We start from the raw sequence: 144,179 nt of genomic DNA, 5'->3' as shown, positions 1-144,179 counted from the left end.
GACGTGGACGAAGCCCAAAACAAACACGTATATATGTAACACAGGGATATAACCCAAACAAAAGAGTGAAGTGTAAACCCCCCCTAAATACATGGGACGAGACCCATAAACAATACACTGGAATGAGACCTGTAATAACAAGTGATTGAGGACACTGCCCTGTGTAGGGTGCCGTCTTTCGGATGGGACGTTAAACGAGTGTCCTGACTCTCTGAGGTCATTAAAGATCCCATGGCTCTTATCATAAGAGTAGGGGTGTTAACCCTGTTATCCTGGTTAAATTCCCAATCTGGCCCTCATACCATCATGGCCACCTAATCATCCCCAGCTTACAATTGGCTCATTCATCCCCCCTCTTCTCCCATGTAACTATTCCCCAGGTTGTTGCTGTAAATGAGAATGTGTTCTCAGTCAACATACCTGGTAAAATAACGGTTAAAATTAAATAAATAAAAAATGATACACATACTAATCAGGGGGAATAGGAAGCAGGTGTGCGTAATGAGACAAGACAGTCCGGGGTCGGCGGTAATGAATTCTGTTCAGTGACGCCTAGAAGGCCGGTGACGTAAACCTTCGGAGCAGGTGAACGGAATGAGCAGCAGTACCAGGGGGGGAGGAGAGATCCATGTAATCTGTTTGACACATTTAAAAAGGTACTTACCTTAGAGATCACAAAGTCAGCTAATTTCCACTCCATTCATCTGCAAATCCGTTTGATTCATACTGGTTTGTCTGGCTGTCATGTTATTATTCGAACCTTCCCTGATCTACAGTGAAATAATATAATTTCAATAGTCCTCTATTATGATTCATGTTTGTTCTATCTCCCATAGCTCATTAGTACCCCCTTGTGGTTGAATATATATGTACCTATTGTTGGTCCTAAGATACAATAATGAGGAACAAATAAATACCATCAAAACGTTACCTTACAATAATGAACACCTTGTGAAACCCAACAATATTTAAGATTTTAATACATAAACTTTTGTGTTACAGGTGTGTCATTCATTTATATTTTTTGTATACTCACATGGCAATCAGACTGAAATACTGCATTCTGGTGTGTAGAATAGAGAGGAGAGGAGGATGCTGTGTGGGTGGGAGGTTCTGCCTGTGATTTGTTATCAACAGGCAGCCAGTCTCGGGGACTTGAAGAGGGAGACGGCGAAGTCCAGGCACTGCTGCTCTCTTTCTTCTGAGTGTTTGCAGTGCTAGTGTTTTTTAGTTCATCTGTTTATCTCACATATTATGTGCCCAGTATGATAAAGCAAGAAAATGTTCTTATTAACAGATATTGACAACATGACAATAACAATAGATGATGTAATGAAATGGAGGAGGGGGAAGGGATGAGTGGGCAGATTGTTGGGCAATCAGACATCACTAAATGCATACATTTGTCTGGTGGGAGAGAAAGAGTTAAAGAATGAGGAGAGAGGAAAGAGGCAGAATCAAGAGACAGGTGCAGAGAGACAGTTCTTCCTGTTACTTGTCCTCGACAGGCAGCCAGTCCCAGTTTAATTAAGGCATTTAACCCCCTACTCTTATATTTTCAGTGTTTGACCTGATGGGGCTCGGATAGGTGTAATACTATGTTGATGACTCCACCCTGCTGTGTAATGATAAATAATGATAATAATAATGTAATGATAATGTAAAGAGAAAATCAGGACAGAAGAAAAAGGATATCAAAGTGAAACAGTTCTCTAAAGACACGAGACAATAATACAAGTAACAACACTTCTGTATCTTGTCAACTATGTGTCTGTCTATCCCTGTTCTCTCCTCTCTGCACAGGCCATACAAACGCTTGACACCGCGTGGCCGCTGCCACTCTAACCTGGTGGTCCCAGCGCGCACAACCCACGTGGAGTTCCAGGTCTCCGGCAGCCTCTGGAACTGCCGGTCTGCAGCCAACAAGGCTGAGTTCATCTCAGCCTATGCTACCCTCCAGTCCCTAGACTTCCTGGCGCTGACGGAAACATGGATTACCACAGATAACACTGCTACTCCTACTGCTCTTTCTTCGTCTGCCCACGTGTTCTCGCATACCCCTAGAGCATCGAGCCAGCGGGGTGGTGGCACTGGAATCCTCATCTCTCCCAAGTGGACATTCTCTCTTTCTCCCCTGACCCATCTGTCTATCTCCTCATTTGAATTCCATGCTGTCACAGTTACCAGCCCTTTCAAGCTTAACATCCTTATCATTTATCGCCCTCCAGGTTCCCTTGGAGAGTTCATCAATGAGCTTGACGCCTTGATAAGTTCCTTTCCTGAGGATGGCTCACCTCTCACAGTTCTGGGTGACTTTAACCTCCCCACGTCTACCTTTGACTCATTCCTCTCTGCCTCCTTCTTTCCACTCCTCTCCTCTTTTGACCTCACCCTCTCACCTTCCCCCCCTACTCACAAGGCAGGCAATACGCTTGACCTCATCTTTACTAGATGCTGTTCTTCCACTAATCTCATTGCAACTCCCCTCCAAATCTCCGACCACTACCTTGTATCCTTTTCCCTCTTGCTCTCATCCAACACTTCTCACTCTGCCCCTACTCGGATGGTATTGCGCCGTCCCAACCTTCGCTCTCTCTCTCCCGCTACTCTCTCCTCTTCCATCCTATCATCTCTTCCCTCTGCTCAAACCTTCTCCAACCTATCTCCTGATTCTGCCTCCTCAACCCTCCTCCTCCCTTTCTGCATCCTTTGATTTTCTCTGTCCCCTATCCTCCAGGCCGGCTCGGTCCTCCCCTCCTGCTCCGTGGCTCGACGACTCACTACGAGCTCACAGAACAGGGCTCCAGGCAGCCGAGCGGAAATGGAGGAAAACTCGCATCCCTGCGGACCTGGCATCCTTTCACTCCCTCCTCTCTACATTCTCCTCTTCTGTCTCTGCTGCTAAAGCCACTTTCTACCACTCTAAATTCCAAGCATCTGCCTCTAACCCTAGGAAGCTCTTTGCTACCTTCTCCTCCCTCCTGAATCCTCCTCCCCCCCCCCCCCCCCCCCTCTCTGCAGATGACTTCGTCAACCATTTTGAAAAGAAGGTTGACGATATCCGATCCTCGTTTGCTAAGTCAAACGACACCGCTGGTCCTGCTCACACTGCCCTACCCTGTGCTTTGACCTCTTTCTCCCCTCTCTCTCCAGATGAAATCTCGCGTCTTGTGACGGCCGGCCGCCCAACAACCTGCCCACTTGACCCTATCCCCTCCTTTCTTCTCCAGACCATTTCCGGAGACCTTCTCCCCTTCCTCACCTCGCTCATCAACTCATCCTTGACCGCTGGCTACGTCCCTTCCGTCTTCAAGAGAGCGAGAGTTGCACCCCTTCTGAAAAAACCTACACTCGATCCCTCCGATGTCAACAACTACAGACCAGTATCCCTTCTTTATTTTCTCTCCAAAACTCTTGAACGTGCCGTCCTTGGCCAGCTCTCCTGCTATCTCTCTCAGAATGACCTTCTTGATCCTAATCAGTCAGGTTTCAAGACTGGGCATTCAACTGAGACTGCTCTTCTCTGTGTCACGGAGGCTCTCCGCACTGCTAAAGCTAACTCTCTCTCCTCTGCTCTCATCCTTCTAGACCTATCTGCTGCCTTTGATACTGTGAACCATCAGATCCTCCTCTCCACCCTCTCCGAGTTGGGCATCTCCGGCGCGGCCCACGCTTGGATTGCGTCCTACCTGACAGGTCGCTCCTACCAGGTGGCGAGGCGAGAATCTGTCTCCGTACCATGCGCTCTCACCACTGGTGTCCCCCAGGGCTCTGTTCTAGGCCCTCTCCTATTCTCGCTATACACCAAGTCACTTGGCTCTGTCCTATCCTCACATGGTCTCTCCTATCATTGCTATGCAGACGACACACAATTAATCTTCTCCTTTCCCCCTTCTGATAACCAGGCGGCGAATCGCACCTCTGCATGTCTGTCAGACATATCAGTGTGGATGACGGATCACCAGCTCAAGCTGAACCTCGGCAAGACGGAGCTGCTCTTCCTCCCGGGGAAGGACTGCCCGTTCCATGATCTCGCCATCACGGTTGACAACTCCCTTGTGTCCTCCTCCCAGAGTGCTAAGAACCTTGGCGTGATCCTGGACAACACCCTGTCGTTCTCCACTAACATCAAGGCGGTGACCCGATCCTGTAGGTTCATGCTCTACAACATTCGCAGAGTACGACCCTGCCTCACACAGGAAGCGGCGCATGTCCTAATCCAGGCACTTGTCATCTCCCGTCTGGATTACTGCAACTCGCTGTTGGCTGGGCTCCCTGCCTGTGCCATTATACCCCTACAACTCATCCAGAACGCCGCAGCCCGTCTGGTGTTCAACCTTCCCAAGTTCTCTCACGTCACCCCGCTCCTCCGCTCTCTCCACTGGCTTCCAGTTGAAGCTCGCATCCGCTACAAGACCATGGTGATTGCCTACGGAGCTGTGAAGGGAACGGCACCTCCATACCTTCAGGCTCTGATCAGGCCCTACACCCAAACAAGGGCACTGCGTTCATCCACCTCTGGCCTGCTGGCCCCCCTACCTCTGAGGAAGCACAGTTCCCGCTCAGCCCAGTCAAAACTGTTCGCTGCTCTGGCACCCCAATGGTGGAACAAGCTCCCTCACGACGCCAGGACAGCGGAGTCAATCACCACCTTCCGGAGACACCTGAAACCCCACCTCTTTAAGGAATACCTAGGATAGGATAAAGTAATCCTTCTAACCCCCCCCCTTAAAAGATGTAGATGCACTATTGTAAAGTGGTTGTTCCACTGGATATCATAAGGTCAATGCACCAATTTGTAAGTCGCTCTGGATAAGAGCGTCTGCTAAATGACTTAAATGTAATGTAAATGTAATGGACTCTGGGACTAATGCCATATGATATACATAAATCTAGAACCTCCAGATATGCAAACACTAACTAGAAACCAATGTCTAATTCCATACCAACCTCGGCCTAGAATTTGATTTGGAATTGGGCACAAAAGATTCATGGCTACAGAGAAGGGGTTAAAGACCAGTAAGGAACTGAACATTTTACTTGCAATGAATATATTTCATATGCAAATATATACATTTACAGCCAATTTGAGCAAGATTCAAATGGAGAAAAAAAATACACAAATATTTACATGCTTGTAAACATTACATTACAAGACAGATACCAACTTCACAGCCAATGTCTGCAACAAAACACATCTTTATACAAATTAAAAAACAATATTACAACAGGTTAAGGTTATTTACAATAACATACAATTTACAACAAGATGCAACGTAGTAAAATACCTACAGTCTTGAGGTGAGGAGCCGGCCAGGCAGTGAAAACAAGGGTGGGGAAAACAGACAACGGACGATGGAAAGACATATTCACTCTCATTGACGGCATGAGACAAACAAGACACATCAAAATGCTTGCCGAATCTCCTGCACCGGGCCACCTCCTTACCTTCTCTCACGTATTTCCGACAGAAGCAGTGGACACTAACGTCTGTTGTGTAGAGTGTGGACACCTTGGGAGGCCTGGACTCACGACGGGGACTGGAATCGGGACGGGGAAATGGTGCCAGGTGCCAAGCCTGAAAACAAGAGAAAATATGTTTTCTCAAGGACTTCTGATGGTATCGTGCCATGGAGGGTTTCTCATCTCTGCAGAGAGTAAGACTGTTTGCAATAGCGAACAGCCCACAATCTGTGCCTCCTTTCTGCTACTGGACTACCGGCCACTCCACAGTCAGAGGTCCCTGGACTACCGGCCACTCCACAGTCACAGAGGTCCCTGGACTACCGGCCACTCCACAGTCACAGAGGTCCCTGGACTACCGGCCACTCCACAGTCACAGAGGTCCCTGGACTACCGGCCACTCCACAGTCAGAGGTCCCTGGACTGCCGGCCACTCCACAGTCATAGAGGTCCCTGGACTGCCAGCCACTCCACAGTCAGAGATAATAATCATGTAATTGTTTGTGTCAGTGGGGTTGATGAGGGAGGTGAGGAATGGTCCCTGGTGAAGATGAGAGAGGTGAGTTGTGAGAGAAACTCTGGGCTGGTATCATGACCACTAGGAGTCATACACCTTCGTTCTGATATGACATTCATCAAAAAAAATCTGAATAATTTCATAGACAATAGAATATGATTGAAAAATAAAAGGATATTTCACTTGCCCAGCTGTCCACATCCTTAACAATTCTCTGCCAGAAGAAGCGTAGGTTGATTTTGGCAATCATGCGCTTCACTCCGAAATGTCCAGCATGCATCTCTGTCAGCACGGCCTCTTTCTCTTCCTTAGTGAAAATCCCCCTCCTCTGTGGCTGGCCATCCTTCCCCCGTAGGTAGATATGATTAACTTACAAGTTGGAAGACAAGAGTTGTTGAAATACTAATTACATTTACTCTGCTGTCTTTCTCTTTATCCTTCTCTCTCTGTCTTTCACTCTCTTCCCACCTCTCTCTCTCTCCCTCTGTCAATTTCTTTCTCACTTTCTTCCTCCCTCTCTCTGTCTTTCACTCTCTTCCCACCTCTCTCTCTCTCTCTCCGTCTGTCAATTTCTTTCTCTCTTTCTTCCTCTCTCTGTCTTTCACTCTTCCCACCTCTCTCTCTCTCTCCGTCTGTCAATTTCTTTCTCTCTTTCTTCCTCTCTCTCTCTGTCTTTCACTCTTCCCACCTCTCTCTCTCTCTCCGTCTCAATTTCTTTCTCACTTTCGTCCTCTCTCTCTCTGTTTTTCACTCTCTTCCCACCTCTCTCTCTCTCTCTCTGTCTGTCTAGCGAAGACACCTAGTTAAGGGCAGTTGGAATAACCACAATTGCTTACTCCTATTCATTTGATTGATCAAAGTTACTTCTAGCTAGATACTTCAATATGACAGACATATACCTGAAATGTATAGCTAGCAACATGTAGATGACCGACTAATGTTAGCTAGATGGGAAATGGTTGTTAAATGGTTGTTAAATGGTTATACATAAATCCTTACAGTTATCTAACAGTAATAGAAATGAACTGGTAAACTTTACCCTGAATTGTGAATTTCTCTGCCCCCCCCCCCCCCTTTATGAATGTTGCTCCTCTTATCGAGATCAGTGGTGCCTTCATAGTACTTTGCCTGGTTGGAAAGATAAAATAAAATCTCCTTGAGGGATGCCATTAAAGTGCAAGCTACATACAAACAGAAAGCAGCTACAATAACAGTTAGCTAGCTAGATAACGTTAGTGTCACGTCCTGACCCTAGTAAGATGTCATTTTCTATAGTAGAGTAAGTCAGGGCGTGACAGGGGGTGTTTTGTGGTTTTCTATGTTTTCTATTTCTATGTTTATGTTCTAGGTTTCTATTTCTATGTTGGTTTTTTTGGGGTTGATCTCCAATTGGAGGCAGCTGGTCCTCGTTGTCTCTGATTGGAGATCATATTTAATTAGGGGTTTTTCTTCCTGGGTTTTTGTGGGTTATTATATTTTGAGTAGTGTTTGTTTCTCTCTGCGTCACGGTTTGTTGTTTTGTCATTTTCAGTTATTTGTGTTTTGCAAAGTTTCACGGATTTAATAAAATGTGGAACTACAACCACGCTGCACGTTGGTCTGCTCCTTTCGACAGCCGTGACAGTTAGCTAAATAAAACTGTCTGGCTAGCTAGATAGCTGACGAGGCAGACTGAGGTAAATATGTAGCTAAAATCAATCTAAAAAAAACAGCTTAAATTATTTCTTACTATTTAACAATATTTTCTCATATAAAGACAAAAACAGTTGAAGTTGGAAGTTTACATACTTTAGCCAAATACATTTAAACTCCGTTTTTCATAATTCCTGACATTTAATCCTGGTAAAAAAATCTCTGTTTTAGGTCAGTTAGGATCACCACTTTATTTTAAGAATGTGAAATGTCAGAATAATAGTAGAGAGAATGATTTATTTCAGCTTTTATTTCTTTCATCACATTCTCAGTGGGTCAGAAGTTTACATACACGCAATTAGTACTTGGTAGCATTGCCTTTAAATTGTTTAACTTGGGTCAAACGTTTTGGGTAGCCTTCCCCAAGCTTCCCACAATAAGTTGGGTAAATTTTGGTCCATTCCTCCTGACAGAGCTGGTGTAACTGGGGTCAGGTTTGTAGGCCTCCATGCTCGCACACACTTTTTCAGTTCTGCCCACAGATTTTCTATAGGATTGAGGTCAGGGCAGTTGCAAACCGTAGTCTGGCTTTTTTATTGCGGTTTTGGAGCAGTGGCTTCTTCCTTGCTGAGCGGCCTTTCAGGTTATGTCAATATAGGAATAATTTTACTGAAGATATAGATACTTTGTACCTGTTTCCTCCAGCATCTTCACAAGGTCCTTTGCTGTTGTTCTGGGATTGATTTGACGCTATTCGGAACATATCCCAGTCCACGTGATCGAAGGAATCTTGAAGTGTGGAAGATTGCTTCGATCATGTGGACTGGGATATGTTCCGGATAGCCTCAGACAACAACGTTGATGTATATGCTGACTTGGTGAGCGAGTTTATAAGCAAGTGCATCGGAAATGTCGTACCCGCTGTGACTATTAAAACCTTCCCTAACCAGAAACTGTGGATTAATGGCAGCATTCGTGCAAAACTGAAAGCGTGAACCACCACTTTTAAACATGGTAAGGCGACTGAAAGCATGACCAAATACAAACAGTGCAGCTATTCCCTCCGCAAGGCAATCAAACAAGCAAAACTTCAGTATAGAGACAAAGTAGAGTCACAATTCAACGGCTCAAATACGAGATGCATGTGGCAGGGTCTACAGTCCATCACAGATTACAAAAAGAAAACCAGCCCCGTCGCGGACATCGACGTCTTGCTCCCAGACAAATTAAACAACTTCTTTGCTCGCTTTGAGGACAATACAGTGCCACTGACACGGCCCGCTACCAAAGCCTGTGGGCTCTCCTTCACCGTGGCCAAACCCTCGCAAGGCTGGGGGCTGCCCAGGCGTCATCCCTAGCCGCGTCCTCAGAGCATGCATAGACCAGCTGACTGGTGTGTTTACGGACAAATTCAATCAATCCCTATCCCAGTCTGCTGTGCCCACATGCTTCAAGAGGGCCACCATTGTTCCTGTTACCAAGAAAGCAAAGGTAACTGAGCTAAACGACTATCGCCCCGTAGCACTCACTTCTATCATCATGGAGTGCTTTGAGAGACTAGTCAAGGACCACATCACCTCCACCCTACCTGACACCCTAGACCCACTCCAATTTGCTTACCGCCCCAATAGATCTACAGATGGTGCAATCGCAATCACACTGCCCTATCCCATCTGGCAAGAGGAATACCTATGTAAGAATGCTGTTCATCGACTACAGCTCAGCATTTAACACCATAGTACCCTCCAAACTCGTCATTAAGCTCGAGACCCTGGGTCTCAACCCCGCCCTGTGCAACTGGGTCCTGGACTTTCTGACGGGCCGCCCCCAGGTGGTGAAGGTAGGAAACAACACTTCCACTACGCTGATCCTCAACACAGGGGTCCGACAAGGGTGTGTTCTCAGCCCTCTCCTGTACTCCCTGTTCAACCATGACTTCGTGGCCATGCACACCTCCAACTCAATCATCAAGTTTGCAGACGACACTACAGTGGTAGGCTTGATTGCCAACAACGACGAGACAGCCTACAGGGAGGAGGTGAGGGCCCTCAGAGTGTGGTGTCAGGAAAAGTACCTCACACTCAACGTCAACAAAACAAAGGAGATGATCGAGGACTTCAGGAAACAGCAGAGGGAGCAGCCCCCTATCTACATTGATGGGACAGTAGTGGAGAAGGTAGAAAGTTTTAAGTTCCTCGGCGTACACATCACGAACAAACTGAAATGGTCCACCCACACAGACAGCCTCAGGAGTTTCAACCTCAGGAGGCTGAAGAAATGTGGCTTGTCACCAAAAACACTCAAACTTTTACAGATGCACAATCGAGAGCATCCTGTCGGGCTGTATCACCGCCTGGTACGGCAGCTGCTCCGCCCACAACCGGAAGGCTCTCCAGAGGGTAGTGAGGTCTGCACAACACATCACTGGGGGCAAACTACCTGCCCTCCAGGACACCTACACCACCCGATGTCACAGGAAGGCCAAAAAGATCATCAAGGACAACAACCACCCGAGCCACTGCCTGTTCACCCCGCTATCATCCAGAAGGCGAGGTCAGTACAGGTGCATCAAAGCTGGGACCGAGAGACTGAAAAACAGCTTCTATCTCAAGGCCATCAGACTGTTAAACAGCCATCACTAACATTGAGTGGCTGCTGCCAACATACTGACTCAACTCCAGCCACTTTAATAATTAATAATTGGATGTAATAAATGTATCACTAGTCACTATAAAAAATGCCACTTTATATAATGTTTACATACCCTACATTACTCATCTCATATGTATATACTGTACTCTATACCATCTACTGCATCTTGCCTATGCCGTTCGGCCATCACTCATTTATATATTTATATGTACATATTCTTACTCATCCCTTTACAGTTGTAGTTGGTAGTTGTGAAATTGTTAGATTACTTGTTAGATATTACTGCACGGTCGGAACTAGAAGCACAAGCATTTCGCTACACTCGCATTAACATCTGCTAACCATGTGTACGTGACCAATAAAATTTGATATGTCACCTTGATACATACAGTCTACTACTCAATGAAGAGGGCATGAAAGGCAACAACACAGTGGCCTTCGCTCCCGCATGACAACATTTTACATTTTAGTCATTTAGCAGACACTCTTATCCAGAGCGACTTACAGTAGTGAATGCATACATTTCATACATTTTTCTTCGCCGTACTGGTCCCCCGTGGGAATCGAACCCACAACCCTGGCGTTGCAAACACCATGCTCTACCAACCGAGCCACACTGCCAATAGTGACAAGCACTACTGTCCGGCAACGTAACTAGCTTCCCAAGTAGCCAATATCAGGATGACAGTCACATTAAACACACGCATACAACGCATGTGGAAACAGTACACCCATCGTCAATACGTCAGTTTTATAACTGAAAATGTACAATTGTTTGTTTAAAACGAACAGTGAAATACAACTCAGACTCATCGTCCGGCTTAAAAACATACAATTCTAACTCTCTCGGTATGGTAGCTCAATGTACGGTAGTTGCCTGGTAATACACGGAGAGAAAAAAACAACAAAGCTCAATCAAAACCGTCTCATCTATAGCAGAGAACTTTCTACACACCCACTCACTCATACCCTGGTCGCCATATTGGGATTCAGCTACCCACTTATCCCATGTCATCTAACTGATGACAGAGACTTTTCTGCCGAAAAGGTCCACTGAGCAACGCAAAGAAACCATTCAAATGTGTGCAGACTCGTTACAACTTTAGCTTTAAGCACAAAGTGAGTTCATCTGTCTGTGACCAAATGAAAGTGGTCTTGTTTCAATTATACAAAATTATTTTATATATTTTTCCTGTTGACACCTATAAATCTATTTGAGAACATCACAGCAGGTGAAATCAAAGATATTTATAACTAACCCAAGATAGTTAATCTGTGTCGTTTACAGCACGGGCAAATGAAGCATACTCAGGGTTGTAGAGGCAGGTTGATTTGTTACTAAAAGTTGCTAAATGATTGCGTGATAACGTGAAACTTGCGTCATTACGTTGAATACACAATAACGTCACTCAAATTGACTGGCCATCCTCGGCGAACAAAATATGATTTGACATTTGTTCAGATACAGAGTCCCACTTTTTTCTTTACAATTTTGATTGAGACGTGTTGATTGACGTTGTAAAGTTCTGTTCAGGATCAAACATTCGTGACCAACAATATTCATTGGGTTTGGCTCGTCGAACCCGTACTACTACTACTGCAGTCAGACAACAAACATTTGCAATTTGCTGAAATTGCTGCTGGCCTGCTGCTGACATCACTCACAATGCACTTTTGCAGCCAGGCACGTGTGTTGTGACTGAGAGTGTGACAGAGAACATCGTTGTTGTGTCATTTAGAGGGGAAATTGCGTGCATTTTAGCGTTTGAATCACTTTTCAAAAGTTGCTAAAAGTTCAAAATACATTTTTAAAAGTAGCTAAATTTGTTGCTAGGTGCTGTTTGACAAAAAAGTTGCTAGTGTAGTCTGAAAAGTTGCTAAATCTAGCGACAAAATTGCTAAATTGGCATCACTGTGCCAGGTCAAGCTCAACTCTGTAGCCCAATGACCACTCAAAACCCGCCCTAAAGGCCTGAAAACTAGCCCAAATTGTAGTTTTTTTCCCCAACAAGAGTTGCCATATCTATACAATAAACCATTTTTCCATAACCTTATCGAGCCAATTAAGAAGGAATATCATAGTAACTTGTAATGACGTTAGAAGGAAAATGTGGGTTTCCTCAAAATAATAATTATTGCAAGCTATGACATGACGTAATAAAGGAATTTGAATATGTGACAAAAGAAAATATAATATATACAGGGGGTATCGGTACAGAGTCAATGTGGAGGCTATATACAGGGGGTACCGGTACCGAGTCAATGTGGAGGCTATTTACAGGGGGTACCGGTACAGAGTCAATGTGAAGGCTATATACAGGGGGTACCGGTACAGAGTCAATGTGGAGGCTATATACAGGGTGTTACGGTACAGAGTCAATGTGGAGGCCATATACAGGGGGTACCGGTACAGAGTCAATGTGGAGGCTATATACAGGGTGTACCGGTACCGAGTCAATGTGGAGGCTATATACAGGGGGTACCGGTACAGAGTCAATGTGAAGGCTATGTACAGGGTGTTACGGTACAGAGTCAATGTGGAGGCTATATACAGGGGGTACCGGTACAGAGTCAATGTGGAGGCTATATACAGGGGGTACCGGTACAGAGTCAATGTGGAGACTATATACAGGGGGTACCGGTACAGAGTCAATGTGGAGGCTATATACAGGGTGTTACGGTACAGAGTCAATGTGCGGGGTAATGGTTAAAAAAGGTAATTTAAAAAAGTAACTATGCATAGATAATAAACAGTGAGTAGCAGCAGTATAAAAACAAATGTAAATATTCCAGGTGGCCATTTGATTAGTTTGGTTGTCGAGCTAATGGCTTGGGGGGGGGGGGGGGGGGGGGGGGGGGTACAAGCTTTATGTAACAGATGTTAAGGATAACAAAAATGGACCATTTGCGAGATTGACTTGTCATTTCAATAGACATAGACTACAGTCTAAAATCAGGGTTTATGATTCTTAATTTTTTTTTAAATTGTCATAGTTTGCTTAGATAAAGGCAGGTAGCCTTTCGCCCCTGATAGGCCTACGTCTCATTTCAGATAGTCTAGACAAGATGTAGACAAGATGTAAACTGAACCAAATTAAGACTAATTTATTCAACATTAAGACTAATTTATTCAACATGAATAGCGAGGCGATTTCGCAATGAGAAGTGCTTGTTTCTCTGTAGCCTGCTGGAATATCTGACAACTGTTACCGTCAACCTAATGCGTTCATAATAACACAAGGCTACAACAACAATAAACTGACGTTATAGGCTATTTATTACATTGGTTCGCCAGCTCCAGGAAGGCTACACAAGTGGCACGAATTAATCTGCAATGACTCCAGTGAGTTCAACCTTATTATTGTATCAAATGGTAGCCGACAGTCGTATATACATTAATAGGCTACTTGATCTTGGGTCTCGGATACCGTCGCTTGATACCGTTTTCTTTAAGCAAAGTCAACATTATAATGCAGTTTAAACCACCACCGAGCGGATGTATGTAATGCGCACTAGTGCGCCCAAAGTCGTTTTCCAATGCTTTATCTCCATTATTTATTGGTGGGCATTAGTTCTATAGTATTAATATGTTTGATGGGAAAAGGTTTGGACATAGAAGTCTCCATAATGACAAACTAAATAGATTACCTACAAGTGCTGAAAAGTGTCCGCTCACGTGACTCAGCTAATTATTTATTTTTTAATTATTATTATTATTTTTAAAAAATAATTGAAGAATGACTTTTTTTTATTTCTACAATTTCCAAAAAAATAACCAAACAAAAACATATTTACTTTTTACGATACGTGTTTGTGTGACTCAGCTAATAACTGTAGTGCTTTCTCAGCGCACATCCGGTCCTCCGGTCCTCCCCATCAGTCACTCAGCAACATCAAGTCTCACTGCCTGACAGTCTGGACCAGGTCCCAGTGAAATATATATATTTTTAAGAGAAATACCTTGGCGGCCGCAGTGCAATTTAAAAATAGCCCAAACCCCAACCCGCGCAATAAATTATCCGCCATGACATCGTTTTCTAAGTGGCCCAATGTCAGTGGAAAACCTAAAACACGGTAACTCTGAGCATATTGTGCAGAACAAGCGACCAGGTGGGCAACGTCAATCACGAACTAGCGAGATCCTATTGGCGCGTTGTAGCCTTATTTGTATATTTCTGTTAGGGAACGCCTCCCTTGTGTATGTGCGCAAACTCCATTAGACCTTTCACTGCTTTAAAACAACACCTTTTATTTTTTAACTTTGATAAGTGGTCAAGTCTATAAAACGTAGTGCACTGTATTGGTAACATATTGTACTTTTTGGAACCGAACAATAGATTAAAATCAGATATTTAACCGATGAGAAAATGTGCAGAATGTCGGCCCAGTTTCACCTAATTCCATCATCTCCTACTACCTGACTGGACTTCCTCTCACTACCATATTCAGCGTTATAACCCCTGTGACGTGTCTGGATTTCCCCGTGTGCATGTGATGAAACCGTTATTGTTGCATCCGCCCGACCCCGGTTCAGTGAGTTAAAATGAGAACGCCCCCGTTTCAATATGCGCTTATTGCAAGCGCAGCTTTGGGGGTTTTACAGGCACAGGAAATCGTTCCCTTTTCCTGGATAGGCCGGAAAAAGTGAGTGTTGCTCCTGATGCAAATATATTTCCTGTGTCTATGAACCTCACAGCTGCGCTAATAATAGCGCATATTATATAAATATACATATAAATATATATAAATATATCAATATTATATATATAAATAAAATAAAATATATATAATATATATAATTACAAATATATATACATATATATATAATTTTATTGTATTTTTATTGCAACAATAATAACAATATTACACATCAATACAGGGACATTCCTGTGAATACAATGAAAAACATGTAATAATAAATCACCAGGCAACCCCCCCCCTCCAAAAAAAAAGAATAATTCAGAACATAATTTATATGTGACAAGGCATTGAGACAATAACAGATGTTCAGAGACGTGACTTCTGTAATAGCGCACATAAATCAGGAAAACTAGCACTTGTAGGGAGTGTCAAGCAATTGATGTTTGCGCCTTTCACAGAGAGCGCTGTACACAGAAATATCGGTTGTAACCGGTCCAGCACTGCTCAAAGTCCCTTCATATGTTATTTCAAGAGGTAGACTGGCTCTGCCAGCCAAAACCTTCATCTAAATGTGAATTGATTCTCAAGCGGAATATGGTTCTAGAAACATGTTTTTATTTTTACCTTTATTTAACTCGGCAAGTCAGTTAAGAACAAATCCTAATTTACAATGACGGCCTAGGAACAGTGGGTTAACTGCCTTCTTCAGGGACAGAATGACAGATTTTTACCTTGTCAGCTCAGGGATTTGATCTTACAACCTTTCGGTTACTAGTCCAACACTCTAACCACTAAGCTACCTGCCCCCCCACCCAAAAAAAGCATAAATCCCTTTACTTTCATATCACATTAAAATAATTTCACAAATGCAAAATATACACTGTTTTAACGTGCATGTGTTGCAGCCGACAGTATTTTTCAGTTACATTACGTTTTAGTCATTTAGCAGACACTCTTATCCAGAGCGACTTACAGTACTGAATGCATACATTTCATTTCATGCATTTAAAAAAAAAAAAATTACTGGCCGCCGTGGGAATCAAACCCACAACCCTGGCGTTGCACACACCATGCTTGCGTTGCAAACACCATGTTCTACCAACTGAGCCACAGGGAAGCCTACAACATGTTACAACATGTTTCTGTCCGCCTTCTTCCATTACGCACTAGATAGCTAATTAGCACAGGTGTTCAGAGCATGCTAGATAGCTAATTAGCACAGGTGTTCAGAGCATGCTAGATAGCTAATTAGCACAGGTGGTCAGAGCATGCTAGATAGCTAATTAGCACAGGTGGTCAGAGCATGCTAGATAGCGAATTAGCACAGGTGGTCACCTCTGTCTTCCCTAAACACCAGCTGTAACATGGATATGTCAGTGTGGGAACAATAACCTTAACCCTATAAAGGTGTGTAGTAATACAACTTTTTTTTTTTTTTTTTTACAAATTCTCACTGATATGAAAGATACGTTCCATATGTTTCCAAAACCGTACCGCGCGGGAGCGATGCGTGTTCACGTTCAGACAGTGTCGGGGCTCTTAATAAAAGTTCCCTGGGAAGAAGATACATTAATCAATAGGCGGCAAAGGCATTTAGGGTCTATGAATGGGGTAGGGCTGTTCAGGCTTACAACCAGAGCAGAGGTACAACTTCTATTGAGAACTATTATACCAGATGTATTACAATGACCTTAGTGGTAAGACAAATGCACATTTGTTTTGAAGACAGATTGTCAAGGAAAGCAATAGTAGGGACTTTCTGGTGACAGTTCCACCTCCACCACTCATCAAATTATAAACTCTAAGCCTGGATGTGTTTTGATGGTGTGTGTGTCATGTGTATTTGCTGCAGATGGAGATAGTGACCTCATCTCAAGAGTTCACAACCGTTTACAGAGTAAGACAACTGCTCTCGCGAGATCCAAGGGCTCATGCAATGGGTCTTATGAAACAGTTTCACGGATCTCGCGTGAATACGCCACTGACGGCAGTGAAATTGAGGCAGGGGTGAGAGGTACCCATGAGATGTTTTGAGAATTTTTTTTATACAATTATTTATTTAAATAAAAATGGCCGCCGTAAAGAGCGGAGACGAGAGACTGTAAGTGTGAATTACATGTATTCACCATTTCAATGTCGAGTTAGATGAATGTTCAAGTCGTTTAAAATGTATTGCTGTATTTAGCTAAAGTAATGCGTTGTATTTTTGTTATGAACTGGTCAGCGGGCAAGCTTACTGAAAGAGGCGTTCTGAATACGTCACCAAATTATACATAAATAAGTATTCCCCTACTTTAGCAGATCATAGATGAGCAAGGAAATTGTCTCAGTTAGATTGCTATCGTGTGTGTGTGTGTGTGTGTGTGTGTGTGTGTCATTTTCTGACCTTTTGAAAACACACCCTGTAGATTTGTAAATATATTTACTGTCAACAAAAATATATACCCAGTTGTGTTCTTGTGTTTGCACTCTGTTTGTCCATATCCTCCACCCTCAAAACCAATTTGGCTTGCTGGCTAAATAGCTGGATAGGATGGAGCGTCATCCGGTTACATATGTGGCCATTTGACGTGGTAATTTTGCGACAGAATAGCCACATGTCATTACACATTTGTTGTTATGACGTAAAACCATTTATTTATTTTCTTTACAGAGAAAATGGGTTGCTTGGTTATGACGACTGTTATCATCTAGCTAAATACTAGAGGTAGCTGACATGAGTTGGCCCATTTTCTAGAATAACAAATCATGTTATGAAGCAATTAAGGTATTGCTTTAATTGCATGAAGGACAGAGTATGATATGGCAGTGGTAGAAAAGTATATTGATGTACCGTGAAAATAATGCCCCGTATTTTCGCTACACTGGCATCTGGTATGGAGATATTCTACATAGGACAATTTATACAATTTATTTTATTTTTATTGTAAATATTCTTTATATGCATTACAATTAGTCAGTTAGGTTGAAGTGAATAGCATATTGTGATGTAGCTGCTGCTGTAGGCTACATCTAACTTTACTGTTGTGTATATCAGAATAAGATGCTTGTGTGTACGTGGATCGACCATGTGCAGTACAAAATATTCGAACCATTGACATCTCTTGCCTAGTGGCTTCTCTGGCTGGCTGCGTCATTCAATATGCCTGCTATACGGACGGTGCTTATCTCCACAGTGAGTAGAATGTGGTTCAGTCCAGTTCAGGCAGACTGAAGGTTTTGTCCTTAATGCCATATATATATATATTTCATATTTTGTGAAGAAACAGCACAACACAATATTTTTTCCCAAAATGTGTTTTTTTACGACCTTTGTAAACAGGTAGTGAGTAGGTTGGGAGCAAGCTGAGGCTTGTAACTTATCTGTGACTTTTTGTTTAAAACATGTTGTACTCTTATCGGCATTGAAGATAAGTTTGCAAAATTCTTGGAACTTTCAATAAATTCCCTGTTCCCCCCCCCCCCCCCCCCCCCCCAAAAAAAACACCTTGGTCGGAGGATACCGGATTCCCTGCTTATTCCCTCCAGATTCCGGGAATCCTCAAACTGGGATTTCAGGAAAACCAAGGAATTTATAGAAATTTACAGAAACATTTTTTTTTTTTTGGCAAACCTAGCTAAGGATAGCCATTCTTCATATTCTCTGGTCTGATGAGCTGAGACCATGCCTCTGCTTTGCCTCTCGCCCTCATGACTAATGTTGTCTTCCACAGCAGTGAAGATGCCAACCAGAATCAGAGCTCCAACGACAAGGACCCTAAGACACACAGCAAGCCAAAGAAGGTGAGGCGGGAGCGGACGGATATGGAAAAAGAGAGGCTGGAGTCTTCATCCACCACCACTACTATGTCCTCCCCTCCTCATCCTCCAGTCCAACAGCCCAGTGCAGACCAAGACCAGCCGCAGCCGGCTGAGGCGGGGCCCTCGGAGCCCATGGTTACTGCAGTTGGTGAGGCCTCGGGTCTCTTTGAGTCCCCTGCGTCGCCCAAACAGAGGAGGTCCATAATCAGAGACCGTGGTCCTTTGTACGACGACCCCTCTCTACCCCAGGGCTGGACACGTAAACTCAAACAACGCAAGTCTGGGCGGTCCGCCGGAAAGTTTGACGTCTACTTGATGAAGTGAGTAGGCTATGAGAGAGAGCCATATCAAGAATTGTCTCTCAAAAGCATATCCGAAATAACGTCATGATATAATCATATTAAATATAATACAGAGAGATATGATACAGAGATGTGATATTAAATATTTTGCTGGAAGTAGCGAAAAAAAAATCTTGTCTGTTTCATCCCTCATTGATATTGTATTGTGACTGAATCATATAGAGAGTGTTTTACAAGACTGGTTTAATGTGACTGAATCATATAGAGAGTGTTTTACAAGACTGGTTTAATGTGACTGAATCGTATAGAGAGTGTTTTACAAGACTGGTTTAATGTGACTGAATCGTATAGAGAGTGTTTTACAAGACTGGTTTAATGTGACTGAATCGTATAGAGAGTGTTTTACAAGACTGGTTTAATGTGACTGAATCGTATAGAGTGTTTTTCAGGACTGTTTTGAGGTTGATGGAAATACAAAGATGGATTACACTTCACAAAGTATTCAGACCCCTTGACTTTTTCCACATTTTTTTACGTTACAGCCTTATTCTAAAAATTGATTAAATAAAAACAATTCCTTGGTAATCTACACACAGTAACCCATAATGGCAGTGTGAAAACGGGTTTTTAGACATTTTTGCAAATCTATTAAAAATAAAAAATACCTTATTAACATAAGTATTCAGACCCTTTGCTATGAGACTCATAATTGAGTTCAGGTGCATCCTGTTTCCATTGATCATCCTTGTGATGTTTCTACAACTTGATTGGAGTCCACCTGTGGTAAATTAAATTGATTGGACATGATTTGGAAAGGCACACGCCTGTCTATATAAAGGTCCCACAGTTGTCAGTGCATTTAAGAGCAAAAACCCAAGCCATGAGGTTGAAGGAATTGTCCGTAGAGCTCCGAGACAGGATTGTGTCAGGGCACAGATCTGGGGAAAGGTACCAAAACATTTCTGCAGCATTGAAGGTCCCCAAGAACACAGTGGCTTTCATCATTCTATAATGGAAGAAGTCTGGAACCACTAAGACTCTTCCTAGAGCTGGCCGTCCGTCCGGACAAACTGAGCAATCAGGGGGAGAAGGGCCTTGGTCACGGAGGTAACCAAGAACCCGATGGTCACTCTGACAGAGCTCCAGAGCTTCATCTATGGAGATGGGAGAACCTTCCAGAAGGACAACCATCTCTGCAGCTCTTCACCAATCAGGCCTTTATGTTAGAGTGACCAGACGGAAGCCACTCCTCAGTAAAAAGCACATGACAGACCACTTGGAGTTTGCCAAAAGGCACCTAAAGACTATCAGACCATGAAAAACAAGATTCTCCGGTCTGATGAAACCAAGATTGAACTCTGGCCTGAATGCCAAGCATCACATCTGGAGGAAACCTAGCACCATCCCTACGGTGAAGCGTGGTGGTGGCAGCATCATGCTGTGGTGATGTTTTTCAGAGACTGGGAGACTAGTCAGGATTGAGGCAAAGATGAACAGAGCAAAGTACAGAGAGATCATTGATGAAAACCTGCTCCAGAGCGCTCAGGACCTCAGACTGGAGAGAAGGTTCACTTTCCAACAGAACAACAACCCTAAGCACACTGCCAAGACAAAGCAGGAGTGGCTTTGGGACAAGTGTCTGAACGTCCTTGAGTGGCCCAGCCATGGCCTGGACTTAAACCCGATCGAACATCTCTGGAGAGACCTGAAAATATTTGTTTAGCAACGCTCCCCATCCAACCTGACAGAGCTTGAGAGGATCTGCAGAGAAGAATGGGAGAAACTCCCCAAATACTGATGTGCCAAGCTTGTAGCGTCATACCCAAGAATAATCAAGGCTGTAATCGCTGCCAAAGGTGATTCAACAAAGTACTGAGTAAAGGGTCTGAATACTTAAGTAAATGTGATTTCAGTTTTTTGTTTAAATTTTAATAAATCAACAAAAATGTGTAAAAAAGTTTTTGCTTCGTCATTATGGGTTATTGTGTGTCGATTGATTAGTTAAAAAGGTAAAAAAAAAATGTAATCCATTTTAGAATAAGGCTGTAACCTAAGAAAATGTGGAAAAAGTTCAAGGGGTCTGAATACTTTTCCGAAGATATTTGCTCAGTTCGTACTGGTACTCGCCCACCTTGTATTTCACCACACTTACAGTTGAAGTCAGAAGTTTACATACACCTTAGCCAAATACATTTAAACTCAGTTTTTCACAATTCCTGACATTCAATCCGAGTAAAAATTCCCTGTCTTAAGGTCAGTTAGGATCACCACTTTATTTTAAGAATGTGAAATGTCAGAATAACAGTAGAGAGAATTATTCATTTCAGCTTTTATTTCTTTCATCACATTCCCAGTGGGTCAGAAGTTTACACACACTCAATTAGTATTTGGTACTAGAACACGTCTCCTTCCTGAGCGGTATGACAGCTGCGTGGTCCCATGGTGTTTATACTTGCGTACTATTGTTTGTACAGATGAACGTGGTACCTTCAGGCGTTTGGAAATTGCTCCCAAGGATGAACCAAACTCGTGGAGGTTTACAATGTTTTTTCTGAGGTCTTGGCTGATTTCTTTTGATTTTCCCATGATGTCAAGCAAAGAGGCACTGAGTTTGAAGGTAGGCCTTGAAATACATCCACAGGTACACCTTCAATTGACTCAAATTATGTCAATTAGCCTATCAGAAGCTTCTAAAGCCATGACATCATTTTCTGGAATTTTCCAAGCTGTTTAAAGGCACAGTCAATTTAGTGTATGTAAACTTCTGACCCACTGGAATTGTGATACAGTGAATTATAAGTGAAATAATCTGTCTGTAAACAATTGTTGGAAAAATGACTTGTGTCATGCACAGTAGAAGTAGATGTCCTAACTGACTTACTATAGTTTGTTAACAAGAAATTTGTGGAGTGGTTGAAAAACTAGTTTTAATGACTCCAACCTAAGTGTATGTAAACTTCCGACTTCAACTGTATCTTTACAGAAAGGACGTTTACAGATCCGTTTACAGAAATGACGATTACAGAGATCTTTACTGCTAGGACGTTTACAGAAATTACATTTACAGATCGGTTTACCGTTAGGATGTTTACAGTTAGGAAGTTTACCGTTAGGATGTTTACAGTTAGGAAGTTTACAGTGCAGTTTACATTTAGGACATTTACAGTTAGGATGTTTAGCGATACATTTACAGTTAGGACGTTTACAGTCGGGACGTTCGTTGTGATCTGTATTTCAGCCCAGAGGGGAAAGCCTTCCGTTCCAAGGTGGAGCTGATCGCCTTCTTCCAGAAGGTCGGAGACACCGCCACCGACCCCAACGACTTCGACTTCACCGTGACAGGGCGTGGCAGTCCCTCCCGCCGCGAGAAGAGACCCCCAAAGAAACCCAAGGTGATGAAACCGTCAGGGAGGGGCCGGGGTCGGCCGAAGGGGAGTGGGAAGTTACGCCCGGCCATGGAGGGCGTGGCAATGAAGCGCGTGGTGGAGAAGAGTCCTGGGAGGCTCTTGGTCAAAATGCCTTTCAGCGCATCCAAGGCATCTGAAGCGGCGGGGCAGCCGTCATCGCATGTCGTAGTCGCCAAGATGCGCCCGGGACGGAAAAGGAAGGCGGAGACAGAACCGCAGACTGCTCCGAAAAAGCGGGGACGTAAGCCAGGGTTGGTGTCAGCGGTAGTTGGGGCGGCGGGTTCAAGTACTTCCTCCTACGCAGCGGCTGCTATCCTCGCCGCAGAAGCCAAAAGGAAAGCTCAGAAGGAGTCTTCCACTAAGCCGGTGCAGCAGACCGCTCTACCTATCAAGAAACGCAAGACCAGAGAAACTATTGAGGAGTTGAAAGACATTCCAGCTATAGCCGAGGCAGGGATAGGGACAGGGAGTGCTGTGGTGGTGGCAGCAGCAGAGAGGACAGACCAGGGACAGAAGGATCAGGGACAGAAGCTGCCAAATAGTCCGTGGAAGAAGCACAAGGACAGTCCCGTGACTGCCGGGCTGACCGCAGAGGACAGTGGTGGGGCCAGCGTTGGGTCTAATAGTGGGGCCAGTGGAGGCGGCAGCAGCAGCAGCGTCACTACCCCAAAGAGTCACAGCCACAAGAGAAAAGAACGTACGCCGCACAAACACCTTCACCATCGCCATCACCACCGTCGCCACAGTCACTCCTCTGTAGTGGAGGATCCTCTTCCCCTACCCTCCCAGCGGCCCCCTCACCACCACTTCCCCGGCTTGACTATGGGCCTGGTCTCCCATACAGCGAGGGCCTCGGTTGGGCCAGGGGCCCTACTGCAGAATGAGCCCCACGACCTGAGCACCTCTAGGGGGCCATGCCGGGCCAGCACCACCACGGCCAGAGGAGAGAGAGAGGAGGTCAGGGAGGTCAGACAGGACAGGTGTCTAAAGCCTCCGGTAGCTGCAGTGGTGGGAATGGGTGACACCAGGGCCAACAAGCATCATGTGGACGTGGCAGCAGGGACGGTGGAAGGGAGGGATTTGAGAGACATTGTATCCTGCTTAGTCGTACCCAGACCTAGCCGGGAGGAAACGGTCTCAGCCGTACCCAGACCTAGCCGGGAGGAAACGGTCTCAGCCGTACCCAGACCTAGCCGGGAGGAAACGGTCTCAGCCGTACCCAGACCTAGCCGGGAGGAAACGGTCTCAGCCGTACCCAGACCTAGCCGGGAGGAAACGGTCTCAGCCGTACCCAGACCTAGCCGGGAGGAAACGGTCTCAGCCGTACCCACACCTAGCCGGGAGGAAACGGTCTCAGCCGTACCCACACCTAGCCGGGAGGAAACGGTCTCAGCCGTACCCAGACCTAGCCGGGAGGAAACGGTCTCAGCCGTACCCAGACCTAACCGGGAGGAAACGGTCTCAGCCGTACCCAGAGCTAGCCGGGAGGAAACGGTCGAGTCTCGGACGCCGGTCACTGAAAGGGTTAGTTGACTGCATTGCAGGACCCATGTCTGTAAGGAGAGAGGAGACGTTTAGTGCAGCAGTGGATTTTATAAAAAAAAACAACAAACAGAAAATGTGTACATAAAAACAAAAGGCAGCTGTTGGTTGATGTTCTTTCTGTGGGTTGGGCTGTTTATCTGTTTATTGACAAACAAATAACGCAGTTTAATGGACAACCCACAACAGATTGCTTCCTGATACATTTGTACTTTTTTTTTTTTTCATTGTTTTGTTCTTTCTTTCTGCTTTAAACCTGTTAGTCATCCACTGCGACCCATGATCCTTTGCTCAAAGCTTACAGGACGTGGAGGACCTACACTTCCTGTATACGTCATCAGCCGGAAACTATGGAATCCATGGTTTAAGATACCATTATGAAAATGGGACTGAAACACGGTTGGATTTGCGTAAAGCCAAGGCACATGTCCTGTCTGGCCCTTTATAAGTGGACTTGCCAATGTTGTTGTTCTGTGCTCCATGGATAGAGGCCTCACAATATACATATGCCATGCAAGCTGCCACTGCTTCTGTCGTAGCATCCTCTTATTACGCACAGGGTGAGTCCAAAATAGCACTCTGTTCCTCATTTTAATGCACTGCTTATAGGGTCCTGGTCAAACAGTGTGCACTGTATAGGGAATAGGGAGCCATTTTGGATGAAGTCTCAGTTTCCAGTCCACGCTCTACAGTCTAAGGCCTATTCATTTAGGTGACATGTGTTTTCCTGAACCTATATTGTGTCCACACGTCCCAAATGGTACCCTATTCCCTATGTAGTGCACTACTTCAGACCAGAACCCTAAAATTAGTGCACTACATAGAGAAGAGGGTATCATTTGGGACTCACTCCTGAAGCTTTGAAACTAAAACACTCTTGATGCTGACAGATAACTTCCTATCTGATGGTTGAGGAGACGAAACCACAGGGTTTTAGAGGCTTAGATACACCAATGACGTGTCGTTTGATGAATGTTTTGGCTACTGAAAACAGGTTTCATTTTATTTAAACGTATTAGAATTCCAATTCTAATGATGCCTTTTCTCGTCGTTTACTTATGTAATGGAGACTGTAGTCCCACAAATACACAGAAGCAAATAATAGAATACCAATCATTAAAACTGTATTTAAAAAAAAGAATTACTAGTAATGCAAATTAGATAGTACATGGAAATTTTACCCAGTTTCTCCTAAATTGAGTGTTTCCCCACAGTCAGATAGGAAGCTAAAAGCACAACTGGACCCAGGCATTATTATAGCCAATGCTCCGTAGATTCGTCAATACCTAAAGTATCAAAAGTTTTCTAATACTCAAATTACATCCCAAAGACATTATAAATAACCAAATTCACTGGAGGAAGATATTTTGTTGTCTGTTGTGTGTGTGTGTGGGGGGGGGGGGGGGGAATGTGTCAATAATTAAATGGTAGACAGCATAGTGGGTCAATTTCCACAACAACTAAGAGCGTTGAAGAGCGAGGCTCAACTTCTCCACTGTTTTGGTCCCGTGAAATCGAACCGGTACACATGCGCAGATACTGTGTGAGAGCAATACTTGCTCATCTCAATATCTCCGCTACTGTTCGTGGCAACATCATTTAGTCAAGTCTACCTTTTTTTTTTTTTATGTATTCAGTTGCGTTCTAAAAATGTATTTCAAATAGAAGATGGATTTTTTGGGGGGACCAGGAATATTTAAACCAGTTTTGACACAGCCACTATGGATGTGAACACAGTACTTCTTTCTGCATGCTACTGGATTATCTTCTATACTCGTGGCTTCATGAAACTTCCTGTGTTAGACTAGTTGCTTTTCTTTTAGTTTAAACTCGCAGGTAGGAAGATGTGACACAAAACAAAACATAACGCATGCTCGTGGTTTTAGGCGGTTTTAGGAAGCTAGAACCTACTCCATGGTCACTATAGAGGGTTTTAGGAAGCTAGAACCTACTCCATGGTCACTATAGAGGGTTTTAGGAAGCTAGAACCTACTCCATGGTCACTATAGAGGGTTTTAGGAAGCTAGAACCTACTCCATGGTCACTATAGAGGGTTTTAGGAAGCCAGAACCTACTCCGTGTCCATGGTCACTATAGAGGGTTTTAGGAAGCTAGAACCTACTCCATGGTCACTATAGAGGGTTTTAGGAAGCTAGAACCTTCTCCATGGTCACTATAGAGGGTTTTAGGAAGCTAGAACCTACTCCATGGTCACTATAGAGTTTTTTTTTAGGAATGCTAGAACCTACTCCATGGTCACTATAGAGGGTTTTAGGAAGCTAGAACCTACTCCATGGTCACTATAGAGGGTTTTAGGAATGCTAGAACCTACTCTGTGTCCATGGTCACTATAGAGGGTTTTAGGAATGCTAGAACCTACTCTGTGGTCACTATAGAGGGTTTTAGGAAGCTAGAACCTACTCCATGGTCACTATAGAGGGTTTTAGGAAGCTAGAACCTACTCCATGGTCACTATAGAAGGTTTTAGGAAGCTAGAACCTACTCCATGGTCACTATAGAGGGTTTTAGGAAGCTAGAACCTACTCCATGGTCACTATAGAGGGTTTTAGGAAGCTAGAACCTACTCCATGGTCACTATAGAGGGTTTTAGGAAGCTAGAACCTACTCCATGGTCACTATAGAGGGTTTTAGGAAGCTAGAACCTACTCCATGGTCACTATAGAGGGTTTTAGGAAGCTGGAACCTACCAGTGTTTTTAGATAAGAAATCATGTGAACAGTGACATCATAGTCGGTCATATATAAAACGTATGGTTGGAATTCAATCAAATCTGCATTGAGCAAAAATCGGCATTCCTGCGCAGACAATAGTCTACAATTTGTGTGTTGATCACAAGCAAAATTTAAATCTGTTTTGTTTCACCCCATTAACAATGTCTCGCTAATTATATTAGTTAATTAAATTCGTTAATTACATTCGTTAAAACATGCCTTTTTTTTATTTTGGCTCAATAACAAATGTTTTAATGAGTTTTACCCTACACTCAATCCCTCATTCACACAGAAGCAATTCCATAAATTTACCGTAATGGCCCTGACCAGAAAAACATTGTTTCTAATCTGTTCTAATCTACTCAGTCTTGAATCTGAAAAACTTATTCTTGCATGTCAAAACTCCAGAGATCAATTTGTTATTGACTTCTTACATTGTAACATATTATGATAGTATAGATTATTATTACTTTAAAGTACCAATATGTTAAATCTGGAATTCTCTGTAATGGACATCGTGACGACAGTATGGATGTTGTGTAGAGTTGACCTGTTACAGTAGTTTTCTTAAACAGTAGTACTCAGTTTTGGCACAGCACCAGACGTCACAAAACATATATATATATATTTTTTAAATCTGCACGAGAATGTTTTTTGCCTTCTGTAGATCAGATGTAAGAACTGTGAAAGTTTAGACCCCCATCCTGTCTCCACCTGGGGAGAATATTTCCTATATCTACTAGAGATACAGACCCCCATCCTGTCTCCACCTGGGGAGAATATTTCCTATATCTACTAGAGATACAGACCCCCATCCTGTCTCCACCTGGGGAGAATATTTCCTATATCTACTAGAGATACAGACCCCCATCCTGTCTCCACCTGGGGAGAATATTTCCTATATCTACTAGAGATACAGACCCCCATCCTGTCTCCACCTGGGGAGAATATTTCCTATATCTACTAGAGATACAGACCCCCATTCTGTCTCCACCTGGGGAGAATATTTCCTATATCTACTAGAGATACAGACCCCCATTCTGTCTCCACCTGGGGAGAATATTTCCTATATCTACTAGAGATACAGACCCCCATCCTGTCTCCACCTGGGGAGAATATTTCCTATATCTACTAGAGATACAGACCCCCATACTGTCTCCACCTGGGGAGAATATTTCCTATATCTACTAGAGATACAGACCCCCATCCTGTCTCCACCTGGGGAGAATATTTCCTATATCTGCCAGAGGAGGCGTTGTCCTCCTCAATAAAATACAAAGTGTAGACAAACAATAGTTTGGATGTGGCCCATATCTCTCCTCTTGCTTCGCCTCTTCCCTTGCCCTAGTGACTAGGGAGGGGCACAATGGATAATACGAGCTCTCTTGCTCACAAAGGGCTATGTAATATCTTCAAATTCACAACAGTGCGGGGAGAAATAACTGTTCAAGTCTAGTGTATCAAAAACCTGACATGATCACACCATCTGCATTGTTGCAGTTTGGATGTTTTGGTACAAGTTGACTGTTTTACTGAGTGAACCCCCAGTGACTCCAAGCACCACTGGCTCTTTCTCTCCCCCCCTCTCTCGTTCTCCCCCCCCGCCCCTCTCGCTTCCCCCTCCAGCTCTTTCTCTCTCCCTCTCTGCAGATCATCACAAGGATCTCTCACACTACACAAATGCCCTTTCCACCCTACTGAGCCAAGCTGAGCTGAGCTGTACTGTGCTGTCTCCGATATTATTTCCAGCACAGTTCCAGCAACTATGGTGGATGCGGAACTAGGTCAGTGCAGTGCAATTCAGCTTGTCTCAGCGCAGCTCTGTAGTGTGAAAGGATTTAACGATACCAGGGGTCTGACTCAGTCTTCAGTAATACGTCTCCCCTGGTTCAGAAACCTGGAGGTGGAGGCTAGAGGAGGATATGCACTTTTCATGCTCCATTTAATATTTAATGAAGCAGAAATGGGATATAGTAAATATCAAAAAGTAGGATGAAAAAACGAATTGGTTACTTTCAGTGCATTCGGAAAGTATTCAGACCCCTTGACTTTTTCCAGATTTTGTTACGTTACAGCCTTATTCTAAAATTGATTAAATAGGTTTTCCCCTCATCAATCTGCACACAATACCCCATAATGACATCACAATACCCCATAATGACATCACAATGCCCCATAATGACATCACAATGCCCCATAATGACATCACAATACCCCATACTGACAAAGTAAAATCTGTTTTTTTGTACATTTCTGGAAGAAACCCCCCCCCCCTTCCCGGAAATATTACATTTACATAAGTATTCAGACCCTTTACTCAGTACATTGTTGAAGCACCTTTGGCAGCGATTACAGCATCGAGTCTTCTTGGGTATGACGGTATAATCTTGGCACACCTATATTTGCTCCGTTCATCTTTCCCTCGATCCTTACTAGTCTCCCAGTCCCCGCCCCTGAAAAACATCCCCACAGCATGATGTTGCCACCACCATGCTTCACCGTAGGGATGGTGCCAGGTTTCCTCCAGATGTGATGCTTGGCATTCAGGCCAAAGAGTTTGGTTTCTTGGTTTCATCAGACCAGAGAATCTTGTTTCTCATGGTCTGAGAGTCCTTTAGATGCCTTTTGGCAAACTCCATGTGGGCTGTCATGTTCCTTTTCCAGAGGAGTGGCTTCCGTCTGGCCACTCTACCATAAAGGCCTGATTGGTGGAGTGCTGCAGAGATGGTTATCCTTCTGGACGATTCTCCCATCGCCACAGAGGAACTCCGGAGCGCTGTCAGAGTGACCATTGGGTTCTTGGTCACCTCCCTGACCAAGGCCCTTCTCCCCTGATTGCTCAGTTTGGCCGGGCGGCCAGCTCTAGGAAGAATCTTGGTGGTTCCAAACTTCTTCCATTTAAGAATGATGGAGGCCACTGCGTTCTTAGGGACCTTCAATGCTGCAGAAATATTTTGGCACCCTTCCACAGATCTGTGCCTAGACACAATTCTGTCTCGGAGCTCTACGGACAATTCCTTGAACCTCATGACTTGGTTTTTGCTCTGACGTGCACTGTCAATTGTAGGACCTTATATAGACAGGTGTATGCCTTTCCAAATCATGTCCAATCAATTTAATTTATCACAGGTGGAGTCCAATCAAGTTGTGTAAACATCTCAAGGATGATCAATGGAAACAGGATGTACCTGAGCTCAATTTCAAGTCTCATAACAAAGGGTCTGAATACTTATGTAAATAAGGTATTTAAATATAAATATATATATACATTTGCTAAAATAAAAACTAAAACAGATTTTGCTTTGTCATTATGGGGTAATGTGTTTAAAAATATAATACATTTTAGAATAAGGTTGTAACATAACAAAATGTGGAAAAAGTCAAGGAGTCTGAATACTTTCCGAATGCACTTTATGTCCTGAAATTCTGCCATTGTGATCAGTGTGGACTTGAGGACTGGATCGAAGCTCTATGTCTCCATTACCTGGTTCACTCTGTAGGGCTGAACTGACCCCGGACAGCATCGAAGCTCTATGTCTCCATTACCTGGTTCACTCTGTAGGGCTGAACTGACCCCGGACAGCATCGAAGCTCTATGTCTCCAAAACCTGGTTCACTCTGTAGGGCTGAACTGACCCCGGACAGCATCGAAGCTCTATGTCTCCATTACCTGGTTCACTCTGTAGGGCTGAACTGACCCCGGACTCTGCTGGTTCTGTAGCCTTTCCAGCAAGGAACCAAGGCAACCCAGTACAGCTAGGCATGGTTTGACTCTGCAGTAGAATCAGGTTCAAGTGAACAGCATAACCATTCTGGCTAGCTGAGCTGCAATCTAAGGGCTAGTGCCTTGCTTTGCGGATTTACATTATACACTGTATTGATTTACATTATACACTGTATTGTGTGACAGATGTGGCCTTTGATTAAAATAATTGTATTTTATTCCAGTAAAATTAAACTATGGTCTAAGGAAAAGGTGAAATTGTAGCCTGGACAATTCATTAGCTTAGTCCCAGGTCTGTTTGTGTTGTCTTGGCAACGTAACGACCCTAGGAATGGGTAAGACGGCACAAACGGATCTGCGACCAGGCTACAATTTCACAGTGAGGATCTTGCATTCCTTAAGTGAGAGTTAAGGTTAATAACAGGTTATATATATATATATATATATATATATAACAGGTTATAACGTGAATAACACATTAATAACAGATGGTTATCACACTTCAATCAGATTGTGTCTGTTTGGACTCAACCCTCACTCAGTATGTAACCAACCTGTAGTTGATTGTGATGTTTGCCTGTTAAGTAATAAGTCCCACATTTTTCTATTGGGATATGATTAAAGAAATATCTAGTGGTGTAGAATGTAATTTCATGGACACAGCTAGACAGATTTTTGATGTGATAGCATGTAGTGAAGAAGAAATAAAGAACTATTCGTTTATTTATATTTATGGAAATAAATTAACGTGCCAGCTGAACCAGGACTTGTGTTTTTCTTTTGGTGAAGGAGAGTTGTCAGTATATTTTTCTAGAGATATGTAGTTCTTTCATGTCCCCAGCTTCAGGATGTTAGATTGAACTATTTCAGACATGGTAGCTTTGACAATGCTGTTTAAACTGTCTCTCACACCAAATCACTGCTTTTTTTTCTTTTTTTTAAAAGCAATAGTATATCAAGCAAACAAGTGAATTTACGTTTTACGTCATTATTCAATTTGCTTTTTTAATTTTCTCCCTACACTTCTATCCCCTATTCGTCAATTGTGTAATAGGTGACATTGATGTATAGGATTAAGTTAACCTAACCAGATTTATTTATTGAATGCCGATTCAGGTTGAAATAAACATAACGGTAAACTTTGATACAAATTTCAAAAAACAATCCACTGTTGGAGAAGAAGTTAACTGTCTATTTAACATAGTCTTGTGCCTTGAAGTACTAGAATTTATACTGTGGTCGATGTGTTTTTATTTGATTTATTCTGAGTCCTGTATTTGCCTCTTGTTGCTATTCTGCACTTTGAGTGTATTATAGAGTAATAGATAAAAAGTATTTTCTCAGTTTGATGATCATTTGCCTGCTTTCATTTAAACAAAACGTATTTAGAGGAACTGAGGACTATAAGTGGCAATAACGAATATGTCATAAGACCTTTTGACAATTTAAGAGATTTTGTTGTTTTTCGTATCTTGTTTTAGCACTTTGGGAAATTGTTGTTGTTGTTTAGCATTATTATTATTATTATTATTATTATTAATATCAAATAATTGGTCATCATTAGCCTGCCTTATGCCTTCCGACCACGGCTTTATATGAGATAATATTTAAATCATGGCCAGTGTATGAAATACAAAAATTAAAGATCTGCACTTTATATAGTCCGTTACCTGACAGGACACACATCACCCTTTTCTATGTATTTTTACCTTTTGAATTAGTCATTTTATTTTGATATTTTTTTTCATTTAGTTTCAACTAGTAATGCAAAGTGGATGGGTAGTCCTAAATGTTAGCAACAACTATTTTAATGAAACAAACACACGTTCATGGTGTCAAGGGTTATATTGTATTATTGTTATGCCATTTCCAAGCCATGTCTTTGCTTTCCTGAAACTGAAAAGCATAATTTGTGTGAACTTTTATAGTAATGTATCTGTTTGTTTGATTCTATGTAACAAACATACTAGTAAACAACATATATCTATCTACCTTGTCTTGTGTGTAAACATTATTTTTTTCATTCATTCATTCATTCGGTTGACATTCATTTGGGCAACCACAAGTCACTTTACATCGCCACGTGTGTAATTCATATCCGAACCCTGACTAGAGCCATGCCACATATATTCTAGCCCATACCTCCACCAATCCACTTCCTCTAGCTAGCCCATACCTCCACCAATCCACTCTCTCCAGCTAGCCCATACCTCCACCAATCCACTCCCTCCAGCTAGCCCATACCTCCACCAATCCACTCCCTCCAGCTAGCCCATACCTCCACCAATCCACTCCCTCTAGCTAGCCCATACCTCCACCAATCCACTCCCTCCAGCTAGCCCATACCTTCACCAATCCACTTCCTCTAGCTAGCCCATACCTCCACCAATCCACTCCCTCCAGCTAGCCCATACCTCCACCAATCCACTCCCTCCAGCTAGCCCATACCTCCACCAATCCACTCCCTCTAGCTAGCCCATACCTCCACCAATCCACTCCATCCAGCTAGCCCATACCTCCACCAATCCACTCCCTCCAGCTAGCCCATACCTCCACCAATCCACTTCTTCTAGCTAGCCCATACCTCCACCAATCCACTCCCTCCAGCTAGCCCATACCTCCACCAATCCACTCTCTCCAGCTAGCCCATACCTCCACCAATCCACTCCCTCTAGCTAGCCCATACCTCCACCAATCCTACTCCCTCCAGCTAGCCCATACCTCCACCAATCCACTCCCTCTAGCTAGCCCATACCTCCACCAATCCACTCCCTCTAGCTAGCCCATACCTCCACCAATCCACTCCCTCTAGCTAGCCCATACCTCCACCAATCCACTCCCTCCAGCTAGCCCATAACTCCACCAATCCACTCCCTCTAGCTAGCCCATACCTCCACCAATCCACTCTCTCCAGCTAGCCCATACCTCCACCAATCCACTCCCTCTAGCTAGCCCATACCTCCACCAATCCAATGCTTTTAGATTTCAGGGACGTTGTGAACGAGTGTACATTTCAGGAGATAAGAGTTATTATTGGGGTGTCCCCAATGTGTAATTAGTAACCTGACTAGAGGCAGGCTACTTTTCTGTCACAGTAACTGGGTTTTCTTTCTGAGCTGAACCAGTCTCGCTCTCTCTGAACTGAAGGTTGTTGTTGTTAAGAGCCGCGACGCTCGGTCTGAACATTAACACGTATTACTTGCGGTATGGTTTTGGAAGCATAAGGACCTTATCTTTCATATTGGTAATAAATAAATAATTTTCAAAAAACAAAAAATTACATTGATACACACCTTATAAGGGTTCCCACATGGCCATATTTCTATGTTATAGCTCTTGTTTATGGAAAACACACAGAAAACACATAGTGGACTGACTACCTGTGCTAATTAGCTATCTGCGTCTCGGGAACGGCTGTGTGTAAATGAAAGACAAGATGCCACAAACATATTGTCACTGAAAAAAATACTGTCTGCTGCAACTGTTTTAAACCTGGTTAAAAGTGTAAAGTGAGTGTGTATTTTGCATTTGTGAAATTATTTTGATGTGATATGAAAGTAGAGGGATTTATGTTTATAGAACCGTACCCCAATTGAGAATCGATTCGCGTTTAGATGGAGTATTTGGTTGCTTTGGCTTCCAGATGAAATTCGCCCATTAAACAGAATATGTAAGGTCGGCCCCTGTGTAGGATCTGTGTACATTTAGTTCATTTGAGACTAAATGGAGAGTGTCATGGTCGTGTGTGTAGGCGGCAGGGAAGTCAGGCGCAGGAGAAACCAACTTGGTGTAACTGGAGTAGTTTAATAAAGATAAAACAAACTCCAAAAAACCAATGTACATAAAAATGAACATGGGTAAACATACCCGTCGCACACCTATACAAAATACACGAAAACACATAACCACAAACAATCTCCGACAAGGACATGAGGGGAAACAGAGGGTTAAATACACAGCATGTAATGAATGGGATTGGAACCAGGTGTGTAGGAAGACAAGACAAAACCAATGAAAAATGAAAAATGGATCAATGATGGCTAGAAGACCGGTGACGTCGACCGACGAGCACCACCCAAACAAGGAGGGGCATCGACTTCGACAGAAGTCATGACAGAGAGTGGAAAACTTCTCGTTTTTCGTTACTGAATTTGCAAAACCAAAATCCGAAATCATTTTATTTTCTCATTTATTGTAAAAAAAAATATTTTTACATGGAATAACAAATGAAAATTGACAATCTATTACATTTTTGGATTTTAGTTTTGTTCATACTGGGAAGTTTTCTGACCTTATTCATTCTGAAACGATGAATGAGGTCGAGCAAACCCATCCTGTTCCAAGTGGAATAACATCTACTTTATTAAGTCTCGATAGAAATAACACCATTCTCTATCATATTGTAATGTACAACTTGATAAGAGCTACAGATAAGAGCTAGCTAACAGAGGAAGTCATTTTAATAAAGGGATTCTAAATATAAAAAAAACACGTTTTAGATCTGGACAGGAGTAAAACAGTCACGTGGCAAAACTATGAAATAACACACATGGAATCATGTAGTAACCAAAAAAGTGTCAGACCAAAGGACAGATTTCCACCGGTCTAATGTCCATTGCTTGTGTTTCTTGGCCCAAGCAAGTCAATTCTTCTTATTGGTGTTCTTTAGTAGTGGTTTCTTTGCAGCAAATCACACAGTCTCCTCTGGACAGTTGATGTTGAGATGTGTCTGATACTTGAAGTCTGGTAACTCTAATGAACTTATCCTCTGCAGCAGAGGTAACTCTGGGTCTTCCTTTCCTGTGGTGGTCCTCATGAGAGCCAGTTTCATCATAGCGCTTCATGGTTTTTGCGAATGAACTTGAAGAAACTTTCCTACTCTGCTTGGTATAGTGGACTATCAAAAAAGCTGAAAAAGAGAATGCAGGTCATGCAAAATAATGTTATCAGGTATATGCTGAATGTACCCACCTAAGACCCACATAGGGGTACAGGAGTTCCAGGAAGTGGGCTTGTTGCCTTTGGAGTCCAGAGTAGACCAACTTAAACTTAATCATATGTTTGACATCTTAAACGATCGTGCCCCAGGTTATATGAAAAAAACACATTGACATGGTCTATAACCAACACAGTTACAATACCAGAGCTAGTGTTATGTCTTGTAAAATCCCAAGAGTAAACACTACTGTGAGGAGCACGTTTTTTTTTTCTAAACAGGCATTTGTCTATGGAATAACCTCCCCTTGGAGATCAAGCAAAGATAAAGTAAAAATAGATGTTAAAAAGCAGGCAAAAGGTTTTCATTTGGACAAGGTTGTCTAAGTAAGAGAAACCACTCCACTGCCCCTTGCGCCCCCCTACTGCTGGTCAGGTGTATTATCTGAAAGATATGTATGATGTGCAATTAATAGATTGTTTTAATGTGAAATTAATATGGTTGATTTTTAAGGTTAGGGAGAAGTGATTAGTGGCAATTTTAGGATGTCAATATGAATGAATGTATTTATGGTGGTTTCTAATTTTGTCTTGCCTTTTAATCATTATATGTGTCGTTGTTTTTACCATCGAGGACCACTTTGGAAACAAGTGTTTTAATTAATACTTTCAAGTGATATCCTCTGGGTTCACATTGTACATTTTGTTGTATATGTATGTTACCCAAAATAAACTCAATTAAATTCAAAGTTCTTGAACTTTTCCAGATTGGCTGACCATGGCTTAAAGTAATGGTAGAATATTGTTTCTCTTTGCTTATTTCAGCTGCTCTTGGCGTACTATGGATTTGGTCTTTTACCAAATAGGGCTATCTTCTGTATACCACCCCTACCTTGTCACAACACAACTGATTGGCTCAAACATATTAAGAAGGAAAGAAATTGCAAAAATTAACTTTTAACAAGGCACACCTGTTAACTGAAATGCATTCCAGGTGACTACCTCATGAAGCTGGTTGAGAGAATTCAAAGAGTGTGCAAAGCTGTCATCATGGCAAAGGGTGGCTACTTTGAAGAATCTCATATATAAAATATATTTTCATTTGTTGAACAATTTTTTTGGTTGCTACATGATTCCATATGTGTTATTTCATAGTTTTGATGTCTTCACTATAATTCTACGATGTAGAAAATAGTAAAAATAAAGAAAAACCCTGGAATGAGTAGGTCGTGTCCAAACTTTTGACTGGTACTGTATATGCAATAATTTGGGATACGTAGCCTATTTTAATCAGTATGGAACGCAGACCATACGTCCACGACTACTGGACCCGGACCGTTGTCATCACAGTTCCATCATTAGTGAGGGTAGATATTAAGGTAGATTTATAGGACTACTGGTTAAACCCCTATTGTACGCTTTTCTCACCTTCCAATATTACATGGATTGATCAGTTGAATATGGCAACCATCAGGATGAATCAAACCACTGTATTTTTGATTCACCAATATATTTTGTGCATAATGGCTCTCCAAACCTGTCTTTTTATTATTGATAAATTCTTACTTAACTCTAAATAGTATACAAAATCAGAGTTTTTTTTTTTTATCTACCAATTGGTGCTGAAAAGGAGATAAATATCTCCTTATTTAAGCCTACATCAAATCAAATCAAATGTATTTATATAGCCCTTCGTACATCAGCTGATATCTCAAAGTGCTGTACAGAAACCCAGCCTAAAACCCCAAACAGCAAGCAATGCATGTGAAAGAAGCACGGTGGCTAGGAAAAACTCCCTAGGAAAAACTCCCTAGAAAGGCCAAAAACCTAGGAAGAAACCTAGAAAGGAACCAGGCTATGAGGGGTGGCCAGTCCTCTTCTGGCTGTGCCGGGTGGATATTATAACAGAACATGGTCAAGATGTTGAAATGTTCATAAATGACCAGCATGGTCAAATAATAATAATCATAGTAGTTGTCGAGGGTGCAACAAGCACGTCTGGTGAACAGGTCAGGGTTCCATAGCCGCAGGCAGAACAGTTGAAACTGGAGCAGCAGCACGGCCAGGTGGACTGTGGACAGCAAGGAGTCATCATGCCAGGTAGTCCTGAGGCATGGTCCTAGGGCTCAGGTCCTCCGAGAGAAAGAAAGAAAGAGAGAAAGAGAGAATTAGAGAGAGCATATTTAAATTCACACAGGACACCGGATAAGACAAGAGAAATACTCTAGATGTAACAGACTGACCCTAGCCCCCCGACACATAAACTACTGCAGCATAAATACTGGAGGCTGAGACAGGAGGGATCAGAAGACACTGTGGCCCCATCCGATGATACCCACGGACAGGGCCAAACAGGCAGGATATAACCCCACCCACTTTGCCAAAGCACAGCCCCCACACCACTAAAGGGATGTCTCCAACCACCAACTTACCGTCCTAAGACAAGGCCGAGTATAGCCCACAAAGACCTCCGCCACGGCACAACCCAAGGGGGGGGGGGGGGGGCGCCAACCCAGACAGGAAGACCACGTCAGTGACTCAACCCACTCAAGTGACGCACCCCTCCCATGGCTTACATGGCTTCCTTTCTACATGGCTTCCTTTCATTGATCCCTAATATCCTGAACCTGGTTTAAAGTAGTTCACTACTACCCTATAGAACCTGGTGTAAAGTAGTGCACTACACAGGGAATAGGGTGCCATTTGGGATGTACTAAATAAAGGTACAGCATATTTAATGGGATGACTTTAGATAAATGTACTGAAAACCCTATTGGATGAAAACTCTACGAGAAAACTGGTTGGCCAGCATGTGGGTGGGTTTTCAGCGGTTTAATTACATTTATTCATACCTGAGTATTTAACATATGTCTATGGCAGTAATTCAGAAAAGCATCTTTATTTTGTTTTATTTGACCTTTATTTAACTAGACAAGTCAGTTAAGAACAAATTCTTAATGACAGCCTAGGAGCAGTGGGTTAACTGCCTTGTTCAGGGGGCAGAAGGACAGATTTTGTACCTTGTCAGCTCGGGGATTCAAACTTGCAACCTTTCGGTTACTAGTCCAACGCTCTAACCACTAGGCTACGCTGCCAGAGAGAACAAATGTGAATATTTGTGCTATCAAAACTGAATAATCACAAGGTACAGACCATACCTTCAATTGTATATGTTTAAGATATTGAATGTAGTGAGTGACAGATAGGAGTTGGGGGTGGCTTTGTATTACCTACTTTGTATGACACTTTAACTTTGTGTGTCACATAATCACAATCAGTCATATCTAGTATCCATCAAAGCAACATTCCCAATACAAATTCAGGGAATTTCATTCATTGGATATTTGCTCAGATTAATAAAAAATAAAAACTGACATTAGAAGTCTTTAAAGGTGGTGGCACATTACTGCCATCTAGTGGATATATTTTTGTTGTACAACATTTCTTTTTACATTTTTAGTCATTTAGCACTGTTATCGAGAGCGACTTACAGTAGTGAATGCATACATTTCATACATGGCCCCCCGTGGGAATCGAACCCACAACCCTGGCATTGCAAATACCATGCGTTGCAAACACCATGCTCTACCAACTGAGCTACTTGGGTTATTCTATAAATACACTACAATTCAGCCATATTTGAGACTTGACGTAGGATTAAATAAACTAATTTCAACCCATGTCAGATTTAAGAATATTGGATATCTTATTGTGCATACAATACCAACACATATAGTGCCTTCGGAAAGTATTCAGACCCCTTGACTTTTCCCACATTTTGTTACGTTACAGCCTTATTCTAAAATAGATTAAATAGTTTTTTCCCCTCATCAATCTATGCACAATACCCCATAATGACATCACAATACCCCATAATGACATCACAGTACCCCATAATGACATCACAATACCCCATAATGACATCACAATACCCCATAATGACAAAGCAAAAACAAGTATGGTGGTAGCAGCATCATGTTGTGGGGATGTTTTTCAGCTGCAGGGACTGGAAGAATAGTCAGGGTCAAGGGAAAGATTTTGATATTTTACTTTTATTTAACTAAGCAAGTCAGTTAAGAACAAATTCTTATTTTCAATGACGGCCTAGGAACAGTGGGTTATCCAATGCTCTAACCACTAGGCTACTTGCCGCCCCGCTGCCAAGATGAACGGAGCAAAGTACAGAGAGATCCTTGATGAAAACCTGCTCCAGAGCGCTCAGGACCTCAGATTGGGGCAAAGGTTCACCTTCCAACAGGACAACGGCCATAAGCACACAGCCAAGACGACGCAGGTAAGGTTTTGGGACAAGTCTCTGAATGTCCTTGAGTGGCCCAGCCAGAGCCTGGACTTGAACCCGATCAAACATCTCTTTAGAGACCTGAAAATAGCTGTGCAGTAACGCTCCCCATCCAACCTGACAGAGCTTGAGAGAATATGCAATGGGAGAAACTCCCCAAAAACAAGTGTGCCAAGCCTGTAGCGTCATACCCAAGAAGACTCGAGGCTGTAATCGCTGCCAAAGGTGCTTCAACATAGTACTGATGTAAGGGTCTGAATATTTATGTAAATGTGATAGTTTAAAAATGTATTAGCAAAAAAAACTATTTAATCCATTTTAGAATAAGGCTGTAACGTAGGAGGTGGTAGTGCAGGACCTTGAGAGCATCATGTCGACTGGATATGGCTGGTTGAGTGACTGAACTGTGTGAATGGTCCTGTTGGTGTGGGTGAGAGTGCCAGACAGAGAGTGGACAGAGACAGAGACAGAAAGACACAGAGAAAGACAGAGAGAGACAGAGAGAGTGACAGAGACAGATACACATAGAGACAGAGAGAGAGAGAGAGAGAGAGAGGATAGGAAAGGGAGAGATAAGAAATAATGTGTGTGAGTGTGTGTGTGTGTGTAGGGGGGGGTGTGGGGGGGGGGATCAGTAACCAAGTAATATTAGGCTGGTTCCACATCATTGATCATCAACCCCCCAAAGGGGTATGTACAGATGTAGGATCTTAATTTGATCATTCAGCAGGAAAATAATCCTGCAGCAACAGAAAATGTGAATTATTGTGTGGATTATAAATCATTTACATTTTTGTAAGAGTTTCTATATTTTTTGTTATGGTAAATCAAGTCTGGCATTCTAAAGTGGAAATTCCAAATTTGAGATGCCTTTTAAAACCTTGAATACACTAAGTTTCCTTTTCCTGCAACAACAGGGTGATCAAATTAAGATCTTACACCTGCATTCAGAGAAGTAGGCCATTTGTCACAGCAATAGTCCTGTTCACAACTGAAGAGTATAGCCTATATCTGCCTTTCAGTGAGCAGGAAAGGGTGTTGTTGAAGTATACCCATACCAAAAAAAAAGTATTATATTAACTTACTGTATGATGGATCTACATGAAGTTCATGATGATCAGCTCAGATGCCATACTGTGCTTTTCTCCTGCGGTAACATTCAGAACTCACACACAGAGAGACATATATATATATATATATACACACACACACACACCAGAACTGTCTATCGCTTAATTGGATATTATCGTATGAATAAGTAAAAGCTAAGTTAGCTATGCAAAGTGCCAGATAGGTAACCATTTACAGTAACTGCTGTTCATTATTTCTCAGCCAATAAACACTATCAGCCGACAGAAGATCTAGCTAAGTTAGCAACAGAGAGTAATAGAGAAATATGAACTTTCTGCAGCATCTTGTAAAAGGTTGAGGGACTAACTTAATTCCACTACCTACTACTAGCTAGCATGACTATAGCCAGTAACCAGGTAGGGCTAGCTAGTCAATAGCCAGCCCGCTAGCTAGCCAATAGCCAGCCCGCTAGCAAGTACAAGCCAACTTTTTTAAGTTGTTGTTGAGTTTGTTCTATTTACATGCTAACTTCATAACAAGTTCTGTATCTTAGCTAACATGAGTATTTGTATCTTCCTGTCCTACAGTCTAATACTTTCTTTGCACTGCCAACCTAGGCTGTAAACACCCCACCCTAAGCTTTGTGAATATTCTATGAGGGGGTGGGTACTTCCAGGTATGAACAAAATGAAAAACGGAAATAAAAAATGTAATAAACTGTGCTGTTATTTGTTTTTTCCCTTATTCCATGTCCAATTCTGACACTATAAATGAGAAAAGATGTCGATTTCGGATTTACTTTTTTGAAATTTAGAAACGAAAAACAACAAATTATCCGCCGTTTTCCGTTTTTACATTCTCCGTTTTCACACGGAAAACAAAATAACGAAACGTACATGGACCTACCAGAACCCCTCATTGGACGAGTAACATTAGGCTCCTTTAGTGCAATATTGGGCTAGACGAGACATTGTCTTGACAAGATTTATAAATTAATTGAGACAAGGTAAGTTCACTGCTATGCACTGCACATAATATTCCTTTGAAATGCAAAGACATTTCTCAAGAAGGAATAATTCTATGTGAAAAGCCAAAAAACGTTGTTCACTTTTATTTAGTTATGTTTTCATTTTTTAATGAACAAATAACACAATATACAAACATATCTTACAAAACACTTAATAACACAGCGAAAACTTTGATACTTAAATTATTATAATTTTTTTAAAGATTTAATACAAAATTAACAACTTTACATGGCTACATCAAACATGTCTAAAAAAAAAAAAAAAAAAAATAACAATAATAAAAAAAAACACCGGTATATAGAATTAAATACTAAATGCATACAAAACTAATAATAAAAATAATTTAAATATAAATAAATATAAATAAATCAAATTCCGGTCAGTGTTACTTTTCCATGAAGGCAGAGGATGATGTGACGTAGCCCATCGTGGGGGTGACGAGTAAGTTCTGCTTGCTGTCGATTCCGAAGTTTCTAGACATATTTGAAAGCAGGGAAAATAACTTATTGAATAAGCGATTTTGTTATATATACTTTTTAAACATTATTTTTTTTTTAAATCAAGGACAACCACGTTAACATCGCCGTTTCGATTGAGTAAGGTTTACTTTCTAGCGTGATGGTTCTTACCGTAGTGAATTTAAAACGTTAACAAAATGTTACCGTTAGCTTGCTAGCTACGTAAACGCGTTAGCTAGCAAAGGTTTTTAAACAACAAAACAACAATAAAAATATGTCGTCCTGGGATATCAGAAAAGTTCACTTGTACAAGTTACCACCAGTTGTACTGTGTGAATTCTCCCTCGTTATGGACAGTATCTCCGATGTGGACTGGGACAGATTCGGTAAGAAATGGCACTGACCGACATGCTAATAGTTAAATATAGTTTCAAAAACGATGCTAGTTAACTAGTTATGAGCTATGGCGTCCATGTTGATGGGCGTATTTCGACCGAACAGACGTAAAACAACAAAAACCTTGCTGAAGTAAAACAAACAAAAAAACAACGTCGCAAAATGTTTTTCGGTTGTGAAGCATGGGGACTCCCCCCTCGTCAGAGATTGGGTAACAGTAGGGATTCTTTATATATATATATATATATATATATATATATCTCTATATATATATATATCTCTATATATATATATCTCTATATATATATCTCTCTATCTCTCTCTCTCTATATATATATATCTCTCTATCTCTCTCTATATATATATATATCTCTATATCTATATATATCTCTATACCACCTGGGTACACAGTGAGCGGTTAACCACCTGGGTACACAGTGAGCGGTTAACTAGCTGGGTACATAGTGAGCGGTTAACTAGCTGGGTACATAGTGAGCGGTACCCAAAGTTTTTCCTGGCCACATCACCTAATAAGGAATAAACTCTGGGACCTCCAGTATGACCCTGTAAGCAGCGTTCAGAGTTTTTCCTGATCAGGAAGAACATAGCTGACGACATTAGTGCTGCTGACTGTAACTGAATTGTATTATTGGTGTGATTTGATCTGTAAACAATTATTGATTTCTATACCATTTGTTATTGGTCCTCCATGGCAGCGTCCCATGTGTTGACTGACCAGACTGACAGGCGTCTGGCCGAGAGGCGAGAGAGACGGACAGACTGGGTGATGAATCACTGGGCTCAGAGGAATGGAACAGTTGGAGAACTACTGAACGTGCTGGAGAAGCTGCAGCTGTTAAGAGCTAGAGATATCATCTTAAACTGTGAGTTAAACACTGACCTGGGCACAGACCTGGGCACAGACCTGGGAGTGAGTTAGACACAGACCTGGGCACAGACCTGGGAGTGAGTTAGACACAGACCTGGGCACAGACCTGGGAGTGAGTTAGGCACAGACCTGGGCACAGACCTGGACACAGACCTGGGAGTGAGTTAGGCACAGACCTGGGCACAGACCTGGGCACAGACCTGGGCACAGACCTGGGCACAGACCTGGGCACAGACCTGGGAGTGAGTTAGACACAGACCTGGGCACAGACCTGGGCACAGACCTGGGAGTGAGTTAGGCACAGACCTGGGCACAGACCTGGACACAGACCTGGGCACAGACCTGGGAGTGAGTTAGGCACAGACCTGGGCACAGACCTGGGCACAGACCTGGACACAGACCTGGGCACAGACCTGGGAGTGAGTTAGACACAGACCTGGGCACAGACCTGGGCACAGACCTGGGAGTGAGTTAGGCACAGACCTGGGCACAGACCTGGACACAGACCTGGACACAGAACTGGGAGTGAGTTAGGCACAGACCTGGGCACAGACCTGGGCACAGACCTGGGAGTGAGTTAGGCACAGACCTGGGCACAGACCTGGGCACAGTCCTGGGCACAGACCTGGGAGTGAGTTAGGCACAGACCTGGGCACAGACCTGGGAGTGAGTTAGGCACAGACCTGGGCACAGACCTGGGCACAGACCTGGACACAGTCCTGGGCACAGACCTGGGAGTGAGTTAGACACAGACCTGGGCACAGACCTGGGCACAGACCTGGGAGTGAGTTAGGCACAGACCTGGGCACAGACCTGGACACAGACCTGGGCACAGACCTGGGAGTGAGTTAGGCACAGACCTGGGCACAGACCTGGACACAGACCTGGGCACAGACCTGGGCACAGACCTGGGCACAGACCTGGGAGTGAGTTAGGCACAGACCTGGGCACAGACCTGGGCACAGACCTGGGCACAGTCCTGGGCACAGACCTGGGAGTGAGTTAGGCACAGACCTGGGCACAGACCTGGACACAGACCTGGGCACAGACCTGGGAGTGAGTTAGGCACAGACCTGGGCACAGACCTGGGCACAGACCTGGGCACAGACCTGGGCACAGACCTGGGAGTGAGTTAGGCACAGACCTGGGCACAGACCTGGACACAGACCTGGGCACAGACCTGGACACAGACCTGGACACAGACCTGGGAGTGAGTTAGGCACAGACCTGGGCACAGACCTGGGCACAGACCTGGACACAGTCCTGGGCACAGACCTGGGAGTGAGTTAGGCACAGACCTGGGCACAGACCTGGACACAGACCTGGGCACAGACCTGGGAGTGAGTTAGGCACAGACCTGGGCACAGACCTGGACACAGACCTGGGCACAGACCTGGGCACAGACCTGGGCACAGACCTGGGAGTGAGTTAGGCACAGACCTGGGCACAGACCTGGGCACAGACCTGGGCACAGTCCTGGGCACAGACCTGGGAGTGAGTTAGGCACAGACCTGGGCACAGACCTGGACACAGACCTGGGCACAGACCTGGGAGTGAGTTAGGCACAGACCTGGGCACAGACCTGGGCACAGACCTGGGAGTGAGTTAGGCACAGACCTGGGCACAGACCTGGACACAGACCTGGGCACAGACCTGGGAGTGAGTTAGGCACAGACCTGGACACAGACCTGGGCACAGACCTGGGAGTGAGTTAGACACAGACCTGGACACAGACCTGGGAGTGAGTTAGGCACAGACCTGGGCACAGACCTGGGCACAGACCTGGGCACAGAACTGGGAGTGAGTTAGACACAGACCTGGGCACAGACCTGGACACAGACCTGGGAGTGAGTTAGGCACAGACCTGGGCACAGACCTGGGAGTGAGTTAGGCACAGACCTGGGCACAGACCTGGGCACAGACCTGGGCACAGACCTGGGAGTGAGTTAGACACAGACCTGGACACAGACCTGGACACAGACCTGGACACAGACCTGGGCACAGACCTGGACACAGACCTGGGCACAGACCTGGGAGTGAGTTAGGCACAGACCTGGGCACAGACCTGGACACAGACCTGGACACAGAACTGGGAGTGAGTTAGGCACAGACCTGGGCACAGACCTGGGCACAGACCTGGGAGTGAGTTAGGCACAGACCTGGGCACAGACCTGGGCACAGTCCTGGGCACAGACCTGGGAGTGAGTTAGGCACAGACCTGGGCACAGACCTGGGCACAGACCTGGGAGTGAGTTAGACACAGACCTGGGCACAGACCTGGGCACAGACCTGGGCACAGACCTGGACACAGACCTGGGCACAGACCTGGGAGTGAGTTAGGCACAGACCTGGGCACAGACCTGGACACAGACCTGGGCACAGACCTGGGCACAGACCTGGGCACAGACCTGGGAGTGAGTTAGGCACAGACCTGGGCACAGACCTGGGCACAGACCTGGGCACAGTCCTGGGCACAGACCTGGGAGTGAGTTAGGCACAGACCTGGGCACAGACCTGGACACAGACCTGGGCACAGACCTGGGAGTGAGTTAGGCACAGACCTGGGCACAGACCTGGGCACAGACCTGGGCACAGACCTGGGCACAGACCTGGGAGTGAGTTAGGCACAGACCTGGGCACAGACCTGGACACAGACCTGGGCACAGACCTGGACACAGACCTGGACACAGACCTGGGAGTGAGTTAGGCACAGACCTGGGCACAGACCTGGGCACAGACCTGGACACAGTCCTGGGCACAGACCTGGGAGTGAGTTAGGCACAGACCTGGGCACAGACCTGGACACAGACCTGGGCACAGACCTGGGAGTGAGTTAGGCACAGACCTGGGCACAGACCTGGACACAGACCTGGGCACAGACCTGGGCACAGACCTGGGCACAGACCTGGGAGTGAGTTAGGCACAGACCTGGGCACAGACCTGGGCACAGACCTGGGCACAGTCCTGGGCACAGACCTGGGAGTGAGTTAGGCACAGACCTGGGCACAGACCTGGACACAGACCTGGGCACAGACCTGGGAGTGAGTTAGGCACAGACCTGGGCACAGACCTGGGCACAGACCTGGGCACAGACCTGGGAGTGAGTTAGGCACAGACCTGGGCACAGACCTGGACACAGACCTGGGCACAGACCTGGGAGTGAGTTAGACACAGACCTGGACACAGACCTGGGAGTGAGTTGGGCACAGACCTGGGCACAGACCTGGGCACAGAACTGGGAGTGAGTTAGACACAGACCTGGGCACAGACCTGGACACAGACCTGGGAGTGAGTTAGGCACAGACCTGGGCACAGACCTGGGAGTGAGTTAGGCACAGACCTGGGCACAGACCTGGGCACAGAACTGGGAGTGAGTTAGACACAGACCTGGGCACAGACCTGGACACAGACCTGGGCACAGACCTGGGAGTGAGTTAGACACAGACCTGGGAGTGAGTTAGGCACAGACCTGGACACAGACCTGGGCACAGACCTGGGAGTGAGTTAGACACAGACCTGGACACAGACCTGGACACAGACCTGGACACAGACCTGGGCACAGACCTGGACACAGACCTGGGCACAGACCTGGGAGTGAGTTAGACACAGACCTGGACACAGACCTGGGCACAGACCTGGACACAGACCTGGGCACAGACCTGGGAGTGAGTTAGACACAGACCTGGACACAGACCTGGACACAGACCTGGGCACAGACCTGGACACAGACCTGGGAGTGAGTTAGACACAGACCTGGACACAGACCTGGGCACAGACCTGGGAGTGAGTTAGACACAGACACGTGTGCATGCATAGACGGATGGAGGGACGCGTGCGTGCACGGAGGGCGGAAGGAGGGACGTGTGCGGTCACGGATGGGCGGAAGGAGGGACGTGTGCATGGGGGACGGGGGGGGGGGGGACGGAGGGATGCATGCAGGGATGGAGGAACGCGTACCGAGACGGACGGGCGGAGAAACACGGACGGAGGGACGGAAGGAAGGACGTGTGTGAGGACGGACGGAGGGATGCATGCGGGCACGGACGGATGCGTGTGGGGACGGAGGGACGCGTGCCGGGACGGACGGAGGTACGCATGCGGGGAGGGAGGGACGCGTGCAGGGATGGAGGGATGGACGCGTGCTGGGACAGACGGCCCGGGAGGGACGCGTACGGGGGGGACGGAGGGAGGGACGCATGCGGGGGGGATGGAGGGATGGACGCGTGCGGGGACGGACACCTACCTTAACTGTACACTCCAATCAGAAAAGCATGAGAAAGAGAAGCCCAGGTCCAAGGTTTTAGTGAATCATATTGTTCTTTATAATGAATGCTTCTGGAAGATAAGCTGTGTAATGGCTGCCGTTGTCTTAAATGTAGGGAAACCCAGTGGACATCGTCCCTCTTCCACTCCTCTAGCTGCTCCGCCGCAGGTTAAACTGGAGCCTCTTGTTCCTCCATCTCATCTCTTCAACCCTCCTCCTAAAGTCCATCCTACCAACACTCTGACTACTAAGGCTTACTCTCCGCCAGGTAACATCTCATTTACAACACTGATTATTAGAACACTTTTTACAAGATTTCACACTGCTTATCATATTTTACACCATAAAATTACATATAGGATCTCTGTGTTTTATAGGATCTCTGTGTTTATAGGATCTTTGTGTTTCTCTTGTTTATAGGATCTCTGTTTTATATACTGTTTCTAATATGTTCATAACACTGCTTGTGTAAGGTCTTTTATCATATTTTTCAGTGTGATCATTGATCCATGTAACCCAGTTTAAATTGCTGTGCTATCAGATCAGGTGGCAGTCTGTTCTCCACCTTCACTCGGACTGTTTCTCTCCCTCCAGGACTGATGTCTCTGCCCAAACCTGGCCCTCCACCCTCAGGGCTGAAATCACAGGACCACAGAGGGTCGTTTGTAGACCAACAGGTGACAGAAGCCATTAAGTAGCATTCAATCAATCAAATGTACACTGACTATACCAAACATTAGGAACACCTTCCTAATATTGAGTTGCACCTCCTTTTGCCTCAACAACAGCCTTAATCCGTCAGGGGACATGGACTCTACAAGGTGCCGAAAGCGTTTCCACGGGGACGCTGGCCCATGTTGACTCCAATGCTTCCCACAGTTGTGTCAAGTTGGCTGGATGTCCTTTTGGGTGGTGGACTATACTTGATACACACGGGGAAACTGTTGAGTGTGGAAAAACCCAGCAGCGTTGCAGTTCTTGACACAAACCGTTGCGCCTGCCACCTACTACCACACCCCCTGTTCAAAGGCACTTTTGTCTTGCCCATTCACCCTCTGAAAGGCACACATACACAAGCCATGTCACAAGGCTTAAAAATCCTTCTTTAACCATGTCTCCTCCCCTTCATCTACACCACGATTTTGAAGTGACATCAATAAGGGATCATAGCTTGGATTCACCTGGTCAGTCTGTCATGGAAAGAGCAGGTGTTCTTAATGTTTTGTATACTCAATGTATTTTATAAAAACCCTTTTTTCACAGTGTTGACAGATCAGATTGAATCTTTTTGGCCAATAATTGGGCTGCTTGTGTAAACACAGCCTTTGAAAGAGGAGCCGGTATGAGAGAGGAACTATAGTCACTATTGTTAGACTCGGTTTTTAGATTCAGATGTAAAAAGCAGAATGAAATAGTTCACTCCCGGAAATGGTTCTAGAGCAGATCGAAATAATAAAACAGAACTAACACACATATATATTTAGAACAGTTCTATTTCTCTGGTAGCCCTACTCGTTCACGGTTACTAACACCGGTAGTAGTAGTACTAGTTCACGGTTACTAACACCGGTAGTAGTAGTAGTAGTAGTAGTAGTAGTTCACGGTTACTAACACCGGTATTAGTAGTAGTAGTAGTAGTTCACGGTTACTAACACCGGTATTAGTAGTAGTTCACGGTTACTAACACCGGTAGTAGTAGTAGTTCACGGTTACTAACACCGGTAGTAGTAGTAGTTCACGGTTACTAACACCGGTAGTAGTAGTAGTTCACGGTTACTAACACCGGTAGTAGTAGTAGTTCACGGTTACTAACACCGGTAGTAGTAGTAGTTCACGGTTACTAACACCGGTAGTAGTAGTAGTTCACGGTTACTAACACCGGTAGTAGTAGTAGTTCACGGTTACTAACACCGGTAGTAGTTCACGGTTACTAACACCGGTAGTAGTTCACGGTTACTAACACCGGTAGTAGTTCACGGTTACTAACACCGGTAGTAGTTCACGGTTACTAACACCGGTAGTAGTTCACGGTTACTAACACCGGTAGTAGTTCACGGTTACTAACACCGGTAGTAGTTCACGGTTACTAACACCGGTAGTAGTTCACGGTTACTAACACCGGTAGTAGTTCACGGTTACTAACACCGGTAGTGTAGTAGTTCACGGTTACTAACACCGGTAGTAGTAGTAGTTCACGGTTACTAACACCGGTAGTGGTAGTAGTTCACGGTTACTAACACCGGTAGTGGTAGTAGTTCACGGTTACTAACACCGGTGGTAGTAGTAGTAGTAGTAGTTAGTCTGTATTTTTCTCATTAGTCTGTTGGTGTCTATATCTTTCAATAAGGGGTTGAGATCAAAGCAAAAAAATGGACGAATAAAGTATTGTTGTTCTTCATCAGTGGTCCATCTCCAGAGGTCCCCTGCTGTCCAGTGCTATGTGTTGGCCGTTTGAAGAAGTCCAGAGAGGAACAGAGGACTTCTCCCATGCCAAGCAGATAGGAGAGGGGGGGTTTGGACATGTGTACCGGGCTACCATGAGGAGCACTGACTTCGCTGTCAAGAAACTGAAGGAGGTATGCGACTTTGGTCTGCTCAGTCCTCTTCGGTGGTAATCATAGAGGGAAGAGATGGTTGATATACATAGATAGATCTTTATGACTGCCAACCCTGGCAATATATCTTGGAGTGTAAATGTTTCATATCAAATCAAAGTATTTGTTAACAGGATACAACGTGGGTAAAACTCTCCCAAGGAAATGCTTACTTACAAGGTCTTTCTCAACAATGCAGTGTTCAATATCAACTGGTAAGAAAGTAGAATATCCAGTAAGGATCATAAACCCTTTATACTCGTTGGGAATTGACCAATATGGATAAGGCTACATTTGAGATGTTTCTTATAGAAATATGAAAATGCATAACCATATATCAATTGAAAGGGAACAGTTTGTACATTATGTGAAACATTTATTAGACCAAGGGTGAGGACACAACCGTTTTCGATGACACAAGACTGAATCCAAACATTACACTGTTGATTTTTATGTGCATTTTACACTCATTTTACACATAAACCGGACAGTTTATTAGGTATAGCCATGTGGTACTGGGTCGGACAGCCTGAATTCTTCTGGGCATTCTAGAAGTTGCTGCAGATTGGATGGCGGTACATTCATGTTGCGAACAGCCGGTTCTGTCTCATCCCAAGGAGGCTCTACTGGGTTGAGGTCTGAGGACTGTGCAGCCCACTCAAGTAAACTTAACTCACGGTCATGGTTCCAGGTGATGTGTTTTTAATCTGATAGGAGTGGAACCCGGTGGAGTCTATAGCTGCAATAGCCCATCTGTGACAAGGACAGACGAGTTGTGCGTTCTGAGATGCCGATCTACACACCACTGTTGTACTGCTCCGTTTTTTACCTGTTTGCGGCCCGCCTGTTATCTTGCACGATTCTTGCCATTCTCCTTTCGACTTCTCTCATCAACAAGTTGTTTTCACCCACAGGACTGCAGCTGATTGGATGTTAGTTTGTTTGTCGCACCGTTCTGGGTAAACCCTAGACACTGTTGTGTGTGAAAAGCCCTGGAGGCCGGCCGTACACCACGCTCAAGTCTCTTAGGTCACTTGTGTTGCCCATCCTAACAGGAACTGAATGCCTGTTTGCCTGCTTTATATTTCAAGCCACGGCTACGTGACTCACAGTCTGAGCAGGGTGGTGTACCTAACAAACTGGCCTGGAGAGTGTACATTTACTTAACTTTTTGCCGTATTTGTTGATCAAATGTGAAAATACTCTGGAAACATTCAGTAACATGATAAGAATATTCCTGGAAAATGTGGGGTAGGTGCAACATAAGATAAATGGCCACACTCCTCTTCAGTGTCTCTCATTGGCCACACTCCTCTCCAAACTGTTCACAGTTCCTAAATAAATAATTTCAATGCACTTATATGGCTCAGAAAGAGTCCACTATACTGAACAAAAATAAACGCAACATGCAATCATTTCAAAGATTTGACTGAGTTAGTTCATTAATGGAAATCAGTCAATTTAAATATTAATTAGGCCCTAATCTATGGAAGTCACATGACTAGGAATACAGATTTATTTTTTATTTTTTAAATAGGGGCGTGGATCAAAAACACAGTCAGTATCTGGTGTGACCACCATTTGTCCCTCATACTGCGCGACACATCTCCTTCGCATAGAGTTGATCAGGCTGTTGATTGTGGCCTGTGGAATGTTGTCGTACATGTCGATCCAGAGCATCCCAAACATGCTCAATGGGTGACATGTCTGGTGAGTACGCAGGCCATGGAATAACTGGGACATTTTCAGCTTCCAGGAATTGTTTACAGATCCTTGCGACATGGGGTTATGCATTATCATGCTGGAACATTAAGTAATGGCGGCGGATGAATGGCACGACAATGGGCCTTTAGGATCTCGTCACGGTATCTCTGTGCATTCAAATTGACATCAATAAAATGCAATTGTGTTAGTTGTCCGTAGCTTATGCCTGCCCAAACCATAGCCCCACTCGCCCACACGGCACCATACATCTGGTCTGCGGTTGTGAGGCTGGTTGGACTTCCTACCAAACTCTAAAACAACGTTGGAGGCAGCTTATGGTAGAGAAATTAACATTCAATTCTCTGGCAACAGCTCTGGTGGACATTCCTGAGGTCAGCATGTCAATTTTACGCTCCCTCAACTCGAGACATCTGTGGCATTGTTGTGACAACTGCACATTTTATTGTCCTTGTTCTCCCCAGCACAATTTGCACCTGTGTAATGATCATACTTTAATCAGCTTCTTGATATACCACATCTGTCAGGTGGATGGATTATCTTGGCAAAGGAAAAATGCTCACTAACAGGGATGTAAACTCATTTGTGCTCAAAATTAGAGAGAAGCTTTTTGTGCATATGGAACATTTCTGGAAACTTTTTTTTCCCACTTTACTTTTTGTTCAGTATATAAAAGGAGCTTTTGGAACTCCTAGCTGTGCCGTTGAGGAACTTGTTTTTGTTTGGAACACAACCCTGCATCCCCACCATCACACAATTACTGTTCACGCAATCGAGGGCATACAATTTAACACCCACCACCTGACAAATGCGGGTATGTTTTGTCATTGGCTGTTAAGATGTCTATTTCATTAGCCACGTAGGCGGGTAGTCAGGTCTCCACAGTGTGAGCATTTAACTCGCATTTGTGAATATAAAAAAATGGTCAAGTATGATCACATTTATAGTAAAATAAATGCCACCGGTAGTTGTTTTCAAAGTATTTCTGCCATTTTGTTTCGTAGTTGGTCAAATTGATTGCACACAGTCAAAGAACTATCAATCCTATACAGTGCCTTTGGAAAGTGTTCAGAAACCCCTTGATTTTTTTTCCCACACATTTTGTTACAGCCTTGTTCTAAAATTGATTAAATCGTTTTCCCCCCTCAATCTACACACAATACCCCATAATGACATCACAATACCCCATAATGACATCACAATACCCCATAATGACATCACAATACCCCATCATGACAAGCAAAAACAGGTTGACATTTTTGCATATTGATTCAAAATAACTCATATTTACATAAGTATTCAGACCCTTTACTCAGTACTTTGTTGAAGCACCTTTGGCAGCGATTACAGTCTCGAGTCTTAGGTATGATGCTACAAGCTTGGCACACCTGTATTTGGGGAGTTTCTCCCATTCTTCTCTGCAGATCCTCTCAAGCTCTGTCAGGTTGGATGGGGAGCATCACTGCACAGCTATTTTCAGGTCTCTCCAGAGATGTTCGATCGGATTCAAGTGTGGGCTCTGGCTGGGCCACTCAAGGATGTTCAGACACTTGTCCCAAAGCCACTCCTGCATTGTCTTGGCTGTGTGCTTAAGGTCGTTGTCTTGTTGGAAGGTGAACCTTCATCCCATTTTGGGGTCCTGAGCGCTCTGGAGCAGGTTTTCATCAAGGAACTCTGTACTTGCTCTGTTCATCTTATCCTCGATCCTGACTAGTCTCCCAGTCCCTGCTGCTGAAAAACATCTCCACAGCATGATCCTGCCACCACCATGTTTCACAGTAGGGATGGTGCCAAGTTTCCTCCAGATGTGATCCTTGGCATTCAGGCCAAAGAGTTCAATCTGCCTTTTACTCTGGAGTGGCTTCCGTCTGGCCACTCTACCATAAAGGCCTGATTGGTGGTGTGCTGCAGAGATGGATGTCCTTCTGGAAGGTTCCCCAGATCTGTGCCTCGACACAATCCTGTCCCGGAGCTCTACGGACAATTCCTTAGATATCATGGCTTGGTTTTTGCTCTGACATGCACTGTTAACTGTGGGACCTTTATATAGACAGGCGTGTGCCTTTCCAAATCATGTCCAATCAATTGAATGTACCACAGGTGGACTCCAATCAAGTTGTAGAAACATCTCAAGGATGATCAATGGAAACAGGATGCACCTGAGCTCAATTTCGAGTCTCAAAGCAAAAGGCCTGAATAATTGTGTAAATAAGGTAGTTTTTTTTATTTGTAATAAATTTGCAAAAATGTCTTAACCTGTTTTCGCTTTGTCAGTATGGGGTATTGTGTGTAGATTGAGGAAACCATATATATTTTTAATCCATTTTAAAATAAGGCTTTAATGTAACAAAATGTGGAAAAAGGGAAGGGGTCTGAACTTTCCCAATGCACTGTATATTGTATGTACATGTAGGCAGGGGTAAAAGTGACTGGTCAGTAGGATAAATAATAATAAATATGAACATCACTGAGTGTGCGAGAGTAACATTGTGCTTGTGACTGTGAATAGAGACCTGAGATACCTGTGTAATCGTCAGTGCAGGTAGTCCGTGGATGAGGGTGAGCAGCCATCGGTTAGCTGTTCACCAGTCTTATTGCTCGGAGAGAGAACCTGTCTTGGAGCCTGTTGTTTCCGATAACTGATGCTCCGATACCGCTTGCAAGACCGTAATAGAGAGAATAGTACATGGCTGGTGTGGCTTGAGTCTTGTTGAATATTCCGGGCCTTTCTCAGACAATGTCAACTGATGATGACTTTCTTATTATTTCTGTTTAAACTGGTCATTAAATGTCATTTGAATGTATATATATATATATATATATATATATATAAAGCCAGTAAAATGGTTTTTGTTATATTGGATCTTGTTCTTGTATCCCTTTGTAGAACTCTCCACTAGACTGGAGCGTAGTGAAGGAGAGCTTCAAGACCGAGGTGGAGAAACTATCACAGTAAGCTGACAAATCTCCGACTTTTATCTCTGGCATCTCACTTTAACCTCGTTCAATTCCTCTTGGTTGTCTTTCTTTTCTAAGAAGTTATCTGTGTAGGAAATAGAGCTGTCCCCCCCCCCCCTCCCAAAAAAAAAAATCTTTGGCAATCAGAGTCGTGTTCTTTCGAAATTTTTAAATGTATATTTTTCCATATATAGACAGTGTTTTAATAAAATCAACTATATGTAGGCTACTGAGCTTGTTTGATGCTTTAAGCATACTGTGATGAAATAATTAAGACTCAAGAGGGAGCTAGAGATCAAGAACCTGTTCCCGAACCACCACATCCCATTGCTGCTGGCCTTTGTAGATTCTGCCATTACTTTCACGAAGTTGCCGGTAATAGGATACGCCAGGGGTCGGCCACCATTTTTCCATTTGGAGTGCCAATTTATCTTACCAATTCTACCGATCAGTTATAATTTTCATATGCACATATTCGTGGAACAATTTAATTTATTTTAGAATAAAGTCTTATCTCAATCATTGTCTTGTGGTTAATAAAAATTCTATCTAAATGAAAATTATACAAATCTAAAATTGCCGTTGCCAACTACAGTACCAGTCAAAAGTTTTGACACCTACTCATTCCAACGTTTTTTTCTTTATTTTTACTATTTTTTTATGCCAAGAGTGTGCAAAGCTGTCAAGGCAAAGTGTGGTTACACTTACACTGATTACTACATTATTTCATAGTTTTGATGTCTTCACTATTCTACAATGTAGAAATAAGTAAAAAATTATGTGTGATATATATTAAAAATAAAGAAAACCCCTTGAATGAGTAGGTGTGTCAACTTTTGACTGGTACTGTATATAAAAATAGCCTACATAAAACCAACCAATAAATATTGCAGCCTACAGGTAAAAAATAAATCACATTGGCTACGCATGGCCTGTCTGCAAGGAACTTGAAACCTTCTATCAACTTGGTCCAGCCCAAGCGCTAACAAACTTGAACACTCTATACAATATTCTGGACCTTCAGTTTTCTGCGCCATTAAGCTCCGGACAGACACAGCTGTATTTGCGCAAGGGATAAGAAGTAATCAGGTATGCCTATTTTATGACGTTTCCACCGGACCAGAGCATGACGGACCTTCTCCCCTTTCACGCTAAGTGATTATCGAAAGGGAGGTAGCTGGAAAGATTTTGCAAATAGGCTAAATTGAGGAACTGTCATTTTCAATCGATGTAAAAACAGACTTTAGCTGTGTTCGAATACTTATACTAACAGCTATTTGTTACGTGAATCGAGTATATAGTATGCTTATTAGTCATAGTATGGATATAGTTACTATGCCAAAAGTTCCCGGATGTCGTACTAAATTCGTCAAAATACGAAGTATACATGCAGTGGACACTATATTTTCGTACTTTTAGGGCCCATAATGCAATTCAGAAAATGGCCGTGGTTTCACAATGTTTTCAGAGTTGAATAAAATGGCGGAAAATATGCAGCCGAAGTCCGAGAGCGGATACAAATTCATTGCTTAACCTCTCTAGGGGTTGTGGGACGCTGCCGTCCCACCTGGCCAACATCCAGTGAAATTGCAGAGCGCCAAATTCAAAAACAGAAATACTCATAATAAAAATTCATCAAATATACAAGTGTTATACATCGGCTTAAAGATGAACTTCTTGTTAATCCAACCACGGTGTCAGATTTCAAAAAGGCTTTACGGCGAAAGCAAACCATGCGATTATCTGAGGACAGCGCCCAGCACACAGAACATTACATACAGTTACCAGCCAAGTAGATTAGTCACAAAAGTCAGAAATAGCAATAAAATGAATCACTTATCTTTGATCTTCGTATGGTTGCTCTCACAAGACCCCGTTACACAATGAATGTTTGTTTTGTTCGATAAAGTCCCTCTTTATATCCAAAAACCTCAGTTTTGTTGGCGCGTTTTGTTCAGTAATCCAATCATCAAAGGCAGTCACAACAGGCAGACAAATTCCAAATAGTACCGGTAAAGTTCGTAGAAACATGTCAAATGATGTTTATAATCAATCCTCAGGTTGTTTTTAGCCTAAATAATCGATAATATTTCAACCGGACAATAGCGTCGTCATTATAAAAGAAAAACAAGAAAGGTGCGCTCTCTGTCTCGCTCAGAAAAGAGTTCTGGGGACATCCCACTATCCACTCACTCAAAGTGGTCATTCTCCCTCATTTTTCAGAATAAAAGCCTGAAACAATGTCTAAAGACTGTTCACAACTAGTGGAAGCGATAGGGAACAGAATCTGGTGGTGGATAGGCTTTCATTGGAAAAACAGCCATTTCAAAATAATGGTACTTCCTGGATGGATTTTCCTCAGGTTTTTGCCTGCCATATCAGTTCTGTTATACTCACAGACATTATTTTAACAGTTTTGAAAACTTTTGTGTTTTCTATCCAAATCTACCAATTATATGCATATCCTAGCTTCTGGGCCTGAGTAGTAGGCAGTTTACTTTGGGCACGCTTTTCATCCGGAGGTGAAAATAGTGCCCCCTACACTAGTGAGGTTAAACTAATTGACAAATGTTAAGAAATGTAATAAAGTAAGGACTTTTCAAATAAGTTACATGTTATGTTGGCTGACAATTTGTTAGCTACGCCGTCCTTAGCATTACAGCAGCATGTACCGGTATGCTAGCTAGTTGCTAACATACCGGTACATAACAGTTAGTTGGCTACTAATACATTGAACTTGCCAGGCAGTATATTAACTATCTGCTATCTAACTAACTATCCAATGTTTATTGACTTGATTATTTACATCATACTTAGCTAAGTGGTATAGTTGTTGTGCGTTTCAATAGCGGTAATGGCACTCTGGTCTGAGTGTCCCAGAGCGCCGAATAACTGATGAATTTAACGAACGCTCAACACCCGTTGAATATGGCCGGTGTCAGTAAACGTTGGCAAAAAAAAATGCGTAATTAAATTGTTGCTAGCAGCACAGTTACAGTCACAACGCTCTGGATAACATGAAAACAGCCTAACCAGCTATGCTAGGGTGAGAAAAAGATCAGAGTGAGGTGTTCTCTCATTTGTGTCTGGACTTAACTTAGCTAGACAGCCGTTGAACGCTTGGATCAACCCTACTCGTCGGGCAGAGCGTCCAGTGTGCGCTCTGAACGCTCCACAAAACGCTCTGAATTTACGAACGGATAATCTGACAACGCTCTGGGTTTACGAACACCCAGAGCGCACTCTGACAATCCGGATTGAATTTAATAACACACCAGAAATCGTAAAATGTCTAGCTAGTCATTTGTTATGCTAATTACAAGCTAGCAAGAGGTTGCATAGCAACAGCATCAACTTCCGGTAGACCTGCTAGTACACACAACTGAAAAGATACCGTTCATTTACAGTGTACTAAAATGAACTAATAGTATATAATATGTAGTATATACTCATTAAGAATGTAGTATACAGTATGTTAGTATGGGTATTTCGAACACAGCTTTTGTTTACTTGCTGTTTGAGGTGAAGAAAAATTACTTTGAGAAGCTCCACTGCTCATTAATGGTGGTGCTTTAAGACAAGTCAGAAATACTATCAGATCCCCAAATGGACACATTTATATGCCTACATTTGAGCGCAGGCCAGGTAGCCTATAGGCAGATTTCTATGTGGAATCAGGTGCGCATCCTTACTCCACATTGACAGTAGCGGTCCAAACAAAACACAATGAATAAATTGACAACTCCGTAAATGGAATGAAATAAACCAAAACGTATTTCTCACAAGTGTAGCCTAGGTTGTGCGCTCTGCAAACAGCGTGTCCACTCTGACAATGAGAACTGTAAAAGACTGTAATAATTAGTGATGCACCTTTTTGGCTGACACCGATATCCGATATTTTTCTTGCCAAAAAAAATTATACCGATAACCGATATTTTAAACATTCTAGTACAGTTAAATAGTTAACACACACACAAATGGAAGCAGTGGTCTAAGGCACTGCATCTCAGTGCAAGAGGCGTCACTACAGTCCCTGGATGGAATCCAGGCTGTATCACATCCGGCTGTGATTGGGAGTCCCATAAGGCGGTGCACAATTGGCCTAGTTAAATAAAGGTTGCACACACACGCCACACTGACCAAAAATGTATTTTGTTGGCATTTACGTATGGCCCCATTACCAGTAAAACATAATCAAAACCTATTTCTTTCACTTACTTGCTGTTTCGTTGTTCATTTGTTCAGTCGTTTCATTCTCAACCAGGATTTCTATGGAACGCCGTTTGGGTCTTTGTGTGTCAAAAAAGATACACATCAAATAACAATAATTGACGTATGAAATGACACTATTTGACATGTGAAATAAGCTTGTTGACCAATCAGGACCTGAATATGACTGCACGTCATATAATAATTTAACGCGTTCATAATTTTTTTGCCTTGTTATTACACATTGATTACACACTCATTCGTATTTCATATGTCACAACGATTCATCGACACGTATGCTATGATGCTGGTAAAGTTGTCTCGCGCACCTACAGTGCTGGTCATATAAATTAGGGTTATTTTAGATGATGACACCTAGCTATATAGTTAGTTAGCTAGCTAAATATAGCAACTGAAACAGATGTCGTTTTGCATCCATGAGCTAGCTAGCTTTTTTTTTAAAGATAATTCTTATTTGATTAATGGTGGTCAAACCCATCTATGTGAAGCTAGCCACAATAAGCTTTAGCCACAATAGTGGACTTTGCGGTCTGCCTTCAAGATAAAAGTATGGCATAATTCTACTATCTGTATTCATTTGCATCACTGTCAATGACACTTTTATTTTGAAGGCAAACCGCAAATTCCACTATTGTGCCTAATCCTTATTGTGGCTAGCTTCACAACACATAACCCGGTCCAGTTGAGCCTCACTAGCCAGATGAAGCTAGCTGGCTGCTTATAATGTTAGCTTTGGGCAACAGGGTTAATTAGCTGGCTAGCTATTTATTTTCATGAAATGAAGTTCAGTTTCAAAAGGCAACCTAGCTAATACTTACTCACAAGGATTCCTAAATCATTGCTAAGAATATTGAAAATTACTGCATTTTCTACTGGTCATTGTTTTCAGGCTGGTTGTATTGGTGCTAGCTAGGTACCAAGCTAAAGCTAGCTACCCCAAAAGTTGCGGTTGAACAAATGATGCTTTATTACCAACGCGGTATTGTAAACACATTGTTCGTGGCCGGTGTTAGCTTGTTTGCAGACTTTTTTGTACAGCTTTGACAATGCTACTGTATCTTTTTTGACACGCAAAGACCCAAATCGTGTTCCATAGTATGTATGTCATGAAGCTAATAGCAGTGACGCTATTACTGTGCAACTCCAGTAGGGCAACATCTGAAAAATAGCGCACTTGGTAGTGTGTACCGATGCTCGACCAGTCAGCGAAAGCCAACATCACCCACGACAGAGAGCAGTTGATTGTCAAGGGAAATGAATTCCATTATCTTGGCTTTAATGGATTTTGCCTTTGTTGTCTCGCTGAAATGACTTTCAAATGACTGCTTGACTTGTTGACTGCTTGACTTGTTGACTGCTCGACTTGTTGACTGCTCGATCCACACAGTAGACATTGTGGGCGTCATTACGTCATGTACCTACTTTATAGAGGTATGCACGGTAGATTTGACATTGGTTTTTAACATTGGTGTTAAACTAAACATCGGGACGATACCAATGTTAGCATTTTTAGCTAATATCAGCCGATTCCGATATGTTCACCAATATATTGTGCATCCCTAATAATAATTATATATTAAATGCATTAACAGAAATTACGGTAACCAAATACACATTGTAGATTAGAAATGATGGTAATTAACGGTAAATGTGATACTGGTGTGTCATCCCCGTGGCCTCCACAATGGATTAGTCCACTCAGACAGGCCTCTACAATGGATTAGTCCACTCTGACAGGCCTCTACAATGGATTAGTCCACTGAGACAGGCCTCTACAATGGATTAGTCCACTGAGACAGGCCTCTACAATGGATTAGTCCACTGAGACAGGCCTCTACAATGGATTAGTCCACTCTGACAGGCGTGAATCAATACATTTTGTTGTTGTTGCAACTGCTCGACTAAAACGTTCTTGCTCGACCAAACAATCGACCAGTGGACTAAATGGGGTCAGCCCCAGCCCTAGTCTCCCCTATTCCTCGTACATAAATCAGACTGTATACCGTGTCATCATACAGAAGCCTGACCAAGAAAAGCCCAGGTGGAGCAGGAACAAACAGGCCTAGAGAATCAGAAGTTCCCTTTATACTGTCCTCTTCAGGCTTCTGCTGGTCTACTGTGGTTAGTCTCTCTTCTGCCAAGCAGGTCATCTTTACATTTACATTACATTTACATTTAAGTCATTTAGCAGACGCTCTTATCCAGAGCGACTTACAAAATGGTGCATTCACCTTATGATATCCAGTGGAACAACCACTTTACAATAGTGCATCTAAATCTTTTAAGGGGGGGGGGGGGGGGGGGGTTAGAAGGATTACTTTATCCTATCCTAGGTATTCCTTAAAGAGGTGGGGTTTCAGGTGTCTCCGGAAGGTGGTGATTGACTCCGCTGTCCTGGCGTCGTGAGGGAGCTTGTTCCACCATTGGGGTGCCAGAGCAGCGAACAGTTTTGACTGGGCTGAGCGGGAACTGTGCTTCCTCAGAGGTATGGGGGCCAGCAGGCCAGAGGTGGATGAACGCAGTGCCCTTGTTTGGGTGTAGGGCCTGATCAGAGCCTGAAGGTATGGAGGTGCCGTTCCCTTCACAGCTCCGTAGGCATTCACCATGGTCTTGTAGCGGATGCGAGCTTCAACTGGAAGCCAATGGAGAGAGCGGAGGAGCGGGGTGACGTGAGAGAACTTGGGAAGGTTGAACACCAGACGGGCTGCGGCGTTCTGGATGAGTTGTAGGGGTTTAATGGCACAGGCAGGGAGCCCAGCCAACAGCGAGTTGCAGTAATCCAGACGGGAGATGACAAGTGCCTGGATTAGGACCTGCGCCGCTTCCTGTGTGAGGCAGGGTCGTACTCTGCGAATGTTGTAGAGCATGAACCTACAGGATCGGGTCACTGCCTTGATGTTAGTGGAGAACGACAGGGTGTTGTCCAGGATCACGCCAAGGTTCTTAGCACTCTGGGAGGAGGACACAAGGGAGTTGTCAACCGTGATGGCGAGATCATGGAACGGGCAGTCCTTCCCCGGGAGGAAGAGCAGCTCCGTCTTGCCGAGGTTCAGCTTGAGCTGGTGATCCGTCATCCACACTGATATGTCTGACAGACATGCAGAGATGCGATTCGCCGCCTGGTTATCAGAAGGGGGAAAGGAGAAGATTAATTGTGTGTCGTCTGCATAGCAATGATAGGAGAGACCATGTGAGGATATGACAGAACCAAGTGACTTGGTGTATAGCGAGAATAGGAGAGGGCCTAGAACAGAGCCCTGGGGGACACCAGTGGTGAGAGCGCATGGTGCGGAGACAGATTCTCGCCACGCCACCTGGTAGGAGCGACCTGTCAGGTAGGACGCAATCCAAGCGTGGGCCGCGCCGGAGATGCCCAACTCGGAGAGGGTGGAGAGGAGGATCTGATGGTTCACAGTATCAAAGGCAGCAGATAGGTCTAGAAGGATGAGAGCAGAGGAGAGAGAGTTAGATTTAGCAGTGCGGAGAGCCTCCGTGACACAGAGAAGAGCAGTCTCAGTTGAATGCCCAGTCTTGAAACCTGACTGATTAGGATCAAGAAGGTCATTCTGAGAGAGATAGCAGGAGAGCTGGCCAAGGACGGCACGTTCAAGAGTTTTGGAGAGAAAAGAAAGAAGGGATACTGGTCTGTAGTTGTTGACATCGGAGGGATCGAGTGTAGGTTTTTTCAGAAGGGGTGCAACTCTCGCTCTCTTGAAGACGGAAGGGACGTAGCCAGCGGTCAAGGATGAGTTGATGAGCGAGGTGAGGAAGGGGAGAAGGTCTCCGGAAATGGTCTGGAGAAGAGAGGAGGGGATAGGGTCAAGTGGGCAGGTTGTCGGGCGGCCGGCCGTCACAAGACGCGAGATTTCATCTGGAGAGAGAGGGGAGAAAGAGGTCAAAGCACAGGGTAGGGCAGTGTGAGCAGGACCAGCGGTGTCGTTTGACTTAGCAAACGAGGATCGGATATCGTCAACCTTCTTTTCAAAATGGTTGACGAAGTCATCCGCAGAGAGGGGGGGGAGGGGGAGGAGGATTCAGGAGGGAGGAGAAGGTAGCAAAGAGCTTCCTAGGGTTAGAGGCAGATGCTTGGAATTTAGAGTGGTAGAAAGTGGCTTTAGCAGCAGAGACAGAAGAGGAGAATGTAGAGAGGAGTGAGTGAAAGGATGCCAGGTCCGCAGGGAGGCGAGTTTTCCTCCATTTCCGCTCGGCTGCCCGGAGCCTTGTCGTGTGAGCTCGTAGTGAGTCGTCGAGCCACGGAGCAGGAGGGGAGGACCGAGCCGGCCTGGAGGATAGGGGACAGAGAAAATCAAAGGATGCAGAAAGGGAGGAGAGGAGGGTTGAGGAGGCAGAATCAGGAGATAGGTTGGAGAAGGTTTGAGCAGAGGGAAGAGATGATAGGATGGAAGAGGAGAGAGTAGCGGGAGAGAGAGAGCGAAGGTTGGGACGGCGCAATACCATCCGAGTAGGGGCAGAGTGAGAAGTGTTGGATGAGAGCAAGAGGGAAAAGGATACAAGGTAGTGGTCGGAGATTTGGAGGGGAGTTGCAATGAGATTAGTGGAAGAACAGCATCTAGTAAAGATGAGGTCAAGCGTATTGCCTGCCTTGTGAGTAGGGGGGGAAGGTGAGAGGGTGAGGTCAAAAGAGGAGAGGAGTGGAAAGAAGGAGGCAGAGAGGAATGAGTCAAAGGTAGACGTGGGGAGGTTAAAGTCACCCAGAACTGTGAGAGGTGAGCCATCCTCAGGAAAGGAACTTATCAAGGCGTCAAGCTCATTGATGAACTCTCCAAGGGAACCTGGAGGGCGATAAATGATAAGGATGTTAAGCTTGAAAGGGCTGGTAACTGTGACAGCATGGAATTCAAATGAGGAGATAGACAGATGGGTCAGGGGAGAAAGAGAGAATGTCCACTTGGGAGAGATGAGGATTCCAGTGCCACCACCCCATCTTTACTCTACCTATACGCTGTTTCTTCCTCCTGTTGTTGAATGAAGTGTGACTTCTCCCCTGAAAAAAAGACATCTGAAAAGTATTTTGTAAGATGCAGACAATAGACTCCTATTGTAGGTTTAGCAACAGACAACAAAAACTCTGCCTTTCCCCTCCCAGATACAGACATCCCAATATAGTGGACTTTGTGGGCTACAGTGTTGGACAAGGAACCTACTGTCTGCTCTATGTCTTCATGCCCAACGGTTCTCTGGAAGACCAGCTGCACAACCAGGTCAGTCTTTTAATCTTCATATCTTTAAAACTAAAGAACATTAACTGGGGACTGCTATCGAGACGTACAGGGACTGCTATGGAGACGGACGGGGACTGCTATGGAGACGGACGGGGACCGCTATGGAGACGGTCGGGGACTGCTATCGAGGCGGTCGGGGACTGCTATCGAGGCGGTCGCGGACTACTATGGAGACGTACGGGGACTGCTATGGAGACGGTTCGGGGACTGCTATGGAGACGGTTCGGGGACTGCTATGGAGACGGTTCGGGGACTGCTATGGAGACGGTTCGGGGACTGCTATGGAGACGGTTCGGGGACTGCTATGGAGACGGTTCGGGGACTGCTATGGAGACGGTTCGAGGACTGCTATGGAGACGGTTCGGGGACTGCTATGGAGACGGTTCGGGGACTGCTATGGAGACGGTTCGGGGACTGCTATGGAGACGGTTCGGGGACTGCTATGGAGACGGTTCGGGGACTGCTATGGAGACGGTTCGGGGACTGCTATGGAGACGGTTCGGGGACTGCTATGGAGACGGTTCGGGGACTGCTATGGAGACGGTTCGGGGACTGCTATGGAGACGGTTCGGGGACTGCTATGGAGACGGTTCGGGGACTGTTCGGGGACGGCTATCGAGACGGCCGGGGACTGCTATATCGAGACGGCCGGGGACTGCTATGGAGACGGTTCGGGGACTGCTATGGAGACGGTTCGGGGACGGCTATCGAGACGGTTCGGGGACGGCTATCGAGACGGTTCGGGGACGGCTATCGAGACGGTTCGGGGACTGCTATGGAGACGGTTCGGGGACTGCTATGGAGACGGTACGGGGACTGCTATGGAGACGGTTCGGGGACTGCTATGGAGACGGTTCGGGGACTGCTATGGAGACGGTTCGGGGACTGCTATGGAGACGGTTCGGGGACTGCTATGGAGACGGTTCGGGGACTGCTATGGAGACGGTTCGGGGACTGCTATGGAGACGGTTCGGGGACGGCTATCGAGACGGCCGGGGACTGCTATATCGAGACGGCCGGGGACTGCTATGGAGACGGTTCGGGGACTGCTATGGAGACGGTTCGGGGACTGCTATCGAGACGGTTCGGGGACGGCTATCGAGACGGTTCGGGGACTGCTATGGAGACGGTTCGGGGACTGCTATGGAGACGGTACGGGGACTGCTATGGAGACGGTACGGGGACTGCTATGGAGACGGTTCGGGGACTGCTATGGAGACGGTTCGGGGACTGCTATGGAGACGGTTCGGGGACTGCTATGGAGACGGTTCGGGGACTGCTATGGAGACGGTTCGGGGACGGTTCGGGGACGGCTATCGAGACGGCCGGGGACTGCTATATCGAGACGGCCGGGGACTGCTATCGAGACGGACGGGGACTGACGGCTTATCAAGACGGCTTATCAAGACGGCTTATTAAACAATGAGAAAGGAGGACATGACACGAGGAAAGAAACCTGGAATATATGTGTTGGTGTATGTTAACTGTGTGTGTGTGTGTGTGCCTCTCCCTCAGGCCAGTGCTGCCCTCTTCTGGCCACAGCGTGTCAGTGTGTTGCTGGGCACAGCCAGAGCCATTCAGTTCCTCCACTCTTCCTCTCCGCAGCTCATACATGGAGACATCAAGAGGTAGGCTTTTCCTGGCTACCCATCCACATCGCTCCGCAAACTGACCTTTTTCTTTTCCATCGTTCTTCTGGATTTGCCTTCCTCCCCGATGATTTTTAAAATGTGAACACATTCTGACCGTTCTTATTGGTCCCAGACACAGATGGGTTGGGCCAGAGACGGCCTACACGGTGTTATCAACTTTGATATTCTGATTGGTTAGATTTGTAAGAGATGATCCAATCGCTGATGAATTTTGGTACAACGCCCCTCCATTTTGAAGTCACACAAACGACTTCTAGGAGGGAGAGGCTATACAGAAACGCCTGGTGCCCAAATTTATGACATATGTCGAGCAGCTGAGAGTTGAGTGAAGGCGAATGGATTGGGTTCAGTCGTCCTGATGAGCCCTTCCCGGCTAGCCAGTTCAGTCAGCCGTCCTGACGAGCCCTTCCCGGCTAGCTAGTTCAGTCAGCCGTCCTGACGAGCCCTTCCCGGCTAGCTAGTTCAGTCAGCCGTCCTGACGAGCCCTTCCCGGCTAGCTAGTTCAGTCAGCCGTCCTGACGAGCCCTTCCCGGCTAGCTAGTTCAGTCAGCCGTCCTGACGAGCCCTTCCCGGCTAGCTAGTTCAGTCAGCCGTCCTGACGAGCCCTTCCCGGCTAGCTAGTTCAGTCAGCCGTCCTGACGAGCCCTTCCCGGCTAGCTAGTTCAGTCAGCCGTCCTGACGAGCCCTTCCCGGCTAGCTAGTTCAGTCAGCCGTCCTGACGAGCCCTTCCCGGCTAGCTAGTTCAGTCAGCCGTCCTGACGAGCCCTTCCCGGCTAGCTAGTTCAGTCAGCCGTCCTGACGAGCCCTTCCCGGCTAGCTAGTTCAGTCAGCCGTCCTGACGAGCCCTTCCCGGCTAGCTAGTTCAGTCAGCCGTCCTGACGAGCCCTTCCCGGCTAGCTAGTTCAGTCAGCCGTCCTGACGAGCCCTTCCCGGCTAGCTAGTTCAGTCAGCCGTCCTGACGAGCCCTTCCCGGCTAGCTAGTTCAGTCAGCCGTCCTGACGAGCCCTTCCCGGCTAGCTAGTTCAGTCAGCCGTCCTGACGAGCCCTTCCCGGCTAGCTAGTTCAGTCAGCCGTCCTGACGAGCCCTTCCCGGCTAGCTAGTTCAGTCAGCCGCCCTTCCCAGCTAGCTAGTTCAGTCAGCCATCCTGACGAGCCCTTCCCAACTAGCTAGTTCAGTCAGCCGTCCTGACGAGCCCTTCCCAGCTAGCTAGTTCAGTCAGCCGCCCTTCCCAGCTAGCTAGTTCAGTCAGCCGCCCTGACGAGCCCTTCCCAGCTAGCTAGTTTATGCTGGCTAGCTGGCAACAGCAGCATGGTCTAGTTAAAACTTGTAAAATAAAGTGATGTTTATTTTGATGGGTGAGTGAGAAATAACTTGTAGTATTGGTCACCGTATTGATGTCACCGTGACATGTCAATCAGCGAGCGTAATGACAAGCCGGTGTGAATGACCAATGGTGTTGTATCGAGGGTGCTTGCTAGCCTCTCCGCTCCGGGCGACAGGTCTTCCGGAGCGAAGCAGTACGGTCTGGTGAAGAGGCTAGTGCTTACCGACGGGAGTTGCTTCCCACCAGGCAGCTGTATCACGTCGTTGGCGTTAGCTAACGTGGCCAGTTTTATTTTATTTTGAGTAGGATAACTTCCTACACGAGAAATAACTTGTAATATTGGTATTTAGACCTAGTAACTATCTGGATTTTACCGTGATGGTCTACTGCTCAATAGGGAGAGTTTGCACTGCTAGCTGGCCACACAACAACATGGGGCAAAGTGTCCTTCGCTCCCGCTTGCCATAGCAAGGAGAGGGAAGTAGCTAGATAGTGTAGTTAATATCAGGCCAGTGTCGTGTCTTTGGGGTACCATTAAACGGAAGACATGTTTATCAATTAACTCCCTGTAATTATTATCACGCGATTAAACTGATTAATCGTTTAATTGTAATTAACTAGGAGATCGGGGCACCAAGGAGAATATTCAGATTACAAAGTTATAATTTTCCTAACATAACTTTCCTATATTATTATATAGGCCGATTATCTTCTGGTTTAAATGGTGTATTTTACTTCTAGTCCAGTCTCATTCCAAACGTCGTAAATTGTTGTATCTGCACGAACCCAGTCTTTACTAAAATCATCCATACATCAATTGTCTTAAAATCATTTATTTACTACACTAAGTAATTAACAGAAAAACATACAAACAGTAATTATCGTCACAAAGGATTGGTAGAGGAATGTGCCCTTGTGGGCTAAACAGGCAGGTCGGCCTGTTGAACAATGGGTCATAAACGGTCAGCTGAGAAGTTGCACAGAGTTCATTAATATTAACAATTGACAATTGAAGGCTCACTCATTCGGGAACAATTGCAATCAATATATATTTACGCTCAGTGTGTCGTCGTGATCCTTGTTCGAGAGTTCTGTTCTGTTGGGGAGTTTTGTCCGCGTTCTCTCTCTCTCTCTCAGTTAGAATGGATCTTTCAGAGCGACATTCATTAATGTCGTCATAGAATGGTTGTTTCGTTGGTCTTCGCGTTCAATGATATAATTTACTTAGCTGCAGACTAATAATTAATATCAAAGACTTGTTCTTATTCTGTCGGTCTCGATAGTCTAAAAGTTAACCACGTGGTATAGTTCACTTTCAGTAGAGTACTTGGATGGTCAAACCTCTGGCCATAGAGTGTAGGCCTGGTCTGAAGAAATGTAAATCAGGGGGTGTTTTATAGTGCCCATAGAACAGGCTTGTCAAATGACGCCTGGTCCTGTATGGGTCCCTGGGGGCGTGCCTATGACTGAGTTAGAATTGTATTTCTGTAACCAAATCTATCACATTACATCAGTACATAGCATCTCAATGTCTTACAAAAGCTTTATCCTTATTAATACATTCTATACAACCATTATGATGCTATTATATAAACAGTTTTATGGTAATATGGCTATATTGTCTCTTCTGAGTATCACAAAATTGTATCAAGCGGATCAGTTCGTAGCTGGATTCTTCACCAATCTTCCATACCTTCTCCAGAACACAAAATGTTGCTTGGCTCTCCAATTCTATGAGTTGGAAGAATTTCCTGTGTCTCTCTATGGGCCATGTGGCCAGAGACTCTCCTGGAATTTTAGAGTTTTTACGACCCTTTACACACAGGGTGGATTGGGGGGGGGTGCAACAGGGAGGGGGTCAACTGTCCTCCCTGTACCAAAAGAGGCCAACGTCATGACACCAGTAAGGAGAGGGAAGTAGCTAGATAGTGTTGCCAATATCAGGCCAGTAAGGAGAGGGAAGTACTGTAGCTAGATAGTGTAGCCAGTATCAGGTCAGTAAGGAGAGGGAAGTACTGTGGCTAGATAGTGTAGTTAATATCAGGCCAGTAAGGAGAGGGAAGTAGCTAGATAGTGTAGCCAGTATCAGGCCAGTAGGAGAGGGAAGTAGCTAGATAGTGTTGCCAATATCAGGCCAGTAAGGAGAGGGAAGTAGCTAGATAGTGTAGCCAATATCAGGCCAGTAAGGAGAGGGAAGTACTGTAGCTAGATAGTGTAGCCAGTATCGGGCCAGTAAGGAGAGGGAAGTAGCTAGATAGTGTAGCCAGTATCAGGTCAGTAAGGAGAGGGAAGTACTATGGCTAGATAGTGTAGTTAATATCAGGCCAGTAAGGAGAGGGAAGTAGCTAGATAGTGTTGCCAATATCAGGCCAGTAAGGAGAGGGGAGTAGCTAGATAGTGTAGCCAGTATCAGGTCAGTAAGGAGAGGGAAGTACTATGGCTAGATAGTGTAGTTAATATCAGGCCAGTAAGGAGAGGGAAGTAGCTAGATAGTGTAGCCAGTATCAGGCCAGTAAGGAGAGGGAAGTAGCTAGATAGTGTAGCCAATATCAGGCCAGTAAGGAGAGGGAAGTACTGTAGCTAGATAGTGTAGTTAATATCAGGCCAGTAAGGAGAGGGAAGTACTGTAGCTAGATAGTGTAGCCAGTATCGGGCCAGTAAGGAGAGGGAAGTAGCTAGATAGTGTAGCCAATATCAGGTCAGTAAGGAGAGGGAAGTACTGTAGCTAGATAGTGTAGCCAGTATCGGGTCAGCAAGGAGAGGGAAGTAGCTAGATAGTGTAGTTAATATCAGGCCAGTAAGGAGAGGGAAGTAGCTAGATAGTGTAGTTAATATCAGACCAGGGTGATGGCTAAAGCACATTATAGTGATTTTCACAGAAAATGTACAACTACAGCATTAACGTCCTACATTTTAGTAAAATAAAACTTAAAAAAAATAGCAATAACTCAGATCGAAACAAAATGATTCTGAACATGATCCCAAGTCCCAACTTCGGCAGACAAGTTTCTAATTGTCACTGAAGTTTGTAGCCACATCTATAAACTAGCTAGCTGGCTAAGGCTCATCAGGTAGACTGACTGAACGAACCCATTCGTCTCCACTCGACTATCACTCCGCAACAGGCAAGAGGTAGGCTGCTCTGTTAAATTCAGGCTGAGTCACCAGGCAAGAGGTAGACTGAGTCACCGGGCAAGAGGTAGGCTGCTTTGTTATATTCAGGCTGAGTCACCAGGCAAGAGGTAGGCTGCTCTGTTAAATTCAGGCTGAGTCACCGGGCACGAGGTAGACTGCTCTGTTATATTCAGGGTGAGTCACCAGGCAAGAGGTCTGCTGCTCTGTTGACTGAATCATTCCTTTGTCCCCATCATTTCTTACTACCATATTAAGCCTCCATCTCATCTTTGAAATGAGAAATTAGCCTCTAGAAGAATAACCACATGGTAACAGATCTACAGCTGATGCTCTGACCTTTTTGTAGGAAAACTTGGCACAATAAATAACAGGAAGTTTGCATTGATCCTAAATGCTGTTTTTCTTTTTTGATCTATCCCGCTCCGACCATCTGTCTTCTTCTTCTTCCAGCTCTAACATCCTACTAGACGAGCACCTGGAGCCTAAGCTGGGGGACTTTGGCCTGGCCCGGTTCTGCTGTTGCTCCAGCAGTAGGTCAGCTGGTAGAACCACCACGGTAGCCTATACCAAGACTGTGAGGGGAACACAGGCGTACTTACCTGACGAATACCTCAAAACAGGAGCTTTGGGAGTAGCCATTGACATCTTCAGCTTTGGAGTGGTAGGAGGAAAACACACACTGTACTACGGTACTATACTACTGTACTACTCCTGTACTACTGTACTGTACTATACTGTTTTATACTATACTACTGTAGTATACTGTTTTATACTATACTACTGTACTATACTGTTTTATACTGTACTACAGTACTATACTACTGTACTATACTGTTTTATACTATACTACTGTACTATACTGTTTTATACTGTACTACTGTACTATACTACTATACTGTACTACTCCTGTACTACTGTACTGTACTATACTGTTTTATACTATATATACTACTGTACTATACTGTTTTATACTGTACTACACTACTGTACTATACTACTGTACTATACTGTACTACGGTACTATACTACTGTACTATACTGTTTTATACTGTACTACAGTGCTATACTAATGTACTATACTGTTTTATACTGTACTACGGTACTATACTGTACTATACTGTACAGTAGCCTAGTGCAGTAGCATAGTAGAGTAGTGTAGTAGTATATAATAGTATACTACTGTACTATACTACTGTACTACTGTACTATTATATACTACTGTACTAGGCTAAATTACTCTATTATACTACTGTACTATACTACTGTATTGTACTATGCTACTGTACTCTATTCATTTATTTTACCTTTATTTAACTAGGCAAGTCAGTTAAGAACAAATTCTTTTTTTCAATGAAGGCCTACCAGGGAACAGTGGGTTAACTGCCTTGTTCAGGGACAGAACGACAGATTTTTACCTTGTCAGCTCGGGGATTCGAGTCCAACACTCTAACCACAAGGCTACCTGCCGCCCCTTGTACTACTAATGTACTACTGTACTATACTACTCTACTATATTACTGTACTATACTACTCTACTATGCTAATGTACTATACTAAAGTACTACTGTACTATACTACTCTACTATATTACTGTGCTATACTACTATACCAATGTACTACTGTACTATACTACTCTACTATATTACTGTACTATACTACTCTACAATACTAATGTACCACTGTACTATACTACTCTACTATATTACTGTACTATACTGCTCTACTATACCAATGTACTATACTACTCTACTATATTACTGTACTGTACTGCTCTACTATACCAATGTACTATACTACTCTACTATACTACTGTACTGTCATAAGGTGAATGCACCAATTTGTAAGTCGCTCTGGATAAGACGTAAATGTACTACTGTACTATACTACTCTACTATATTACTGTACTATACTAAACTATACTAATGTACTACTGTACTATACTACTCTACTAGATTACTGAACTATAATACTCTACTATACTAATGTACTACTCTACTATATTACTGTACTATACTATACTAATGTGCTACTGTACTATACTACTCTACTATACTAATGTACTACTCTACTATATTACTGTACTATACTAGTCTACTATATTAATGCACTATACTACTCGTGTATACTACTCTACTATACTAATGTACTACTGTACTATACTACTCTACTATACTAATGTACTACTGTACTATATTACTGTACTATACTACTCTACTATACTAATGTACTACTGTACTATACTACTGTACTATACTCATGTACTACTGCACTATACTACTCTACTATACTAATGTACTACTGTACTATACTCATGTACTACTGTACTATACTACTGTACTATACTACTGTACTATACTATACTCAGACCTACAGATACACACAACATAGATGACCACCAAAACTACTGTTTCAATGACCTGGTAGATGTGATGTCACACAATCACCTTGTCTTCTCTTCCTCAGGTGCTGCTGGAGGCGCTGACTGGCCGTAGAGCTTTAGAAGTGGACCACAGCCAATCCAAAGCCGTCTACCTGGTGAGGGCGACTCAGTCGATACTCTCATCTCTGTCCTTGCCAGAGAAATAAAGGCCCATGAACCACTAGTCACATTGACACGCTGATCAGATGTGTATAATGCTGTATAATGATGTAATGTCAGGCAGTTTAAAGCTGTATAATGCTGTAATGTCAGGCAGTTTAAAGCTGTATAATGCTGTAATGTCAGGCAGTTTAAAGCTGTATAATGCTGTAATGTCAGGCAGTTTAAAGCTGTATAATGCTGTAATGTCAGGCAGTTTAAAGCTGTATAATGCTGTAATGTCAGGCAGTTTAAAGCTGTATAATGATGTAATGTCAGGCAGTTTAAAGCTGTATAATGCTGTAATGTCAGGCAGTTTAAAGCTGTATAATGATGTAATGTCAGGCAGTTAAAACAAAACAAAAAACCCTAAGGTCTTGTATAATTCTCCTCTTCAGAAAGACCTGGTGAAGGGGGCCGAAGATGACGGAGGTCATCAGGCCAGAGGGAGGTCAAAGAGGAGTTCAGAGAGAGTAACCCAGGAACAGTCTAGTATTCCTCCAGCCGCAACACATATCTGGCAGAAGCACCTGGACCCTAGACTGATGGTGACAGGGATGGGAGGCTCTCTTTCTAGCCTATCCAGGGTGTGTACGGCAGGGCCAGGCTCCCCTTCTCCGGCCCCACACGGCTCCCTGGATCTGACTACTCTGGCATGTCGCTGTCTGGAGGCCCGGGGGAAGAAAAGGCCCCCCATGACCGAGGTAGTACTTGTCACCGTGTGAATTTAAACAAGTGTGGAACGTATTGTGACCAGGCTCAATTTAAATTTAAATTCCAGTCAATTCAGAAAGTAAAACCCGAATTCCAATTTCCCCTCATTGAAAAGCATTGAAGAGAATTGTAATTTCAGTGTACTTCCTGAGTTGAAATGGACTTGACTCCAACCCTAATTGTGACATGACTCCTAGGTATTCCAGGTGCTTCAAGACATCCATACCAGTTTGAAGGCCTCAGACGTATCCTCATCTTCTCCTTCTCACCAGTCCTTCCCTAAACCTCCTCAATCATCCATAGACTCGTGTATAGACTGCCTAACAGACGTTCTGTCAAAAGTGGGTCCACTGGAAGACACGTACCAATGCCTTCCTCACCCCTCCTCGGTCCTCCCTCCCTCCTCTTCCTCGGTCCTCCCTCCCTCCTCCTCCTCCTTCCTTGGTCCATGTGAATCAGATGAGAGCCAAGGTTATTCCCAGTACTGTGCTCCTCCCTCTCAGCTCCCACATAGTGACACCAGATCAGACCCCAAGACCTCCATGCCGTATGGTTGGTCTTCACCAGCCAGACGGTTACGCTCCGGTTCACCGTGCTCATCGTCAGGTAAGAGGATTAGTTGTCTCAGGAGTCCAGGGGCAGAGCGGTAAAGCTCAACTCTGTGAGGGCTGCGGTCATTGGGGATTTTAGTTTTACTCCGTCAGTGCCTGTTGAAACACACCTTCTGGGTCATGTTCATCAGCAGGGATAGAAAGAGTACTCAAATAGCCTTCTCTAGTAGCAGTGCTGTTATTTCAGTGATAGTTTACTTCAGTAACAGTGCTGTTATTTCAGTGATAGTTTACTTCAGTAACAGTGCTGTTATTTCAGTGATAGTTTACTTCAGTAACAGTACTGTTATTTCAGTGATAGTTTACTTCAGTAACAGTACTGTTATTTCAGTGATAGTTTACTTCAGTAACAGTACTGTTATTTCAGTGATAGTTTACTCCAGTAGCAAAACTGTTACATTAATGACATTTTACTCAAGTAAAATTACTCACTTAGAAAAATACTCAAAGTAGAAGTACTCAGAAAGCTACTCGGTAACAGTAAGGACAGTGTAAATGCATTTCTAATTGGTTATTAGGCACAAAAGGGAAGAAAGTGGAATGAAACAGGGAGAGACTACCTAGACTTATCCATTCATATCTTCTTTTCTTTTGCAAAACTGATGTGCCCTTCTGAAGTAACACATCCCTGGTTTCCCAGGTCTAAATTAGTCACTGATTTTAAATGGCAGCAACTAAAAACAACACTGACTGCATCCCTCGCGGCCTGGAGTTGTGGACCTCTGCCCTTACCCAACACTGTCCATCTTATCTGTTAGGAAACATAGTCTCTCTCTCTGCCAGGCTTGCCCTGCCATGGACTAGTTGTTAATGCATGCAAAGAGCGTTTCCTCCACAAGATGGCGCTCTATGACGAAGGCAGAATACAGACCGAGGAGCTTTTTTCCTCAGATATTTGTAAGCTGCTCTTTCTTTCCATGATCTGAGCTTTCCCTACATTCAACTCCCTAACTGTGTTTGTAATAGTGCAAATAGCTTATTTTTGACTACAAGTCAAAGTATGTATTATTGTCAGTATGCTCAATAGCTGTTGTTTTTCTATCTGGTGTATGTGACAACATCACTTTATAAAAAAATATTTTTTTTAATAAATTAATATATATTTTTTTTTATAAATAATATATATATATTGATCTTCCAGATGCTGAGATGAACCCACAATGCCGAGGACCAGAAGAGAGTGATGAGCCTGAATACCTTTCCGGGGAGGCCAGTGAGAGTCAAGCCAACACACCCAGACAGACCAACGCTCACAACTAACAACCCAGCCTACCATTACACACTGCAGTACCTAGACAAACAAAGCCATGTGGATACAATCTGTGTATCATACATTGGCCCAACAGTCAATATTGGCTGTTATGCAAGTCAGTTTGGGAAGAGCAAAGCAAATGTTGAGTTACTCCAATCCTGCTTTTTTTGGTTTGTATGTTCCACTTTTATTTCAAAAACTGAAGCATGCGGTTTGGTATCGTGAAATGTAAACAACCCCAAATCCAGTCATTTCTTTCACACATCACTAGTTCTGTTTACAATTTGTACAATGTATCTTTCTGATAATTCAGACAACTGTTATGATTTTTATTTGTACAATGAATGTCAAGGTTTTCATTAAATTAACTTGAACTGGACTGACCACCTGCTCTGATTCTTCGCACCTTAGTACACATGCACTCACCCATACACACATATATACACTAATGCTACGTTCACATCACAACTGTTGCTACCAAACTCTTATTATACTACTCCGTTTATTCACTACCCTCGTCCCGACCTTCCCCAAAACATGTAAATATTGGACTAAATTATGCCTTCCTGTGTTATACTTCTGCTCAAATGTATTATTCTACTGACATTTCCTTTAGGTTCCTATTATTATTATTGTGTTATTGTTGCATTGTCGAGAAGGAACCCGCAACTAAGCGTTTCATTGGACGATATATACCATGCCTATCCCGTACATACAACTAATATGTACTTGAAATATGCCAGTTACAAATAAGATACATTTTTACACAATAGGCCTATCAATCATGATTTAGAAGTCTGCTGAACATGTATTGTCTACTCTCGTAAAGAAAGTAGAATTATTTGGATATTAATGTTTCAAGTTTTGGTAGTCATATGTACGAGATACACATAGTATACATCATCCAATGAAAGACTTACGTGCAGGTTCCTTCTTGACAATGCAACAACAATGTGAATTATTTAATTGTCTGGTATGTTGAGTTTGTTATCAAGAGATGTAATTGTGACATTGTATTTGAATCCAATGTATACAACATGTCCCACAATGTACTTGGGTCATTCCACCAATTCGGTGCCTTTTTGAAAAGTGTAACTTGGTCCAATTTTGTATTTTATTTCACCTCATTTTAACATTATGTCATAAAGAATACATGTTGAACTTCATAAAAACACGTTTTCACATTTCAAGAGGTTAAATAATAAAAATGACGATAGTAAATAACTATTAAACGAAAACACCACGCAAAAAACTATATTTTTGGTATTTGTTTCATTAGTCCATTGTTGACATAGTCCCAAAATGTTTTGCTTGTTAGCACTCATAGTTTCAAGATATGCAACTTTCAAAATACATAAATCAACCCTGTATGATGCAAAACGCAGCATCATATGATGAAAAATGCATCATATGGGATTAATCTGTGAAGAGCACACTTCTCCAGTGGGCCAGTGGCCATTGAAGGTGAACATTTGCCCACTGAAGTCGGTTACGACACTGAACTGCAGTCAAATCAAGACCCTGGTGAGGATGACGAGCACGTAGATGTGCTTCCCAGAGACTGCTTCTGACAGTTTGTACAGACCCACAGTTTCATCAGCTGTCCGGGTGGCTGGTTTCAGACGATCCCGCAGGTGAAGAAGCAGGATGTGGAGGTCCTGGGCTGGTTACACGTGGTCTGTGGTTGTGAGGCCAGTTGGCCATACTACCAAATTCTCTAAAACGACAGAGGTGGCTTATGGTAGAGAAATGAACATTAAATTCTCTGGCAACAGCTCTGGTGGACATTCCTGCAGTCAGCATGCCAATTGCACACTCCCTCAAAACTTGAGACATCTGTGGCATTGTGTTGTGATGAAACTGCACATTTTAGAGTGGCCTTTTATTGTTCCTAGCACAATGCATCTGTGTAATGATCATTCTGTTTAATCAGCTTCTTGATATGCCACACCTGTCAGATGGATGGATTATCTTGGCAAAGGAGAAATGCTCACTAACAGGGATGTAAACATACTTGTGCACAACATTTGAGAGAAATAAGCTTTTTATGCCATTATATGTACCATTTCTGGGATCTTTTATTTCAGCTCATGAAACATGGGACCAACAGTTTACATTTTTGTTCGGTGTAGATGTTCCTTTAGATGTTTGTTTTTAAAGGAATAGTGTCACCATATTAAAATTACAGTTCAGTTCACGTAACAGGATTGACCTTAAAATGAGGGACAGATGTAAATGAATCACTAATCACACATGAAATAAAAAATTATCTTCAGAAATTACTTTGTCAAAGCAACAAAATAACTAGGACTTTACAATGATGGTGAAACTTGGAGAAATGTTAAAACTGCGTTCATATGGATGATTTCGCCATAGTCTAGGACCCGATAGGAATGTTGACTAAATAATCTGCTTTGTACTACACTGAACAACAAAAAATACATTGAGTTCTATCAGTGAAGTTATTTTTTGAACCATTTACATGCAGCCTGGTCTAGGCCAGTTGATGCCATGTAGTGTCCTGCCAACCTTTGCCCCTGTTGTTAAGAGTGGTGAGACAGCTATACTGATGTCAGCAAGCCACTGTGCCTGCCATCTCCACTATGGGCTTCTGGATAGTGGTGTTTGTTAGAGGCAGATGAGAAAATGGCGGCTTCCTGGGCGGCATGAGAAGTAGCCAAAAGACAGTACTAGCATCTTCTCATTTTAACTAATATAATTATCTGGGTGCAATTTTTTTTAATTGAGTCCCGCTCTCGAGACTTTTGATTAGTTACAATTAACGTGTAAGTATAATGTGGTAATGATAATTCAACTTTTTTGTTGTTGTTGTTGCTTTTGTTGTGACGGTATCTCCGCCATTTTTCTTGAGGGAAGTTGGCTAACTTGCTAGCAAGGCTAATAAGGAAAGTAATTTATAACTTGTTAATGCTTCAATGAAAGATACGTTAATAAAGAAGTTCAACTTAATTTCCCCAAATTATTCTACCATGTTAGGTTTTACTAAGTTTGCTCGTCATAACTAGCTGTACTTGGTCAAGAAGGATATTAACTTTAGCTTCTAAGCTGGAAACTAACGAGAGAGCTAGCTAAGAAGCTAGCTCTCTTGTTAGCTAAATAGCTATATGCTATCTGGGTTGTTCTATTGTAATGCCATGTATAATCTGGCAGTAATGTTTATTTTGAATCTTGATTTGCAGCATTAGCTAGCTAGCGGACTATCAAAGATGCTTCACTAGTGTTAACTAGCTAGCTGTTAGCTAAACCAGCGCCTTTTTGACATCTAGTTTAGCTAGCTTTTTGTGTAGAAATGCCGACACCCAGAAAAAAAAAAAAGCATGACTTTTTTGTTGTTGTTGTCAGGTACCATCACAGTGCAACAAAACAACACCAATGAACATTGCCTGCCTGCAACTTTAGCAACAATTACTAGAGATGACAATTGGGAGTGATACTGAAGGAAACAAGTTCACTATTAAAATCTACATATCTACTGAATAACATTAAATATGCATTTCTGCTCACGATAAAGCATGAAAAATAAACAGCTGTGTGGCTATCTTCCCGGGGACAATAATGTCCAAAACATTTAAAAAAAAAAATTGTAGATCGCAAGTTATATATACGTGACACAAATTACGCAAAAAAAAAATATATATATATCTGTAACGAGCTAGCTAGTAAAACATTCAGTCGTAAGTAGCAAGTTGGGTTCAGCGCCTGATTTGTTCTCGGCCATTTTTTTCCTAGTCAGGCTGGTTGGTTTGTTTAGTTTGTTAGCGCCAAGATGGCGGCACCCATTGAATCGTACCGTCTTGCTTATGTGAAACTATAACTGCAACTCAGGAAAATTATTGAGTCAATTTTGAAGAGATGTACAAAGTTGTCTACGAGTTACACCATTTTGATGGCGGTTTATTTATAGTGTTACGGATCTATGTTGTTTTGACCTGCCGGCTTTTTCAAATTTTCTGCAAAGCGTCTAGCTAGGTAAAATGGCGGCTCCCATAGATTTTTATTTTAGCTTCTTCTTGGCTAAATACGCTTGCTTGCTACTGTTAGTTAGTAAGGTAGAACCACAACCGCCTGGACATAATTCTCAATACAGCTATCTCTACAATTGGACTTGAACTGGGATCAAAACAAACACATCTTGATTTTATATTTTATTTTTATGTGCAGTATTTTAGCAGGTTATTAATCCTGTTAGCTTAGCGTTAGCCAGCTAGCTGGCTATTCCTGACAGGAGCTAACTAGCAAGCTAGTTAACTTAGCATTGTTATACGTTTAGCTATTTAGCTCAATTTTCAAGTAATATTGAAAAGCGTTTCAATTTTGATTTTTTTGTTTTTTCTTCTTCTCCCCCTCAAAGAGGAACTTCATCTCCCGGCACAATGGCATCTGGCTCAGTTCTGCAGCCACGGTGGAAGCGGGTTTTGGGTTGGTCCGGTCCTGTCCCTCGGCCCCGACATGGGCACCGTGCGGTTGCAATCAAAGAATTGATGGTCGTTTTCGGGGGGGGCAATGAAGGAATTGTGGATGAGTTGCACGTTTATAACACAGGTAAGGTTTAACGTCCAGTGGTTCATGCATACATTTAGTACATATTGTTAAATCTTAGCTAGCTAACGTTAACATTTTTTAGCAATTGGATTCTAGTTACCGCTTCCGCTAAATTAAATCAGTTATTGGACCGTAGTAGCGCTAACGCATTAGTCAACTAGAAATGTTGGACACTTAGAATTATAATGTATGATTGGCTAACTACCTATACATATTATTTTTTTAACCAAGTACTTAATCCGCTTATGCATTGTCGTTCAAACATAGTGAATTAGTAATGCACCTCTGTGTTTGACAGTGGATAGATGGTTAAAATGTAACTTCTGTATTAGCTCCTATTTTGCAAGGTAAGCAAGCGCCAGTGTTTTGACGTGCCGTGAAATGTAATGGGATCAGTAGTTAGCTGGCTGGCTATGTGGGTAATGGCCTCGCCTTGGGTGCTGATTGGAGAGAAAATCCAGAGAAAAATGGCGGGTTAATAGAAAACAGCAACATCATAATATCAACAAAGATCAATTATTATTAAACGCCCTCGAGTCTGTCTTTAAAAAAAAAAGAAATTGAAGACTAATCCATGATGAATCTATTATGTTGTGCTATTTTATAAGCATACCTGAGCACTATCAAAATGGCATATCAAATAGTGGGCCGCCAACAAAAATGCAAAACCCCCCCCCCAAAAAAACTATGCGATGATAAACACAACACATCCCATTTACATGCAATAGCGCTGTATTTCCATGGTCTGTCAGTGGTGCAGCATCAGGAATGACTTTCCATATTGGCATATCTGGTACGCTATATTATTAATTGAAATCACTGGAATTCTCAGACTGTGGCTTTTGACATTTTGTAGTTAAGCAGGTTATTACTACAGTAACGTTGGTAGATAGATAGCATGGGGGGTTGTCATTCATCTAAGAGTTAATTGTGTTTCAGCGACCAACCAGTGGTTCATTCCTGCTGTCCGTGGTGATATCCCACCTGGCTGTGCTGCGTATGGGTTTGTGTGTGACGGCACCAGGCTGCTGGTGTTCGGAGGGATGGTGGAGTATGGCAAATACAGTAACGACCTGTACGAACTGCAGGTACGCGCTCAGCCCACAGAATACAGCTCTGATAGGTATTTAGTGAGATATTGGGTCGTAAACACTAAACTGTTTTGAACAAACATCTGTATATTATATTCTTGTCAATTTAAAACAAATGTTCTATGTTTTGCATCAGATGTCTTCCTAGGCTAGTTAAGAGATCGTAGGGCCACACCCAAGCTTGTTAGTGAGTTATTATCTGCATGATGTTATTTTCTCCGGCTGTCCCCAGGCCAGCCGCTGGGAGTGGAAGCGTCTGAAGGCCAAGTCTCCTAAGAACGGCCCCCCTCCATGTCCCCGTTTGGGCCACAGCTTCTCCCTGGTAGGGAACAAATGTTACCTGTTCGGAGGACTGGCTAACGACAGCGAGGACCCCAAGAACAACATCCCCAGGTACACTACATCCAATATATACTGAACAAAATAAATTACGGTTCATATAAGGAAATCAGTCAATTTAAATGTTCATTAGGCCCTAGTCTATGGATTTCACATGACTGGGAATACAGATATGCATCTGTTGGTCACAGATACCTTTAATAAAAATAAAAAAATTGGGTCGTGGATCACAAAACCAGTCAGTATCTGGTGTAACCACCATTTGCCTCATGCAGTGCGACACATCTTCTTCACATAGAGTTGATCAGGCTGTTGATTGTGGCCTGTAGAATGTTATCCCACTCCTGTTCAATGGCTCTGCGATGTTGCTGTATATTGGTGGGGACTGGAACACCCTGTCGAACACATCGATCCAGAGCATCCCAAACATGAACAATGGGTGACATGTCTGGTGACTATGCATATCATGTTGAAACATGAGGTGATGGCGGCGGATGAATGGAAGAGCACACTTCTCCAGCGTGCCAGTGGCCGTCGAAGGTGAGCATTTTCCCACTGAAGTTGGTTACAACGCCGAACTGCAGTCAGGTCAAGACCCTGGTGAGGACGACGAGCACGCAGATGAGCTTCCCTGAGACGGTTTCTGACAGTTTGTGCAGAAAATCTTCAGTTGGGCAAACCCACAGTTTCATCAGCTGTCTGTGTCTGGTCTCAGGCTATCCCGCATTTGACGAAGCCAGATGTGGAGGTCCTGGGCTGGCGTGGTTGCTCGTGGTCTACGGTTGTGAGGCCAGTTGGACGTACTGCCAAATTCTTTAAAACCATATTTGTAACTGTTTTGCAACACAAGGGGTGGGGGGAGCATGTTCCCAGTGACGTACTGGGCTGTCTTCACCACCCGCTGGGAGGGGCCTTGCGATTCTTCATGCAATTGCGGGAAAACAATTGAAAGCAGTTTGGGCCTTTTGTTAAAAAAAAAAAAAGAGAGAGAAAAAAAGAAGAGGAATCTCAGTTTTCCATTGCTACCACATTTATTTCTCTACTCCTTAAATTGTGTGAGTGGCATTGTTTTACACATGCAGTTACAACTGGAGTATCAAGCATGTAGGTGCAGCAATAGAACTCTTAAAGGGCCAGTGGTGTCTTAAAATGTTAATGACATAAGTCTACTTTGTAATAGAAACCACAAAATATTTTGAGTGAATAATTATTTTATTTACAGTGCATTTGGAAAGTATTCAGACCCCTTGACTTTTTACACATTTTGTTACGTTACAGCCTTATTCTGAAATGTATTAAATACATTTATTTCCTCATCAACCTACACACAATACCCCATAATGACGTCATGAAAGTGAACAGGCTTTTATTTACATAAGTATTCACACCCTTTGCTTTGAGCTCAGGTGTATCCTGTTTCCATTTAAATTCAATTGATTGGACATGATTTGGAAAGGCACACACCTGCCTATATAAAGGTCTCACAGTTGACAGTGCATGTCAGAGCAAAAACCAAGCCATGAGGTTGAAGGAATTTTCCGTAGAGCTCTGAGACAGGATTGTGACGAGATTTCTTAAGTCATGCCATAGCCCAGGGGGATTTCTTAAGTCATGTAGCAGCACAGGGGGATTTCTTAAGTCATGTCATAGCACAGGGGAGTTTCTTAAGTCATGACGTAGCCCAGGGGGATTTCTTAAGTCATGACGTAGCACAGGGGAGTTTCTTAAGTCGTGTCGTAGCACAGGGGGATTTCTTAAGTCAGCTTTCTTCTTTTGTTCTCTAATGCTCCTCTGTTCCTCAAGAAGGGGGAGGCCGTTGACATCACGACTTCCCATCAAACCAACTCCTTGAATGCCCTTCTTGAAGTTTGCAGTTGTGTGTACAAAAAAAAAACTATTTTGCTCAAAACATATATTTTTGTACCCTTTAGTGTGTACTTTACTGTGTTTTATACCTGGGATATCGCTTTTCAACAGGAAATCGTTAAACTCACTGGAGAACGTTGTCTACGTTTCAGTTAGTGGATTGGTTGATACTTTAACCCCTGTCCAATAGATTACTGACTCAAAAGTACACAGTGATCCCTGTTGGGATTGAACCCATAACCTTGCCAAACACTATAGATATAACCAGATGGAGGGAGGCTGTAATCGTCATGAGACAGAGGAACATCAGGACCTGCAGCTAACTCTGAGGATCGGCCATCCAGTGTGGTGTTTGGATGGTGTTAATGTAGGCCTTGTCAAAACATAGCAACATATAACACAATCTTGTCTTTTTTTTTTCTTTTTACAGCAGAACGATAGAACAGAATAATAATGTAGCTGTGTTTCCTTCCCTTCACCCAGATACCTTAATGATCTGTATACGTTGGAGCTGCGTGCTGGCTCCAGTGTGGTGGGCTGGGACATCCCCATCACCTACGGGGTGTTGCCACCGCCCAGAGAGAGCCACACTGCCGTCGTCTACACAGAGAAGTCCCGTCTGGTCATCTATGGAGGCATGAGTGGTTGTCGTCTGGGAGATCTGTGGATCTTAGACATAGGTGAGTGACGGCTCGAGTTTTTTGCCCGACCTAGGAAATCCAATCAAGTTTATTTGTTCTAGACAGGATACACATGGTGTTTACAGTACAGTGACACGCTGACTGGCAAGTTGCGTTGCATCAACCAATGGCTGCGTGCTACGTCATCGACTGTGCAGTTGGGCATCCGGTTGTTATATCATGTTATGTGGTTAGATGATATGTTAAACACCTATCCAGGCGTTGTACACTCTGACATGAGTATTCAGTCTAGGTCGCGGACCATTAGGCTGTGTTTACACAGGTTATCCAATTATGGTCAAAAGAGCTCATCTGATTTGGTCAACAGACCAAATAGTGTAAAAATAATCCAAATAGAGCTGTCTGTGTAAACTTAGCCTATGTTGCATGATCTAGGTTTATTCTTCTTATTATTATTATATTAGTAGTATTATTATTATTTAGTAGTATTATTATATTAGTAGTATTATTATTATATTAGTAATAGTATTACTGTTATTATAATTAGTATTATGATTAGTATAATTAGTATTATTATGATTAGTATAATTAGTATTATTATAAATATTATTATTTGTAATATTATTATAATAATTTGTATTATAATAATAATTATTATAAATAGTATTATTATTATAATTTTTAAGACACCCAAAGTCACTTTACACAGCAGGATCAAAAGCACTAAAATCCCACGTTAAAACAAGTACCGTTACGCTGAACCACAGGACAGGAGGAAAGCTACGACTGCACACAATCCGGGCAGTACACTATGAAGTGGTATAGTGTATTGTGATCTTTCTAGCAGGTTTTCTGGACCCAGATTAACCCTACGTCCTGGGCTGAAATAATTTAAAATGGAGACGTTTTTTTTTTTTAGTACAGGAGCTGGATGAGTTATTTGCTTTCCTCTACAGACACCCTCACATGGAGTAAACCGTCTATCAACGGAACAGCTCCTCTTCCTCGCAGTCTCCACTCTGCCACAACCATCACCAACAAGTGAGTTAAATGTCATGTTTTAAAATGTGCATATGTGATCCCTGTGGGAGTTGAACCCACCGAGTTGGCATTGCTGGCTTTATTGCTCACAAACACACCTGTCCCACCTCTCTCTCTCTCTCTCCCTACTTGTCCCACCTCACTCTCTCTGTCCTGCCTCTCCTGCCTCTCTCTCTCCCATCCTGTCCCACCTCTCTCTCTCTCCTCTCTCTCTCCACCTGTCTCACCTCACATCTCTCTCTCTCTCTCTCTCTCTCTCCTGGCTCTTGCCTCTCCTGCCTCTCTCTCTCCACCTGTCCCACCTTACATCTCTCTCTCTCTCTCTCCTGGCTCTTGCCTCTCCTGCCTCTCTCTCTCCACCTGTCCCACCTTACATCTCTCTCTCTCTCTCTCTCCTGCCTCTCACCTCTCCTGCCTCTCTCTCCCCACCTGTCCCACCTCTCTCTCTCTCTCTCCCTCACCTGTCCTTACCTCCTCCTCCTCTCTCTCTCTCTCCACCTGTCTCACCTCACATCTCTCCTCTCTCTCTCTCTCTCTCGCCTCTCCTGCCTCTCTCTAACCTGTCCCACCTCTCCTCTCTCTCGCTCTCCTGCCTCACCTGTCTCTCTCTCTCTCCACCTGTCTCATCTCACATCTCTCTCCTCTCTCTCTCTCACCTGTCTGTCCTCTAACAGGATGTACGTGTTCGGAGGCTGGGTTCCCCTGGTGATGGATGACGTCAAAGTAGCGACACACGAGAAGGAGTGGAAGTGCACCAACACACTGGCCTGTCTCAACCTAGGTATGTCAGGCTGATCAACACACTGGCCTGTCTCAACCTAGGTATGTCAGGCTGACCCAACACACTGGCCTGTCTCAACCTAGGTATGTCAGGCTGACCCAACACACTGGCCTGTCTCAACCTAGGTATGTCAGGCTGATCAACACACTGGCCTGTCTCAACCTAGGTATGTCAGGCTGATCAACACACTGGCCTGTCTCAACCTAGGTATGTCAGGCTGATCAACACACTGGCCTGTCTCAACCTAGGTATGTCAGGCTGATCAACACACTGGCCTGTCTCAACCTAGGTATGTCAGGCTGACCCAACACACTGGCCTGTCTCAACCTAGGTATGTCAGGCTGATTAACACACTGGCCTGTCTCAACCTAGGTATGTCAGGCTGATCAACACACTGGCCTGTCTCAACCTAGGTATGTCAGGCTGACCCAACACACTGGCCTGTCTCAACCTAGGTATGTCAGGCTGACCCAACACACTGGCCTGTCTCATCCTAGGTATGTCAGGCTGACCCAACACACTGGCCTGTCTCAACCTAGGTATGTCAGGCTGATCAACACACTGGCCCGTCTCAACCTAGGTATGTCAGGCTGACCCAACACACTGGCCTGTCTCATCCTAGGTATGTCAGGCTGACCCAACACACTGGCCTGTCTCATCCTAGGTATGTCAGGCTGATCAACACACTGGCCTGTCTCATCCTAGGTATGTCAGGCTGACCCAACACACCACTCTCTTAGATAAAATGGCCTACAAATTATCACATTTGACGCCCAGTTTTTATAAAACTTTGAGCACAAACACAGTCAGCAATGAAGCACAAAAATGCAACAACAACAAAAAATAATCCCCTAAAAAAAAAAAAAACATTCCGACTGACAGACGTACCTCGGTAACAATGTACCACTCAACTGATCCATGTAAAATGCTATCCCTTCTGTCCCTACTGTTTCCATTCACATTTACATCATATTTTACCAGACTCGATGGTGTGGGAGTCAGTTCTGCTGGACTCTCTAGAGGATAATATCCCTAGGGCCCGGGCCGGTCACTGCTCCGTGGCCATCAACACACGTCTCTACGTGTGGAGCGGACGGGACGGCTACCGCAAAGCCTGGAACAACCAGGTGTGCTGTAAGGACCTCTGGTACCTGGAGACAGGTGAGTCTGCTTCCACCTGTAACTTCATCAGTCGGTATGATGCTGGTTATTCACCCGTCACGTCATCAGTCTGTATGATGCTGGTTTTTCACCCGTCACGTCATCAGTCAGTATGATGCTGGTTTTTCACCCGTCACGTCATCAGTCAGTATGATGCTGGTTTTTCACCCGTCACGTCATCAGTCAGTATGATGCTGGTTTTTTCACCTGTAACTTTATCAGTCAGTATGATGCTGGTTTTTTCACCGCCGTCAGGGCTGGTCACCCGTCACTCACCCGTATGATGCTGGTTTTTTCACCTGTAACTTCATCAGTCAGTATGATGCTGGTTTTTCACCCGTCACTTCATCAGTCACTATGATGCTGTTTTTTTCACAAAAATGCTTGTGTGCGTTAATTGAAAATGTGTTTTTTTATTTGATTTTAAACATAAAATGTGAATTATTTAGTCAGGTTGTTATTTAAATCCTAACTGCTTCTCTGTTTTTATTCGTCTCCCCACAGAGAAGCCCCGCCCCCCGTCACGGGTGCAGCTGGTGAGAGCCAATACCAGTAGTCTGGAGGTGAGCTGGGGGGCGGTACCGACTGCGGACACCTACCTGCTGCAGCTGCAGAAGTACGATATCCCCCCTGCCGCGGCTGCCACTTCCCCCGGCGTTAGCCCCGCGACGTCACTGCCGGTCAATTCTTCCCCCAAGAGCCCCGTCACAACCTCGGCAGTGTCCGTCCAGGGCCACCCTCTCCAGGGCATCACCCTGGTCCCTTCAATGCCTGGGAGTCCAGTTCCTGCTCGCGGACCAGGTAACCACTATTTACTGACAGTTTAGGCTATTACTGTAATTATTTTAAATGCTATAGTTTCATTTCTCGGTAACTTTTCAAAACTAAGTTGATTTTAAAGGCTATGGTGAAGGACAAGACGTGCAGTCTAAACTATCTGTTTTTTTTTAATGTTTTATAATAATCTTTTTTTACATCAAAATCAAATGGTTTCTTTCCAGATCAGCAACCTTCTAAACATGTTTTTTGTTGTTTCTCCTCTCCAGCTATTCTTAAGGTGTCTGCTCCCCATTCCACTACAGGCACCTCCATCGTCACGGTGAGACAGGCCAACCAGGGCGGGAAATCCCCTGTCATGGTTACATCACTTCCTGCTGGGGTCCGCATGGTGGTGCCGGCCCAGGTCGCACAGGGAACCGTATGAATAAATAATGAATTTATGGTCTGCATATGAGTTCTGGTCAAATGTAGTGCACTGTGTAGGGTTCCGTCTGGACTTAGACATTTAACCCGTCAAATAATGGATTAAGACTGAAGAATTGGCACAAAATAGCCTCGTTTTTGTAAAAAAAAAATTATATATATATATTGGTTATTTGGGTGTCCTCACTGTATGTTGTCTCTGTCGGTCTATTCCTATCTGCTTCCTCCTTCTCAGCCAATGGGCAGCAGCCCTCAGATGAGTGGCATGGCTGCGTTGGCTGCAGCAGCTGCGGCTACCCAGAAGATCCCGCCCTCCACGGCCACCATGCAGCTTCCAGCCGGTGCCACTATAGTCAAGACCGTGGCCATGAGCCCCGGAGCACAGACTGCTAAAGTAGCTTCGCCTGTTATGGTAAGAGATCCCTGTACGAATAGTAACACACACACTCTCTCTTTCCATGTAAACTTCTGTCTGCTGTCAATTATAAAGTCCGCTGGCTGTCTCGCTAGAGCGATTTGTAGTGTGTGATTGTTTTGTAGTAGGGATGTGTATATTTGACCAATAGCCATACTACCTACCGTACCACTTGGAATGAAGCAATGTATCAACCATGCTATAGGAATGTATTCTGAAGGAAAATATAAAACGCAACATGTAAAGTGTTGGTCACATGTTTCATGAGTTGAAATAAAAGATCCCAGAAATGTTCCATTATGAAACAAAAAGCTTATTTCTCTCAAATTTTGAGCACAAATGTGTATACATCCCTGTTAGTGAGCATTTCTCATTTGCCAAGATAATCCACCCACCTGACAGGTGTGGCATATCAAGAAGCTGATTAAACAGAATGATCATTACACAGGTGCACCTTGTGCTTGGGACAATAAAAGGCCACTCTAAAATGTGCAGTTTTGTCACACAACACAGTGCCACAGATGTCTCAAGTTTTGAGGGAGCGTGTAATTGACATGCTGACTGCAGGAATGTCCACCAGAGCTGTTGCCAGAGAATTTAATGTTAATTTCTCTACCATAAGCCGCCTCCAATGTCAGTTTAGTGAATTTGGAAGTACGTCCAACCGGCCTCACAACCGCAGACCACATGTAACCAGCCCAGGACCTCAACATTCGGCTTCTTCACCTGTGGGATCGTCTGAAACCAGCCACACAAGCAGCTGATGAAACATGGGACCAACACTTTACATGTTGCATTTGAATTTCTTTGTGTTTACAGTGCATTCGGAAAGTATTCAGACCCCTTCACTTTTTCCACATTTTGTTACGTTACAGCCTTATTCTAAAATTGATAAAAAATTGTTTTTTAAATCCTCACAATACCCAACAATGACAAAGCAAAAAAACATTTATTTTTTTAGCCAATTTATAAAAAATGTTTTTAAACATAACATTTACACAAATATTCAGACCCTTTACTCAGTACTTTGTTGAAGCACCTTTGGCAGCGATTACAGCCTCGAGTCTTCTTAGGTATGACGCTACAAGCTTGTCACACCTGTATTTGGGGAGTTTTTCCCATTCTTCTCTGCAGATCCTCTCAAGCTCTGTCAGGTTGGATGGGGAGCGTCGCTGCACAGCTATTTTCAGGTCACTCCAGAGATGTTCAAGTCCGGGCTTTGGCTGGGCCACTCAAGAACATTCAGAGAATTGTCCCGAAGCCACTCCTGCGTTGTCTTGGCTGTGTGCTTAAGGTCGTTGTCCTGTTGGAAGGTGAACCTTTGCCCCAGTCTGAGGTTCTGAGCGCTCTGGAGCAGGTTTTCATCAAGGATCTCTGTTCCAGAGAATCTTGTTTCTCATGGTCTGAGAGTCCTTTAGGTGCCTTTTGGCAAACTCCAAGTGGGCTGTCATGTGCCTCTTCCTGAAGAGTGGCTTCCGTCTGGTCACTCTACCATAAAGGCCTGATTGGTGGAGTGCTGCAGAGATGGTTGTCCTTCTGGAAGGTTCTCCCATCTCCACAGAGGAACTCTAGAGCTCTGTCACAGTGACCATTGGGTTCTTGGTTACCTCCGTGACCAAGGCCCTTCTCCCCTGATTGTTCAGTTTGGCTGGGCGGCCCGCTTTAGGAAGAGTCTTGGTGGTTCCAGACGTCTTCCATTTAAGAATGATGGAGGCCACTGTGTTCTTGGGGACCTTCAATGCTGCAGAAATGTTTTGGTACCCTTCCCCAGATCTGTGCCTCAACACAATCCTGTCTCTTAGCTCTACGGACAAGTCCTTTTTGCTCTGACATGCACTGTCGACTGTGGGACCTTAGATAGACAGGTGTGTGCCTTTCCAAATCATGTCCAATCAATTTAATTTACCCCAGGTGGACTCCAATCAAGTTGTAGAAACATCTCAAGGATGATCAATGGAAACAGGATGCACCTGAGCTCAATTTAGAGTCTCATAGCAAAGGGTCTGAATACATATGTAAATAAGGTATTCCAGTTTATTTATAATACATTTGCAAAATAAAACTGTTTTTGCTTTGTCATTATGGGGTATTGTGTGTAGATTGATGAGGGGAAAAAAATATTATATAGTTTAGAATAAGGCTGTAACTTAATAAAATGTGGATGAAGTTTAGGGGTCTGAATACTTTCCGAATACACTGCATATACGAACTGTGTTGTGAGCATAATATTAGAGTACTTTGGGAAAAAATATATTCAGTATTTGAAACAAGTGTCCAGCCCATATGGGCTTTAAAGGCACTACTTATATTAAAAACAAAAAAGAATAGTAGATATTTGAAACCTGACCCCCAATCCATGTCTCGTTCCTTCTCTCAGATCAGTAACCCAGCTACTCGCATGCTGAAGACTGCTGCGGCTCAGGTGGGCACGTCAGGTGTCGCCACGCCCGGAACGCCCAATCGGCCAATCATCACCGTGCACAAGTCTGGCACGGTGACGGTTGCCCAGCAACACCAGGTGGTTACCACGGTAGTGGGAGGAGTCACCAAGACAATCACTCTGGTTAAGAGTCCCCTCACTCTGGGAGGAGGTGGCACGCTGGTAAGATCACACCTGACAGAGGCCTTAACAGGATCTCTAAGTTAGCCAGTGAACTCTGATTTAAATATTTATAACATAATAATAACTTTTTATAATTCAGTAGTAATTTAAGATTTTCTGGTTCCGTTTCTGTAATTGTTCGTTCGACTTTATTGAAATAATCAATGCCCATTTTCAAAAAAAAAAAGTATTTTAAAACAAACAAGGTTTTAAGCAAGTCAGCTGACCAGCTTATTGACCCCTGGTTTAGCAGGATCGCTAAGTTAGCCAGTGAACTCTGATTTAAATATTATTATTTATTGACCCCTGGTTTAGCAGTGACTCACTGCATCTGTTTTGTCCCCCCGTTCTAAGCTGACTGCGGCCAACCAGGGTCAAAACAAAGTGATGTCTGGCAAGGACGTGCAGCATTGGGTTAGTTTAGGATACCTTCTGTTGTCTTTTACATGAACAGTAGAACAGTCCATTCACATATTAAACATGTACAGTAGAACAGTCCATTCCTCCCCATGGGGGGGTCACATACTAAACATGTACAGTAGAACAGTCCATTCCGCCCCATGGGGAGGTCACATATTAAACATGTACAGTAGAACAGTCCATTCCTCCCCATGGGGGGTCACATATTAAACATGTACAGTAGAACAGTCCATTCCTCCCCATGGGGGGGTCACATACTAAACATGTACAGTAGAACAGTCCATTCTCCCCAATGGGGGGTCACATATTAAACATGTACAGTAGAACAGTCCATTCCTCCCAATGGGGGGTCACATATTAAACATGTACAGTAGAACAGTCCATTCCTCCCCATGGGGGGGTCACATATTAAACATGTACAGTAGAACAGTCCATTCCTCCCCATGGGGGGGGTCACATATTAAACATGTACAGTAGAACAGTCCATTCCCCCCCATGGGGGGGTCACATATTAAACATGTACAGTAGAACAGTCCATTCCCTCCCATGGGGGGGTCACATATTGAACATGTACTGTGGAACAGTCCATTCCCCCCAATGGGGGGGTCACATTAAACATGCATTGTACTGTATACACTCAGTGTATTGTAAGCAACTGCTAACTGGCATGAATGAATAAATGAATGAATTAACTTTTATTATGTGACCAATTTCAAATGATATAGTTTCCTCAGCCATGTAAGTACAACAATACACAAAGATATATGGTGTTAAATAAACCTGTTTTTAATAAGTCGCGTGGAAACGTCATAGTGTCATATGCTCTAATACATTAAATAGATATAGACCTGTGTTGATAGTTTAAAGTCCTGTTGCGTTAGATCAGTCTTTCCTCTGTGATCTGACGATCTCTAACCCTACTTCCTGTTCTCTAGCTGTCTAACCTGTCCAACCTGGGGAAGGTGATGTCAGTGGTCCAGACGAAGCCCGGTCAGACCGGAGCGGTGACGGGACAGGCTGGCTCCAGCCTACAGCACATCCTACAGGTCAGGAATACATTTAGTTATTCAATACAGGTCAGTAATACATTTAGTTATACAATACAGGTCAGTAATACATTTAGTTATTCAATACAGGCCAGTAATACATTTAGTTATACAATACAGGTCAGGAATACATTTAGTTATTCAATACAGGTCAGGAATACATTTAGTTATACAATACAGGTCAGGAATACATTTAGTTCATACAGGACAGGAATACATTTAGTTATACTATACAGGTCAGGAATACATTTAGTTATTCAATACAGGACAGTAATACATTTAGTTATACAGGTCAGTAATACATTTAGTTATTCAATACAGGACAGTAATACATTTAGTTATACAATACAGGTCAGTAATACATTTAGTTATACAATACAGGTCAGTAATACATTTAGTTATTCAATACAGGTCAGTAATACATTTAGTTATTCAATACAGGTCAGTAATACATTTAGTTATTCAATACAGGTCAGTAATACATTTAGTTATACAATACAGGACAGTAATACATTTAGTTATACAATACAGGTCAGTAATACATTTAGTTATACAATACAGGTCAGTAATACATTTAGTTATTCAATACAGGACAGTAATACATTTAGTTATACAATACAGGTCAGTAATACATTTAGTTATACAATACAGGTCAGTAATACATTTAGTTATACAATACAGGTCAGTAATACATCTAGTTATTGAAATCAGGTCAGTAATACATTTAGTTATTCAATACAGGACAGTAATACATTTAGTTATACAATACAGGTCAGTAATACATTTAGTTATACAATACAGGTCAGTAATACATTTAGTTATACAATACAGGTCAGTAATACATTTAGTTATACAATACAGGTCAGGAATACATTTAGTTATTCAATACAGGTCAGTAATACATTTAGTTATTCAATACAGGCCAGGAATACATTTAGTTATTCAATACAGGTCAGGAATACATTTAGTTATACAATACAGGTCAGGAATACATTTAGTTATACAGGACAGGAATACATTTAGTTATACTATACAGGTCAGGAATACATTTAGTTATACAGGTCAGTAATACATTTAGTTATTCAATACAGGACAGTAATACATTTAGTTATACAATACAGGTCAGTAATACATTTAGTTATACAATACAGGTCAGTAATACATTTAGTTATACAATACAGGTCAGTAATACATTTAGTTATTCAATACAGGTCAGGAATACATTTAGTTATTCACTACAGGCCAGGAATACATTTAGTTATTCAATACAGGTCAGGAATACATTTAGTTATTCACATTTAGTTGTGTAATTACAGGGCGGTGTTACCTGTAGTTGTGTAATTACAGGACGGTACACAACGATCAACTTATTGGTGAATTCACATCGACAGCTGAATCTTATCCATAGTCCCTGTGAGATCCTGTGGAAACAGATCTCGAATGTGTTCTGACGTATAGAGAATGAGTCTCCCAACTGTCTACCAAGCTGAAATGTATTTATTTCACGTTTATTTAACCGGGTAGGCCAGTTGAGAACAAGTTCTCATTTACAACTGCGACTTCAAATTTATTTATATAGCCTTTCTTACATCAGCTGATATCTCAAAGTGCTGTACAGAAACCCAGCCTAAAACCACAAACAGCAAGTAATGCAGGTGTAGAAGCACGGTGGCTAGGAAAAACTCCCTAGAAAGGCCAGAACCTAGGAAGAAACCTAGAGAGGAACCAGGCTATGAGAGGTGGCCAGTCCTCTTCTGGCTGTGCCGGGTGGAGATTATAACAGAACATGGCCAAGATGTTCAAATGTTCATAGATGACCACAGGGTCAAATAATAACAATCACAGTAGTTGTCAAGGGCCAGACTACACTCAATCATAGGACCTACTGAAGAGATGTGTCTTCAATAAAGACTTAAAGGTTGAGACCGAGTCTGCGTCTCTCACATGGGTAGGCAGACCATTCCATATAGGAGAAAGCCCTGCCTCCAGCTGTTTGCTTAGAAATTCTAGGGACAGTAGGGAGGCCTGCGTCTTGTGACCGTAGCGTACGTGTAGGTATGTACGGCAGGACCAAATCGGAAAGATATGTAGGAGCAAGCCCATGTAATGCTTTGTAGGTTAGCTGTAAAACCTTGAAATCAGCCCTTGCCTTAACAGGAAGCCAGTGTAGGGAGGCTAGCACTGGAGTAATATGATCACATTTTTTGGTTCTAGTCAGGATTCTATCAGCCGTATTTAGCACTAACTGAAGTTTATTTAGTGCTTTATCCGGGTAGCCGGAAAGTAGAGCATTGGCCAAGATAAAGCAAAGCAGTGCGACAAAAAACAACAACACAAGAGTTACACATGGGATAAACAAAAGTACAGTCGATAACACAATAGAAACATCTATATACAGTGTGTGCAAATGGACTAAGGTGGTAAGGCAATACATAGGCCAAAAGTAGCGGAGTAATTACAATTGAGCAAATTAACACTGGAGTGATAGATGTGCAGATGAGGATGATGTGCGAGTAGAGATACTGGTGTGCTAAAGAATGGTCAGTGCTTGTTAGTTTTTATGCATAGAACAACAGGCGGTAAAATCCATCTCGACGGATATTACACCAACTACAAGGCGGGGCTCTATTTCACAATGTGTAGCTAGCATGATGTACGACAGCCTCCACCTCTCGTCTTCACCTCTGACCCCTGTCTCTTCTTCCTGTCCCCACCAGACGAAGGGTCCTCTCCCGGCGGGTACTATCCTGAAGCTGGTGACATCAGCCGACGGCACGCCCACCACCATCATCACCACTTCCAAGGCCGGGGGCACCGCGGGGGGCAAGCCCACCATCTTGTCCTACAGCAGCATGCCCACCTCCACCTCTAAACCGGGCACCCACATTATCAAGACCATACCCATGTCGACCATCGGACAAACGGGTCCGTCTACTTCCTATCGATCATTCCAATCAATTAATCTGTCAAATCTAATGTATTTGTCCGCTGCAGGTCTGGAACCTTTTTTTTTCTTCTTTTTTTTTCACGCACTGGTGAAAATTTCGGGGCGGTCTCTGGGGGAAAAAGTCTCTTGTCATGCACCAGTACATGGATTTGACAGTCGAACTATCACTTAAATAGCAGCCAGCCGTTATCACTGCTGATATTCTATGGTCACGTCGTGATTCGTTTAAGTTAACTAACAGGAAAAAGTGGTCTGTTCCCATTTCCTGTGACGGCAGTCTCCCGAACATCAACATAACGACATTCCAAAATATAGATATTTGTCTTGACTTGAATCAAAATTAAACATGTGTAGCTCATGTTGATTTTATAAGATATTTATTTTTATCCAGATATCTTCTACCTGCAAGCTACAATGTTTTTATTTGTTGGCTTTATGTATGTATTTTTTTTTTTTTTTTACATAGTTTGCAATATAACTTACTTTTTAGGTTTTTATAATTTATTTCGAATTTTGATTAACTACAAGATAATAATTTTGAGATATGAAGACGTTTTTTTTTATTTTTTTTATTACATTTAAACTGTTCCATGAAAAGGTGCATATAGAAACCATAACTGGCACACAGATTGGTAGAAATTTAAGATGCATTCGCCTGTACATTTCTGTAGGCTTTGGTGCACGCCACTCGCATGTGGAAGGGGATTAAAATTGAATGAGTGACAAGTAACGGAGGGGGAAAAAGGATCACTTTTTTTGTTGTTGTTGTGAGCTGCTTTAATACACATAACAAATGGAAGGAACACTGGAGTCTATGTGAATTAAAGTTTGTCTTTGGGACAATTTCACCTGCCACAAAACAGACTCCAGATGCCTTAACCAACTGTATGACTGTAGTAGAACTTTATTGGGCCCCCTAGTAATCATAGGATTTTACTTGGAATTTTGTGAAAAATGTCTTAATGTTTAAACTGCTTTTTTTGAAAGGGGGTGTTTAAAACTATAAGAAGGGGGGAAAAAATGCAATTTGTCACATCCCTATTGGGAACAGAAAACTATTGAGGTCGGGATTTTCTTCCGTGAGCAGAACGTTGGCCCAGTTTCATCTCTTCCCGGTGCCGGCCACTGGGCTTCTTGTCATCACCATATTTGGTAGTGAGTGGAAATTCCAACTGGATTCTTCAGGTTTATACATCTGGTGAAACGTCTGGCTCCTTGTTCTAGCTATGGCATAATTTTATTTAGTTGATATACCAGAAATGGGTTTCCCTTGCTTTCTACATATAACTGTACTAATATATTTCATCTGTTTTCTGGTCAGGAGTGACAGGAAGTGGTATGAAGTCCCCCATTACCATCATTACCACTAAGATGATGACACCAGGCACTGGGACACCAGGCAAGATCATCAGCGCAATGCCCAGAGCTGGGGCTGGCCAGCAGGGACTCACACAGGTACACCTATCCCCTCTCTAACCTTTAACCCTGGTACAGTAAGATCATCAGCGCAATGCCCAGAGCTGGGACTGGCCAGCAGGGACTCACACAGGTATACCAACCCCCTCTCTAACCTTTAACCCTGGTACAGTAACACCAGACAAGACCATCAGCACTATGCCCACACCTGGGGCTGGCCAGCAGGGACTCACACAGGTACCCTCCTCTATCCCCTCTCTAACCTTTAACCCTGGTACAGTAACACCAGACAAGACCATCAGCACTATGCCCACACCTGGGGCTGGCCAGCAGCGACTCACGCAAGCCCCATGTCAAACACCCCGAGCACCCTGCTACTCCCTGCTGCAGCAGCAAGCCCCATGTCAAACACCCCGAGCCCCCTGCTACTCCCTGCTGCAGCAGCAAGCCCCATGTCAAACACCCCGAGCTCCCTGCTGCAGCAGCAAGCCCCATGTCAAACACCCCGAGCCCCCTGCTACTCCCTGCTGCAGCAGCAAGCCCCATGTCAAACACCCCGAGCCCCATGCTACTCCCTGCTGCAGCAGCAAGCCCCATGTCAAACACCCCGAGCCCCCTGCTACTCCCTGCCGCAGCAGCAAGCCCCATGTCAAACACCCCGAGCCCCCTGCTACTCCCTGCCGCAGCAGCAAGCCCCATGTCAAACACCCCGAGCCCCCTGCTACTCCCTGCCGCAGCAGCAAGCCCCATGTCAAACACCCCGAGCCCCATGCTACTCCCTGCCGCAGCAGCAAGCCCCATGTCAAACACCCCGAGCGCCCTGCTACTTCCTGCCGCAGCAGTAAGCAGAGCTGCACCGTCTCCTCTCTCTCTCTCTCTCTCTCTCTCGTTACTCTCGTTACTCAGGCTGTAAAGCAAAGTGCCCAAGTTAGTCAAAAATCCTATAAAAACATTTTTTTATTATGATTTCAAATGCCCATCCCTAAAAAATACTTCCCTGAGAGACGTTAAGACCAGGCACCACACCCTCATAGCTACATGTTTCCCCTGAGAGACGTTAAGACCAGGCACCACACCCTCATAGCTACATGTTTCCCCTGAGAGACGTTAAGACCAGGCACCACACCCTCATAGCTACATGTTTCCCCTGAGAGACGTTAAGGCCAGGCACCACACCCTCATAGCTACATGTTTCCCCTGAGAGACGTTAAGACCAGGCACCACACGCTCATAGCTACATGTTTCCCCTGAGAGACGTTAAGACCAGGCACCACACCCTCATAGCTACATGTTTCCCCTGAGAGACGTTAAGGCCAGGCACCACACCCTCATAGCTACATGTTTCCCCTGAGAGACGTTAAGGCCAGGCACCACACCCTCATAGCTACATGTTTCCCCTGAGAGACGTTAAGGCCAGGCACCATACCCTCATAGCTACATGTTTCCCCTGAGAGACGTTAAGGCCAGGCACCACACCCTCATAGCTACATGTTTCCCCTGAGAGACGTTAAGGCCAGGCACCACACCCTCATAGCTACATGTTTCCCCTGAGAGACGTTAAGGCCAGGCACCACACCCTCATAGCTACATGTTTCCCCTGAGAGACGTTAAGGCCAGGCACCACACCCTCATAGCTACATGTTTCCCCTGAGAGACGTTAAGGCCAGGCACCACACCCTCATAGCTACATGTTTCCCCTGAGAGACGTTAAGACCAGGCACCACACGCTCATAGCTACATGTTTCCCCTGAGAGACGTTAAGACCAGGCACCACACCCTCATAGCTACATGTTTCCCCTGAGAGACGTTAAGGCCAGGCACCACACCCTCATAGCTACATGTTTCCCCTGAGAGACGTTAAGGCCAGGCACCACACCCTCATAGCTACATGTTTCCCCTGAGAGACGTTAAGGCCAGGCACCACACCCTCATAGCTACATGTTTCCCCTGAGAGACGTTAAGGCCAGGCACCACACCCTCATAGCTACATGTTTCCCCTGAGAGACGTTAAGGCCAGGCACCACACCCTCATAGCTACATGTTTCCCCTGAGAGACGTTAAGGCCAGGCACCACACCCTCATAGCTACATGTTTCCCCTGAGAGACGTTAAGGCCAGGCACCACACCCTCATAGCTACATGTTTCCCCTGAGAGACGTTAAGACCAGGCACCACACCCTCATAGCTACATGTTTCCCCTGAGAGACGTTAAGACCAGGCACCACACCCTCATAGCTACATGTTCCCTTTAATCATATCACAATCAACTTTTACCAGTTGAATGTAAACCAGTTCTTCGTGTAAACAAATAAATCTGCAAATGAGGTTATACCTCTAGGCCTTCAGAAAGTGTTTATGCCTCTTGACTTATTCCACATTGTGTTGTTAAGAATTCAACACGGATTAAATAGAGCTGCACACAACAGCCCATAATGACCAAGTGAAAACAGGGTTTTTATACATTTTGGCAAATTTGATTGAAAAATGAAATACAGAAATATCTCATTTACATAAGTATTCACACCCTTGAGTCAATACATGTTAGAATCACCTTTGGCAGCGATTACAGCTGTGAGCTTTCCGCTCCTAGATTGTGCAACATTTGCTTATTATTATTATAAAAAAAATTATTCAATCTCTGTAAAATTGGTTGTTGGCCATTTGCTCTTTTAAAGTCTCTGAGGGGTTTACTTCCTCCTCTGGCAACTTGGTGTATTACAAAAACCATCCGTAGTGTAATTAATAACTTCACCATGCTTCAAGGGATATTCAATGTCTGCTTTAAAAATGTTTTTTTTTTAATTACCCACCGCCCTTTGCCAGGCATTGGAAAACCTCCCTGGTCTTTGTTGTGGAATCTGTGTTTTGAAATTCACTGCTCGACTGAGGGACCTTTACAATTATCTGTATGTGTGTTGGGTACAGAGATGAGGTAGTCATTTAAAAAATCATGTTAAACACTTTTTACACAGAGTGAGTCCATGCCACTTGTGACTTGTTAAGCAAATTGTTTGGGCTTGCCGTAACAAAGTTGTTGAATATTTATTGATTCAAGACATTTCAGCTTTTCATTTGTAATTAATTAGTTACAAATTTCTAAAAACATTATTCCACTTTTACATTATGGGGTTGTGGGGTGTGTGTGTGTGTGTGTGTGTGTGTGTGTGTGTGTGTGTGGGGGGGGGGGGGGGGGGGGGGGGGGGGGGGGGGGGGGGGGGGGGGGGGGGGGGGAGACCAGTGACGACAAATCTCAATGTAATCCATTTTAAATTCAAGCTGCAGCACAACAAAATGTTGGGAAAGTCAAAGGGTTTAAATAGCCTACTTTCTGAAGGCACTGTAATCTCATTAAATATACACATATTTGCATATCAATGCATTTTTCCGGACACTGGATGAAGTCAGCCTAAATATTTTGGTTTCATTTTGTTTATACACTCCGGGACCGGACTTGTCCAGAGCAAATTGTGGAGAAACTGTCTTTTTATTATTTTTTTTATTATTATTTTCTATCTGTAAAATACTCGAGATGATAAAATGTACAACATATCAACAATTCCCGCTGAGTAAGTCTGTAATTATATATCAAAGGATAACCACAGACTCTTCTAAAGCTGAGAAAAATGACTTGGCGTGTGGGAAGAGTCTAAAATGTCAGTTAACCCTTTCCCTCCTAATTAACATTTAATAAAACAATCCCCATTAAAAATCCGTCTTGTTTTTAAGCTAGAGATATCTTTATTTTGTTGTTGCATGGGCTGAGTCTCAATTCAGCGATTTTTTTATTTTTTTTTTTTTTTGTGTTTTTATTTTTTTATTTTATTTTTAAATATTTTTAATTTTAATTTTTTCAATTTTTTATTTGTTATTATATTTTTTTTTTATCGTACATCTGCAGTGAATGGAGTCAGCTAGAGCGGGGTTTATCTTCTCACACCAAAACGTCTGAACGGTTTCACCCTACAAAAACTATTATGACCCCTCTGTGGAAAAATGAGACTCTCACGAACATGCTGGTTTTGCTCTAACTTTGTGTATATTTCCTATTTTGCGCATTTATACATTCTCTGTTTCTACCAGGTGGTGCTGAAGGGTGCCCCCGGACAGCCTGGAACTATTTTACGGACCGTCCCCATGGGAGGTGTACGTCTCGTCTCCCCGGTAACGGTTTCCGGTGTCAAACCTAACGTCACCACCCTGGTCGTCAAGGGAACCACAGGTAAGGAGCTCCGGTGATAATCACATCTTTGCTAGTCATGTCTAGTTATGCTACTAAATATGATTTAGTTAGTGACACATTGAATCATCAACAGTCACTGTCATGCTTTAGCTTGTGCCGTTTTGTAGCGTCAGTCCCATTTACACTAGCCTGGGTACCGGTCTGTTAGCGTTACCAATGGCCGTCAATCAATTCACAAATCAATGTTCTCCCTCTGAACAGGTGTGACTACGTTGGGTACGGTGACTGGCACAGTGTCAACCAGCCTGGCAGGAGGAAGTGTTGCCACTGCTGCTCCTATCACTACCTTGGGCACCATGACGACCCTGCCTGGACAGGTCACCGTCTCCACAGCACAGGTACAGTTTTTGTAGGATGACGTAGGATGCGTTTACACAGGTAGCCCAATTCTGATCTTTTGCCCAATTATTGGCAAAAGAGCTGATCTAATTGGTCAAGAGTCCAATTAGTGAATAAAAAGATCAGAATTGCAGCCTTAGTGTCTTATCTACCACAGTTGCTATGTCAGTCCAGTTTGGTACAGGTGAATACTGTCGTCATTAATACTTAGAATGGATTGACTCCCATTTAAATTTGCTGCTAAGCTTTTCCTGGTGGCATACACCTGGGAGACACCAAGCTGACGTCGATACGTCTCGAGAGGCACCGAGCTGACGTCGATACATCCGGAGAGACGCCGAGCTGACGTCGATACGTCTTGAGAGACGCCGAGCTGACGTCCATACGTCTTGAGAGACGCCGAGCTGACGTCCATACGTCTTGAGAGACGCCGAGCTGACGTCCATACGTCTTGAGAGACGCCGAGCTGACGTCCATACGTCTTGAGAGACGCCGAGCTGACGTCGATACGTCTTGAGAGACGCCGAGCTGACGTCGATACGTCTTGAGAGACGCCGAGCTGACGTCGATACGTCTTGAGAGACGCCGAGCTGACGTCGATACGTCTTGAGAGACGCCGAGCTGACGTCGGTACGTCTTGAGAGACGCCGAGCTGACGTCGGTACGTCTTGAGAGACGCCGAGCTGACGTCGGTACGTCTTGAGAGACGCCGAGCTGACGTCGGTACGTCTTGAGAGACGCCGAGCTGACGTCGGTACGTCCCGAGAGACGCCGAGCTGACGTCGGTACGTCCCGAGAGACGCCGAGCTGACGTCGGTACGTCCCGAGAGACGCCGAGCTGACGTCGGTACGTCCCGAGAGACGCCGAGCTGACGTCGGTACGTCCCGAGAGACGCCGAGCTGACGTCGATACGTCCCGAGAGACGCCGAGCTGACGTCGGTACGTCTTGAGAGACGCCGAGCTGACGTCGGTACGTCTTGAGAGACGCCGAGCTGACGTCGGTACGTCTTGAGAGACGCCGAGCTGACGTCGGTACGTCCCGAGAGACGCCGAGCTGACGTCGGTACGTCCCGAGAGACGCCGAGCTGACGTCGGTACGTCCCGAGAGACGCCGAGCTGACGTCGGTACGTCCCGAGAGACGCCGAGCTGACGTCGGTACGTCCCGAGAGACGCCGAGCTGACGTCGGTACGTCCCGAGAGACGCCGAGCTGACGTCGGTACGTCCCGAGAGACGCCGAGCTGACGTCGGTACGTCCCGAGAGACGCCGAGCTGACGTCGGTACGTCCCGAGAGACGCCGAGCTGACGTCGGTACGTCCCGAGAGACGCCGAGCTGACGTCGGTACGTCCCGGGAGACGCCGAGCTGACGTCGGTACGTCCCGGGAGACGCCGAGCTGACGTCGGTACGTCCCGGGAGACGCCGAGCTGACGTCGGTACGTCCCGGGAGACGCCGAGCTGACGTCGGTACGTCCCGGGAGACGCCGAGCTGACGTCGATACGTCCCGGGAGACGCCGAGCTGACGTCCCGGGAGACATTGCAGTGCTTCTGTAGCAATTTTCTTTCTGTTCCGACTTGCCACCATGAAAACATAACACTCGGAATGATTGAATTCCATTTTATATAATTTTTTTTCTTAATTTTATTGGCTAGATTGAATTGTATTAAGTTGTTTTATTGACCTCTTGTGTCTCTGTCCTCCAGGCAGGAGGCCAGGCCACCCAAGTGACCTTAATCACTACCCCTAGCGGTGTAGAGGCTCAGCCTGTCCATGACCTTCCTGTCTCCATCCTGTCCTCCCCCACCTCCGCCGACCCCTCCTCCACTCAGCCCGAGGCAGGCGACCCAGGAACCGTGACCCTGGTCTGCTCAAACCCACCCTGCGAGACCCACGAGACCGGCACTACCAATACCGCTACCACGGCCTCCGCTAACATGACTGGTAATGGTGGGGTAGAGAGGGTGTGTACAAACCCGCCGTGTGAAACTCACGAGACCGGCACCACCAATACTCAAACGACGGCGTCCTCCAACATGGGCCAGGTACAGCAGGTGTGCACCAACCCGCCGTCAGAGACCCACGATACAGGTACCACCAACACCCAGACTACCGCCAGCTGTAACATGGGATCCAACCAGCAACAACAAGGCTCTTGCGTAAGCGACAACACCAGCGGGTCTGATCCCCCGTCCTCTCCGTGCCCCTCCTCCGGAGCCGTCTCCCCCTCGTCTGTCTCTGGTACCAGCTCTGTGCCCGGGGTGCTACGACCGGAGACTCTGAGAACGGGGACCACCTACACCTCGACCACCGCACGCTCTAACATGGGTTCTGACAAGATGGGCATGACGCTTAGCTCCTCGTCCTCAGATAACCAGAGCAAGTCATCCAGCGGTGGAGGAGGAGGAGGATGCCCCCTCACCTCTCCTGTCTGCTCCAGTCCACCTTGTGAAACACACCAGACTGGCACTACCACTACGTCGACGCAGGACAACTCCAGTACGGGCAGCGGGCAGACTACAGGGACAGTGCAAAAGGTGTGTTCCAATCCGCCGTGTGAAACACATGAAACAGGGACGACCAACACCCCATCTCAGACTACGTCCAACCTGGCGGGGACGGGGACAGGGACAGGCACGGTCCAGAGAGTGTGTTCCAATCCGCCGTGTGAAACACACGAGACCGGGACGACCAACACCCCATCTCAGACTACGTCCAACCTGGCAGGGACGGGGACGGTCCAGAGAGTGTGTTCCAATCCGCCGTGTGAAACACATGAAACAGGGACGACCAACACGGCTACCACAGGTAGGTCCTACTGTTATCTATCCACTGAGCATATGACTGTGTCTGTAAACCCGTCGCTTTCTTCAAGTTGACAGATTCCGGTTCGTACGGTCAGGGTTTTTACAGGTATGAAAAATCCTGGAAAAGTCATTGTATTTATATTTTTTTCTCCCAGGCTTGTAAAAGTTTTGGAAAATTATCAAATCGGAAAAGTCATGGAAATTAATTTAATGTAATTCTTGTTAATGTCATTTATTTAGGCACAGTTTTTAAATATTTTATTAATCAAATAAAAATCAACATACTATTGGTCATGTAGTGTATGTGGACAGATGCTTGTCCAACTTCTCATTCCAAAATCATGGGCATTAATATGGAGGTGGTTCCCCCCTTTGCTGCTATAACAGCCTCCATCCACTCTTCTGGGAAGGCTTTCCACTAGATGTTGGAACATTGCTGATGGGACTTGCTTCTATTCAGCCAACTGACTCACAGTCGGCGTTCCAATTCATCCCAAAAGGTGTTCGATGGGGTTGAAGTCAGGGCTCTGTGCAGGCCAGTCAAGTTCTTCCACACTGATCTCGACAAACCATTTCTGTATGGACCTCGCTTTGTGCACAGGGGCATTGTCATGCTGAAACAGTAAAGGGCCTTTGTTGCCACAAAGTTGGAAGCACAGAATCGTTTAGAACGTCATTGTATGCTGTAGCATTAAGATTTCCCTTCACAGGAACTAAGAGGCCTGAACAATGAAAAACAGCCCCAGACCATTATTCCTCCTCCACCAAACTTTACAGTTGGCACTATGCATTGGGGCAGGTAGCGTTCTCCTGACATACGCCAAACCCAGATTCGTCCATCGGACTGCCAGATGGTGAAGCGTGATTCATCACTCTAGAGAACGCGTTTCCACTGCTCCAGATTCCGATGGCCGCGAGCTTTACACCACTCCAGCCGACGCTTGGCATTGCCCATGGTGATCTTAGGCTTGTGTGCGGCTGCTCGCCCATGGAAACCCATTTCATGAAGCTACCAACAAGCAGTTCTTGTGCTGATGTTGGTTCCAGGGGCAATTTGGGACTCAGTATGGAGTGTTGTAACCGAGGACTACCACTTGTGTGGACTACCACTTCGCAACTGAGCCGTTGTTGCTTCTAGATGTTTCCACTTCACAATAACAACGCTGTAGGGCTGACCCCAATTAGTCGATTGTTTGGTCGTTAGGCTGTTGATCGACTGAGATTGTTTTAGTGGAGCAGTAACACAAACATACAGTACCAGTCCAGTTTGGGGACACCTACTCATTCAAGCATTTTTTTCTTTATTTTTACTATTTTGGGGGACCGTTTTGGTCCTACTGTTGGGGGGACCGTTTTGGTCCTACTGTTGGGGGGACCGCTTTGGTCCTACTGTTGGGGGGACCGCTTTGGTCCTACTGTTTCGGGGGACCGCTTTGGTCCTACTGTTTCGGGGGACCGCTTTGGTCCTACTGTTGGGGGGACCGCTTTGGTCCTGCTGTTGGGGGGGACCGCTTTGGTCCTGCTGTTGGCAGGGGGGACCGCTTTGGTCCTGCTGTTGGCAGGGGGGACCGCTTTGGTCCTGCTGTTGGCAGGGGGGACCGCTTTGGTCCTGCTGTTGGCAGGGGGGACCGCTTTGGTCCTGCTGTTGGCAGGGGGGACCGCTTTGGTCCTGCTGTTGGCAGGGGGGACCGCTTTGGTCCTGCTGTTGGCAGGGGGGACCGCTTTGGTCCTGCTGTTGGCAGGGGGGACCGCTTTGGTCCTGCTGTTGGCAGGGGGGACCGCTTTGGTCCTGCTGTTGGCAGGGGGGACCGTTTTTATTCATAATGTTGGGACGTTTCTCCTCCCTCCAGCTCAGCCTGGTGACTCGACACAAGGAGACAATGGAACTACAGAGGCTCCCTCGTCGTCCTCGGCAACCACCGAGACCAGCGCATCAACGACATCTGGCAGAGCCGTCACCACGGTTACTCAGTCCACGCCCACACCTGGGCCCTGCGTACCTGTAAGGACATTATTACACCAATGCTTTCATATGGTCAACTCTTTTCTTTTTTTTAGGGGCTTGTGGTTACTGTACTTGTCCTTTGGGTGTTAGGGCATCCCTGGTTTGAGCCCCACCGCCGTTCTCTGCACTATAGACTGTTAAAGACATTTATTTTGGACATTATGGTGGGTAGCAGCCACATGGGTTAACTATTAAACTGGTTAAATCAAGGTTTTATCTATTAATCAAACTTTAAACCAAGCTTTTAATTAATCCTAGTATTAATTTAACCTTAATCTAAAAATAATTGAAACAATGTTGGTGCAAACCACCCAGTAAGTTTTGAGAATTTGACAATTCAGCCCTTTTCTTTTATTTTTACTTCATCGCTGACTCCTCTCGCTCTCCTTCTCTCGCTCGCTGTCCTTCTCTCTCTCGCTCTCCTTCTTGCTCTCCTTGCTCGCTCTCCTCTCTTGCTCTCCTCTCTTGCTCACCTTCTCTCGCTCGCTCTCTCTCGCTCTCCTTCTTGCTCTCCTTGCTTGCTCTCCTTCTCTATTTCTCTCCTCTCTTGCTCTCGCTCGCTCTCTTGCTTTCCTCTCTTGCTCTCCTTCTCTATTTCTCTCCTCTCTTGCTCTCGCTCGCTCTCTTGCTTTCCTCTCTTGCTCTCCTTCTCTCGCTCGCTCTCTCGCTCTCCTTCTTGCTCTCCTTGCTTGCTCTCCTTCTCTATTTCTCTCCTCTCTTGCTCTCGCTCGCTCTCTTGCTTTCCTCTCTTGCTCTCCTTCTCTATTTCTCTCCTCTCTTGCTCTCGCTCGCTCTCTTGCTTTCCTCTCTTGCTCTCCTTCTCTCGCTCGCTCTCTCGCTCTCCTTCTTGCTCTCCTTGCTTGCTCTCCTTCTCTCTTTCGCTCCTCTCGCTCTCTCTCTCTTGCTCTCCTCTCTTGCTCTCCTTCGCTCGCTCTCCTTCGCTCGCTCTCCTTCTTGCTCTCCTTCTTGCTCTCCTTCTTGCTCTCCTCTCTTTCTCTCCTCTCTTGCTCTCCTCTCGCTCGCTCTCTCTTGCTCTCCTTCTCTCTTGCTCTCCTCTTGCTCTCCTTCTCTCGCTCGCTCTCCTTGCTCTCCTTGCTTGCTCTCCTTGCTCGCTCTCCTTGCTCGCTCTCCTTGCTCGCTCTCCTTCTCTCTTGCTCTCCTCTTGCTCTCCTCTTGCTCTCACTCGCTCTCTCTCGCTCTCCTCTCTTTCTCTCCTCTCTTGCTCTCCTCTCGCTCGCTGTCTCTTGCTCTCCTTCTTGCTCTCCTTGCTCGCTCTCCTTCTCTCTTGCTCTCCTCTCTTGCTCTCCTCTCGCTCGCTCTCCTTGCTCTCCTTGCTTGCTCTCCTTGCTTGCTCTCCTCTCTCGCTCCTCTCTTGCTCTCCTCTCGCTTGCTCTCCTTGCTCGCTCTCCTCTTGCTCTCCTTCTCTCGCTCGCGCTCTCTCTTCTCTCCTTGACTCTTTCTCTTCTATATCCTCCAGGAGATCTCATCAATGTCTGGGTCGTCTGAGGCGGTGGCATCGGGGGCTGAAGAGGAAGAGGAGGCCATGCAGACCGACTCTCTCCCAGAGGGCACGGTGAGGGTCGTGACCCTGGAGGAGGCTGCTGCAGCTGGGATACATGTCCATGTGGAGGGCATGGAAGAACAGAACCAGGGGGAGCAGGAGGTACAATTAATTTCTGAGCAAACTAGTTGTTTCGTTGTCAAGATGTATGAATATATTGAATTGTCCTCAACAAATTCCCCACTCCCCCCTTCTCTGCATCCTGTTGTCTAGGGCCTGCCTGCAGAGCTGATGTCTGAAGGTGGCTCGGGGGGCCAGCAGACCCTGATGGTGACGGGTTTAACCCCCGAGGAGCTGGCTGTTACTGCTGCTGCCGAGGAGGCGGCACAACACGCTGCTACTGAGGAGGCTAACGCCCAGGCCAAGGCCATACAGGCTGTCCTGCAGGCCGCACAGCACGCTGTCATGAGTGAGTAGACATACGGGTGGGCAGATGGGCGGGCGGAAGGGCGGGCAGAGAGCCGGACAGCCAGCCAGACAGAGAGTGAGCCAGACAGACCCTGGCCATACAGACCCTGGCCATACAGGCTGTCATGAGGAAGTAGAGAAAGACAGACTGGGGACTAGGGCCTACTGCTCCACTAGGGCCTACTGCTCCACTAGGGCCCTACTGCTCCAGCACCAGGGCCCTACTGCTCCAGCACCAGGGCCCTACTGCTCCAGCACCAGGGCCCTACCGCTCCAGCACCAGGGCCCCTACCGCTCCAGCACCAGGGCCCCTACCGCTCCAGCACCAGGGCCCCTACCGCTCCAGCACCAGGGCCCCTACCGCTCCAGCACCAGGGCCCCTACCGCTCCAGCACCAGGGCCCCTACCGCTCCAGCACCAGGGCCCCTACCGCTCCAGCACCAGGGCCCCTACCGCTCCAGCACCAGGGCCCCTACCGCTCCAGCACCAGGGCCCCTACCGCTCCAGCACCAGGGCCCCTACCGCTCCAGCACCAGGGCCCCTACCGCTCCACTAGGCCCCTACTGCTCCGCTACTCTGAGACGCTATGAATACGGGCCCCTGATGTAGAACCAGCAGGGGGTCGTTACTGATTTGTTAAATTCCAACGCTAGCAAGTCCCTGGAAGGCTAACAGATTGGCTGTTTTAACCAGATGTGTGGTTAGGACTGGAGAGAGAATCGTTAGCGTTTAGCATTTAGCATTCTCATCTCTCCTGTCCCCCCCCCTTCCAGATGAAGGAGACGGTGGCCATCACACCACCACCATCCCCATTGTGTTGACTCAGGCTGAGCTGGCAGCCCTGGTACAACAACAACAGCAGCTGCAGGAGGCCCAGGCTCAGGCCCAGGCTCTTGCTCAGGCCCAGGCTCTTGCTCAGGCTCAGGCTCAGGCCCAGGCCCAGGCAGCAGCAGCACAACAAAACCAGGTCAGTCAGCCCAACCACTGTTTTACTGCCTGTCGTTAACTGTTTGTCTGCCTGCCTGTCTGTCGCTGACTCCCTGCCTGCCTGTCGCTGCCTGTCTGTCGCTAACTTTCTGCCTGCCTGCCTGTCGCTGCCTGCCTGTCGCTAACTTTCTACCTGCTTGCCTGTCTGTCGCTAACTTTCTGCCTGCCTGTCTGTCGCTAACTTTCTGCCTGCTTGCCTGTCTGTCGCTAACTTTCTGCCTGCCTGTCTGTCCTTAACTTTCTGCCTGCCTGTCTGTCCTTAACTTTCTGCCTGCCTGTCTGTCACTAACTTTCTGCCTGCTTGCCTGTCTGTAGCTAACTTTCTGCCTGCTTGCCTGTCTGTCGTTAACTTTCTGCCTGTCTGTCGCTAACTTTCTGCCTGCCTGTCTGTCGCTAACTGTCTGCCTGCCTGCCTGTCGCCGTCTCTCTGTCTGCCTGTCTTCCTCTAACTGCCTGTCTCCAACTGTCTCCTACTGCCCAGGCAGCAGCAGCACAACACAACCAGGTCAGTCAGCCCAGCCACTGTTTTACTCTAACGGTCTGCCTGCCTCTGTCTCTGCCTGCCTCTGTCTCTGCCTGCCTCTGTCTCTGCCTGCCTCTGTCTCTGCCTGCCTCTGTCTCTGCCTGTCTCTGCCTGTCTCTGCCTGTCTCTGCCTGCCCCTGTCTCTAACGGTCTGCCTGCCCCTGTCTCTAACGGTCTGCCTGCCCCTGTCTCTAACGGTCTGCCTGCCCCTGTCTCTAACGGTCTGCCTGCCCCTGTCTCTAACGGTCTGCCTGCCCCTGTCTCTAACGGTCTGCCTGCCCCTGTCTCTAACGGTCTGCCTGCCCCTGTCTCTAACGGTCTGCCTGCCCCTGTCTCTGCCTGCGGTCTAAGTGTCTCTGTCTGTCTGTATCTTTCGTTCTGTCTAGTCTCATTATATTTTACTGGTCATATAGATCACAATACTTGAACTGTTGGAATCCATTTAAACAGTGTGATTGATGTTATGGAAGAAAGCGACAACATTCTTGTTTGGAACCATTTGTTGACCTAACAGAATGACTTTATAGTGTATCTGACGGCGACGAGGATGACCTGGACTGCTCTAACAGAATGACTTTATAGTGAATCTGACGGCGACGAGGATGACCTGGACTGCTCTAACAGAATGACTTTATAGTGTATCTGACGGCGACGAGGATGACCTGGACTGCTCTAACAGAATGACTTTATAGTGAATCTGACGGCGACGAGGATGATGACCTGGGCTGCTTTAACAGAATGACTTTATAGTGAATCTGACGGCGACGAGGATGATGACCTGGGCTGCTTTAACAGAATGACTTTATAGTGAATCTGACGGCGACGAGGATGATGACCTGGGCTGCTTTAACAGAATGACTTTATAGTGAATCTGACGGCGACGAGGATGACCTGGACTGCTCTAACAGAATGACTTTATAGTGAATCTGACGGCGACGAGGATGACCTGGACTGCTCTAACAGAATGACTTTATAGTGAATCTGACGGCGACGAGGATGACCTGGACTGCTCTAACAGAATGACTTTATAGTGAATCTGACGGCGACGAGGATGACCTGGACTGCTCTAACAGAATGACTTTATAGTGAATCTGACGGCGACGAGGATGATGACCTGGGCTGCTTGATTGACAGGGTGCGGGGCTTGGTGTGTGTGGGGGGGGGGGGAGTAGTCACGAGTTGAGGAGGGAGACGACAGAATTAACTAGAATTAAAAACGTACGTTGGGCTTTAGTGGCGTTTTCAAAATATTGCGTGTGATATGCATCTCTTTTGCCATATTGTGCAGCCCTACTGTCTTGTCTTGTCTGTCTGTCTTTTTTTGGGGCGATCTGAATGTGTTGTTTGTATTTGTTAAATAAGCACTTTGAACTGCATTTTTAATTATTTACGAAATTCTGTATAAATAAACTTTTATGATTTGATCCAGCCCACCGAGGGCCTGGCCCCAGCAGACAGCCTGAACGACCCAGCGTCAGAGAGTAACGCTGATGAGCTGGCTGCTGCAGTGACCCAGGCTGTGGCCCGGTTAGCCCCGTCCTGCACCTTAACACCAACTCAGACAATGATGGCGACCAGTCCGGCTAAGATACAGGCAGCTACGCCCATGGCAGAGGGGGTCAATGGAATAGAGTCTGCCGCAGGGGTGAGTGGATTGGATGACCTCTGACCTCTGTTTACCTGATTTTAAAAATAAAAAACATAATCATTGAAGTAACTCAAAATGGCTGTTACTTAGTCAGTTCACTATGAGATGGTTTTATAATACTTTATAAAAGGGGGTCATACATGCTCATGACAAGTCTTATAATGCATTATAGCTTCAGGTAAAGTGTTACCAAACGGGGTTTATTTCTGGATAAAAATGGGGTTTAGGTGGTGGGCTTGGCGAATTTCCTGCTAAGAACATTTCCTGCAATTCTACACATCTTGCCGTGACTTACAGTTGAAGTCGGAAGTTTACATACACCTTAGCCAAATACATTTAAATTCAGTTTTTCACAATTCCTGACATTTAATCCTAGTAAAAATTCCTTGTTTTAGGTCAGTTAGGATCACCACTTTATTTTAAGAATGTGAAACGTCAGAATAATAGTAGAGAGAATGATTTATTTCAGCTTTAATTTCTTTCATTACATTCCCAGTGGGTCAGAAGTTTACATACACTCAATTAGTATTTGGTAGCATTGCCTTTTAAATTGTTTAACTTGGGTCAAATGTTTCGGGTAGCCTTGCACAAGCTTCCCACAATAAGTTGGGTGAATTTTGGCCCATTCCTCCTGACAGAGCTGGTGTAACTGAGTCAGGATTGAAGGCCTCCTTGCTCGCACACACTTTTTCAGTTCTGCCCACAAATGTTCTATAGAGTTGAGGTCAGGGCTTTGTGATGGCCACTCCAATACCTTGACTTTGTTGTCCTTAAGCCATTGTGCCACAACTTTGGAGGTATGCTTTGGGTCATTGTCCATTTGGAAGACCCATTTGTGACCAAGCTTTAACTTCCTGACTGATGTCTTGAGATGTTGCTTCAATATATCCACATAATTTTCCTCCCTCATGATGCAATCTATTTTGTGAAGTGCACCAGTCCCTCCTGTAGCAAGGCACCCCCACAACATGATGCTGCCACCCCGTGCTTCACGGTTGGGATGGTGTTCTTCGGCTTGCAAGCCTCCCCCTTTTTCCTCCAAACATAACGATGGTCATTATGGCCAAACAGTTATATATTTGTTTCATCAGACCAGAGGACATTTTTCCAAAAAGTACGATCTTTGTCCCTATGTGCAGTTGCAAACCTTAGTCTGGCTTTTTTATGGCGGTTTTGGAGCAGTGGCTTCTTCCTTGCTGAGCGGCCTTTCAGGTTATGTCGATATAGGACTCGTTTTACTGTGCATATAGATAATTTTGTACCTGTTTCCTTGTTCTGGGATTGATTTGCACTTTTCGCACCAAAGTACGTTCATCTCTAGGAGACAGAACGCGTCTCCTTCCTGAGCGGCATGATGGCTGCGTGGTCCCATGGTGTTTATACTTGCATACTATTGTTTGTACAGATGAACGTGGTACCATCAGGCGTTTGGAAATTGCTCCCAAGGATGAACCAGACTTGTGGAGGTCTAGAATTTTTTTTTTTTTCTGAGGTCTTGGCTGATTTCTTTTGATGTTCCCATGATGTCAAGCAAAGAGACACTGAGTTTGAAGGTAGGCCTTGAAATACATCCACAAGTACACCTCCAATTGACTCAAATTATGTAAATTAGCCTTTCAGAAGCTTCTAAAGCCATGACATCATTTTCTGGAATTTTCCAAGCTGTTTAAAGGCCCAGTCAACATAGTGTATGCAAACTTCTGACCCACTGGAATTGTGATACAGTGAATTATAAATGAAATAATCTGTCTGTAAACAATTGTTGGAAAAATAACTTGTCATGCACAAAGTAGATGTCCTAACCAACTTGCCAAAACTATAGTTCGTTAACAAGAAATTTGTGGAGTGGTTGAAAAACGAGTTTTAATGACTCCAACCTAAGTGTATGTAAACTTCCGACTTCAACTGTATGCTATCTGAGTGACTCAAACATAACATTAATGGAGGCCCCATGCAATGACAAAAATCCTCCGTAATGCGTAGTTTTTGGAATTTAAGATTCTCCGTCTAAATTTTTATTTTGGTGATTGTTGGGTCTCAAAGATGATCTTATTTTAAATGTATATATATTAGCTCTATTATCTTTTCTACATATTTTGTATCTGGTTTTAATCATTTTAAGTTTACAATGAAGATATTTTTCCGTTCTGAAAATTATTCTTAAAAAAATCTGTTTGAACATAGGCGGCCCCGAAAAAAAAATACCCAATACTTTTTTTTATGCTGAAAAACACCCTGCCAAAGAATGATGCGTACAAGTACGTTTTCAAACCATCATGTGTTGCCCAGAGGCTGATTTCTGTTCACCTCTTTGACAAACCACCTCATTATATATATATATATATATATATATATATATATATATATAATTTTTTTGTATACATGTATGTCATTTAAAAAAAAAATATATATTTTTTTTTTAATTAATAAATAAAACATTTTAAACATTTATATTTTTAGAAATAATTTTTATATATATATTTTTTTTAAATGGTTTTAAAAAATATATATATATTTTTTATTTTAAATTAAAAAAAAATATATATATATTTTTTTTTTAATGACTTATCTGGCTGAATAAAGGTTCCTAAAGAAATGATAAATAACAACACATTAATGTAGATCCATTGTAATTATTACGTTATTTTTCTGTCTTATCTATTCCTCTAATGAATAAATGTGAGAACTGTTATTCATATTGTGTACGTTCTAACCGCCATGTCTTCTCCAGAGGCCAGGACCGTCTACTGCGGTGGCCAAAGCCCCGCTGAAGAAAGACAACCAGTGGTTTGATGTTGGCATCGTCAAGGTTACCAACACCGTGGTCACGCACTACTACCTACCCGACGAAGACGCGGCTGCTGTCGATGTAAGACACTAAGGCGACGATCAACGTGGCTACTGTTGTTCTGAAGTCACTAATGCTATCGACGATAATGGGTTTATATAGAGATTTTTTTTAGTGGTTTCACACATTCTGATTTGATTTTTGTTTTCTTCAATTTCTCACACGCTCGCTCATAGTCTCATTCTCAAAATGTATTGGAGGAGAACCTCCCCAAGGTCCATCCCTCTGAACTTCTCCTCCAGTGTTTTTTGAGGAGGAAGGCGCGGAGACGATGCGACGAATCAAGGAGAGACTTGAGATCTACGGCTTCCTCCTACTAGGGCTGTTTGGGTGACCGTATTACCGCCACACCTGGCAGTCATGAGTCATGGCCTCAGTAAAATTCTACATGACCATTGAGTCACGGTGATCTCCTTTTATGCATTCTAAACATGCTTTGGTTGTACCTCACATGTACCTCACATGTACCCAACTTGCTAACGACCATCAGGTCCTAATGGACTGGTACTCAGGGCTCTGTTGTCCCTCCATCAGGTCCTAATGGCCTGGTACTCAGGGCTCTGTTGTCCCTCCATCGGGTCCTAATGGCCTGGTACTCAGGGCTCTGTTGTCCCTCCATCAGGTCCTAATGGCCTGGTACTCAGGGCTCTATTGTCCCTCTAGTAGGTCCTAATGGCCTGGTACTCAGGGCTCTGTTGTCCCTCCATCGGGTCCTAATGGCCTGGTACTCAGGGCTCTGTTGTCCCTCCATCGGGTCCTAATGGCCTGGTACTCAGGGCTCTGTTGTCCCTCCATCAGGTCCTAATGGCCTGGTACTCAGGGCTCTGTTGTCCCTCCATCGGGTCCTAATGGCCTGGTACTCAGGGCTCTGTTGTCCCTCCATCGGGTCCTAATGGCCTGGTACTCAGGGCTCTGTTGTCCCTCCATCGGGTCCTAATGGCCTGGTACTCAGGGCTCTGTTGTCCCTCCATCGGGTCCTAATGGCCTGGTACTCAGGGCTCTGTTGTCCCTCCATCGGGTCCTAATGGCCTGGTACTCAGGGCTCTGTTGTCCCTCCATCGGGTCCTAATGGCCTGGTACTCAGGGCTCTATTGTCCCTCTAGTAGGTCCTAATGGCCTGGTACTCAGGGCTCTGTTGTCCCTCCATCAGGTCCTAATGGCCTGGTACTCAGGGCTCTATTGTCCCTCTAGTAGGTCCTAATGGCCTGGTACTCAGGGCTCTGTTGTCCCTCCATCAGGTCCTAATGGCCTGGTACTCAGGGCTCTGTTGTCCCTCCATCAGGTCCTAATGGCCTGGTACTCAGGGCTCTGTTGTCCCTCCATCGGGTCCTAATGGCCTGGTACTCAGGGCTCTGTTGTCCCTCCATCAGGTCCTAATGGCCTGGTACTCAGGGCTCTGTTGTCCCTCCATCAGGTCCTAATGGCCTGGTACTCAGGGCTCTGTTGTCCCTCCATCGGGTCCTAATGGCCTGGTACTCAGGGCTCTGTTGTCCCTCCATCAGGTCCTAATGGCCTGGTACTCAGGGCTCTGTTGTCCCTCCATCAGGTCCTAATGGCCTGGTACTCAGGGCTCTATTGTCCCTCCATCAGGTCCTAATGGCCTCGTACTCAGGGCTCTATTGTCCCTCCATCAGGTCCTAATGGCCTGGTTCTCAGGGCTCTATTGTCCCTCCATCAGGTCCTAATGGCCGGGTACTCAGGGCTCTATTGTCCCTCCATCAGGTCCTAATGGCCTGGTACTCAGGGCTCTAATGTCCCTGTAACCACTCTGACATCAATGCAATCTAAAATCACATCCAACACTGATCATCAAAACAATACGCAGCTTTTAAAACTCCCCTCACTGTGATGATCAGTATTGAAGAAACAAGTTCAACAGCAGGTTGAAATAGTGGAAAACATGGTTGTTTTTGATGTTGTTATAAAGCCTAACACAACAAAATGGACAGCGCTTTCTGAGGTGATTATTATTTCAAAACACCCATAATTATATTACAGCCTTTGAGCCCAAGCTTGAAAAAAAAAAAAAACTGAATTAAAATAATGATTGTGCCCTTATAAGATACATAGGTCACCGCATATGGCAGAAAAAAAAACAAAAAAAAACATGGCAGAAAAAACCCCATAAAACAGCCTTTTCTACATAATTGGTCTAGCCTTTTTGAGTGTGAACTGTTATTTATGCATACTGAATGGACTGGTTACCTAATGCTACGCTCTAATGTTTATTCATGAGTCTGGGAGAGAACCTATGACCCCTTGGCGATGCTGTTGGTTCAATGATTGCGCCCGGCGGCTTCAATTATAGTGAATTTTATATTTTGATTTTGAATAGCCTAGTAAACGGGATTTTTTTTAATATCAAATCAATCAAATCAAATGTATTTATATAGCCCTTACATCAGCTGATATCTCAAAAGTGCTGTACAGAAACCCAGCCTAAAACCCCAAACAGCAAGTAATGCAGGTGTAGAAGCACGGTGGCTAGGAAAAACTCCCTAGAAAGGCCCAGAACCTAGGAAGAAACCTAGAGAGGAACCAGGCTATGAGGGGTGGCCAGTCCTCTTCTGGCTGTGCCGGGTGGAGATTATAACAGAACATGGCCAAGATGTTCAAATGTTCATAGATGACCAGCAGGGTCAAATAATAATAATAATAATCATAGTAGTTGTCGAGGGTGCAATAAGTCAGCACCTCAGGAGTAAATGTCAGTTGGCTTTTCATAGCCGATCATTGAGAGTATCTCTACCGCTCCTGCTGTCTCTAGAGAGTTGAAGACAGCAGGTCTGGGACAGGTAGCACGTCCAGTGAACAGGTCAGTGTTCCAGCAGGTCTAGGACAGCAGGTCTGGGACAGGTAGCACGTCCGGGTTCCATAGCCGCAGGCAGAACAGTTGAAACTGGAGCAGCAGCCACGACCAGGTGGACTGGGGACAGCAAGGAGTCATCATGCCAGGTAGTCCTGAGGCATGGTCCTAGGGCTCAGGTCCTCCGAAAGAAAGAGAGAAAGAGAGAATTAGAGAGAGCATACTTAAATTCACACAGGACACCGGATAAGACAGGAAAAATACTCCAGATATAACAGACTGACCCTAGCCCCCGACACATAAACTACTGCAGCATAAATACTGGAGGCTGAGACAGCAGGGGTCAGGAGACACTGTGGCCCCATCCGACGATACCCCCGGACAGGGCCAAACAGGAATATATATATATATATATTTTCATAATTAATTGGGTGACACGTTAACCTTTTAGCTATACAGAATATCTCCCCACCAGTGTCCTGTCTCACTTTTTATTCCTTACTAGAGCGCGCAGAAAGGCTGTCAACAGTTTAGTGGCACTATCTTTCGTTGCGAAAACATGGTACAATCGATGTTAAATGAAGCACTGGGTAGCTGCAGGAACAAGGTTGGAGAGTCCCATGACGTTACAGCCTTATTCTAAAATGTATTAAATCGTTTTTTTCCCTCTCATCAATTTACACACAATACCCCATAATGACAAAGCAAAAACATGTTTAAAAAAATGTAATTAAATAGTACATTTACATAAGTATTCAGACCTTTTACTCAGTACTTTGTTGAAGTGCCTTTGGCAGCGATTACAGCCTTGAGTCTTCTTGGGTATGAAGCTACAAGCTTGGCACACCTGTATTTGGGGAGTTTCTCCCATTCTTCTCTGCAGATCCTCTCAAGCTCTGTCAGGTTGGATGGGGAGTGTCGCTGCAAAGCTATTTCCAGATCTCTCCAGAGATGTTCGATCGGGTTCAAGTCCGGGCTCTGGCTGGGCCACTCAAGGACATTGAGACTTGTCCCGAAGCCACTCCTGCGTTGTTTTGGCTGTGTGCTTAGGGTCGTTGTCCTGTTGGAAGGTGAACCTTCGCCCTAGTCTGAGGCCCTGAGCGCTCTGGAGCAGGTTTTCATCAAGGATCTCTACTTTTTTCCCGTTCATCTTTCCCTCAATCCTGATTTAGTCTCCAAGTCCCTGCCTCTGAAAAATATCCCCACAGCATGATGCTGCCACCACCATGCTTCACCGTAGGGATGGTGCCAGGTTTCCTCCAGATGTGACGCTTGGCATTCAGGCCAAAGAGTTCAATCTTGGTTTCATCAGAGATGGTTGTCCTTCTGGAAGGTTCTCCCATCTCTACAGAGGAATTCTGGAGCTCTGTCAGAGTGACCATCGGGTTCTTGGTGACCTCCCTGACCAAGGTCCTTCTCACCCGATTGCTCAGTTTGGTCGGGCGGCCAGCTTTAAGAAGAGTCTTGGTGGTTCCAAACTTCTTCTATTTAAGAATGATGGAGGCCACTCTGTTGTTGGGGACCTTCAATGCTGCAGAAATGTTTTGGTACCCTTCCCCAGATCTGTGCCAAGGACACTTCCTTTGACCTCATGGCTTGGTTTTTGCTCTGACATACACTGTCAACTGTGGGACCTTATAAAGACAGGTGTGTGCCTTTCCAAATCATGTCCAATCCAATTGAATTTACCACAGGTGGACTCCAAGTTGTAGAAACATCTCAAAGATGATCAATGGAAACAGGATGCACCTGAGCTCAATTTCGAGTCTCATAGCAAAGGGTCTGAATACTTATGTAAATAAGGTATTTCAGTTTTTTATTTGTAATAAATTTGCAAAAATGACAAACCTGTTTTACCTTTGTCATTGAGGTATTGTGTGTAGATTTATGAGGAAAAACAGTTGTTTAAATACATTTTACAATAAGGCTGTAACGTAACAAAAAAGTGAAAGGCTCTGAATACTTTCCAAATGCACTGAATGTTTTGATTTCTAATACATTGTAAGGTTTGTATCATTCACAACTAAAGTTACCAAATAACGCTAAATGTAGCATATAGGACCTGTTTCACGTAATCGCTATTACCTCAATATAGCCACATCATATACACACTTACTCCGTAATGGGGAAAAATATCCTTAAGAAATATTTTCAGCTAAGTTCAATTATATTGTTCTTACTATTAAAATCGTATAATGTAAAATAATGGCATGGGACTTATAAACATATTTTGTCAGCTAAATGAACAAGCCTACAGCCTATGTCATGGAGCATAGCCAGATAAGATATCAAGGAAAACATGTTGTTTTTCTGCGTGTTGTAGGATGACTCTGGGACGATCCCGGACTACAGTCAGATGAGGAAGATCGATCTCCAGCCAGGGACGGCCTATAAATTCAGAGTGGCCGGGATCAACACTTGTGGCCGGGGGAACTTCTCAGAGGTCTCAGCCTTCAAGACCTGTCTACCAGGCTTCCCTGGAGCTCCCTGTGCTATCAAGATCAGCAAGGTTAACATTTTATTTTATTAAATTACATTTTTAGTATTTAACCAGTTAAGTCAGTAAAGAACACATTCTTAAACATATTTTACCCAGGAAGTGTTATTTTATCAAACATATTTTACCCAGGGAGTGTTATTTTATCAAACATATTTTACCCAGGGAGTTATTTTATCAAACATATTTTACCCAGGAAGTGTTATTTTATTTCACCTTGTTTATATGATTCTGTGTTTTATAGCTCATATCACGCTTTCTTCCCCTCTCTTCCTCCTCCCCACTCAGAGCCCAGACGGTGCCCACCTGACCTGGGAGCCTCCGTCGGTTACATCTGGTAAGATCATCGAGTACTCGGTGTACCTGGCCATCCAGAGTGCCCAGAGCGGGGAGCAGGCCAAGCCCACTACCACCACCACCCCAGCCCAGCTGGCTTTCATGCGGGTGTTCTGTGGGCCCAACCCTTCCTGCCTGGTGCAGTCGTCCAGCCTCTCCAACGCACACATAGACTACACCACGAAGCCTGCCATCATCTTTCGTATCGCAGCCCGCAACGAGAAAGGTTACGGCCCTGCCACGCAGGTCAGGTGGCTCCAAGGTACGGAACGTTACGTTAAACTCGATTCACTTGTCAGTTGTCAATGTTACATTGAACAAAAATATAAAAGCAACATGTAAAGTGTTGATCGCATGTTTCATGAGCTGAAATAAAATATCCCAGAAATGTTCCATTATGAAACAAAAAGCTAATTTCTCTTCTTTTTTACATCCCTGTTAGTGAGCATTTCTCCTTTTCCAAGATATATATATCCACCTGACAGGTGTGGAATATCAATAAGCTGGTTAAACAGCATGATCATTACACAGGTGCACCTTGTGCTGGGGACAATAAAAGGCCACTCTAAAATGTGCAGTTTTGTCACACAACACAGTGCCACAGATGTCTCAAGTTTTTAGGGAGCGTGTAATTGACATGCTGACTGCAGGAATGTCCACCAGAGCTGTTGCCAGAGAATTTGAATGTTCATTTCTCTACCATAAGCCGCCTCTAACGTCATTTTAGAGAATTTGGCAGTACGTTCAACTGGCCTCACAACCGCAGACCACGTGTAACCACGCCAACCGAGGACCTCCACATCCGGCTTCTTCGCCAGCGGGATCGTCTGAGACCAGCCACGCGGACAGCTGATGAAACTGTGGGTTTTGCACAACCGAAGAATTTCTGCACAAACTGTCAGAAACCGTCTCAAGGAAGTTGACCTGCGTGCTCTTCGTCCTCACCAGGGTCTTGACCTGACTGCAGTTCGGCATCGTAACCGACTTCAGTGGGCAACATGCTCACCTTTGATGGCCACTGGGGAAGTGTGTTCTTCACGGATGAATCCTGGTTTCAACTGTACCAGGCAGATGGCAGAAAGCGTGTATGGCGTCCCGTGTGGCTCAGTTGGTAGAGCATGGTGTTTGCAACGCCAGGGTTGTGGGTTCGATTCCCACGGGGGACCAGTACGGAGAAAAAATGTATGAAATGTATGCATTCACTACTGTAAGTCGCTCTGGATAAGAGCATCTGCTAAATGACTAAAATGTAAATGTAAAAAATGTGTGGGTGAGCGGTTTGCTGACGTCAACATTGTGAACAGAGTGGCCCCATGGTGGCGGTGGGGTTATGGTATGGGGCAGGCATAAGCTACGGACAACATACACAATTGCAATTTGAATGCACAGAGATACTATGACGAGATCCTGGTATATGATCTGAGGTCCAATGTCGTGCCATTCATCCACCGCCATCACCTCATGTTTCAACATAATAACACACGACCCCATTTCACAAGGATCTGTACACAATTCCTGGAAGCTGAGAATTTCCCAGTTTTTCCATGGTCTGCAAAATCACCAGACGTCACCACACCCGTTGAGCATGTTTGGGATGCTCTGGATCGACGTGTATGATGGCGTATTCCAGTTCCCGTCGATATCCAGCATCGTCACACGACCATTTGAAGAGGAGTGGGACAACATTCCATAATCAACAGTCTGATCAACTCTCTGTGAAGATGTCACGCGGCATAAGGCAAATGGTGGTCACACCAGACACTGACTGGTTTTCTGATCTATGCCCATAGCTTTCTTTTTTTTCCTTTTTTTTTTTCAAGATATCTGTGACCAACTGTAATCCCAGTTATGTGAAATCCATAGATTAGGGCCTAATAGAATTTTTCAGTTGACTGATTTCCTCATATGAACTGTAACTCCAGTAAAATCTTTGAAATTGTTGCGTATTGCGTTTTTATATTTTTTGTTCAGTGCAATCCTAACAGTTTCCCTTCCTCCTCCCTGTAGAGATTAGTAAAGATGGCCTTGCAGGTAAACCTACTGTTAAGAGACCAGGCTCCTCGCCTGACATGTGAGTACTAGGATTCATCCTCCTCTCTCTTTTTAGTATCCACAGAACGATTAAATAAAAAGTAGAATTCATGAATTCAGGTATTTTAACTTCAAATAAAATACAGTCCTTTTAAAATACTATGTATTCATTTATTTATTTGGAAATGCAAAAAGTGTTTGAATAAAGTTTTTCAGTAGTCGGTTGTGGCCAAGCCTGTCACCCCTCAGTTAAGTTAAGAGTTATGACAATCTGTCTGAACTCTGCAGCCTTATCCATGTTCATCTGTTGAATCATGTTTTCTCTCCTCTTGTAGGAAAGCTGCTGGTCCGAAGAAGGCCAGATCAGACCAGTGAGGGGGTTCATTCCTCTCCCCTTGTTGTCCATGATGACTGAACTGAATACAACACCTTCCTACTGAATACAATACCCCAGGCTCCACCTAGACCCCGGACCCCAACCTCTACCAGAACCCCATCTAACCCTACAACAGCACATCCTGAACCTTGACCAGGCCCCATCCTGAACCTTGACCAGGCCCCATCCTGAACCTTGACCAGGCCCCATCCTGAACCTTGACCAGGCCCCATCCTGAACCTTGACCAGGCCCCATCCTGAACCTTGACCAGGCCCCATCCTGAACCTTGACCAGGCCCCATCCTGAACCTAGACCAGGCCCCATCCTGAACCTAGACCAGGCCCCATCCTGAACCTTGACCAGGCCCCATCCTGAACCTAGACCAGGCCCCATCCTGAACCTTGACCAGGCCCCATCCTGAACGTTGACCAGGCTCAACATCCCATCAGTCACAAAATGGCTGCAAAATAGATAAAGCTGAGAAACAGCAGATCCCCTGCCCTCATCACTGGACGTTGTGGTACCGTGGACGCCTTATTTCATTCTTCTGTATTTCTTATTGTATTATTATTATTATCGATATTATTATTGATATTTGTTTAAACCATGGAAAGCACATAATTAACTTTTTATTTTCCTATGATATGATTTTCTGTGGAATCAAAATACAAAAAAACAGTTCAGTCTCTGGTTTAACTGTAGTTTCTAGATAGTTCTCTAGTCTCTTTCATGCGTTTCCTCTCCCCTGTTTTATCTACACAAGCAATAGACAACACAAATATCTGCTCATAATACAATCTAGTATATCTCATTATGTCACTGGAGAGGTGTGTGTGTGTGTGTGTGTGTGTGTGTGTGTGTGTGTGTGTGTGTGTGTGTGTGGGCATCAGGAGAAATCAGACGGTTTGCTATAGGAGACAGTTGGAACATAAGAAGATCGTCACAGAGATTTAATAAATACACCGAACGGACCAGCAGGACGTTGGGAGAGGACAGATCCTCATCGACCAATCAATACTCTGTATCTGTCCTGGCTGTCATCTTGCTTTGTGACATCACTGTGTTTTTAATGTGTAGCTATGTCAGAGAGGAAACGAGTTAAAGGATTAGCTTGAGAAAGAACAAAAAAAAATTACCTGTGGTTCATGTAGGTTTAGGAGACTGCTTTTATTTGTTCTCTAGTTGACTATCTACTCCGGTAGTTTCTCTGCTTTCATTGGAGGAATTTGTTGACGGTGATTGGCTGACTGCCAGGGTGACGGTGATTGGCTGACTGCCAGGGTGACGGTGATTGGCTGACTGCCAGGGTGAAACAACCCCAATAATTATTTTATAACCTGGTTTGACAGTTTCAGAATTGGTGGTGTAACGAACGATTTACGTTAACAAGGACTTTTTGTACTTGCTCTGCAGCAGAACATAAGATTTGTCAGAAAAAGGAGGAGTGGATTGTTTTATTTTTGTTTACTTAATTTTTTTTATTAAAGGAATTAATTTGCTGGGGAAAATATATTTATTTTCACCTTTCCCCCCCTCTCAATCTGTTGATAGTCCATAGTAGAATTAATTTGTTGGACTATGGAATTCAAAAGGTTATTTTTATTTTCCCAAGGCTTGTTTTCTTTTTTTTCTTCTTTTTTTTAAAAAAGATAAATTCCCGTTTATTCTCAGCAATGTCCTGCCCCAAAATTGTGGAGAAACTTTTCGTATTGATAACCATTGACATTTTTGTTTTTGGTGTATTATGTGTTAAGGTATTGCAAGTGTGTAACGTGACTAGTGTTTTCCACGTAGTCTTTTTGAACGGAGCGGTTTTTAGTTACCTAATGGTGGGATATGATGGCAGGAAGAGCGGTTGATTGGCGCAGCTAGTATGGGTTCAGTTGTAAATAAGTTCCTTCGCGTAGCAAGAAGTAAAAAAATAAAATAAAAATAAGTTAAAAAAATACGGCTTTTTATATAATTATCTGTAACAAAAATGTTTTTACATGTTTGTCATCTCAGTTGCTTTGTCTAGATTAAAAGAAAAATTAAAAAGGAAATGTCTTCCTGCTTTTGTCTTGTTCTCGCTTCTGTTTTTCCTCATTGACTATAATGCAGAACCCTTCTTGATATCGTTGTTATGGTTATAATGCTCAAGTTGTGTTGGCAGGCAGGGACATCAAGATGTTGTATTAAGAACCAAACATAGAAATAGAATCTAGAATAGATTGTTGAATAGATTATATTTCTATGGAAGCAACAGCTAGCTGATGGAGATTTGAGCTTTGTTCAATCTGATCTGACAGATGTTTGAGTATTAAACTGTTTGTGAATATTACTATGGAAAATAAAACTTTTTAGTGCATCCTTTTCTTACCATTTCTGGAGATGTGATTTATTTTGTGTGAATGTTGTGTTGGTATTGAAGGGTGAGACATCTTTTCCTTAACTTGGGACAGTGGTTGAGTTCACCACCACGTCTACTTATGTGTAATTGTTAATCCTTGTGTAAATGTAAAATATAAAATACAATACTGTTCGCTTCTATAATACAACTGTTGTGAGTAGTCGGAATATAATTGTTAGTTTAAAACGTTTACATGCTTGTGAGGACAATATCGCTAATAACCCTGTTTTACATGGGTTTGCTAACTACCTTTCTAAAAGAGTGCCGTGTTTAAAGTCAGAAAATCTGCCGTCTCAGCCACTGCCTGTCACCAAGGGTGTACCCCAAGGCTTGATCCTAGGCCCCACACTCTTCTCAATTTACATCAACAACATAGCTCAGGCAGTAGGAAGTTCTCTCATCCATTTATATGCAGATGATACAGTCTTATACTCAGCCGGCCCCTCCCTGGATTTTGTGTTAAATGCTCTACAACAAAGCTTTCTTAGTGTCCAACAAGCTTTCTCTGCCCTTAACCCTGTTCCAAACATCTCCAAAACAAAGGTCATGGGGTTTGGTAAGAAGAATGGCCCTCGTCCCCACAGGTGTTATTAATACCTCTGAGGGTTTAGAGCTTGAGGTAGTCACCTCATACAAGTACTTAGGAGAATGGCTAGACGGTACATTGTCCTTCTCTCAGCACATATCAAAGCTGCAGACTAAGGTTAAATCCTCTATCATAATTGCTCCTCTTTCACCCCAGCTGCCAAACTAACCCTGATTTCAGATGACCATCCTACCCATGCTAGATTACGGAGACATAATTTATAGATCCGCAGTTGTTCTTTACCATACGACCATCAGATTTGCCACCAATGCTACTTATAGGACACCACTGCACTCTATACTCCTCTGTAAACTGGTCATCTCTGTATACCTGTTTCAAGACCCACTGGTTGATGCTTATTTATAAAACCCTCTTAGGCCTCACTCCCCCCTATCTGAGATATCTACTGCAGCCCTCATCCTCCACATACAACACCCGTTCTGTCGGTCACATTCTGTTAAAGTTCCCCAAAGCACACACATCCCTGGGTCGCTCCTCTTTTCAGTTCGCTGCAGCTAGCGACTGGAACGAGCTGCAAAAAACACTCAAACTTGGAAAAGTTTTATTTCCGTCTCTTCATTCCAAGACTCAATCATGGACACTCTCACTGACAGTTGTGGCTGCTTCGAGTGATGAATTGTTGTCTCTACCTTCTTGACCTTTGTGCTGTTGTCTGTGCCCAATAATGTTTTACCATGTTTTGTTCTGCTACCATGTTGCCATGCTGTGTTGTCTTAGGTCTTTCTTTATGTTGTGTCTCTGTTGTGATGTGTTTTGTCATATATATATATATTATTTTAATCCCAGCCCCCATCCCCGTAGGAAACCTTTTTGCCTTTTGATAGGCCATTATTGTAAATAAGAATTTGTTCTTAACTGACTTGCCTAGTTAAATAAAGGTAAAATAAACATGGACACATCTGAAATCAGGTTACGGAAAAACCTTCATCGCCATGGAGGGGAGTTTAGTCCTCTAACTTAGTGAAGGAACTTTTGGATAAATGCAACAACAAAAAAATCGCCATTCAAAATAAACGTTCTACCACAGTGACCATGTTATTTTTATGATACCTTTTTGATTCTGAGTTCGGACATATAAAGTATGAAAACTATTTCTAAGATGCATACTTTCAGTGTCCCCGAACTCAAAGAGGGAGGCTTACGCTACTGGTGTAACAGTGTAGGTTCCGTCCCTCTCTTCGCCCCAACCTGGGCTCGAACCGGGGACCCTTGATTGAAAGGCTATTAGCGCGCACCACCGCTAACTAACTAGCCATTTCACATCGGTTACACTGGCACATGGAAGATCAGACACCGCTAGAAGGCCGATTTTTAAACTGTTTTACGTATCCTAATATTTCCAAAGATTGCCAGAGGTCAATATATAGTGACGAGATGCTCAGGACTCATGTCCTCCCGAAGGAGGGAAGGCTGGCGACAAGTTTAGTTCCAATATAAACCCATAGAAACGCATTGGGTTTATTTTTAGTGAGAGTGAAACCTCTCGCTTCGCCTCTTCCTCTGTGACATTAAAACACCTGGGTTTCTGAGTAATCGGTTTACTTCGATTTTGACCTGACCTTTTGACTTTACGCCGATTAAGATAAGCAGAGTTTTTATATTTTTTTACTTTAGTTTATTTGGTAAATATTTTCTTAACTTTCTTGAACTGCACTGTTGTTAAGGGCTTGTAAGTGAGCATTTCACGGTAAGATGTACGCGTTATATTCGGCGCATGTGACACAAAGTTTGATTTGAGTAAGGTGTTTAAATGACTAGTTCCTAACTTGGCCTATCGGTTTAATATACAATTATTAGTGCGCATGTAAAAACGTACTCAAAGACATCGGTACGAGCAAGAGGTTTTCCACTTTCTGGTAATAAAAAATAGATACTACCAAAGTTATGTGTTATAACCAAACAAATGTGATTGTTGTATCTCTGCTCCTACATTGATACCACAGCGCCCTCTATCTGATTCAGCATGACATTGCAGTCTGCCATTACGGTCACTCCATGACAACACTGGTCAATGTAAATCTAGAGCAAACTATTCTCTTAAATTTACATTTTAGTCATTTAGCAGACACTCTTATCCAGAGCGACTTACAGTAGTGAATGCATACATTTTATACTGGCCCCCCCGTGGGAATCAAACCCATAACCCTGGCGTTGCACACACCATGCTGGCGTTGCAAACACCATGCTCTACCAACTGAGCCACAGGGAAGACTCTTGCATTGGAAAGGTAGCTTACTGTATTAGCTAGCTACCACATTATTGATAACATGATTTATTAGCTAGTTTGATATAGCGATGAGGGAGGAGTGGCGTTACAATCGGACCGTAATCTGCACCGCTCGGTCATGTTGTCAACAAGGCAGCATTGGGAATCATCCAAAAACATATATATATTCCTTAAAATATATTGTAGCGACCCACGTGGACAGTTATGTGTCTTTGTTCAAATCAAACGAGGTGCTGTCAAAAAGTTGTCAAAATTCAAATGGATTTACCCTACTGTATCTCCTCCATGAGTTATAGATGCTGAAACATTATCTTTACCCCCCCTCCTCCATGAGTTGTAGATGCTGAAACATTATCTTTACCCCCCTCCTCCATGAGTTATAGATGCTGAAACATTATCTTTACCCCCCCATGAGTTATAGATGCTGAAACATTATCTTTACCCCCCATGAGTTGTAGATGCTGAAACATTATCTTTACCCCCCATGAGTTGTAGATGCTGAAACATTATCTTTACCCCCCATGAGTTGAATATGCTGAAACATTATCTTTACCCCCCCCATGAGTTGTAGATGCTGAAACATTATCTTTACCCCCCATGAGTCGTAGATGCTGAAACATGATCTTTACCCCCCCATGAGTTATAGATGCTGAAACATTATCTTTACCCCCCCATGAGTTGTAGATTCTGAAACATTATATTTACCCCCCCATGAGTTGTAGATGCTGAAACATTATCTTTACCCCCCCATGAGTTGTAGAGCTGAAATATTATCTTTACCCTCCCATGAGTTGTAGATGCTGAAACATTATCTTTACCCCCCTCCTCCATGAGTTGTAGATGCTGAAACATTATCTTTACCCCCCATGAGTTGTAGATGCTGAAACATTATCTTTACCCCCCTCCTCCATGAGTTGTAGATGATGAAACATTATCTTTACCCCCCTCCTCCATGAGTTATAGATGCTGAAACATTATCTTTACCCCCCCATGAGTTATAGATGCTGAAACATTATCTTTCCGCCTGGCTAGGGATTAACACCGGTAACCGGGATCCCGAGACCACTCTTCACAGCAGACTGACAAAGAATCTGAATCCTGAGCCCTGACCCGACATCACAGAATTGAAATGAGCCCGAACCCCCTCCAAAAAAATCCAGATTTCTATAAAACAGTAGGCTATATTGATTTAAACTGGTGTTGAGAACAACGTGGCGGAGGCGAGCTACAGCGGAGTGGGGAGACAGACATCCTGCCTGTTTGGCCCTGTCCGGGGGTATCATCGGACGGGGCCACAGTGTCTCCTAACCCCTCCTGTCTCAGCCTCCAGTATTTATGCTGCAGTAGTTTATGTGTCGGGGGGCTAGGGTCAGTCTGTTATATCTGGAGTATTTCTCCTGTCTTATCCGGTGTCCTGTGTGAATTTAAGTATGCTCTCTCTAATTCTCTCTTTCTCTCTTTCTTTCTCTCGGAGGACCTGAGCCCTAGGACCATGCCTCAGAACTACCTAGCATGATGACTCCTTGCTGTCCCCAGTCCACCTGGTCGTGCTGCTGCTCCAGTTTCAAATGTTCTGCCTGTGGCTATGGAACCCTGACCTGTTCACCGGACGTGCTACCTGTCCCAGACCTGCTGTTTTCAACTCTCTAGAGACAGCAAGAGCGGTAGAGATACTCTCAATGATCGGCTATGAAAAGCCAACTGACATTTACTCCTGAGGTGCTGACCTGTTGCACCCTCAACAACCACTGTGATTATTATTATTTGACCCTGCTGGTCATCTATGAACATTTGAACATCTTGGCCATGTTCTGTTATAATCTCCACCCGTCACAACCAGAAGAGGACTGGCCACCCCTCATAGCCTGGTTCCTCTCTAGGTTTCTTCCTAGGTTTTGGCCTTTCTAGGGAGTTTTTCCTAGCCACCGTGCTTCTACACCTGCATTACTTGCTGTTTGGGGTTTTAGGCTGGGTTTCTGTATAGCACTTTGAGATATCAGCTGATGTAAGAAGGGCTTTATAAATACATTTGATTTGATTTGAGATGAGGAAACAGCCGTTGGGCCTTGAAAAAGCTTAGAGACAGGAAAACTCCCCTTAGTTATGATCAACTGAATGATGAACAAATTGGAATGAAATAGGCTAATGCAATTGAAGGCATGTATCACATTCTTGCCTATACAGAAACTCCCAAGGTCTCAACCTTTAAGTCTTTACTGAAGACTCATCTCTTCAGTAGGTCCTAAGACCCAGGGGTGTGAAGGTGAACGGAAAGGCACTGGAACGACGAACTGCCTTTGCTGTCTCTGCCTGGCCGGTTGCCCTCTCTCCACTGGGATTTTCTGCCTCTAACCCTATTACAGGGGCTGAGTCACTGGCTTACTGGTGCTCTTCCATGCCGTCGTGATCTTCCTGTCCAGATTGGCACCCCCCAGGTTTGTGCCGTGGGGGAGATCTTCATGGGCTATGCTCGGCCTTGTCTCAGGGTAGTAAGTTGGTGCATTGGCAAAGTGTGTGGAGTTATATCCTGCCTGGTTGGCCCTGTCCGGGGGTATCGTCGGACGGGGCCACAGTGGCTCCCGACCCCTCCTGTCTCAGCCTCCAGTATTTATGCTGCAATAGTTTATGTACTGGGGGCTAGGACCAGTCTGTTATATCTGGAGTTTTTCTCCTGTCTTATCCGGTGTCCTGTGTGAATTTAAGTATGCTCCTGCTCCCTCTAATTCTCTCCCTCCCCTCCCGGAGGACCTGAGCCCTGGGACCATGCCTCAGGACTACCTGACTCCTTGCTGTCCCCAGTCCACCTGGTCGTGCTGCTGTTCCAGTTTCAACTGTTCTGCCTGTGGCTATGGAACCCTGACCTGTTCACCGGACGTGCTACCTTGTCCCGGACGTGCTGTTTTCGACTCTCTCTTTCTCAACCGCACCTGCTGTCTCTAACTCTGAATGCTCGGCTATGACAATCCAACTGACATTTACTCCTGAGGTGCTGACCTGTTGCACCCTCTACAACCACTATGATTATTATTATCTGACCCTGCTGGTCATCTATGAACATCTTGGCCATGTTCTGTTATAATCTCCACCCGGCCCACCCCTCATAGCCTGGTTCCTCTCTAGGTTTTTTCCTAGGTTCTGGCCTTTCTAGGGAGTTTTTCCTAGCCACTGTGCTCCTACACCTGCATTGCTTGCTGTTTGGGGTTTTAGACTGGGTTTCTGTACAGTACTTTGAGACATCAGCTGATGTAAAAAGGGCTTTATAAATACATTTGATTTATATCCAACCGTTATACTAATTTAAAGCAATAGTTGTGTGTGGTCACTTACATTATACATGTTGACAAGTGTGGGGGACTCGTCTAGATAAATCAATCCATGTCACATCTTTGTTTTCATTGAATCTCCGTTTGAATATTTGTTAACAATTAGATTGGGGAAATGTTAGCTAAATTGAGGTGTTTGCTAATTATCATATTTTTTCTAGTTTGCTCATATATTAGCTGATCAGAATATTTTGCTAGCGTGTTCTTTGTCCTAGCATGAACTGTATGTTTTTTCATTTACGATTTAGTCACGTCTCCCCCACGTCAATGTAAAAATGACCATGTATTTTTTTATTTATTTTTATTCTTTGTTGATCAGAACATTTTGTTAGCGTGTTATACATTAGCCGATCAGAACATTTTGCTAGCGTGTTATACATTAGCTGATCAGAACATTTTGTTAGCGTGTTATACATTAGCTGATCAGAACATTTTTGTTAGCGTGTTATACATTAGCCGATCAGAACATTTTGCTAGCGTGTTATACATTAGCTGATCAGAACATTTTGTTAGTGTGTTATACATTAGCTTATCAGAACATTTTGCTAGCGTGTTATACATTAGCTGATCAGAACATTTTGCTAGCGTGTTATATATTAGCTGATCAGAACATTTTGTTAGCATGTTATATATTAGCCGATCAGAACATTTTGCTAGCGTATTATACATTAGCTGATCAGAACATTTTGCTAGCGTGTTATATATTAGCTGATCAGAACATTTTGTTAGCGTGTTATACACGTGGATTTTTCTCTTCATCCTGTCCTACTTCCTACCAGAATTCTGTGACTTGATAATCAATCAATGTGATTTTGTTTCACTGAATCTCTGTCTGTATATTTGGTTAATTGATCTCTGGCTGGACAAGTGGAAGTGGTAGCTCATTTATTCAAAACATTTAGCGTGTTATAATGTAGCCTGAATCAAATGTTGACTCACACTAGAAGCCGCACATCCTTATTTAGAACATAGACTGTTTTCCTGTCATCCCAATCCCACTTATATCTTCATATAGAACATAGATTGATTTTTCTGTCATCCCAATCCCACTGAACCCCAAAATCCTGACTCCTGTCTTGCATGAAAGTTCCTAACTTTATTCTGTAATCCACAGGTTGCATTATCAAAGCACGTCTTGCCTATGCATGTCAGAATACCTCTATAACATTTCCCCCACTTCTCTGCACTGTCTCCTATTGCTGTCCTTGTGAGAGCTTCTCTGCACTGTCTCCTATTGCTGTCCCTGTGAGAGCTTCTCTGCACTGTCTCCTATTGCTGTCCCTGTGAGAGCTTCTCTGCACTGTCTCCTATTGCTGTCCCTGTGAGATCTTCTCTGCACTGTCTCCTATTGCTGTCCCTATGAGAGCTTCTCTGCACTGTCTCCTATTGCTGTCCCAATGAGAGCTTCTCTGCACTGTCTCCTATTGCTGTCCCTATGAGAGCTTCTCTGCACTGTCTCCTATTGCTGTCCCAATGAGAGCTTCTCTGCACTGTCTCCTATTGCTGTCCCTATGAGAGCTTCTCTGCACTGTCTCCTATTGCTGTCCCAATGAGAGCTTCTCTGCACTGTCTCCTATTGCTGTCCCTATGAGAGCTTCTCTGCACTGTCTCCTATTGCTGTCCCTATGAGAGCTTCTCTGCACTGTCTCCTATTGCTGTCCCAATGAGAGCTTCGTTAGAGAATGTGTGATCAACAAAATGTATGAAAGTGGGGATGGATATATTTTTAAAACAGTTGTTCCCCGTTAAGATACCTTGATATTTTTACTATTTCCACTCTTCATGTCTCCGTTATTAATGAGCTGATCTGCTATCTATATAATGATCAACTCCAATTGGCCAAATAGGAGACATTCTGTCATTTGGTTGGTGGTTATCAAGCTTATCAACTTTGGTCAATTGACTTTTGTTTTTGATTTCCATTAATTACAACGTTTGAATGATTTGACAACGCTATAGCCTACTCGGGTGTGGCGATAGCCTAGGCTTACTGCTGAAATGCGCTGAATTAATTGAGGAACATGATAATGCTTGGAATTTACGAACGGCCTGTTTCACAATTCACAACAATGTCATTGTTGATCAAAGTTTAAACTGAGAGCATTCTGCATCATTCAGTCCAGTCAACTGAGAGCATTCTGCATCATTCAGTCCAGTCAACTCAGAGCATTCTGCATCATTCAGTCCAGTCAACTCAGAGCATTCTGCATCATTCAGTCCAGTCAACTCAGAGCATTCTGCATCATTCAGTCTCTCTCTCTCTCTCTCTCTCTCTCTCTCTCTCTCTCTCTCTCTCTCTCTCTCTCTCTCTCTCTCTCAATATAACCCTGCCATCCCTCTAGAGGAGATATCTCGTCTCAGGCTGTGGACCTGATATCTCGTCTCAGGCTGTGGACCTGATATCTCGTCTCAGGCTGTGGACCTGATATCTCGTCTCAGACTGTGGACCTGATATCTCGTCTCAGGCTGTGGACCTGATATCTCGTCTCAGGCTTTGGACCTGATATCTCGTCTCAGGCTGTGGTCCTGATATCTCGTCTCAGACTGTGGACCTGATATCTCGTCTCAGGCTGTGGACCTGATATCTCGTCTCAGGCTGTGGACCTGATATCTCGTCTCAGGCTGTGGACCTGATATCTCGTCTCAGGCTGTGGACCTGATATCTCGTCTCAGGCTGTGGACCTGATATCTCGTCTCAGGCTGTGGTCCTGATATCTCGTCTCAGACTGTGGACCTGATATCTCGTCTCAGGCTGTGGACCTGATATCTCGTCTCAGGCTGTGGACCTGATATCTCGTCTCAGGCTGTGGTCCTGATATCTCGTCTCAGACTGTGGACCTGATATCTCGTCTCAGGCTGTGGACCTGATATCTCGTCTCAGGCTGTGGACCTGATATCTCGTCTCAGGCTGTGGTCCTGATATCTCGTCTCAGACTGTGGACATGCTCAACAAGTTCCTGGTCTACCTCTTTCAGCAGAGGATCAAGGCCAGACAGGTCAGCTACTAGAATGACCAACAACAACAAAAACATTTTAAGGATAACACAATATAACCTACCAAAAGCTACTTGATTGTATTGGTGACAAATATATATATATATATTTTATACTGCTACATATTTCAGTTGCACTTGATTTAGTTAGTCAGTCAGGTACAGTGAAATCCATGAACCAATAGAATAGTTACAAAAGTACACACTCCAAGCTGAATCAAGCTCAGGTCAAACACTTTCATCAAATATTTTAAACAGTATTCAACCCAGGTCTGATGAGAGGCCACACACTTGGTGCAGTACAGTGTGCCACTCATCCTCCATTTTGTTGCAGTACAGTGTGCCACCCTTCCTCCATTTTGGTGCAGTATAGTGTGCCACTCATCCTCCATTTTGGTGCAGTATAGTGTGCCACTCATCCTCCATTTTGGTGCAGTATAGTGTGCCACTCGTCCTCCATTTTGGTGCAGTATAGTGTGCCACCCTTCCTCCATTTTGTTGCAGTACAGTGTGCCACTCGTCCTCCATTTTGGTGCAGTATAGTGTGCCACCCTTCCTCCATTTCGGTGCAGTATAGTGTGCCACTCATCCTCCATTTTGTTGCAGTACAGTGTGCCACCCTTCCTCCATTTTGGTGCAGTATAGTGTGCCACCCTTCCTCCATTTTGGTGCAGTATAGTGTGCCACCCTTCCTCCATTTTGGTGCAGTATAGTGTGCCACCCTTCCTCCATTTTGGTGCAGTATAGTGTGCCACCCTTCCTCCATTTTGGTGCAGTATAGTGTGCCACCCTTCCTCCATTTTGGTGCAGTATAGTGTGCCACCCTTCCTCCATTTTGGTGCAGTATAGTGTGCCACCCTTCCTTCATTTTGGTGCAGTATAGTGTGCCACTCATCCTCCATTTTGGTGCAGTATAGTGTGCCACTCATCCTCCATTTTGGTGCAGTATAGTGTGCCACTCATCCTCCATTTTGGTGCAATATAGTGTGCCACCCTTCCTCCATTTTGGTGCAGTATAGTGTGCCACCCTTCCTCCATTTTGGTGCAGTATAGTGTGCCACTCGTCCTCCATTTTGTTGCAGTACAGTGTGCCACTCATCCTCCATTTTGGTGCAGTATAGTGTGCCACCCTTCCTCCATTTTGGTGCAGTATAGTGTGCCACTCATCCTCCATTTTGGTGCAGTATAGTGTGCCACCCTTCCTCCATTTTGGTGCAGTACAGTGTGCCACCCTTCCTCCATTTTGGCCTGCAGTACAGATGTCGGATCTTAACTTGATCACTCTTTTGTCACAGAGAATTTTCCTGATGTATCAGGAAATTCAAAAACGAGCCACGAGTGGCTAAAAATTAGCAGTTCTCTTTCTCTCCATCGGGGGCAGTTTAGTCTATGGGATCAGGGCTTGCTATCAAAAATGATGTTCTCTCTTGCACATACACTATAAACCAAGGTCCTACTACTGAAACATTCAAATGTACAACAATGTATCTGAAATGCAGCCAAGCACATCAACAACTGTTGTTTTATATAGCTTAATAACAGAAAATGGATATTGGGCTCCGCTAGGCTATAACATACAGGTGTTTTAGTGTATCCTAAGGTTAACGAATGAGCTGTCAAAATTGAATTGAATTATGGCCTGGGTTGATGTAGCGGTCAGGCCCGTTGCCTTCAGCTTGCAGCTTGGTGTGGGTTTCATTCCAGCGTAGGCTACACCAACATTAGTTTCCATTTATACAAAGTGTTGCTTAAATTGCCACAGAAAATACTTTCTTTCTACTGTACTTTACATGTACATTTACGTCATTTAGCAGACGCTATTATCCAGAGCAGCTTACAAATTGGTGCATTCACCTTATGATACTTGTACGGAATGCTTGTCAGATAAATCACCTATAGTCTGTTTTTAAAGGTCTAAGTGGGGTTTTGATGACGATACAAACCAGCGGGTGAACACATCTCTTTGGTTGCAAGAAGGACTTTTTTTATTTGACCTTTTATTTAACTAGGCAAGTCAGTTAAGAACAAATTCTTATTTTCAATGACGGCCTAGGAACAGTGGGTTAACTGCCTTGTTCAGGGGGCAGAACAACAGATTTTGTACCTTGCCAGCTCAGGGATTTTAACTTGCAACCTTTACGGTTATTAGTCCAAACGCTCTAACCACTAGGCCACGCTGCCGCCCCGACTAAGGCAGAGAGGAAGAGACGAAGCGAGAGGGTTCACTCTGGCCAATATCAGTCCAGTACGTTTCTATGGGCATAATATGCAGACCTAAGCTTGTCGCTTGCCTTCCTGCCTTTGGGGATTGAGATCTGTTGCGCGGATAAATTTAGCGCATATTGATGGTTTAACGAGACATCAGCTGATGATAATCTAGTGCCGTTGACGGTTGCAATAGGCCCCTTGTTAATTGATTATCTTCCAATAGGCTACATTTTGTAGGCTAACCGTTAGCCTATCAATAGTCACAAAATGAAAGTTGTGAAAACCCATAATAGGCTACTCCCTGGCTGAGTTGATGAGCTGATTTGGGGCCATCAGTTGATTGACAGATCGGCCTTGTGTAGCACAATAAGCTTTCCTCACACATTTTATGTTTGTTAGTGTTTAAATATACACTACTGGTCCAAAAGGTTTACAACTCCTACTCATTCAAGGGTTTTTCTTTATTTTGACAATTATCTACATTGTAGAATAATAGTGAAGACATCAAAACTATGAAATAACACATATGGAGTCATGTAGTAACCAAAAAAAAGGGTTAAACAAATCAAAATATATTTGAGATTCTTCAAAGTAGACACCCTTTGTCTTGATGATAGCTTTGCACACTCTTGGCATTCTCTCATCCAGCTTCACCTGGAATGCTTTTCCAACAGTCTTGAAGGAGTTCCCACATATGCTGAGCACTTGTTGGCTGTTTTTCCTTCACTCTGCGGTCCAACTCATCCCAAACCATCTCAATTGAGTGGCGGCCAGGTCATCTGATGCAGCACTCCATCACTCTCCTTCTTGGTTAAATAGCCCTCACACAGCCTGGAGGTGTGTTGGGTCATTGTCTTGTTGAAAAACAAATGATAGTTTAGTGTGCCTTAAATTCTAAATAAATCACAGTGTCACCAGCAAAGCACCCCCACACCATAATACCTCCTCCTCCATGCTTCACGGTGGGAAATACACATGTGGAGATCATCCGTTCACCCACACCGCGTCTCAAACACGGCGGTTGGAACCAAAAATCTCCAATTTGGACTCCAGACCAAAGGATACATTTCCACCGGTATAATGTCCATTGCTCGTCTTTCTTGGCCCAAGCAAGTCTCTTCTTATTATTGGTATCCTTTAGTAGTGGTTTCTTTGCAGCAATTCGACCACGAAGGCCTGATTCACACAGTCTCCTCTGAACAGTTGATGTTGAGATGTGTCTGTTACTTGAACTCTGTGAAGCATTTATTTGGGCTGCAATTTCTGAGGCTGGTAACTCTAATGAACTTATTCTCTGCAGCAGAGGTAACTCTGGGTCTTCCTTTCCTGTGCCGGTCCTCATGAGAACCAGTTTCATCATAGCGCTTGATGTTTTTTTGCGAATGCACTTGAAGAAACTTTTAAAGTTCTTGAAATGTTCTGTATTGACTGACCTTCATGTCTTCAACATCTATCTAATGTCTAACCTCTGTCTAACCTCTATCTAATCTCTATCTAATCTCTATCTAACCTCTGTCTAACCTCTATCTAACCTCTATCTCCTTACTGATCTAGTCACCCTGAGGAATCTAGAGAGTTTAGGGTATTGTGGTGCCTAACTGACACACGAGTAGTGGAAACAGTAAGTGTGTCTCTCATTGCCTGTCAGAGAAAGTAAGTACATGTCCTGTAGTTATAACACATGCCCCATACCCCTCCTCTCCTCCCCTCCCCTCCCCTCAACCCTAACCTCCGCCTGGTTTTTAACCCAGGCACCAGACGGTTTCTATTCCTCTACCATAGCGCCCTGGCTGTGCCAACCACATCTCCCACTCTTTGACTTGATTGATTCTTGCTCAAAGAAAAAAAAACGGAAGAAAAGCAGAATTCGCTCACACTTTATCTCACCTCAGCCTCGACCAACACTCGCCCTGTTCCAGAGCTCTAGTCTTCATGACCTGATCCAGGACAACTCTCTCTCTCTCTCTCTGCTATTCCTGAGGAGAGCATCACTGACCTGATCCAGGACAACTCTCTCTCTCTCTCTCTCTCTCTCTCGCTATTCCTGAGGAGAGCATCGCTGACCTGATCCAGGACAACTCTCTCTCTCTCTCTCTGATATTCCTGAGGAGAGCATCACTGACCTGAAAACAGTTTGATTCAGTGAGTAATATTTAGTTGGTAACACGTTATATTAAATGTAATGCACACAGTGGCAAGTGTTAATACATTGACTTTCCTGGCTAAATAAAATGAAATGTGTAAACCACTATAAATTATTATTATAATTTCCCCTGTGTACTGATCTTCAATGTAGATTCGCTATGGATTTAGTTACTGATCTTCAATTTAGATTCACTATGGATTTAGTTACTGATCTTCAAAGTAGATTCACTATGGATTTAGTTACTGATCTTCAATGTAGATTCACTATGGATTTAGTTACTGATCTTCAATGTAGATTCGCTATGGATTTAGTTGCTGATTTTCAATGTAGATTCGCTATGGATTTAGTTACTGATCTTCAAAGTAGATTCACTATGGATTTAGTTACTGATCTTCAATGTAGATTCACTATGGATTTAGTTACTGATCTTCAATGTAGATTCGCTATGGATTTAGTTGCTGATCTTCAATGTAGATTCGCTATGGATTTAGTTACTGATCTTCAATGTAGATTCGCTATGGATTTAGTTACTGATCTTCAATGTAGATTCGCTATGGATTCATGCTCATTTTAAGTATTATCTTCAAACAAGTCCTGGTCCAAGATCATAGTATTTCACTATCAATGTCAAGTAAAATTAATTCTCTGTTGTTTAAATACCTTTATGTATGACTTATTTGGTTCATGATACTTTTATTTACATTGCCATGTAAGAATTTACTAACATATTGTATCGTCACGATCCATCACTATTGACGATCACATGCTAGCTGCTAATAGTGCCAACCTCATTAAACAGTCATCAATGTAAGTGGCTAGTTCTGTAGGTCTGTATGAATGTAGTCAGATGTAATATACTGTCTCTCTATTATAGTACTACAGTAATATTGAATTGAATGATATGCAAGGTAGAGGCGTAACAGGGCGATCATCTGTCTTTCACCCTAGTCTCCTCCACACTGATGGAGGGTTCTACAGAGCAACAGTCTCGCTGGATGTCCCCTCCAGCCTTGCTCCCTCCTGAAGCCATGTTCAACTTTACTACAGAGATCACCTCTCTAGACTCTGTCCAGTACCACAGGGTTACGGCCAGTCCAGACTCTCTCCAGTACCACAGGGCTAATACTAGTCCAGACTCTCTCCAGTACCACAGGGTTACGGCCAGTCCAGACTCTCTCCAGTACCACAGGGCTAATACTAGTCCAGACTCTCTCCAGTACCACAGGGTTACGGCCAGTCCAGACTCTCTCCAGTACCACAGGGCTAATACTAGTCCAGACTCTCTCCAGTACCACAGGGCTACGGCCAGTCCAGACTCTCTCCAGTACCACAGGGCTAATACTAGTCCAGACTCTCTCCAGTACCACAGGGCTAATACTAGTCCAGACTCTCTCCAGTACCACAGGGTTACGGCCAGTCCAGACTCTTTCCAGTACCACAGGGCTAATACTAGTCCAGACTCTCTCCAGTACCACAGGGCTACGGCCAGTCCAGACTCTCTCCAGTACCACAGGGCTAATACTAGTCCAGACTCTCTCCAGTACCACAGGGCTAATACTAGTCCAGACTCTCTCCAGTACCACAGGGTTACGGCCAGTCCAGACTCTCTCCAGTACCACAGGGCTAATACTAGTCCAGACTCTCTCCAGTACCACAGGGTTACGGCCAGTCCAGACTCTCTCCAGTACCACAGGGCTAATACTAGTCCAGAGTCTCTCCAGTATCACTGGGCTAAGGCCAGTCCAGACTCTGTCCAGTACCACTGGGCTACGGCCAGTCCAGACTCTCTCCAGTACCACAGGGCTAATGTCAGTCCAGACTCTCTCCAGTATCACTGGGTTACGGCCAGTCCAGACTCTGTCCAGTACCACAGGGCTAATGCCAGTCCAGACTCTCTCCAGTATCACTGGGTTACGGCCAGTCCAGACTCTGTCCAGTACCACAGGGCTAATGCCAGTCCAGACTCTGTCCAGTATCACTGGGCTAAGGCCAGTCCAGACTCTCTCCAGTACCACAGGGCTACGGCCAGTCCAGACTCTCTCCAGTATCACTGGGCAAATGCCAGTCCAGAGTCTCTCCAGTACCACAGGGCTAAGGCCAGTCCAGACTCTCTCCAGTACCACAGGGCTAAGGCCAGTCCAGACTCTCTCCAGTACCACTGGGCTAAGACTAGTCCAGAGTCTCTCCAGTACCACAGGGCTAAGGCCAGTCCAGACTCTCTCCAGTACCACAGGGCTAAGACTAGTCCAGAGTCTCTCCAGTATCACTGGGTTAAGGCCAGTCCAGACTCTGTCCAGTACCACAGGGCTACGGCCAGTCCAGACTCTGTCCAGTACCACAGGGCTACGGCCAGTCCAGACTCTCTCCAGTACCACAGGGCTAAGGCAAGTCTAGCCACAGACTCCCTGCACCAGCCGTACCTCTCAGCTGAGTCTGACTTGGCCAGCCTGCCTCCCTGCATCTCCAGCTGCAGCCATAGTCAGTCTGCACCGTCGTACGGACACGGCCCAGGTCAGTGAGGTATTTTAGATCTTCTGCCAGATGTATACGGCTAGGATGTAATCAATTGGACACAGTGTTGTTTTATTGGCATTTTCTATATTTGGAAGACTTAACCACAGTATTTTGTCTCAACTACCCCTTAGTCATTAAAGTTGCACTGAAGTTTCTCCTAATCAGCCTTACACTGGCAACTCAGAGACTCACAGTTCAGCTTGTTGTGTTGTTGTGTTCTAGTTCACCAGGTGTATTCTTCATCATCCCACGTCAACGGTAGTGTCCAGGGGGATTCTGGAGGCCAGTCTCTCAGCTGCTCCTCTTCCTCCTGGTACAACAGCCCCTTCTCCACCACCACCACCCTCCTCCTTCTCCTTCTCCTCCACCAAAACCCCAATCTCCTCTCTGACCAACCCCAGGGCCGAGTACTACTCCCGAGGGCACGGTTGTCAGGAAATCCCGAGGCTTCAGGAGGCCTTGAAGGGGGAGAGGCTGAGTCCCAGTGAGGACGGAGTTAGCAGTAGTTTCCTGACCCTGAACCCTGCACCAGGGGATGGGTACTCGTACTCTTCCCAGGCCTGCGGTCACCCCCCCTTGGGCTTCTACAGCAACTCCTGGTTGTCAGGTCAGGGCTACAGCTCAGCGTCTCTCTGCTCCTCCGCTGGGGCTGGCGTGTATCCCACCTACTGCTACTCCCCCAAACGACGAAACAAAATCAACCTCTCTCCTCCAGGTGAGATGACAGCTCTCTCACGCTCTCTCTCTTTCCCTCTCTCCCTCCCTCTTTTTTTCTCTCTCTCTCTCTCTCTCTCTCTCTTGTTTCACACACTGTCATCGGGCAAAAAGATAAGAAATTAGCTGCTTATGTTAACACAGACTTAGAGGATGATTTGATGGTGTGGTTATGTCAGTTTGCATATCTCATTCACTCACTCACTCACTCACTCACTCACTCACTCACTCACTCACTCACTCACCCACTCACTCACTCACTCACCCACTCACCCACACACTCACCCACTCACTCACCCACTCACTCATCCACTCACTCTCTCTCACGCTCACTCGCTCTCACTCACTCACTCACTCACTCACTCACTCACTCACTCACTCACTCACTCACTCACTCACTCACGTTGTTTCCCTGAAGTGAAGCGTGATCAATCATAATGTCAGCTTTATCCTGAGACAAACACAAAGTATAGACGAGAGCAGGGTGTAAACACGCAAACCTTCAGACAACAAATGTATTTCTTGAGGACTCTTCCAGACTTCACGGGTCGAAACGAACGTCCATCATAGATTAATTATAATGTTTGCTGCTATTAGACAGGTGAATTAAATATCAAAAGAAGTGGAGGGCTCTCAACCACCCGTGAAAAGGAAAAGGTGCTCGCTCACTATTAAAATATATAATTTAATTCAAAGCTTGGCGTTTCGGTCTTCATCAATGCTCTTCATCAGAGGAATGTGAATAACAGTCAGAATGTGGCAGCATGTGTAGATCTAACGTGGTACTCTCCCTGCTCCTGTGCCTCTGCCAGATGCCCGTGAGTGTGTGGACTGTGGTGCGACCGCCACCCCTCTGTGGCGTCGTGACGGGACAGGACACTACCTATGTAACGCCTGTGACCTCAACCACAAGATGAACAGTCAGAACAGACCTCTCACCAGACCCAAGAAGAGGCTGGTACGTTATTTACTGAGAGCTGTGAATTTACTTCTCAAATGTTCCTCTCAAAAAGTACTTATTGAAGAAAAGTAATACAATACATTCCATTCTCCTCTCCTTTCCTTTCCTCTCCTCTCCTCCTCTCCTCTCCTCTCCTCCTCCCTCTCCTCTCCGCTCCTCTCCGCTCCGCTCCTCTCCTCTCCTCTCCTCTCCTCTCCTCTCCTGCTCCACCTGTGATTTCCTAAGTTAACCACGTGTCCATTCCTCTCCCCATGCAGATGTCCAGTAAACGTGCAGGGACGCATTGCTCCAACTGTCAGACGAGCACCACCACGCTGTGGAGACGTAATGACAGTGGGGAGACAGTCTGTAATGCATGTGGACTCTACTACAAACTACACAACGTAGGAACTGCTCTCTGAATAGTCTCACAGCTTCTCATTCCGTTACGCTACATAACCACCATTTTGAGTCAGTTGAATTGTTGAATAATAGAGAGACGTAGTATATTGTAAACCGTATTATGAGACATCATCAAGGCTCATACATGCTTATAACAAGTCATAAAGCATTATACTTGCAGGCTTTAAGTATAAAAGTGTTACTAAAATACCTCCTGTTGATAACTAGTTTTACGATCCTCTTTTCCTCATTGAATCAAATACACATCATTTCCTTTGTTGTAGGCCGATACATTTGATCCTGTCTATTCCTTTAGTGGAGTATTCATACTAATGCCTCTGTTTCTCCGTTCTCCTCCTCAGATCAATAGACCTCTGACCATGAAGAAGGAAGGCATTCAGACACGGAACCGTAAGGCCTCCAGTTTGAACAACAAGGCTAAGCAGAAGACAGGTGTGTTAGAGGCTGAGCCGGGTCTCAACTCTGACCTCTCCCTGTCCAGACTCCAGTCCTCTGACATGCCCCACTGCACACACTGAGGACTATTACACACTGAGGACTACTACACACTGAGGACTATTACACACTGAGGACTATTACACACTGAGGACTACTACACACTGAGGACTACTACACACTGAGGACTATTACACACTGAGGACTATTACACACTGAGGACTACTACACACTGAGGACTACTACACACTGAGGACTACTACACACTGAGGACTACTACACACACTGAGGACTACTACACACACTGAGGACTACTACACACACTGAGGACTACTACACACTGAGGACTATTACACACACTGAGGACTACTACACACTGAGGACTATTACACACTGAGGACCATTACACACTGAGGACTATTACACACTGAGGACTACTACACACACTGAGGACTATTACACACACTGAGGACTATTACACACACTGAGGACTATTACACACACTGAGGACTACTACACACTGAGGACTACTACACACACTGAGGACTA

The 144,179-nt window shown here is 44.5% G+C and overlaps 4 protein-coding genes and 1 long non-coding RNA gene across 11 annotated transcripts; 4 read left to right on the top strand and 1 right to left on the bottom strand.

The window, feature by feature from the left end:
• The first annotated feature begins 16,893 nt into the window (after positions 1-16,893).
• On the top strand, positions 16,894-32,409 carry LOC106566345 (uncharacterized). The gene is made up of 3 exons (XM_045692844.2): positions 16,894-17,006; positions 18,619-19,026; positions 22,247-32,409. The coding sequence occupies exons 1-3, from the start codon at positions 16,975-16,977 to the stop codon at positions 23,946-23,948; spliced, it is 2,142 nt and encodes a 713-aa protein (XP_045548800.2). The 5' UTR covers positions 16,894-16,974; the 3' UTR covers positions 23,949-32,409.
• A 1,788-nt stretch (positions 32,410-34,197) lies between these two features.
• Positions 34,198-41,344, bottom strand: LOC145860021 (uncharacterized). The gene is made up of 2 exons (XR_014379980.1): positions 40,734-41,344; positions 34,198-37,481 (listed from the first exon to the last, which is right to left on the bottom strand). It is a non-coding gene; the product is annotated as an uncharacterized LOC145860021 (long non-coding RNA).
• Positions 41,345-42,173: 829 nt separating this feature from the next.
• On the top strand, positions 42,174-76,147 carry irak1 (interleukin-1 receptor-associated kinase 1). 2 transcript variants are annotated; one of them, XM_014134273.3, is made up of 13 exons: positions 42,174-42,591; positions 43,318-43,485; positions 47,870-48,022; positions 48,349-48,431; positions 50,157-50,330; positions 54,958-55,022; positions 64,366-64,480; positions 66,017-66,129; positions 71,064-71,274; positions 73,077-73,148; positions 73,590-73,895; positions 74,103-74,511; positions 75,658-76,147. In XM_014134273.3, exons 1-13 carry the CDS (start codon positions 42,480-42,482, stop codon positions 75,774-75,776), a joined length of 2,100 nt encoding a protein of 699 aa, XP_013989748.2. In that variant the 5' UTR covers positions 42,174-42,479; the 3' UTR covers positions 75,777-76,147. The 2 variants fall into 2 exon arrangements, with proteins under 2 accessions (XP_013989748.2, XP_013989749.2); XM_014134274.3 differs by lacking the exons at positions 64,366-64,480; positions 66,017-66,129.
• A 2,236-nt stretch (positions 76,148-78,383) lies between these two features.
• On the top strand, positions 78,384-125,070 carry LOC106566343 (host cell factor 1). 6 transcript variants are annotated; one of them, XM_014134268.3, is made up of 30 exons: positions 78,384-78,554; positions 80,141-80,331; positions 81,271-81,419; positions 81,655-81,815; positions 84,111-84,307; positions 85,225-85,309; positions 85,984-86,090; positions 87,072-87,251; positions 87,756-88,052; positions 88,298-88,449; positions 88,690-88,866; positions 91,247-91,471; positions 91,826-91,885; positions 92,827-92,937; positions 95,655-95,862; positions 97,206-97,339; positions 101,380-101,518; positions 101,741-101,877; positions 103,584-104,685; positions 106,535-106,686; positions 108,167-108,352; positions 108,464-108,659; positions 109,432-109,625; positions 110,127-110,150; positions 111,598-111,813; positions 114,548-114,685; positions 119,794-119,979; positions 120,256-120,565; positions 122,311-122,374; positions 122,670-125,070. In XM_014134268.3, exons 2-30 carry the CDS (start codon positions 80,163-80,165, stop codon positions 122,707-122,709), a joined length of 5,496 nt encoding a protein of 1,831 aa, XP_013989743.2. In that variant the 5' UTR covers positions 78,384-78,554; positions 80,141-80,162; the 3' UTR covers positions 122,710-125,070. The 6 variants fall into 6 exon arrangements, with proteins under 6 accessions (XP_013989743.2, XP_045548796.1, XP_013989745.2 ...); XM_045692840.2 differs by lacking the exon at positions 78,384-78,554 and adding an exon at positions 79,457-79,758 and having other exon boundaries at positions 88,334-88,449; XM_014134270.3 differs by lacking the exon at positions 78,384-78,554 and adding an exon at positions 79,457-79,758 and having other exon boundaries at positions 88,298-88,350.
• A 14,488-nt stretch (positions 125,071-139,558) lies between these two features.
• LOC106566346 (uncharacterized) lies at positions 139,559-143,834 on the top strand. Its single transcript, XM_082959680.1, has 5 exons — positions 139,559-140,988; positions 141,341-141,833; positions 142,645-142,790; positions 143,051-143,176; positions 143,537-143,834. The coding sequence occupies exons 1-5, from the start codon at positions 139,567-139,569 to the stop codon at positions 143,711-143,713; spliced, it is 2,364 nt and encodes a 787-aa protein (XP_082815806.1). The 5' UTR covers positions 139,559-139,566; the 3' UTR covers positions 143,714-143,834.
• Positions 143,835-144,179: the final 345 nt, after the last annotated feature.

This window comes from Salmo salar, chromosome 13 (assembly GCF_965601325.2).
Source record: "Salmo salar chromosome 13, fSalSal1, whole genome shotgun sequence".
Classification (NCBI taxonomy): Eukaryota; Metazoa; Chordata; class Actinopteri; order Salmoniformes; family Salmonidae; genus Salmo; species Salmo salar.
The sequence above is the reverse complement of the archived record's forward strand: the minus strand, read 5'-3'. Positions and strand labels throughout refer to the sequence as shown.

Excerpts from the sequence above, each read along its gene's own strand:
- irak1 (XM_014134273.3), top strand. The coding sequence starts at position 42,480 with ATGTCGTCCTGGGATATCAGAAAAGTTCACTTGTACAAGTTACCACCA. Across the intron at positions 48,432-50,156 it reads GGTCGTTTGTAGACCAACAG|TGGTCCATCTCCAGAGGTCC; the intron begins GTGACAGAAGCC and ends GTTCTTCATCAG. Across the intron at positions 66,130-71,063 it reads ATACATGGAGACATCAAGAG|CTCTAACATCCTACTAGACG; the intron begins GTAGGCTTTTCC and ends TTCTTCTTCCAG.
- LOC106566343 (XM_014134268.3), top strand. The coding sequence starts at position 80,163 with ATGGCATCTGGCTCAGTTCTGCAGCCACGGTGGAAGCGGGTTTTGGGT. Across the intron at positions 87,252-87,755 it reads CCTCTGGTACCTGGAGACAG|AGAAGCCCCGCCCCCCGTCA; the intron begins GTGAGTCTGCTT and ends GTCTCCCCACAG. Across the intron at positions 91,472-91,825 it reads TGGGAGGAGGTGGCACGCTG|CTGACTGCGGCCAACCAGGG; the intron begins GTAAGATCACAC and ends CCCCGTTCTAAG.
- LOC106566346 (XM_082959680.1), top strand. The coding sequence starts at position 139,567 with ATGGAGGGTTCTACAGAGCAACAGTCTCGCTGGATGTCCCCTCCAGCC. Across the intron at positions 141,834-142,644 it reads AATCAACCTCTCTCCTCCAG|ATGCCCGTGAGTGTGTGGAC; the intron begins GTGAGATGACAG and ends TGCCTCTGCCAG. Across the intron at positions 142,791-143,050 it reads CCAGACCCAAGAAGAGGCTG|ATGTCCAGTAAACGTGCAGG; the intron begins GTACGTTATTTA and ends CTCCCCATGCAG.
- LOC106566345 (XM_045692844.2), top strand. The coding sequence starts at position 16,975 with ATGGCCGCCGTAAAGAGCGGAGACGAGAGACT. Across the intron at positions 17,007-18,618 it reads AAGAGCGGAGACGAGAGACT|CAGTGAAGATGCCAACCAGA; the intron begins GTAAGTGTGAAT and ends TGTCTTCCACAG. Across the intron at positions 19,027-22,246 it reads TTTGACGTCTACTTGATGAA|CCCAGAGGGGAAAGCCTTCC; the intron begins GTGAGTAGGCTA and ends TCTGTATTTCAG.